This window comes from Equus przewalskii, chromosome 13 (assembly GCF_037783145.1).
Source record: "Equus przewalskii isolate Varuska chromosome 13, EquPr2, whole genome shotgun sequence".
In the NCBI taxonomy this organism is placed as follows: domain Eukaryota; kingdom Metazoa; phylum Chordata; class Mammalia; order Perissodactyla; family Equidae; genus Equus; species Equus przewalskii.
Window position 1 is genome coordinate 70,762,889 of NC_091843.1, and position 121,896 is coordinate 70,884,784.

Consider the following 121,896-nt stretch of genomic DNA (forward strand, 5'->3'; position numbering starts at 1 on the left):
GAGGGGGGCAGGCATAGAAGCAGGGGGCCTGATGTGAGGTGTTGCCCTAGCACTGTGAGAAGGGCATTTGCGTGAGGGATGAGGGGGCACTGGCCAGGCCCCCTCAGAGCTGGATGCTAAGACCTGGCCTGGGGTGTTGGAACATGGGTGTGGTGAGCAAGGCATCCACACAGAGTGACATTGGTTACATCCAGGGGGATTGAACAAACATGCGAACTTGGACAAAGATGTAGTAATGACAATGGGAGCCAAGTTCCTGACTATTGGAGAAGAGTAACAGATACAAATATGGAAGGGGCCAAAACTCAAATGAACCCTGAGGAATTTTGTTTTGGAATTTAAATTCATCTGGGAGAACAAACAAGCAAGTGTAGCTTAAAATTGTTCTAAATTCAAAAATAATCAGAAAAACTGATTATTAGTATATCTTAACTATGCTGATAAAAATACTAATCATACCATATTTTAAATAATATAACATTTTAAACATTATATGGTATTTTAGTCTTAGTATATTTAAAATTTTGATATAAATCTTCAAAAATATCAGTGGGAAGAGAAGATAGTTCACTGAAGATGGCAGATCCTGGCCCTGGAAGATCTAGGGTGGCTCTACCTTCTTCTAGCTGCCCGTCCTCTCTGCCCCACTCCCTGCCCCCAGTGTGGAGGGTAGGCATATCAAGTGAGTCCCCTCGTCACCTCTTGTTGCAGAGCTCTCATCACCCAGCAGACAGTCCTCTAATGAGGTACTGGCAGGATCTACCTGCCACGGAGTCCACCTGTCCCATAGGACACGCACACATCACTGCATGCCAAACCGGAGGAACACAGGCTGACTCCTGCAGCCTCCTGTCTCTGCCCACTGTCTCTCCCAGTTCTGCTGCTCAGTAGGTACTGGGGGAGTCAGCTACAAGCCAACTGTTCTTGCTGGAATTCCCATTCTCTACAAGCAATTCACTTGGAAGCCAAATATACCATTTCTCTCTCGCTCGCTCTCTCCCCCTGCTCCCTCGTCCCTCCCTAGAATTCCCTTATACACACGGAGGGGAGCTATAGTTAGAAGGAAGGGCTCCTATGCCATTGGGAATTGCGGATCTGGTTTGAACCCTGGAGGGATTGTCACAGTCCAGCTCCCTTTAGAATATGAGATACTGAATATGAATAGGAGATACTTATGGCTGTCCCGTAAGTTCTTAGTTTTGTCCCCTAGTCCAGAGCAACAGGAAAAGTCCCATTCAAAAGCCAAACATATATGTTAATGCAAAGAAAAATGTCAGGAAAGATACACACACAACAAGTGGCCACGGTTAAAATTCAGTAGGGACTGAAAACTGGAAGAAAGGGAACTTACACAGGACTGTCTGGATCTTTTCCCAGACTATATTCATGCAGTACCTGTGTAATTTAAAATAAATCAGAGGCAATGAAAAATTTAAAAACCAATTATTAACAGTCAAAAAGAACAGAGTAGTGAACATAAATCACAGAATGGGCTTTGTCGCCATAAAATCAATGAAGAAATTAAAAGATGAATAGATTTGCCCATAGAGGTAAGTAAATATATATATGCATATCTCATACAAATAGATTTTTAAAACATTAAAACTCTAATGGGTTAAATGAGTTAGAAGCATGAATTAACTATTCATAAAAGAAGAAAACAAATGTCAAACAAAGTTTGAAAATTAATCAATATCTATTGGTTACCTCAGGGTATTGGATATACTAGCGGGTTTTTTTTTTTTTCCTTTTTTCTGACAAAATTTCTGGAGTGAACATCTATCTCTTTAAAATCAGAAAGAAAAAAAACTTAAAAGGAAGCATCTCTCACCCCAGCCCCCTCAAAAAATACATACAAATATATATATATATATATGCATATATACCAAATACACATTTTTGGTAAAACTTAGAGTGTCAATACTAGTAAAATAAAACAAAGAGAGAGACAAATATAGAAACTCAGAGCCCAGTAAGAAAACCTAATGATTTACCCTTTTCTCAAAGAGACAAATATTTAACAACAGCTCTAATCCATCTGATAGTTTATAATTGATTTTATAGTTTAAAAAAAAGATTTACTGAATCTTTAGTACAGCAGTCTTTCAAGAAGTATCAACACAAAGAAATTTAAAAATTGTTGAGTTAATAAATGTTACTTGTAAAATTTAGAACTTTCTGTGAACCATTTCCTATAGTTTCACAGCTTTTACCTTTTCTTCTCTTCTCTGATTTCTTTTTCTTGCTTTGTTTTTTATAAGTTAGCATACTAAAAATCTTCCATGGTGAAAAAGAAAATTTTTTTCCTCTGGACTTCAACAATTCTGACATTTAATACAACCCTTTTTTTACTTCGAAACTCTATCTGCTTTTTCTGCCTTCACTTACTTTTTATACGAGAGGATTGGTTACTAAAACCAAAGATATAAATTCCAAAATTAAAATGTCAACCTATTTATAGAATAAGTATAACGAAATCTCGATAAATTCATTACAGTCATGAAACATGAATAACCTTACATAGTATATTTCCCCAAGACCAAGCGAGCTGTGATTCTTTAAAAACTTTTATAATATACTTTCTTTCAAAAAGAAAATGCACTAAGCTTGTAGAGCTAGTCTTGTGTCTAAAATTAACCTGTGAATGAACTAGCCAAATACAAGAGTATGGTCTATATCCACGGTACAGAATTTTCTTCAAGAAACAAACAAAATCAAACACCAAGACACTTGGCATCATTTGGGCCAGCTCTCTGCTCTAACCAAGGAAAGCTGGAAATGGAAGGAAGAAGAAACGATCAAACAGCAGACATGGGAGCACTCCTATGAATACGAATGGCAAAGCCTGACTTACTCCCAAAAGCATTCTCTGACAGTTCAAAGGCAGGAAAACTGCCGGTGGATTCAATCTTTCCATCCATGCAGCTGGTAAAACCCTATCAACTGAAAAAGAAGCCATAAATTATATATTTCCTGAAGCAAAGATAAAAATCAAAGCAAGTAATGTAGTTATATGATATCATTTTAATAGTTTAAACCAATCTTAGGTTATCCTTAATAATTAAATCAAAAAGAACCAAGATTGTTTTTAAACCGAACATGAAGTTAAACACTATATAAAGATATACTGACATAGTCCTTTTTTAGAGTGGAAAATTTTACCATTTTTTCCAGATTTGAAAGCATTGCTTTTGTTCTGTTAGTGTGGACTCAACTTCACTAAAACTGAAGAGGATAAACAGGCCAGTATTGAGCAAAATTTTTTTGTTGAACTGGTAAATATCACATCCAATTCTACTTGGAGCCCGTTAAAAAAGAGTTAGAATTTTAGCAAGCTAAAAATGCTCACGTAGAAAATAGCAGGCAGTGCCCCCCAGAGAGCTGTGGGCACAGGACACTTACGTGAGCGAGCAGTGAGCCCCTGATCACAGCGGGAAGGCTCACAGACATGACACGTTCAGTGCCAAAGCAAGGCCTTTAATTAGCGAAGGGTTCCAGGCTGACAGTAAAGGGCTTAACCTTCCTTGGGAAATAATGAGCCAGACAATGTTTGGGGCCGCCACATAAGTTTTAGAGAAGAATGGGGGTTGCTGAGAGCTGCCTTGAATGTGCTAAACTGACAGACACAGGTGACCGAACAATGAACTGTACACTTGGCGAAGAATGAGAAAATACTTGGTGTATGCTAGCGTCCTCCAGAGCAGCATTCCTCTTCTGTCCCTGAATTAAGATGAAACAATTTGATAGGCCACATTATTTGGCTGAGTTACTTTAAAGAAAAGAGAAGACTGGGTGGAGGAGACATATTTTCTGAAAACTTTTCCTAGATACCAACTCTGACGATAAGGCAACATCTGGGAACTTCTCTGAAGATCAGAGACAAATCTCAGTTTAAAGGCTAAAAGTTCATTAGCAAATACAGACATTCAGTGGTTGGAATTACCCACTATAACATCCATGCCAAGGACCCAAACACCAAGTAAATGAGAACATAACCTTTTCTTCTCTTCTAAAACGTTACTACTACTCCCAAAAGTTGCTTGCATACATGATTTTTCACTTTTAACTACATAAACTCTAAAGAGTAAGAAAAGAAATGTACTCTGACTTTTTATTAAATGTAATTGAATCCGGGAAAAAAATATTCATTTTTGATTGTTCACCAAAACAGCACGCATTCTTTAATAAACTAAGTAGATAACTATTTATCATTGGTTTTTCCTTCTTCTCCCACTCAACTTGTTACACTTAAATAGCTAAGCCTTCTGGGATATTTATAAACTGACATATACATATATAAACTGTACATGAAAATATTGATGTTTTACACACTCTACTGATGCTGAATTTTCTTCCAGGATTTGTTTAGAAGGTTTAAAAACTCCTGTCTCAGTAATAAAATACTAATTGCATTTGCTAAAAGATGCATCTTAGGAATTATAAACCCCAAGTAAATAAAGCTAATAAACCATCAATAATAGTCTTAAAGCTCAAGAACAGAGGTTAGAAATTTTAAATGAAAAGCATTGCAAACCAAATATCTAGCATAGGCACTATATTGCCTTTCTAAAAGGCAGAATTTTGAATTCTGACATACCTCTGCCGCTGCAGATTTCAGCTGTATGCAATCGAGGGATTGCAAATTATACACACATTTTCCCCAAGCAGGACAGAGAGAATCAGGGTTTTTGTTTTCTCTAATAGGAATATTTCAAAATAGCAAGCATACATAGACTCCAGAGAGAGAATGGGAGAAATATCCAACTTGCGTAGAGCTGTCCTTGTTTCCTTTTCCTTTCCTATTTACAACAGGCCACAGTTTTCTCTTGAGGCAGCATAGTAAAGGCCCTGCTGTACCATGACTCCAGGAAAAACAGAGGCACCTTATCTGCCCCATCTCTTGTGAGGCGAAGGGAAAATTACACCCTGGTGAAAGTTCAAAAGCTCCAGAGCCTTCCAGCAGGCCTCAGTGTTCAACTATCTCATGGAACACAGGTTCAGGTTAACCAGAAGGCTGGGCAAATGACTTGGTCAAAAAGAAAAACTAATGGGGGGGCCGGTCGGCAAGGGGGCTGGTCAGCCCAGCAGCCAAGTTCCACTCATTCCAACTCAGTGTCCCGGGTTCATGTGTTCAGATCTGGGCATAGACTGCCTCCACTCATCAGCTATGCTGTGGAGGCATACCACATACAAAATAGACGAAGATTGGCACAGATGTTAGCTCAGGCCAAATCTTCCTCAAGCAAAAAAAGAGAAAGATTGGCAACAGATGTTAGCTCAGGGTGAATCTTCCTCACCAAAAAAAAAGAAAAGAAAAACTAATGGATGCAAGCAACATTATTTGGAAGAAAGTTACTGAATTTGAAAGCCAATTGTTTGTAGGGAGTAAATACAGACATGGAAGAGCATCACAAGGTTGTAACTGTTCGTAGTTATAAAATTGGCTATTATAACTTTATCCCATATATTTTGTTTGCCAACATTGTCTTCCAAATCAAAGTTTATATCTGGAAAATATAAAGCACACCTATTTGTGACCAAAGAAGGTGATAGCACTTATCATTTTCTAGCTGACCACATTGGCTATTATAACTTTATCCCATATATTTTGTTTGCCAACATTGTCTTCCAAATCAAAGTTTATATCTGGAAAATATAAAGCACACCTATTTGTGACCAAAGAAGGTGATAGCACTTATCACTTTCTAGCTGACCACATTGTTTTCTTATTTATTAACTATACATATAATTTTAATTAGTTATATATTAACTAATATAACTATATATTATTAAAATAGTATTATTATATTATTGATTATTATTTGTCTCCTCTGCTAGAAGGTAAGCTCCACTCTGGCAGAGATTTTCATAGTTGTTCACCGAGCACATAAAACAGCGCCAGGGGGCCAGCCCGGTGGTGCAGCAAAGTTTGCACATTCTGCTTCAGTGGCCCAGGTTTTGCCGGTTGGGATCCTGGGTGTGGACACGGCACCACTTGGCAAGCCATGCTGTGGTAGGCATCCCACATATAAAGTGGAGGAAGATGGGCATAGATGTTAGCTCAGGGCCAGTCTTCCTCAGCAAAAATAAAAAATAAAAAGGAGAGTGGAGGATTGGCAACAGCTGTCAACTCAGGGCTAATCTTCCTCAAAAAACAAAACAAACAAACAAACAAAAAAACAGTGCCTGCACCTTCCACAAAAATTGTGACATGAATACCTAAAATATAAAAGTAAAAATTAAAAGAAAGAAAATAATTCCACTGAAAACGCTTTATAGTACAACAGAATCAGACATCAATTTTTTAAATAATCTCCAGGAAGAGTTAATCTGTTCTCACTAAAGAAAAGATGCCATACAACCAGGTGCTCCAGCATCACCCTCACATGGAGAAAGGACTCTCCCTGGTGAACCAGTCTTAGCACATGGATGGGTCTTCCCTCCCTGCAGACCTTGGCCCTAGTTCACCACCCTCAGGGCAGTAATCCCATACCTTGCTCTGGTGCTTTCCATCTGAACTGATTGTACCATAAAATTTATACTGCCATTTATTCAAGGGAATAAACACAGATTAAATGTTTAGCCCCAAGGTCCTGGAACTAGATTTGAATAAGGCTTGGAGCCAAAAAATTAGACATGGATTGAGACTATAAGGATTTCTATTGAGACTATAAGGATTTCTCTCTGCTTATCCAAGGATTGAATTTTGAGGTAACCATTGAAAAGCACAACTGTAGTTTTTGGTTTAATCACAATTTGATCATTAAATACTATTTAAAATATGAGGTGCAGCCTCCTGAGATGCAAGGAGAATTCGAAATGTTTGGGAAGCTGTAGATAACAAATGAGTGTGTTAGGCAACTTAGAAAAGACCGTGACGAATTTTGTGAAGGGTAAAATTGAACCTCTTCTCCCTGACTACACCACCTCTCCATCACGGTGTACACTGACCGCGGCCCCCACATCATCCGCATTCTCACCACAAAGAAGGCGTTGCCTTGAAGACGTCAATGACCTCCTTCTTGCCAAATCCTCTTCTCTGTCCTTCTTTGGACAGCATTTCATGATTTCTGATCTTAGTTTAGGTGGCATTCCACACTCTTAGATATTTTCCTGCTTTATAGAGCTCTTCTGTGACATTGCACACCACTCCTCACTGAAATCATCTTAGGGAGCTAACTTTTCTCTTTTGCTCTTTTTCTTTTTTTTCCATTGACAACTCACACATTCTTATTTTACCTACTAGGGAGTGTGCTTTCTTGGAACAGGTGCCATTTTGATGCTCAGTGGGTGTTTGCTGAATGATTGATTCCTGTGCAGGCCTATCATCAAGCCTATCGTCCTTGTCATTTGGGATTACGAGATGGTAACTAAAAATATGCCCATAGACCAAGTTAACCAATATAAAATCTTTTTTTTTTAAAGATTGGCACCTGAGCTAGCATCTGTTGCCAATCTTCTGTTTTTTTCCTTCTCCCAAAAGCCCCCCAGTTCGTAGTTGTATATTCTAGTTGTAGGTCTTTCTGGTTATGCTGTAGGAGCCGCCACCTCAGCCTGGCTTGATGAGCAGTACTAGGTCCGTGCCCAGGATCGGAAGCAGCAAAACCTTGAGCCACTGAAGCAGAGCACGTGAACTTAACCACTGGGCCACGGGGCCAGCCCCTATAAAATCTTTAAACCAGCAAAGCATATGGAAACTTACAGGAATAGTTACACAAAGCAAGAAACAACACAGCATATTCCAGAAAAAGCAACAGGATTCCCATACTTCCAAATTCCCATAAAAGCAAATAGTGCACTAAGGGTTCCGCGAAAGGAGGGCAGTTCAACCTTGCCGGCCTCATCACTGCCTTATATGGCTCTCTGCTCTGTGCTTACTTGCTCATTCAGGCCAGTGGCTGGCGTTGAACATCCCCAGCACATTCCTGAATCTTTCACTGTGAGACTGGAAGAAGCAAAGGTATAACATTCCTCAGGAAGCCCTGGGTTTAGGCTTGTGCTAGATCTTTTTCTGAAGGCCTCCAATACCATTTACCAAGAGAACGTCTTCAAATCCTTCCACTGCCTCAAAAGTAACAGGTTGAAATATATCTTTCTATTCAAAACAAGGTTTTTCCTTTATTTCAAAGGTTTAAATAAAAACAAAAGCTTTTTTAAAACTGCATCTATCCTACATTCTAAATAATCCATCTTAATGAGTCTTCTTTTTATTGGCTAATGTATTCCACAGACACCATATTAGACTAGATTCGTAGCAAACTTGAAGTAAACACGCCTGTGATGGGCTGAATTGTAACTCCCCAACCCCGAAAATCTGTATGTTGAAGTCCTCACCCCTAGTAGCTCAGAATGTGACTGTATTAAGGGGAGGGCCCTAAGAGAGTGATCAAGGTAAAATGAGGCCATTCGGGTGGGCCCTAATCCAATATGACTGGCCTCTTTAAACAAAGAGGAGATTAGGACACAGACACACACAGAGGGAAGACCGTGTGAAGACACTGGAAGAAGATGGCCAAAAAGAGAGGCCCACAGAAGAAACTAACCTTGCCAACACCCTGATCTCATATTTCCAGCCTCCAGCACTGTGAGGAAATAAATGTTTGTTGTTTAAGCTCCTCAGCCTGTGGTATTTGTTATGACAGCTCTAGCAAACTAATTCAATCCATTAACTTAGCCAATGACCCCTTGTTCTCTGACCACAGTAAATATTTAACATGTTTTTCTCTTGGTTATGGTTTTTTATCTCTTCACGCAATTTCCCTAATCTGAAAGACACACACTAGGTGTCATTCCTTCTGCTCCTCCGCTCTTCTTTTCCGTGTCTTCAATCATACTCATCACCTCAGGGATCTTTTTGCAGATGCTCCCCCTCAGTCATGCCGCTCCAAATCAATTCACCCTTGATTTTCTCTTTAAATTAAAGGTTCCTCTATAAATCCATCTTTGCAGTTTACAAAAAAAAGAAAGAAAGAAAGAAAACTATTTGGCTCCTAATTCCTTCATCAATAATTGATCTTTATCACTCAGCTTGTATTCTATTTCCTTCTATAAGAAGAGCCAAATTTCATTTTGAAATTCATATATTGAAAATATGTATATTTTCTGCTGGAAGTTCCCTCTATGGTCTTTCCTTAAGAAATCTGAAAAACACCTGAAATACCTTATGTAGAGTTTATTCATCCTAAAATTACTTTTAAATGTTTATAGAAATGGAAGCATTTTTTGCTATACTCTGTTTGAGTCAACTCTAACCTGCTAAGATACTCATTCTAAGATACCCTCAGAGAAGGGTTAGCTCAGCTAGAAAAAGTGTAAGCGTAGTGGGAACAGTTATCACAACTACATTCTGGGAAAATTATGCCTGCAAGTAAAAGACCAGATCTTAAAGTATAAAAGCAAATAAACAAATAAAAATCCACAAGCTTTCAATATACACACACACATTTAAAATATACACATTTCAAAGGTACTTTAAATTATTAAAAAGGAACTATTATGCTGGTAATATCACATTTTGTATGACATAGTCTATTCACTTCTGGTAGTAAAATTGTTATTATGAAGAGGCACTGAGTACTAATTTTAGCAATACTAACCAATTGTTTTCATCTTTACATAGGACAAATATTAATTTTTTCAAGTGCAACTATTTCCAACATTTTTCAGAGTTATAGGCAATTATAAGGGCAATTAATGAGAATTGTATGGTCTATATTATCACTAGCTTTAAACAGAATGGGTCCCATTTTATTGACATACTTTCTGAAAGGACAAATTTTAGACAAAGCCAATAATGAATTAATACTCTTCAAATATGTATTATGATAGGAATATTATAGAAGACATAATACTTATCCTCCTGAATTGTTCAGTCAGATTATAATATAAAAATAATACGTTTAAAATATTTTATTATAATTTTTTCACCAATTTCTATCTCTAGACCTAAAAGACTAGACAAAGATAAAAGAAAATACGTCCAGATGACAAGAATTTACTAGTCTAGAACATATTATATGGAAAGATGGAGAAAGGTATCATGAAAATCAAAGAGATAATGACTGGTTTATTAGTTCAGATTTTTTTCAGTTGCAAGAAACGCACAAAGCCTTAAAAAAAAAATTTAAGAGAAGGGAAAGATTTATTGGCCCATATATAAGGAGTAGATTTATATTCACATAGAGCTTGATCCCAAGACTCAAACATAACCAGAATCTTTTCTTAGTTTTGCTTCCTCTGCTTTGTTTAATTTTTAGGCTGTCCATGGCAGCCTCCGAGAAACTCCAGGCTCTCCTTTGAAGTTTCACTAGCTATAAACCTCAATATTCTCATTGCCAAACTCAGAGAAAAAAAGAGAGTATGTGCCCCGCCAAAATCCTATCGAGGTTTATCCTGATTGGACTAGCTTAGTCACATGCTGTGTCTTCAGGTGGTACACTCTAAATGGCTTGAGCTTAACTGAATCCCAGCTCTGAAGTTGAGGGGAATGTCAACCCAATAGGGAACGTTACCATGAAAAGGGGAGCATGGATACTGGCCAGCAAACCACCACTATAACAGGGTATGGCAAATCCCCAAATGTTGAACATTACCATTTCACTATTAGATCATATGACAGCTTCCAATTTTCAAGCCAACTCTTTAAACATAATGTTAAAGGAATCTACTTACCTTGATTGTATTAGTTTTCTATTGTTGCAGAACAAATTAACAGAAACTTAGAAGCTTAAAACAACACCCATTTATTATCTTACAGCTCTGTAGGAAGAAGTCTGTTCATACCTCTACTCAGAGTCTCACAAAGTTAAAATCAAGGCGTTGTCTGGGTTTCATTCTCATCCAGAGCTCAGGGTCCACTTCCAGGCTCATGCGGTTGCAGCAGAAATCAGTTTCTTATGGTTATAGGACTGAGGTCCTAGTTTTCTTGCTGGCTGTCAACTAGAGGCCACTCTCAGGTCCTTGCACCATGGCCCCCTCCATTCAAAACCGCCACTGGAGAACCTCTCTCCAAATGAATCCCTGTCACGTCGCAGATCTGGCTTATCTCTGATCTCCAAACATATATTTAAAGGGCTCATGTGATTAGGTCAGGCGCCCCCAGATGATCTCTCTATTTTAAGATTAACTATTTGGGATCTATTTTTTTTTTTAAAGGTTGGCACCTGAGCTAACATCTGTTGCCAATCTTCTTTTTTTTTCTTTTCTTCTTCTCCCCAAAGCCTCCCAGTACATAGTTGTATATTCTGGTTCTAAATGCCTCTGGTTGTGCTATGTGGGACGCCACCTCAGCATGGCTTGAAGAGCAGTGCCATGTCCTTGCCCGGGATCAGAACCAGCAAAACCCCAGGCTGCCGAAGCAGAGCGTGCAAACTTAACCACTCAGCCACGGGGCTGGCCCACTGGGATCTTAAGCACATCTGGAAAACCCCTTCACCTATTATTAGTGAACGATTGAATAACTGGGTGAAGGTGTGTGTACACCAGGAGCCAGAAATCTTGGGGACCGTCTTAGAGTTCTACCTACCACACTAATACATTTTGGTTTTGCTTTTAAGGAGGATGGGGTGAGAGGCTGGAGGGGATGGAGAAGACTTTTGTTTTCTCAATAAATCCATTTGTGTTGTGGAAATACCACAAAAAAAGAAGACTGTGGCACAAGGGGCATGGTCTAAAATTTAAGATAGCGTGAAAAACACAAACAGAAAAGCAGAACAAAGAGGTTGGGCTGTGTTTTTTGGTTCTTATTTTGGATTTTTGTTTTTATTCTGTTTTGCTTTTAGCAAGTCAAGTGACAAATCTGGAAACTTAAATCAACATGTTTTTTAAGAGGAAAAGAAAGTTTATCTTTCAGAAAAAGAGAACTCAGTTATAACTAAATTTAGAGCATGGGTCAAGCTCTTTCTATGCTTTCTTAGAAAATAAAGAAGGAAAGCCAAAGAAATCGTCCCTAAAAATCCAAATCAAATATTAGTTCTAATTAACGGAATTAGTTCTAATTAACGGAATTAGTTCTAATAACGGAAGTTCTAATTATTTTGGATATTTTCTAGTTCAAAGCCTGTCTTGTTAAATGTCTCATCTATACAACATATTTTTTAAAAAAGAGAGAGAGACTGAGCAGAATGAACCATCTCTAGTCTCTTAGGAAAGGTGTTCTTAAATTTTAGTCAGAATTAGTGATGTAAAAGGGAGGCATTGCCCTCTAGAGGAATAAGGGCTTTCTAGAGCAGGCAACTATTTCATGATAAGGTAATGTTGCTATATGCACACTGTCCTACCAACTTCATGTTTGTGTTCTTCTCTAAGGTATAGAAAAGAAATAGAAAATAGCTTCAGTGTAGGAAGTACTACAAATATTTTTTTAATAAATTTAGAACTTTTCAAGAGTTTGGTAAACACTTGCATTTTTTGGTACATTAACATATAAACCTTCCAGTAATGTATTTGCACTGCAACCGAGCAATAAAAGTTTCTCTTAGAAAATAGAAAGTTTTTTTATTTTTCTTAAAATATGTAGATTTAAATGTGCCATAATTTTCCCCAGTTACTACAGCAACAGAACCATGGGTATAATACATATGATCTTATATTAAATTTTAAAGAAAAGTGGGTAACAAAATTGACCCATAGAGTTTTGCCACCATATTCAAAGCTAATATTTAGAGAGTTTAAAAGCAAGTAAGAAATAGAAGAGAATTTAAAACTTCAATAGCTAGATTTGGCAATCCATGTCAAGAATTCCCCCATTACCAGAATAATTTTCTGCAGGTTCACACTGTCCCAGAAGTCAAAATCGGAAACTGAAGCAACTCATTTAAACATTTGGGTCTTTGTTTTTACTATAATTAATTAGTCATTTTCAAATTATTCTCCCCAGAACTACAACCAGGAAGGGTTATGGTTGTGGTTCTCACTGCCTCATCCATGATCCACCAGAGCAACCCATCTCATCTTTCAGTTAAGGTTCTATATAAACTTGAATGGTTCCACGAAAGGGAAGGGGAGGGGACAGGGGACAGGTGAGAGAGGAGGAGAGGGGAGGGGAGGAGAGGAAGAAAGGAAGAAAGAAAGAAGGAAGAGAGAGAAGAGAAGGGGAGAAGGAAAAGCAGCTTTAAATTTGTTGGAGTAGAAGGTCTCTTTAAATTCCCATCTTGGACTGTATAACCCTATTTCCTTTGGTTTTCTCTTTCTAGGGGTGGCAACATCAAGGGTTTTGTTGCTTCAGACTGGTTCCTAAAATGAGAGATCAACTACAAACCCAAGCCTGAAGCAGAGGAATGAAAACGGGGTAAGGCATTATATGTTCTTAGCGTAGATTCTACACTGTAGAAGACTCGCAAAAAATACACAATAGAAGGGCATCTTACAACGGAGGTCTAAGCACATTGTGTGATGCAGGAGATTTAGCTGCATGACACGGCATCTTTCCTCCTCAGCACATACCTGCCAGCCATCTCACACTGACTTTCATAATCAGACATTTCCCTCTTCCTTCCTGTCTCACTTCAAAGTGCCACAGCATATTTACAGAACTACAAACATGTTACAAAATACACCAGGATGAGAGGTTTTAGTGAACTATTAAGGAAAATTGCCAACAGAAGTTTCTGGTTTGCCTCTGTTGTTTTTCCACAAGCAAATAGGATAGGATCTGGAAACCATAGTCTTTTTGCATCTTGAGATTCAACCATACTGCAAAATTCTCAGTCACTGGTTTTAAATGTAAAGATTCTTTGACCAAGGCATGAGGAGTTTTAGGACACAAACTACCTGTACTGGTTTAGTCCCAGAATCCAAATCAGCCAGACTTACCACACAATCCTGGCTTGTTTTCATCCCCCCTCCACAAGGCAGTTACCACATGTGGCAGCACCACCACAGAAGAAATGAAACTCTTCTTGAGTGAGTCTCAGAATGTCTTTTCCACTTTGTCCTGACATTCACAGAGGTTGCCTGCTACCCTGAACTTGCAATCAGCAAGCGTTTCAGAAGCCCTTCTAGCCCGTTGCCCTTCCAGGTGAGCCAAATTCTATCACTTCTCTACCTTCAGCCTCTCCCATTCTCTCCTCCAAACCCACCTGCTAGACCCTAAATCCTTTCTTCCCTCCAACTCAGTCACCTCATCTTCGTCTACTGCCAAATAACTTGTCTTCATAGACTAGGGTTTAAAAATAACTCGTTCACTTAAGGAAATGCTGATAAAACTAAAAAGAAATACGTTTAGAATACATAGAATTAGCGAAGAATAAGACTTTACCTCAGAAACTTCTACAAAAAAAATTTCAGAACAGAGATGTTTAAAATTAGTTGATAATTAGTGTCAGAACCCAGCACTCAATCCAAATCCTACCCGTGACTTTCTTTCACACAGGCCTGGAAGACGTAATAACATTATCACTATCTTTAATAAGTCACTTTAAAAAAGTTTAAAAAAAGTGTAAGCACGCTTTTTAAACGTCTCCCTAAATATAATCAAATCCTGTATGTGTGCCTGACTGCATGACAGGTGAGAAAATGTACAGAATGGATATTGATTTTCCAAAAATACCTAAAGCTTCCTGGAGAGAAAGGAGGCCTGGTACCATCCCTTGTTGAGAACCACAGGTCCCCAAATTATCTATTATTTTTGCACCATTATAATAATAACTTATATCTATTGTGTTTACTATGTGTCACACACTCTAAAAGCACTTTTTTATATATTAACCAATCTTCATGTTATGATTATTATTGGTATTTTACAGACAAAGAAGAGAAGCACAGACAGTTTAAATGATCTGCCTAAATTCACCAGCTAATTAGCGGCAGAGCCAAGATCTGAAGTCAGGCAGTCTGGCTGCAGGCCCCAACCATGCTGAAATGCCTCCAAAAGTCTAGGAAGAAAATGTGGTGCACCCAGACCTTGAGGATACTGCGGAAGTTTCCCCCTCCTGGCAAGCAGTCCCACACCACCAGGCTAGTGTTCTTTAGAATGACAATAAATGCAGTATTTAAAGAAATGAGATACAAGTGAAATGCTACGGTTAGAAATTCTTTGACTAACAATCTGAGAGAAGGAACATTTGAAGGTCATAGATTAATTGTCCATGGATAACATCAGTGGAAGTTTCAAAATAGACAAAGGGCTCTTATGCTTCAAACTCGATGAAAAACTCTGTCTTTTCAAGGTGAATCTAGTTCCTCTGCATTTTGTGAAAACTTTTTGTGCTCCTAAAGTAAGTTTTCGTTCCTGAAAATTTCTTAAAACTTCAAACTACTGGGGGGCCGGCCTGGTGGCACAGTGGTTAAGTTCATAGTCTCCACTTCAGCTGCCCGGGGTTCACAGTTCAGATGCCAGGCGTGGACGTAGCACCGCTCATCAAGCCATGCTGTGGCAGCATCCCACATAAAATAGAGGACGATTGGCACGGACGTTAGCTCAGCAATAATGTTCCTCAAACAAAAAGAGGAAGATTGGCAACAGATGTTAGCTCAGGGCCAATCTTCCTCACACACACACACATACACACACAAACACATAAAATTCAAACAACTGAAAAAGTAAAATAGGGAGCATTCAAAAGTGGAAAAACTTAACTTGATGTGCAAACATAGAAAATGTCACCATTAATTAGCAAAATAAAAATCTTACCTTAGAAAAACAAACATATCCATATTACAAAAGACAGTACACAAATCTGAAGCTGCATATGAAATGATTCATTCTGCTTACCTGTCTAAAAAAGGGTGCATGTTTCAAAATGTTACCTTAGAGACTGATTTAAAATGGCACATCTGGCACTACACTGGACAACTGTAATCCACACTAACTATTTAAAAGAAATCATAACACCCTTTAGAGAATTTGACTTTGGAAATTACGTTATCCTCAAGTCTATATCAATTAACTACTTTCTTTTGTCTGAAGGCTTTGGGAGGCCTGAAGTTTTACAATCTGGGAGCCCCTCTTTCAAGAAAAAAGTAACAGACATAGAATTTTGTACAAAAGGGAACATTTGTTTAGAATTAGAAAGGAAATCACAACACATTATAGATTCTAAAAAGCTGAAAAATACAACAAAAACTTCACAAAAATTGAGACAAATAATATTTATGTCTATCTGATAATTACCATAATACATGGTTTCCAATATTTTTTAGCTGCATACTCTTACCACTTCTTAAAATGTCAATTATTTGAAATATCATTCCCTATAGAGACAAGAAAGCTAACTTAGTCTTTTTTCTACCACGTCAACCTTCAAAAAGACTCATTCAAGTGAGGGGACCCAAAGTTTAAGCTTCAGTATTTTCATCATAACTTTACCTCTGCTTTGGACATATGTTGTCAAATGGCTTTGAAATATATATACATTTTATTGAAATATAATGAAAACTACAAATAGCTTTTTACTATGATTTTGATTTTTAATTGATAAACTCCCTTCAAATCTTTTACAAACAAATTTCTTCTTGCCTTAAAACTCAACTCCAGATTCAAGTTTTTCATACTAAATCATTTCCATTTCCACTCCATGGGAAATTTTTAAAAATTAGTATATTCTGATCATTAACCTCACACCAGGCCAAATTTTCCAACTCTTATCCTGAGAGGAAAAGCAAAGATGGTACTTTTCTCCTGCATCTTTTCCAAAAAGTATTATAGACATTTGAAGCAAACGGCCTATGGAACCACAGTCCTTTATAATTACTGTGGAAAAGGTACATACCATATACCTCGCAATATTCCAATAATGGCTACCAGTGAAAATAGATAAGGAAATGTATCTAATTTTAATATTTTCCCTAAGTATTGAGGTCTTGACAGACCTTTTAGTTATATGATGAGCCTAAAGGAAAGTTCATCATTTGCTATCGCTAAACAAAGTTAAACTATTACATGCAAATTTGTTTAGAGTGCTTGAATATGTTGCTATCATCAATTTAATTTTAGATTTATGTTGTTTGTATTTATATTATTTAATTTTACATTGTCTATTTTATTTGCATGCAGTAACTATAGCTATCAATCTTCCCTCCAAATACTCACCTCCTCATTTTTAATTTTATGCCAAAAATATGCATAAATTTATTTAAGGCAGAAAATATGAAATTTTATCATTAAAAATGTCATCTGAAATTCTAATTTTTCACTTTTAGTAGAAGACTAAAAGAACCTATCTATGACTAGCTGTCTACGAAAAGCACACTTCTTATTCTCTTCAATCTGTACCTATCAAAAAATATAAAAATATTCAAGAGGAAAAACAATCTTGAGATAAGTGCCACTTGATTAAAGGTCAGGTGATTCATGATCTTTATGTAATGGTTAAAATTGTGATTTTCCTATTTGTAATAATTTTCAAATTTGTAATAATATCTAGAATAGCTTCATGTCAAAAGGAAAAAGACTGGGGCCGGCCCTGTGTTTGAGTGGTTAAGTTCACGTGCTCCGCTGCAGCAGCCCAGGGTTTCGCCAGTTCAGATCCTGGGCACAGACATGGCACGGCTTGTCAGGCCAAGATGTGGTGGCATCCCACATACCACAATTAGAAGGACCTGCTACTAAGATATACAACTATGTACCAGGGAGATTTGGGGAAATAAAGCAGAAAAGAAAAGAAAGAAAAATTGGCAACAGTTGTTAGTTCAGGTGCCAATCTTTAAAAAAAAAAAAAGGAAAAAGATCTGAAGTCACTGACAGCCAATTAAAGTTTCTCTCAATATTATTTTAAAATATTCTTATCAACAAGGACCATTAAGGACAAGTCTTGACTGAGGAGTTAAAGGAATACATGAACACATAGTTCAAGGAAATGAAGGAATGAGTCAAAATTATATTTAAACCCATAACATTTTATATAATTATACAAGAAATAAAATTAGAATTATTCAGTTACGTTTCAGGAAAAATGCAATGGTCAGCTACAAGAACATTGTGTTTTTGTGCATAGTATTCCTCATTGCTTTTCCATTTCTACATATTTATTGTACACTTAATACTTAACTTTCTCGTTGTACTAAGCAAAGTAAATGACTGTGGTATTCATTTATTTACTGTGTGGTTAATGTCATGAATAAAATGTGCTCTGTGTGCACAAAACCAGATTCAAATATTTAATAAGGAGTTGCCAAAACTATCTAAGGTTATTTTTCTCAAAAACTGTGCAAGCTGGGTAGGACTGTTTTTTATAAATGGAAATTTTGTGTTCATTAGTTTTCGTTACTAATGTAATTTTAAATTGCGAAGCTCTAAAGCATCTGGCAACGGGAGCCAAGTTTCACAACTCACATTTATCAGTGGGCAAATATTGACATTGTGGTGTCTATCTCATTTGACTTGCGAAATTCTGCTATTCCTGACTTCCAAGGTACCATGATAGGCTTGTAAAAGCTTTCCTGACACTTTTGCCCTTATCGTGGACAAAATCAAATGAGAGCCACACTTTGCTGCCAGATCAACAGAATAACTTAGGTTTCTTGTAAAGATTATGGATATTTTTCCAAGAAAAGCTCTAAATACAAAATAGACCATTCATATTATCCATAACAGTATCTATCTTTTTTATTTACTGTAAATCAACATGCATGAGGTCTGCTCTATAAATGTGATCCTAATCTTGTTTTCTAGTCTAAACATATCCTCATAAAATTTTGCAATCCTACAGTTTTTCTGTAACATTAACTTCTCAATTTCTTATAAGACATGAATTTATCATTTACATTTTTAGTAGAGTAAATATTCTTTGCAACTTTGCAAAATACTAAGAATAAATGGAGTTTAGAAAGCACGCGTCATAAAGTAGAAAATTAGCATGAAGTGAATACCCTCTGCTATGAAATGAAGCATGAGAACAAAGTATTTGCCAGGAAAATGCTCTACTTTCACCACTTACTTCCTTGTTTCTCCTTTCTTCACAGAATGTATACAGGCACAAAGCAAGGACAACATGTCTATTCCGCTAATATTACCTTTACTCACTCTCAACAGTATATGCAGTGTAGAGACTATCATTCTATTTTGTAAGTGACTGATCACAAGGATCTCAAGAATGTGGCCACAGGCCAGCCCCATGGCCGAGTGGTTAAGTTTGCGCGCTCCACTTCGGCAGCCTGGGGTTTTGCTGGTTCGGATCCTGGGCACAGACATGGCCCCGCTCATCAGGCCGTGCTGAGGCAGCATCCCATGTAGCACAGCCAGAAGGACCTAGAACTAGAATATACAACTATATACTGGGGAGCTTTGGGGAGAAGAAGAAGAAAGAAGACTGGCAATAGATGTTAGCTCAGGTGCCACTCTTTAAAAAAGAAAAAAAAAAGAATGTGGCCAAAGCTTCAAATCTGTCCTTGTATGTTCATCAGTAATATTGCCTGACAGATCAGCGCTGCATTGCCCACAGTTCCCTCAAGTAGAACTGTTACCTTAAAATAACCCTGTCCTATATTTTCAGAGGAGAAAATCAATGACTGAATGTTATTCAGGATAAAATGAGTTAATAAAACAATTAGAACCCAATGAGTTTCAGTGATGACTGGTAATGTTTAATGTTTGAAATACCATGACTACATCTAGTACTTTATGATATATCACACTTTTGTTTGTCAGTTGGTCTGCATGACCAGCCTATAAGACTGGGAGAGAAATGTCTACTGTAGTTTACAAATAAGAAAACTGAAGGTCAGAGAATTTAAGCAACTTGGTTAAGGTCATATGGCTAGTAAGTAATAGAAGAGAGATAGAAGTCAAACCTGTCCCTGATACTTTCAGGGATATTTCTACCACTGGTAAATCTGTTTCCTTAGATTTAATTTCATAAGTTATTTATTACTAAATAAGCTCTCAATAAAGCACCTATTATGTGGCTACACCATGCTCAAATCTTCTTTACTGTTTCTTTATCAAAAGATGATAAATTCATCTAATGAATTCTCCTAAAATTTTGGACTTTTCACTTGTATTACTTATATCTATTTGTAGATAGATAACATATCTATTTTATTTTGTTTCATTTCGTATTGAGGAAAGCTACAAAGGAATACTTTGGTCTTCTCTGGCTGTCGCCAATCCCTATTTTACTGCTAACAGTGAAGGCTGTTCATGGTACATATGAGGTTATAACAAATAGTGCATTATATAGAAAGGAACTGAGGCTATTATTTTGGACATGACTAAGAAACTCTGCACACAATAACACCAAATCAGTAATAATGAGAAATTTATTTAGAATTTTCCTCTATAGTTTGAAACCTAAACCTAAAGACATCTATTTTTCCAAACCCTAAAAATATACTCAATTAAATAATGGTTGGTAGGCACCAACTAACATCCTAAAGTAAAGGTATTTCATACTCTGGATAATGTCTAAATAGAAAAATATATATATGTTTTTTAAATATAGTATATTCCATCATAAGACAGTTAATCTATTTGTTAAGGGAAGGAAGAAAAATATAAGAAGAAAAAGAACCTAAGAGATTTTAGTAAAGAACAAGAAAAATCTACTTTCTGCCCCACTTCATCCCCTCACTCACTCCTCAGCCCTTTATAATCTGATTTCTGCTCACAAAACTACAGAATGTTCTCTGCATCAAATAAACAGCCTCATTCAGTAGCTTGTTTTCAGTCCTTATCCCACTTGAACTATCAGCTGCCTGTGACTTGTTTACTTTCTCTAGTTCTTAAAACTATCCCTTTAGCTTTCAAGACAATTCTCTTTCCATAGCTTTATTCTCTGATGTCTCCTTCCTTTCCATTCACCACCTTAAATGTTCAGATTACCTAGAAAAAAAATGAAGCTATTTATAAGAAGCATAACTAAGTCCCAGAACAAAGCTCAAGACTATTTTCAGAAATAAAGAAATAGACAGCACCTAACAAACTAAAATCGCAATATCTGACACCTAATCAAAAATTACTAGACAAGCAAAAAAAGAAGAAAAGTACAAGCCATAGAGAGGAGAAAAATCAATCATTAAAACCAATCCAGAAATGACACAGATGATAGATTTTAGGGGACAAGGATATTAAAAGAGTGATCATTACTATATTCCATATATAACAAAACTAGAGGAAAAAGTGAGCATGTTATGCTTAGATATAAAAGACATACCAAAAGCCAAATCAAATGTCTAGATGTGAAAACTACAAATGTCTGAAATGAAAAATACACCGGGTAGGACTAAGAGTAGATTAGATAATGCAGAAGAAAAGATTAGTGGACCTGAAGACACAACAATAGAAACTATGCAAAATGAAAAACAAAGGGAAAAACGGCTGGAAAAAAAATGAACAGAGTATCAGTGAGCTGAGAGGCAACTTCAAGTAGCCTAATACATGTGCAATTAGTCTCTAAAGAACAGAGAGAAGGGAGGACAGAAAAAAGATTTTTGAAGAAATGAAGGTTAAAATTTTTCCAAATTTGATTAAAACTGTAAACTCACAGATCCAAGAAGCTCAACAAATCCCAAGCAGAAGGAACATGAGGAAACTACACCCAAGCACATCATAATCAATTTGCTTAAAACTGACGATAAAGAGCAAATCTTTAAAGCATCCAGAAGTATAAATTTTAAAACAATAATAACAAAAGGTCTTTTCTTGTGGTCATGTTTCCTCTTTCCTTTGAAAACAATGTAAGTTCTTCTTTCCATAGCTCCTTCAATTAGGACCTATATTTTATATCTAAGCTGAAAGTTCATTTATAGACATTACACCAAAGAAAGGCTGGGACTGAGACGAGGCAAGAAAAGCTCTTATGGCATAAAATTTGAGGAGGCTCTTGCCTGACCCTGAGAGGAAGTACCTCCTTAAACTTTCACCCAAAAAGCCTTTCTCGCCTCTCCCTAGTCCTGGCTTTGTTCTGCAGCAATCATCAGAGTACCTCTCTTAATGAGTTTTACTGACAAATACTAGAATCCCATAAGGGCTAACTGTTCCTGGAGATTTGTTTGTATCCTAGAATCTACATTTTCCAGGAAACATTTACAGTTCGCATCATTTATCAACAAACAAGCCAAAATTCAGCACTTTTGAAGTGCCAAGCACTGTTGAATGCCCGGGGGATACAACACAATATAAGATCTTTACTTTAAAAAATTCATTTCTAGAGGAAGATTGGTACAGATGTTAGCTCAAAGTGAATCTTCCTCAGCAAAAAAAAAAAAAAAAGTTTATATCTAGCAAGGAAAGTTATCAAATGAATACTTACCATAAAAAATGATAAGTATTGGGGACCTGCCTGGTGGCCATGTGGTTAAGTTCATGCACTTCACTTTGGCAGCCCAGGGTATAGCCGGTTTGGATCCTCAGCGGGGACATGGTACCCCTCATCAGGCCATGCTGAGGCGGTGTCCCACATAGCACAACTAGAGTCACTCACAACTAGAATATACAACTATGTACAGGGGGGCTTTGGGGAGAAGAAGAAGAAGAAAGAAAGGAAAAAGAAGAAGAAGAAGATTTAGCAACAGATGTTAGCTCAGGTGCCAATCTTGAAAAAAAATGTTAAGTATTAAAGGGAGATATGGACTAGGTGCTGTGGGGGCTCTGGGGAGAGAGAGCTTAACACTGAAGACTGGGAAGAAGATTACGGGGGAAGGCTTTCCAGGGAGAACATTCCTCCTATGGCAGGGGACGCAAACTCATGACTACGATCAAACATAGGAAAAAGTGGCAGTGCACGCACAATGATAAGCGGTAATTGACACTACACATCATTGTGCAGGAAGAGAGGGAGTGGTGGGAACCATGGCAAACTGAAGCATAGTCCAAAAGGTGCCACCACCCAACTCAGCCAGTTGTTGCTATGTGAGAAGCAGATTCATTATGGTCAGCTATTCCAGTTTTCCAGAGGTTAGAAATCTGAATTGTTGTGTGAAAATTCTCAACCGTTAAATACTTGCCATTCATTCACATTTTTAAAAAACACCATGCAGGCCAAACAAAATATATCGGTAGGCCAGATTCAGCACACCAACTGGCTATTTAAAATCCGGACCGTATAGTTCTCTCTGACCCCTGCACTAGAAATTTAGGAATTCAGGATCCAAGCATTCAGAGTCACACGACTTCTCAAAACCACCGAGAGGTGTGAGTGCATTTTTTCCTAAGCCTTGACTTCCCCAGGTTGGAGAACCTTGCTGCACACACAAAAACCCCCTTCATGCCCCCTTATATGGGTTTCCGCTTATTATTTCCTGTGGTTCTTAAGGAACATTAAACTAGAAGGGGTTCCAATCTTAAACTATACTGAAAGGGCAAAGATACAAACACTCTTTTAGAACATTCAATCAGAATTGTATACTTGGATATGTCAAAGTTCAAATGCTCAAAATATTCCAGTTTTAAGATCTACTCTATCGATAAGGGATTATTTAAAAGTCCTTTTAAAAACCATAATCTCTAAAGCAAATGAAGCTTTGAAAAAATTATGATTATGCAAACAGAAGGAGGAAGAGAAAAGTGGCCAAAAGTTCTCAGTTACTGAGAGCTGGTGATGAATGCTTTAGTTCTTACTCCTGGAACTTATCTTTCATTCATAAGAAAAATTAACAGATGGGATATTTATGAAATAAAGTAACAGCAAGTCATCCTAAAACTAATGATTTCACTTAGTACATTACAACTTGGGATACTACGTTGGAATGAAAAATCAAGAATTCTTTATTAAATCCTGCATTTCATGATTAATTTTCCCTACTACCCAGAATTCATCTACATATACGACTTGGTCACAATCCAGTAGGAATGAATATATTGACCTCAAAAAAGTTTAACAAAGATAAATTAAATAACAGATAAAAACTAAACATATTCAAAATCAAATTATTAATAAATTAATTTATCACAAGTGGTTTGAACAGACCAATGTGTGAATGACCTAAAACTGATGAGCATGTCCATCCTTTGATCAACCTAGTATTTCAGAATTCCAGATATTTTCAGAAACAGATTATAATAAAACCAACTTTGCTCTCATCATAATAGAGTAAAAGAAAGCATTAAAAACAAACTACTCTTGCTGTTGCTTGGACTTTTCTTTGTAGATCCAGGGTGTTGTGAAGATTAAAGAAAGTGAGAAGAATTTTCTGGATCAACAGACCACAGAACCCTGATGATGGCTCTTGATAAAACAAAAATTTAACCATGTATTCTGGAAAAACAGAGTAACATCTAAATGTTATCAGAATACTTTCTACTTTCAGTGATCATGTTGGGGTGGGGAGGAGTTCTGAATCTTTGATGACATATCTGCCTTCCCCAGGGGACTGCAAGTTCCTCAAGGGCAGCAGCCATGTCTGTTTTATTCATCATGGCATACTCCACGCCTAGCCCATGGGAGAACACGAGTATTTTAATAAGTGAGTGAGATAAGGAAGTAGATTGTGTGCTATCTAATAATTATAATGAAGCTTTGCTAAATATTTTATTTAATATGGTCATGGAAATGGGATGTCTAATTAAATAATGCTGTTAATAGAGAAGTTCCCTTTGAATCAGAGACAACTTTAAAAAAAAAAAAACAGACTTTGAATTCAAGCTAACTTGAGTTTAGTTTCTAGATCTGCCATTTAGAATTACTTAACCTGAGTTTCAGTTTCCTTGTCTATCAAATGGGAATAAGACTGTGCACCTCATTAAAGATGGTAAGAGGACTAACAGAAAGTACATGCAAAGTATTGGCATAGCATATGGTCAAAAGGGGCAGTTATGATCATTTTGAAGAAATAATAACTTTTTAAAAAAATTAAACAATAAAAATCATACTAAACAGAGCTTTGGGTGTTTTTGTTCATTTCACACTTGAAGATCTTTCAGAGTTCTTAGTTTGAATTGATGGTAACAATAACAGCAAAACAGTAGCAGAAATGGCAGTTAGCAGAGATCTACCTGCTGGAATTCAGGATGGTTAAAGATTCTTCCACTGCGCTGAGCTACTATGCAACAGGCATCTGCACGACAAGCGTATGAAACAGACAAAAACTCCTTAAAGAGTTTATATTCAGTGGGGGTTGGGGGGAGGGGGCCAAGAGACAGACAGACAATTAATAATAAACATTATAAATATGTATTATATGGTATGCCAACAAGTGATAAGTGCTATTAAAAGAGAGCAGGCTATGGGAAGATTGGGAGTACAGGGTGGGTGCAGGTGAGATTATAATTTCAAAACGGGTGGTCAGAGTAGGTCTCATTGGGAAGAGGATATATAGGGGAAGATTTGAAGGAGGGGAGGAGCTTGGCTATGTGGATATCATTTTAAGAACAGATGAGTAATCAATAATTTTCTTAATTTGTGAATTATTAATTCTCTAAATATTCTAATTAATTCTCTAATTATAATTCTTTTTAATCATATCTATTTTTTTTCACTCTCTCGTACTTAAAAATCCCTTTCAGATAATTGGTGAGAAATAGCGATCAAAAAGAATACTGTGAGGGCCAGCCTGGTGGCCGAGTGGTTATGTTCTCGTGCTCCACTTTGGTGGCCCAGGGTTTCACTGGTTCAGATCCTGGGCACAGACCTAGCACTGCTCATCAAGCCATGCTTAGGCAGTGTCCCACATAGCAGAACTAGAGGGACCTACGACTAGAATATACAGCTATGTACTGGGGGGCTTTGGGGAGAAGAAGAAGAAAAAAAAAAGAACACTGTCATTTAGTGGGCACTCAATAAACATATTTTGAATAAATATCTTTTAAGAGGCAAATTAAATTAGCATGTTTAAATTTCAAAGAGGACTTTTCACTCAATTTAAATACCTTTTACAAATAATACATTTAAATAGTATTCTCTCTAAAATCACTTAAAAATGTAGTCAATCTTTTTTAGCATAACATACAAGTATGATTGTCTTTCTAAGTAGACCAGCAGACTTGTGGTTCTTGTGGAGCAAGATAACCATAAACTACGCAGGTTTCTATAGGAAAGTATAATAAAAAGAGCTGATAAATAAGATTCTTGGGAAGAGTTACACAGATTTTTCAGTACTCAGATCTTTGTGTGTGCTCCAGAAAGAAGAAATAACACAGACTAACTGAAAAATCACTTAAAGAAAAATAAGGAAACGATAAAAACCATACAAGATTAGAAATGTTTAACAGAAAAAAATGAATCATGTAATAGAGCTGTGAACTCTCTAACAGTTCTGAAAAATGTTCAAGCTGAATTTTAAAATAAATGTTCAAATATATATTTTCATATCCTCTCCAGCACATTTCAGTTATTTCCCTGAACCAATTTTATGTACATGTAATTTATGTTTCTGTGTCAAACACCTGCATGTTATAAATATATTAGCGCAAAAACCTATTTTGAAGATTTTATTAGATCAGAAGTATGCACTAGCGAGCGTGCTTCCATTCAACTGAAGGAGTTGATACAAGAGTTGTTGGCTAGTTACCTTGCAGAACTGAGCCAGGAAAAACATTCTTTTATTTATATACTGTAGCACCTGAAAATGTTTCATTTACTCTGTGCCCAGAACCACAAAATTTATCAAATAAATTTCCAGACTCTCCCATCCAAATAAATGCTACATTTCCAAAGACACTATAAAATTCAGATTAATTTTAAAACTAAAGATTAGCACTACAGAACTGTATCTAAAAACCAAAAAAGGAAAAATATTGTTCCGTAAATGAGGAAAAGAATAATGAATAAAAAATTTTGTAAAATAAACTCTCTTATGCAGAAATTGGGGAAATAATGATCCTAAGAACATTTTATGCAAAAAAAAAAAAAAAAACAAGACTGCTTATGATAAAGATGAAAAACCAGGGGGCCTGGGCTTAAAATAAGTTTTTATTACTAAAACAAACATGTAGAGGGACCTGAAATTTTCTATTTTTAAATTCTTATTTATTTATAATACTTACAATCAGCCTTTTAATTTAGCATGGAAAAATGATGGCATCTAAATACCCAAATCAAGTCAGCCAGCACCCAAGAGGATAGAGCCTAGCTAAAAATTCACATCCCTATATTTCAGTGGTTCACAATTAGGGGCAATTTTGCCCCCCAGGAACATTTGGTTATCACAATGGGGTGGGGGTTGGAGGGAGGAGGCCGTGCTACTGGCATCTAGTGGGTACAGGTCAGGAATACTGCTAAACATCCTCAATATACAGAACAGCGCCCCATATAAAAAAATTATCCAGTACAAAATGTCCATAGCACCCAGGTTGAGACACCTTGCTATACAGAAGGATGCCTTTGTTTAGGACTCCTTCCCTGGGTCAGTCAGCTATGACCAGAATAGCAGAGTCAAGTGGGACAAAGGACAGTGAACTCCATAAAGAATCCCTCAGAAAAGAGCAATGTCTTAGAAGACAACATGGTTGGCCTAATATGTCAAGAAACAGAGCACTTTCTTTCTGGCCATCACCCAACTGCTCCTCACACCTCCGTCCCACCTCTCCAGGACCTCTCCTTGGCTGAAAGTTCATATGCTCAAATCTTCCATATGTCTTTCTTTTTCCCTTTTTATTATGGAAAATCCATACATACACAAAATAGAATAGTATAGATAATAGAATTAGCCATCAGTCAGCTTTAACAAGTATCAACATTCTATTATTTTTGATCTGATCATTTTCATCTTTGGTTCTACCACTCTTTTGTTTAATGGTTTTGCTAGGGTATATAAAAGCAAATGTCAGACAAAATATTATTTCACCAATTAACGTTTCAATTTCCCCCTATATATTTACCCCTGAAGAAAGATATTCAGGATGAACTGGAAGTGATCAACCTGAAAAGTGGACAACAATAGAGTGAGATTAATTAGATAAAATGGGGAGAGAATGGAGGACCAGAGCAGACATTCCAGATCTAGATGTGAAGTAGTGGGGGCCCTCCATAGCTAGAAAAAGTGAGCCAAGGGCTGCATACCAAAAGATGGTAAAAGCAAACACGCTTACGGTAGCTGCAGTCAGGCACAGATCCAATAGTTAGGACCTGTATGTAGAGGAAGGCAGCAGTCAGACGATATCACACAGATGCCAGTGATGAACCAAATGTCTGCCTCAGGAATGTTTATAATTTCCAACGCTCTTGCCAACTCTAATAATCTGAGAGCTACCTAAATTGCTCTTAAAGGATGCTGGCACTCCAAGGAGGGAAAAAAATCCAAGATGAATGGAGAATAGAGAAGTGGTAGCACCCATGCCACAGAATTGTCATTTCTTCTCTGGGCGCTAACGTAACAAAACCTGGAGAGGAAACAAAGCTTCCATGTAAGAGGCAGGCATTACCTGAGACTCCACAAGCCAGAAGGAGGAAGCTAAAAGTAGCATGCTTCACATTGCAGAGCCTCATGAAATGCTGGTCTTCTCCTTGCATCCTGCCTATTCTCTACCAAATGTGGGTGGCCCTACACAGACAAGTTAGTTCAAAAAATACCAACAGCATAGAAGCTGTATGACTTGCAGGTACACTATGACTACGTCAACATAAAAGTACGAAGCTAAGATTCTAGCTGTGTACTCAAAGATGCTCAACTCATAAACATCCGGTTCAAGGGGAAGAACAGGCACCCTGGCTCCTCTAGTAATCCAGCAGCCTGAATGTTCTTTTCAAAATGTGAATCTGATCATGTCACATCTTCTTAAAACCCTTGAGTGATTCCCACCTTATTCCAGAATGAAGTCCAAAATCCTAAAGCAGCATGCCTTGGCCCTTGCCTTCTTTCCCTCCTGCAATGGCACAGCGATCTGCCACACTCTCCATCCACACTGGTCTTTCAGTTCCTCTTCTTTTCTCAGATAAAAATCACTGTGCACTTATTATGCTCTAGGAGCTGTGTTAAGCACTTTACATACATATTTCATTTAATCCCCTCAAAACCTTATAGGATAGGTACGGTTATCATCACAAGAAGCGAAGTAAGTACCTTGCCATGAAAGAGCCAAGTATGGTTCCTAATAAAAGGCTTCACTACATATGCTTCAAACTGAAAGGCTTTTGCAATAAAGACTTAGCAAAAAATGTAAGAAATTTGTTTTTAGATAACGAGCAAGCACTAGTCTCAAGTTATTTGATATATTTTTAAAAAATTGTTAGCTCTAAAAATACAATAATTCTCCCACTTAACTCAGGGCAGACCTGATAAATTCTAGCCTTGTACTAGAAGTTGGTTGACAAAAAATAAAAGACTGAAAGGTCTATCAAGGAACCCTGGAACTTGTGGACTGGCCCCATGGCCCAGTGGTTAAGTTTTCACCCTCCGCTTTGGCAGCCCAAGGTTTTGCTGATTTGGATCCTGGGCGCCGACATAGCAGTGCTCATCAAGCCATGCTGAGGAGGTATCCCACACAGGAGAACCAGAAAATACAACTATGTACTGGGGGGCTTTGGGGAGAAGAAGAAAAAAGAAAAGGAAAAGGTTGGCAACAGATTGTTAGCTCAGGGCCAATCTTTAACAAAAAGAAACCCAAGAACTTTATACGACAGGACAAGCAATGTCATTCATAGACCAACAGTTAAGTAAACCATTTCATGGGAAATTATACGTGGAAACAATAGCCAGTGAAAAGCAAGAGCTAGTAGACAATTGAGAAAGAGTAGACCAGATCTTGTCTTCTTTTTGGTTCTTCTATGCAATCTGAAGGCATTCACTTTTAATGAATGGTAACAGCACACTCAATGATGTGTCAATACATCACAGGTAGTTCAATATTTGAGATTCCAATAGGATTTGTTTAAGTCAGGGAACAAAAGCACTGTACAAATATTTTCATTCTAAATAACTAAAACAGAAGCTTTGATACAGATTTAAGCTTCAGTTATTTTAAAAATTTTATATTATCCTTACGATACTGGCTAAATGGGGTGTTATTGTACAATATAATGACCAGCCATCCTTTAAAATATTCAAAGTATAATTTATTTGAAAATTGAGAATTCATTGCCCTAAATACAGGGCATGAATCTATTGTGCTATTAGAAACATATATGAGGCTTGCATCTCTGTTTGAATGTGTGTGTGTAAATTAAAACATTAAGCATAAACAAGTTATAGCTGTTTTATAAGCCTCAGGACAAATCTGATAAGTTTTAGATTAATTTATTTAGGAGAACAAATATATTGACTTTCTTTTCTCTATGCTATTTCCAATCTCTCTTTAACTATATTATATGTATGCATGCATATTTTTAATATTTACCGTGTTTTTCAGATTGCAAAAAGTAATGACACACATGGTACATACTTTTGAAAATGCAGAAAAGGGAAAAGAAAATTTTTAAATACCACAATTTAAAGATGATTACTCCTGTTAAAATTTTGGTGTATGTTCTTCCAGGTTACAGATTAAATATCTTTTACAAAACTATGAAAATATTGTAGAAACACTGCATAACTTTCTTTAATGTAACAATTACCTTTCCATGTCCTTAAATATTTTTCTAAAATGTGGCTTTGTATATGTGTGCTGTTACTGTAACCTAACTCAAGAACATTTTGGAAATTGGTGGAATACAAAATATAAATAAATATTAACCCTCATAGCATATCAGTTTAATCTGATTTCTATCATTATTGAAAGGCAAAATAACCTACATTATATTGTAAGTTAAAATAAATTGAAATATGACACAAACTTAAATATATGTTCAAATTGTTTACTGGATCAAGAACTCTGTAACATTCAGATTTTTCAACCAAATAATATTATATTCGGGAGTCATGAAAACAAAAGTATATTGTTAGAGGTTTTAAAATATAATGAGTATATTTATGAGGAGTTGTAAAGACTGTTTCTCTTAAATAAATAAATAGCCCACAGAATTCAGGGCCAATCACGTATTATTTTTAAGTGGATTCTTTATGAGAGAGGAAGATCATAATTTACCCACAAGAAGAAAAAAGGGAAATAAGAGCATGCAAATTACAGTAATATTTAAAACTTTTTATTTTGAAGTATTTTTAGATTTACAGAAGTGTTGTAAAGAAGGTACAGCTTTCTTCAATCTCCCAATCTTAACATCTTACTTAAACATGGTGCATTTATCAAAACTAAGAAATTAAAATTCTTGCAAGACGATTAACTGAAATTCAGATTTCACCAGTTTTGCCAGTGATGCCCTTTTTCTGTTCCAGGATCCAAACTAAGATACCGTGTTACACTTAGTCTTGCCGTCTACTTAGTCTCCTGCAATATTTGTGAATTCCTCAGTCTTTCCTTGTTTTTCCTGACCTTGACACTTCTGAAGAGGACTGGTGTGGTCTTCTGTAGATATTCGTCAATTTCGGCTTGCTTGACATTTTCTCATGATTGTACCAGGGTCAGGAAATCTCCAGAAGAGATTTTGAGTAGAGGTGAAGTACCTTATCATCACATCATATTGCAAGATACATGATATCAACATGACTTGCTTAGTGATGGTAACCTTAATCACTTGGTTAAGGTAATGTTAGCCAGGTTTCTGACTATAAAATTACACTATTTTTCCCTTTCCATAATCTACTAGAAGTGAGTCACTAAAATCAAGACCACCCTGAAGTGGGAAGAATTAAGCACTGCCAGCTAACAGGAGGAATAGCAAAGCATTTGTGGATGGATGTTAAATCATCACAATAATTCATAAATATTTCAGGGGAGATCCTTTCAGGCCATGCAAATACTCTGTTTCTCCTTAAAGTGTTGCCCGCTAATTTTAGCATTCATCAGGAAATTTGCCTACAGCTATTATTACTATGGTGTGCTAATTTTGATTTTCTATTTCCCACGTTCCTTTTACATGTATTATTTGGAATTATTTTGTAAGGAAGATTTGTCCCTTCTCCTCCATTTGTTTATTTATTCAATTATTTATTTATGTCAGTATGGCCTCATAGATATTTATCTTATTCCTTGAGTTATAATCCAATACTATTGCTATTTATTTTGTTGTTCAAATGAATCCAGCTTTGGCTGTTGGCTCTTTCAGGTTAGCTCCTGCATCCTCAAAGCAGAGTAATTGTTTTAAGTGTACAATTTCGTGTCTTTTAGTATCTTCTCAAAGTTGTGGAACCATCACCACTAATTGCAGAACATTTTCATCATCCCAAAAAGACACCTGTGTGATTTTTTCTTTCTGACACTTCTTCTGACACCAACTATGTGGAGTTTTTTCCACACCAACAACCAATTCTCTGACGGCAACCAGGTGTCCAACAATTCAATTCAATTCTGACACTAATTTCCAGAGTTAGTGCAGACCCCACAGGTTGTGAGCTCAGTCCCACAAGACTGCCTCTATTTCAGATGCCAGCTGCAAATAGGGTGCCCAGGTGTCAGTGCAAGTAATTCATAATCAATCTATAAATCAAAATTTGGGGTGAGTTTATTATGAGCCAGGTCTGAGAACTACAGCCCAGGGAGGCTTCCCTCCCCAAGGAAGGAAACACACCCAAAGAAGTGGGGTGTACAGAGCAGTTATATGCTGTCTTGGAACAAAGAGCATACATCAGACATGGCAGGAATGTCCCTTTTACTATTGTCTAGATGCTTAGCTGTCACAGCAGGTCAGTGGTCACAAGGTGAGCACAGCAGGTCAGTAATTAATCCTTAGTGTCCAGGAAGAGATGCTTATCCATAAGTATAAGCTGATATGGGGGGAAGCTACATCCTTATCTTTAATGGCATCATTCTTGTCTTTGAGACCTAGTAAATGTTTAAAGCAGATGTACACTGTATGCTCAACAGGCCACGTCAGGCCCTTTTGGAAAAATCAAAGTTAGGCTGAATTAGTTTTAAACCAGATGGCTTCCTTATAAACTCCAATATATCCTGTTGCATTTCATTTGTTTATCACAGGCTACCCACACTTCTGCCCAGACAATTACAAATTAAGAGGTTCCCACAAGCCCCATCATGTTCAATAATTACCTAGAATGGCTCACAGAACTCAAGAAACCACATTATTTACATTTTCTGATTTATTATAGAGGATACAACTCAGGAACAACCAAATGCAAGAGACATATAGGACAAGGTATGGGGGAGGAGGGCTGGCACAGAGCTTCCAAGTTATCTCCAGGGGAGCCACTCTCCTAGCATGACAATGTGTTTACCAGCTCAGAAACTCTCCAAACCCATTCATTTAGGGATTTTATGGAGATCTCGTACTGTAGGCACAATTGCTTAACTCATTGCCCATTATTGATTGATTTCAATGTCCAGCCCCTCTCTGCTCCCTGGAGGCCAGTGAGTGGGGGTGAAAGTTCTAACCCTCTGGTAACCAGCTCCCTCCTGAAGCCATCTGGGGTTCCCTCTTAAGTCACTTCATTACCATGTTACGAAAGAGAGTGTTAAAATAAAATAAAATGGAGACTAAGCTTGAAAATCCCCCAAGCATAATCACTTTTAACCAAACCCCTGCCATCTGGAAATCTCCATAGCAATAATCAATCATTGTAAAGGTTAAACAACTTCCTCATTTTCACTTTATAAGCCATCCTGTAACATCATGCCTCTGAGCTTCATGTCACTTTCAGGTTTGAAGTCTCCCTGTTCACAGTTTGTTTCGCAATAGAATATTCATACCAAGTAACATTCTCGGAACTTTCCACATTTAATAAAAGACATAAAACCCTACCCATATCAAAATAAAAAGCAGTCAATAGAAAAAGGTCCTGAAATGCCTCAGAGGTTGAAAGTAGCAAAAAAGACCTTAAAGAGGCTGTTATAAATATGTCCGAATACTTAGGAAAACAACAGACATGATGAGTAGACAGATGGGGAAGGACTGCAGAGAAATGGAAACTATTTAAGAAGAGCTTCACCTGGAAGTTCTAAAAAGATACTATGATAGTAGACATTTTAATATATTTCTAAATTCTTATTAATGTTAAAATTCTTAAAGATTAAATCAGAGTCAAACAATGAAAGATTCAGATTAGTAAGCTAATGTCTCAGTGCAAGTTAAATTAGAACGCTCATTACTCAAAAGACATTTTAAAGACTAATAAACGAGTATGAGATCCAAAAATAAAAAGTGTTTTCATCAAAATGAAATTCCAAATGCCAGGTATTTAAATCCCAGAAATATATAATCCACCATTAGGAAGAAACTCATTGGGTAAGAATTGTTGAAATGTAACCACATATTTGTGATACAGATTCTTCATCAAAGGTATGAAAAATGGCAGTAGAAACTTCAACTTTGTATTATTTGGCATATTTAAATACAAAGAGGAGAGGAAAATATTGATTTATGGCTTTTTGCCTACATAAGCAGTAGTTTATGACACATTTATGTGCCAACATATATGCCTAGATATAAGGCTATCCTTAATACAAAGTGATCTATTTTCTCCGTGGCGCATCCAATTAAAAGAGGTTTTTTTTTCCAAAATGAATATATAAACTTTTATGTATGTAGATGGAATCAGCACGTGCCTATTTATAGCATTAAATTTACTAATTTAGTTATATACTTAAATCACGTATTACATAACACTACATAGTAATCTAGAAATATTGCTTTGTTCCACTTAGAGTTTGATGAAACAATTTTATTCAAACTCTTCACATGTATCTTCAACATCTGGTTCTTCACCAGTGCCAGAGCCATTCACACCATGAAGAAATTTCAAAATAGGTGGCTAAGAAATGGATAGATAATTCACCTTTATCAAGGCTATAAAGGATTTTATTGATGGGGATTAGGAAAGTATTTGTGAAGAGGATTTCCATGAAGAAAACTGTAAATCCAACCCACTCCAGAAAAAGTATGGGTTGTATTTTCACTTCACCCCAAGACTTGAGAGAAGGACTAAAAATAAACAAAGCCACCTAGAAAACTTTTCACATATTCCCTGCAATTGGAGGACACAATCATCTAGTGAATGACGTACTCCTGAGAAAGCTAAGCAGATATGGCAGCAGAATAGACAGGGCTGCATCTGGGAAGTAATTGCACTCCCCCTTCAATGGCTGATCAAAATGTGTGAATCTTGAAGACAAAATATGGAATTCTTTGTAGGTATATTGGCCTGGGATCATTCAAACCAGGATCCGATCCAAAAGGAATACATGGCTCCTTGTTGTACCCTGTCAACAGGATCACTCAAAGGAGACTAAGAAAAAGAAGAGGGGGGAGAACCTGCTCCTTCCTGTATGTTGCCCATTTCTGTCAGCATCATCCAGCAATGACACTTTACCTTCAGCAGAAATAGCTGATCCTGACACAGCAGGTTGCAGTTTCATTCTCAAAACCACCTTCACTGTGTCCCTCAGAGATACCAGTACCAGATGGCCAGTGCCGCTCCCCAGAGTTCTCAGCCAGTTCCCATACTCCTGAAGTACCAGCACCGATCAGGCAATGATCCCTCCTCAGAGGTCTGAGTCCCAGCTCAGGGTTCCTCCTCCAAGCCTCTAAATTTTAAAAAGACCAAGCTCTTCCCTTTTATATCCCCAGACTTAAAGCAGGTATCTGGTTAAGAATTCTTTATGAAATTCTCTGTTAAAATAAGGCGTTCCTATTTCTTGACTAGACTCTGATTGATTCACCTTATGTTTCACTGTCCTCCATAAAACCTAATGCATAGCCCATGAATATGACACTGTAAATTTATCCTGAAGCTCATGCTCAACCAGGTGGGGACCACAAAGAGACCCACCCGGCATCATACAGGTGTCCATAAAGGCTTTATATTCAGTTACTTGCTAAAAATGGGCAAAGTTCTTTGACTCCTTTGAGGGTTGCCCAACCAAAGTCTGGAGGACAGGACGACCTCAATACATCCCTCTCCTTTGGTTTTTTACCAGTAGGCCCCTTGAGCCAGCCTTTTGACTTAAGACTCTTAGGAGGGAGACAGTTGCCAGGCCCTATATTCCCTAAATTTCCAGTGCCATATGTGAAGTTCTCTAAATGCTTCTTTTCAAGGCCCCATCACTCAACTTGAGGTAGAGGCCAGCACCACTCTCCTCTTCACAGCAAAGGTGGGAGAGGAAACATCATAAAACACTGACATCTGTCTCCCAAGAAATACTCAATACCGGCCTCCATCTTTCAATCCTCAATAATCCCCAGACTTCTTTTACATAGGAAGAAGGTAAGTGATAGTTTAATCAGAGAAGAACTGAGTTTTGGAAGCCCCCTTTTCCAACCTTGCACAGAAAGGCTAATGCTTAAGTTTAGAATGTAGATACTCTATGTTCTAGCATCTATGAGTGTTGGCCTCTAGAACCTCCTTTGAAATTCCAAGTCATCAGAAAAATATTCACTTAAAATTCTATCTGTATTAGTTAGGGTATGAACCAATCTTTTGTAACAAAAGATCCCTAAATACAGTAGCTCAAATAAGGTAGAGTTTATTGCTCCCTCATGTAACATTCAGAGGTAGGCAGGTGGAGCAAAATGGAAGGCAGCCTGCTCCTTGGGGTCACCCAGAAACCAGGGCCTTTCCATCTTGTTTTTTAGATATCTGCTCAGAGTACTGCCCTCATCTGCATGGTTGAAGCTGGCTCACTGCCACAATGGTCAAGGTCCAGCCCAAGGATAATGGAACGAAATAGAGGGATCTGCACACCCAATTTGTTTAAAGGTAAGACTCAGAAGGTGCATTTATAATTTCTACTCACATGCCATAGGTAAAAACTTAGACATATAACCACATCGAACTCTAACAAGACTGAGAAATATAGTCTCTAACTCAAGGACATGTGCCCAGCTGGAGATTAGCAGCTTCTATCGCTAAAAGGAAAGAATGGACATTGGGGATAATTAGCAGATTCTGCTAACAATCATGTAGAAATAAGTTCAAAACTTAAAGTGAATATTGAAAAAGAAATTACCGAAAAAGTTGAACATGACACGCTACATCAGAATATACTTTTAAAAATAAAAATGGTTTTCTTTAAAATTTTAGTCCTAAAATATCTTAAACATACATAAACTATACTCTATCTTGACATTTAAGAAACTAACATTGTTATCTACTTTCAGTGATCTAGAGAAATAGGGAAAACAATGGGAAAAAAGATCCTTAGATAACCCAGAACCCTCTTGCCTTCACCCTCTTAAGAAACATTTTATCAGAGCCAATAAAATAAAAACAACAATAAAAACAGCATAGTTTTCATTTCACCTTACTTTCTTTTATCCACTTACCCTGAGTTAAACAGGTAGGAAAACGCCTAGAGCAGGAACCATGAGGAAAAACCCAAGAAAGGGGTTCAGTTTATTCACAAACTATTCCTCCAGTGACTGGAAAGAGGCCATATATTAAGTACTAGAGGACACCACCTTTAATATTTTTAGAAATAGTGCAAGTTCTAAAAATTACCAGCCAACAGGTTATTTTTGGCTAAACTACACTGTGTGAGCTTTATTCCACAGGCTTAACATACATTAGGTATGTTCAGAAAAACAAATCAGTTCAACGTGAATATTCAGGCGGCAGATACAAAACAATTAAAGCCAACTTCTAACTTCCTTGACGAGAACTCCCTAGTAGGCTAATAAATGAGTTTGGAGTACCAGAGTATTAGTGAGTATGGTAACCGCAGTCTCTTTTTTAAAAGCTAATTTCAACATTTCCAGATGTCCTCTGACTATAAGATGGCATCTTAACAAAGTCGAGAATTCTAAAAAAAAAAACAAACAATCTTATTCTTGGGAGACCTGTTTGAAAAGGGACACCTGCCGTAATAAAAGAACCATTGGAACATGTCTCGAGAACAGTGGCTTCCCAGAACCAGGATGAAAGAATCCAGTGTACGAACTGCTCTGTTCAGGTTGGACTTTCAGCAAGCACGTAGAGATATTTATAAATTTACCCGTGGAAAAGAATTTGCTGTATTTGGGGGTCTGGCATGGTTACTCCCTTTCATTAAGCTTAACTAGAACTCATTTTCACAATTTGGATCTTAGAGAATGCGTATTTTTGGACCATCACATACATTTATATGGAAAATAAATTTTTTTCATAGATGATTCTTTATAAGAAAGTTTCAACTGATAAACACAAGTGACCAACTACATTTTCATATGTTTGTTAGTTTATATCAACAGACATTTTTAAGTACTCTTCAGCTACTCACCATTCCACTTTGAACACCTCATTTTTAATATTCTCTATTTATTTGACCATTTCCTACTGAAAGTTTAATACCACATTTTATATAAAGTCTACTTTCATAAGAAGTCCTCGTGAGCAAATAATATTTTCATGTTAAAGAGAAGCACATTAACCATGTTAAAAGGGGGATAAGAAGAACGTTTAACCAAGTTTGGAAGTCAGGCAGTAGCTTAGATTAACAAGGCTGTTCTAACAGAGGGCCAGTTAAATACCCCAGAGGCTGGGGAATATTTTTAAAGCCCAGATTTATTATTCAAAGAAAGAAATCATAAAACTATGTAAAAGTTAATGTGTGGAAACATTTGAATTCCAGCATTTGAAAGAGTAACATGGAATAATATGCCAAGTGTCTTAATTTGTAACCAGGACAATTGCACACACTATTTTAGGCAATTCGAAAGCCCTTATTCAATAAAAATCTCTAACAAAATAATGGGATTATTTTTAACTCTTGTAAACAACAATTATAACAACAATAACAAAAAGAACAAAGCGAGCACAGGACTAAAATAGGTACATTCATTCATTCAAGTAAGGCCAGGGAGTAGAAGATCAAAAATCTGAAACAAGTTATTTACTCTCTGAATCAAGGCACATACAAAGAAAACATCTCAAAAGAAGACAAACCATAAAGATTCTTACTCAATACCCTGTGCAGATCTAATACGCAGACAAACAGAATCTTAAAGCTCAAAAAACTCTTAAAGATTGTGCCAGTTATTAAGCTACTGTCTCTTAGCTCTAAAACAGACTTGTACACTTCACTTTCTGTTGCAAGGGCTGGGACCCTGTAAAGCACATTTCTGCTTTGCCAAGCTGATTCCATGTTGAACTCTGTGGAAAACGATTCCTAGAAGAAGTAATAATCAGCCTGTTCCTTCTGTCTGCTCCCTGCTTGCTTCCTCCAGGCTTCCTGGGTATGCCATTTTTGTTAGCACTGTCCCAACACTTTTTCAGGCCAGCAGCAGCATTGTCCTTCTATGGCAGCAGCTGATTCTAGTTTGCCGTTTTCCCAACACTTGCCAAACCAATCTTATGTCCTGCTGCCCCAGAGCTATCAGCACCAACGTGACAGTGCCTCCTCCTCAAAGATCTGGGTCTCAGATCTGTGAGGCCTCTTTTCCAAGCTCCTAAATTTTAGTCACTTCAATCTGTTATTTTTGTTGCTCTAACCTTAGTAGTGGCAGTTGTGGTGCCTTAGTATTCTCCTTTCCCCTTCTCAGTCTTCTAGTTAGCTTTATGCCAAATTCCTAATTCTTAATATTAAATTCTCTGTTTAAGCAACTAATATGGTTTCTGTCCCTGACTGGACCCAGCCTGACTGATCTCCTGTCCAGTAGTTCCTAAGGTGAACGGTGCTATCAAAATCACCAAGGTCTTGGAGGGTACAGTTTGAAAAGGCATATCTAATACTCTCAATTTTCTATTCGCAAAACGAAAATACTATTTTCAAAAAACAAATCTTAACCAAATATTCTTGGTTCCCAGGGATACACCAGAAGAGCATGATTCTCAACCAGAATGGAATGAAGGTTATGAGGCCTGAGAGGGGACTTAAGTTGACAAAAGATTTAGAAACACCAATTCAAGTCCTACCCTTTCATAGCATAAATAAAGAACTTAAGATCCAAGAGACCTATAAGCTGCTTAAGGAAAGGACTTGAGTTTTGTCTACCAAAATGTGTTGTATAGTAAACATTCAAAATAAAAACTTGTATGAACAAGAGAAGTTAAGAGTTGACCCAAGGTCAAAAAACTGGTGAGTGGCAAAATTAAGCCAACGACCTATCTCTCAGTTGGAGGTCTTATACTGACTATCCCATTTTTACGGCAGGGTCCCATTAACACTAAGTTGAGGGCCCAGAAAAACGTTAATGAAGGCTGAGTTCCCCAGGAAGCAGACCGTGTACCGTATTCGCAGTATTAATTGGGAGTGCTCTTATGGTCAACCCCTGGAGGAAAACAGAGAAAGAAACAGGATTAAGCAAAGAAAGAGGTTGAACTGTGACACAGTACCAAAGGAGGCCTCAGTTGATTCTAGGGAGTTCTAAAGATAGGATGATCCTTCAGAGTTATGCTGAGTTTGGGCAAAGAGGTTGAGCCATTAGACGTTCATGTCCAGTCATTGGATCTGGGCAAACCCAGAAAGGAAGTGTGACCTTGAGTGAGGTGGCTACATTCAGTCTATGCAATCCAAGTGGAGGCTGACAGCCAAGTACTTTCTGCGGGCAGCACTCCCAGTATCTGGAGGAGTAAGGCCTTCATTCTGAAGGGGGATGGCTGGGTGGTACATCACAGTGACCACCACAGTCCAATCTTTGTGCTGCTTGGAGCCACTTCTTTGTTTAAGGTCTGGAAGCAGCTCCTTCAGGATTCCAGTGAGCCTCTCTTCCTGGGGGAATCTTAGAAGAGGAAGGAAATGGGGAAAACCCCATCATTGCAGCTAGTCTTGGGCTATAAGTGATATTCATCATTACCCTTCATTTACTATCCATTCTGGATTCCTCTCACCCTTAGCTGGCACGAATGCTAATCTCCACGACTTATCTGATGACGGTGTAATTCAGATCCTCATCCCAAGGTCTGTATGCCCTCTTATGTCATGTCTCCTTGAAACAAGTGGTCTGAAGAGCAGGTAGCAGCCACAGTTCATTGCTCAATTGAACTCTGGTTGTGACCCTTGGTGGAAATATTTCCTTTGAAAACCAAAATTTCCAAACTCTCAGAGCCCAGAGTTACTGAGACAGAAATTTCATAAGTGGATTATTGAGAACGACAGCAGGTGGAGCGAATACTATTTCCACCCCTTGATTCTTCGACCCATGTATTCTACCTGTTCGGGACCATATATAAGTTATTGATCTCTCAGAGGATGGCCACCCAAAATCACAGGATATTACCTCTGAGCTGACACTTCAGCCGTGCCTCCAACAGCTGTTCCTTCAATAGACTTTCCCATCATTCTATCAATCCAGCAGTTTCTGAATGGTGTGGTATGTGATATGAGCGGGGATCCCACAGTCATCTGCATACTGCTATATCTCCTCTGCAGTAAAGTACAATCCTGTGCTGTTAGAGCAAACATTCTGTAAGCTTTATAATCCTGGTGCAAGCTGAGACCTTGCAGCTAAGAAAGGCAAATCCATGCCCACATCTATTACTATCATATATATCTCTGGCTCTGGCCCTTTTATGGTAGAAGGGGCCCAATGTAGTCAATTTGACAGCAAGTGACTAATTAATCTCTTCAAGTGATGGTATCATACTGGCAACTCAGTCAGTATTGGTGTCTACTGGAGGCCAACTAAGTGTTCAGGAAGCTCGTTTAGCCCTGGAATTTGGAGCCCACGTTGTCAGGCCCATTCATGGCCTCCTCCCTCCCTGCTACTATCACTAATTCATTTGTATACCAATTGTGGCTTCATTAGAGTGGCAGGTTGCAATGACAAAGGCTGGCTTTTGCCAACTGACAAGGTTTTAGTCTACCCAGTTGTTTAGTGCCTTTTCTGTGTTAGATACTTTCTGGTGGGTATTAATATGCAATCCAAAGATCCTCACACTTCTTATCCACTCCCATATCCATTCTCATACCTCTATCTCAGAATTCCTTGTCCCTAATATAACCATTTTTCTCCTTCCAGGCCCTGGAGCAACCACCCAAGCTATTCATCCCTGCCCCTGAATCCATGTATATTCTAACGTTGGGCTATTTCTCCTGCTGCACAAAGTGGAGGACCAGGTGCACCTCCCAAGGCTCTGCCCATTGGAAGGATATTCTCTGATCACTTCTCTTTCAAGGCCACCCAAGTGGGGGAAGGGTTCAACCACAATACCAAACTGACTCATCATGAACCAAATGTGGGCTTTTTTTCCTTTGCTAGCTGATCATAAGAGATCAACCACGGTAGTACGAGCTGAAGAAGAGGCACCTGGACAGTAGTAGTGAATGACATGGAGTCCAGGGTACCTACTCACGCAGCTTGTTTGTACCCTCTGTTCCTGCTTGTGTTCAGTCCTGAATGCACCACTTGCACATTATGATGGATTGTTGCTAAACTTGTCCAACCTTATAACATGGTTGATCCGACGGAAACCAGTCCACAAAAGACAGTTGTGGCTACAGTACCACTTGGTACCTCAGTGCCTGGTTCTTCATCTCTCTCAGGGATCTGCAGCATGCCAGGAGCTGTTTTTCAAAAGGTGTATCATTTTCTGCTGCATATTCTGCCATGCTCCAGAACTCCACAAGTCTGCATTGTGAGTCTTTCATCGGAACTTGCCATAAACTCCACATATCCTTATAGTCCATATCATGTCTTTTCCCACCACTGATATCTCTAATACTCAAATGTATGGCATTATATGCTATGTACAGTAAAGTCAACTACAATTTTTCCGAGTTTTAGCTGGTATCATATCTTAAACACAAATATATCATTTTTCTTTTTCTTGACTCTAAACTTTTTTATTCAATCTCTTTGTTCAAATTTTTCCATAATTAATCTAATTTATGGGCTAGTGGAGGAGGTTAAAAAGAGGATAGAATCATTAAAGAAAAAGGGCTCCAGAAGATTAGAAGAGGGAGAATTTACTTTCCTTTGGGATTGTGATAGGTTGAATAATGTCCCCGCCCGCTCCCCCCCCCCCCGCCGCAAAATATATCCATGTTATAATCCTTAGAACCTATGAATTTACTCTCTAAGGCAAAAGAAAAAAGAAAAAGACTTTGCAGATGTGATCAAGGATCTGGATGAGCCCCAAATGCAATCACATATATTTTTATAAGATAGAGACAGAGGGAGAAACAGACAGAAGTGAGAAAGTCAATGTGACCATGGAGGCAGAGACTGGAGTGACACAACCACAAGTCAAGAAATGCCAGCAGTCACCAAATGCTGGCAGAAGCTGGAAGAGGCAAGAAACAGAATGTCCCTTAGAGCCTCCAGAGGGAGCATGGCCCAGAACTGTGAAAGAACAAATTTCTGTTGTTTGAAGCCAGCAAGTTTGTGGTAATTCGTTCCAGCAGCCCTAGGAAACCAATACAGGGATAATAAAGGCAAGCTTATGGGGTGCATAGAATTTGAAAAATGGTAAGTTGGATTTACATATATGGTGATTGGAAAGAAGAAAAACAAAAAGGCAAGGTGAGCATTACAGATAGAGGGAAAAGGCAGTGAGGCAGGTAATCAAGGGAGTTGTATGAGCAAAAAACAAAGTAGTTCAATCATCCAAGATTATACACTACTTGAGAACAAGTAATAATACCGATTGTTGAAGATCTTGAATGCCAGCCTAAGAAGTTTGAACTTTAATCTGCAGACAGGCAAGATCCTCTGCAGCTTGTGAGGACAAGCTGTGTGTGTGTGTGCAGGGAGTGAGGGTTTGGGAGGAGGAAATAATAATATGATAAATCTTTTGTATAACTCTGTCATACTATTCTCTAATTTTTTATTTATCTCCTTCTACCACAAGGCTTAAGATTTGGGATTGAGTTTCCCCAGGACCAAGTAAAAATTCTGGCATATATGTTTGATAAAAAGTAAATGAGAGAATGAAGAATATTGTGCACGTTTTGTTTTAACCATTATTAAGCATAGCACAACAGAGTAGAACAGAATATTGAACAATATTTGAATCACTTTTCGAGGGTCTGATAGATGATTTTATTAATATATATATTAATATTGAAGTATAAGAGATTTGGGCTCAGTGTGATTAACCCCAGGGAATACGCCAGAACCAAGACAGCAATTCTAGCCAAATCCAATCAATTAGTGGTGGTTGTCTGGAGGAGAGTTGAGAAGTAAAGCAAGGTTTGTGCCATAACAGATTAGCAATGCCTGCTACAGAACTGGGTTAGGAGTAGACACCCAAATGACTGTTTCCCACGCCATTCTTGCTCCAGAAGTTAGTCATTTGGTTTCTTGAAAAACTTTTCATTTTTATGTCTTCTTATGAGAAGTACAGAAAGAAAATTTTCATTTCAATGGAAGTTCCATTAGTTGAGCATGGTTAATCAAAGATTACTGCATTCAAGTGAAAAAGAAGCCAAAGGTCGTAGCGTAAAGGGGATAGGGGGTTCTGCTTTCTGTATTCTGTGATTTCAGAGAACTAGGTATTCTGGCTGGAAAGACAGGGCAGATTTAACTGCCTGCCTTCGAACTCCAGTGCATATTTTATGAAAGGGTTAGCTCCGTGTTTGAACAGAGTTTCAGGGCCATTGTGGCTAGCTCTCCTAAAGCCCTTTATCGTGCTTCGGCTCTCCATATCCAACCCGCGTATGTCCGCTCCGAACCACCAAAACGCTCACTTTCTTTGGAAAAGCACAGAAGAACGCAACAGCTCCACTCTCCACACATCACCCTAAACCCCACCCCCACGAAGCGCAGGCGCACTCCGGAGTCTCGAGTACACCCTTAAAGCCGCACTGAGCAGGCGCGGGAGAGTTGTCATTAACCACGCCTTCCCCCCTCCGGAGCAGGCGCAGTTAGGAGAGGGACTGCTTATGTGACTACAGTTGTTTTTGTCTTTAACGGCTGTGATTGTCGGGAGTCGCGCTCAGGTTCACTTTCCCCCACTCTTGTTGGAGTTCATATTGCCTAAAGTAGGAGTTGCTGTTTGGGGATAAAACTTGATCAAAGTTATCACTTCTCAGAGGCGGGTCGCGTCGTTTAAGCAGCCAGTCTTGACAGATACGAAAAATTCAATGACATGTTGTAGCGAATGCTTAGAGTCCGCCAACTCAGTCACACGACAAAATCACTTTACAAAAAAATACTCTGCTTTTTTCTGTACTATACGCTTCATAAAACTCACAAGATATTTTATTTTCCCATGGCAGTGAGAATAGCACTTCTGCTTACGGCAAGGACCTGCAGTCAGGAGCCGCGCATGCGCGAGCCACCAGCCCTTGTGGGACACGTGAGAGGCTGGGCCGGGACCTGATCTGCGCTCTGGGTGGTGGTGGAGGGGCTTCTGGGCTCCGGGCGCGGCCGCCATGGGGAAGGTGAACGTGGCCAAGTTGCGTTACATGAGTCGGGATGACTTCAGGGTCCTGACCGCCGTGAGTACTTCGTCGCCCCCTCTGTCCTCCGTCCTTTCCCACCGCGCGTCCTCTTCCTGTTTCTCGAAGTTTGCCGGGAGCCGAGCGCGCTCTGGGCCCCGAGCGCGGCCGCCCGAGCGTGGAAGGAGGGGAGCACACGGAGAGTCGGGTTTTTCAGAAGCCTGTGTTCGGAAGCTGTCATCTTCCCCCAGACACAGCAAAGGCCCCTCTTCTGATCATTTCCTCCCCTTGTGCCCCCGCTCCTTGTGCTCCAGAGCGCCGCTCGCATCTCTGCGGCCCGGGCAGCGTCGCAGACCGGGCTCCGAGCCGCTGAGAGGGCGGAGGCTCGCGAGGAGCATTGGTGGCCTTGAGTTCCCCACTCACAGACCCAGTCACACAGCATTCCTGCAGTTTCATTCAATCCACACCTTGTCGGGGGTTAGTAGCCGTTTTAGGGACTTGAGCGGGGTACAAGACAGACAAGACGAGGGAGACGTTACCATGAAGTAAACGAGTAAATAAAGAAGATGATGATATCAGGCAGTAAGTACTGTGAAGATGATAAAGAGGAAGAGAAGCGGGTAACGAACTAGAAACGATGTGCATGGTGGGGGCGGGGGCATGAATGCTATCTTTAAATTATGTAGTCGGAGAAGATGGCCAGAGTACAAGGATCTTGTCTGTTTACCGTTATAACGAAAATGTTGAGGCCTATTTTAAAGGTTCCTGGCACTTGATAGGCACTGAATGCATATTTGCTAAGTAAAAGACAGAATGGGGGGAGAATAATAGGAGGTAAATGAGAAGGAGCCTGCCCACTGAAGTCCTTGGAAAGAGTTGGAGGCAGAGGAAACAGCAGTAGTAAGTGCAAAGGCCCTGAGACAGGAACAGTTTTTGAAAGAACAGTGTGGCTGGAGTACAGTGAGCAAGAAACCAAATGGTTGGAGATGTAACTGGAAAAGGTGAGAGCCAGGTCATGTGCCGTACATCCTTGCAGGCTTGGTAAAGAGTTAGGAATGTATTCTAAGCACAGGGGAGCCACTGAGTGTTTTTAAGCAGGGAAGTGACAGAAACTGATTTTATGGTCTTAGTCTTATGGCACAAAGATCAACACATAGATTAGGCATTTGTAGAATAAAACTATAAATTGACTTAGGAGCTATCATGTTTTCCTTAAATAGGCAGTACTTAAGGATTAAACTATCAAATGCAAATTCAGCATGAAATTTGGAAGACACTTTTTCTTTCTCCTCTGATTCAGTTCAGCTAGACTTTCTCGAAATACCTACTGTTACTTCTGAAAGATATCTTCCTTCTCTGCTTCCTCGGCACATTCACTCATCCCTTGATGCCTTTGACAGAAGTAGGGAAGCCAAGAGAAAGAATGTTAGAGGCTGGGAGAGACAGAACAAAGCATGGAGGATGAGTTAAGTTGAAAGTGTGAGGTTTGGGTTGGGACATCAAAAAGATGCCAAATTTATCTTCCAAACCTTTGTCTCTGAAATATTTAAGTTCTTTTTTGAAACTTACCAAGGAATGACCTACTCATTAAAAAGAGTGTTTCCATCTCAGTTGAGTCTGCCCAGCCTTGGCGTCGGTGGGCACCTCTCCCTGACCCCTTCTTCCCTTTCCTTTTCTGATGCCTCCCACATCAATAATCATGCTTTGACCGGCTGCCCTTACATTTCAGTATGAAGTTCCCCCCAAATTCTGTCTGTCAACCCTCCTTTTTCTTCCATTACTTCTTGCTTGATGATCACATCCACTTTATGGCTTCATCTCTTCCCTCTATCACATAGCTGACAATTTTTTCCTTCTAATTGTGACTTCATTCCTGAGTATAGATCTGCCTTTCCAGTTTTCCTTAAATGTCTTCATTTGAAGGACCTTCCATCACCTCAGACTCAGTGTGCTCAAGTCGAATTCCCTCGCTCCTTTCCCAAACTCCATTAAGATAATATATGTAATAGAACATATATAATATATATAAAATATATATAATAGAATAATTATTGTGTATTATTATATATATTATTATTTTAAAACCTGCTCTTCCTCTTCACTTCGGCTTTGACTCTTCACTCTCTCTACCCTCCCATATCACTGCCAGTCCCTCCTGTACTGTTTTCTAAAGATCTTTAATTCCTTCCTCCCGTTACCACCACCTCTTCCCTCTTCTGGTTTCCGTTTCTTCTGGCCTGAACTGTCGTCTGCCTCCCCCCATGTCACCTCCAGTTTTTGCCTTCTCTAAACCACTTTGCGTATTCCTGCGAGATTAATGTCCTTAAAACAACCTGTGTTCATATAGCCCCCTTGCCTAAACATCTTCAAGGGTTTTGTACTGTCCTCAGTATAAAATTTAAAACTCATTGGTCTGTATTTCAAGGCCTTCCATATCTTACTCAGAAGCGTTTTCGAGCCTTCTTTTCACGAACTCTGCATGCCATCCCATCTGAGCTACCACTGTACTAGCTGCTCATGTGCTCTGTACTTTCTTACATATGTGCCATGCCCAAATCTTTTTTGGTCTTTCCCTGATCCCTTGTCTACTTTTTCTATATTCCTCTATCTCTCAGTCAGTCCGAAGTGCCACCCCTTCATTAAAACTGATCCCTCAGCCAGAAGTATTCTTGTTCTGCCCTGAGCCACCTATTTTTTTAGCACCTATTTCTTTTTTTTCTTTTTCCTGTGAGGAAGATTGGCCCTGAGCTAACATCTGTTGCCAGTCTTCCTCTATTTTACATGGGATTTCATGGCTTGACAGGCAGTGCTAGGTCCACGCCCAGAATCTGAACCTGCGAGCTGCTGAAGCAGACTGCACAAACTTAACCACTACACCACCAGGCCAGCCCCTATCATTTCTTATCTTCTACTAGAATTAGATGTGTACATTCTCATTTCCACAATAAGACAGTAAATTCTCCAGAGGTAGAGTATTTTTACTTTTTTTTTAAGTCTCCGCAATGCCAACATATAGTACTTTGTCAGTAAATACCTTGTAATAAATACCTAGAGTATCTGTTTTTTAAAGACAAATATTTAGTAGATGTCAATAAATATTTTCGTATGTACCACGTGTCAGTAACTATGTTAAGCACTCACAAGTCTCACCCTTTGAAGTGCATGTAGTTTAGTAGAGAGACAGAATATGAGTATCAAATGTGATTACATATCAAATTGTCATTAAAAATATGTCCAGAGAAGGTAGTAATTATGTCTTAGAATCGGTTGGGCAACTATGTGGTCAGCAAAGTGTGAAGGAGAAGGTAATTTCTTAGCAGGGTCTTGATAGACCACAGCTGTGTGTTGATTGTGATTACATAATGATGCCTTTGATTGCAGGTTGAGATGGGCATGAAGAACCATGAGATAGTGCCCTGCAGTTTGGTTGCGTCCATAGCCAGCCTTAAACATGGTGGCTGCAATAAAGTGTTAAGAGAATTAGTGAAACATAAGCTCATAGCTTGGGAGCGTACCAAAAGTAAGTATTTGTGGTATCATTGGTGGGTTTTGATGCAACTGGCAGCCCCCAGAGTCAATTTTCCAGAAGGCAGGAAGTGGAAGTTGCCCGACCAGGAAAGTTCTAGACCTGGAACTGACACAGCAGAGCAGTCACAGAGCCAACGCAGATCACAGAGGTGGGGCAGTGTCCCCCCTCCGCAGAGGGGATTAGCAAGCTCTAACCGCAGAAGAGCAAGTAGGGTGGAGATACCTTTCCTGCGTCTTCGGAAAATACAATCTGCCCCTGGACGCGAGAGCTTTACTTCTCAGGTCACCAGAGGTGAGGGATGAGTTTCTTTTTTTCAACCTATCACAGGTCCATACTTTTATAAAATATCAATAAGAAAGTAATTACTAGAAAAATGAAAAAAACCCTGATAAACAAAATATAGGCAGAAATTCCTTACTATTGGAATAAAGTAACAAAATATAGTTAAAATAACTTGGGCAAATTGATATAAAAATTTTGTAGTTTAGCCACTTCATTTCAGTTTTTCTGTCTTGTCACAAACTGGTAACAAACATTTATAGACTGGTGTTAGTCAGTGGGGTCACACCTCGAGTAACACGCTCTAGGGAAGAAATACAAATTAGAGGAAGAAATGTCAGACTTGTAAGACTGCTAGTCTTTTTCCATCTAAGACTTCCCATGACTTGAGCTGATGTGGTTTGGTGGTACAATGTAACTAAGGGTTTTTCTCATTCGTTTTTGTCTAGCTGTCCAGGGCTATCGGTTGACAAATGCAGGCTATGATTACCTGGCTTTGAAAACACTTTCTTCTAGACAGGTAGTTGAGTCTGTCGGAAACCAGATGGGTGTTGGCAAAGAATCTGGTAAGTGCTAACAGTACTATTCAACGCATTTTCTTTCTTTTAGTTTATATTTCCCCTTGAGAAAGCATTCATCGTTTAATTTTTCCAACTATACAGTAAATTGAAAAGTTGCTTGGAAGCAATACATGTTATGAAATTGCCATTTAAGTTTAGGAGATAATTGTTTTTTCCTAAGTCTATCACTGAAAATTCAGTATACTGAGAAATTAATTTCCCTCTGATAGCTGAAAGCTTTGGCAAACTTTTTATTTGCTCTTATTTTACATCTGATAAATTTGACATTAGTAATAGTTAAAATGTCTAATACAAAGAAGTATTAGAAAACACTGAATATCTAAAAACCAAAAACACATTTTTCCATCACAGCAGTATGATCAAGTCAAAATTAGATATGTGTAGAACACAGGAAAAAACGTTGTGAAATAGCATTGAGCAAATAATCTTCTATGTGGAAGACAGAAATAAAGAACAGGACATGATTTTCTCTCTGCCATGCCCTCTGATACTCTGCTTTTATTTTATATAGTTTATCCTATGTAGTTGCATTGTTTATCTAAACTGAAGAAGTACAATTAAAATTGGAAGTAATAGAATTATTAGGAAGCCTACCCCAGAGGAGGTTGCTGTGGTCCTTCATATGGTTTGTGTGTCTTTTGTATTAATATCCATTAATATTATGATGTATATTTAATAACTAATGTAGGAGTGCTAAATACACCTCTCTGTGTGTAAAGTGTATAAAATGAGGGAATGAGATGCCTTTTGAAATATGCTCCCTCTTAATTTTTTTATGTCCAATTTTTTTCAATTTAAAAAAAATGGCTATTTTTATTTTCAAGAACTTCATTGCATGCAAAACGATAAATAGTATAAAAGAGAGTACAGTAAAAAGTAAATCTTACTCCTAACCCAGGTGTCAATCTCCTGTTACTACTTCCCAAAGCTATCACTATTTACTGATGTCTTACATATCCTTCTATTCTATGTGAATACAAGTATATAATGTACTGAGGATATATGTATATACATTCACATATTTTTTTAATCACCAGTGAAAGCAAACAGTACTTAGTATTCTACACCTTGATTTTTTTCCCCTTGATGCATCCCTGATACCATTTCATAGGAGCCGATATGTCCTTCTCATAGTTGCAGAGTATTACATTGTATTGATGCTCTGTAATTGATTTTACCAGTCCCAGTTGTTGTGGACATTTAAGTTACTTCCATTCTGTTTCTGTAAGTAGTGATGAGGTGAACATCCTTGTGCAGATGCCTCTGTGGCAGATGTGCAAAAAGAAAATGATAAATGCATTCTTAGAAATTAAATTATTACAGCAAAAATTGTATGCATTTAAAATTTTGATATTACCAAATTTCCCTCCAAAAAGTTTGCACCAATTTATAATCCCACCAAAGTGAGAGAGAGAGGCTGATTATCAATAGAAATGTAGTGATTAAAATTTCTCATGAATAATTAGAATGTGTTCTCATGTCAGTATTACAAGCAGCAACTTGTTTTGATGGTTGGAATACTGTTTCATTCTGATTATTATCCAACAACTGAGTGTTTTCATTGAGGCCATTGAAGAATTGAACTTCATGTTGTTGAAAAGGAAGATAGTATCAAATCACTTCTCATACGCACGGGACACCAGGGAACAGCTAGATGTTTCCCCACTAAATTGTGTTGAGCATTGCGCACTTTGGGGAGCGATAACCTATATTGCATCCCTAGTTTCTTTTGTAGTAGATATTAATGCATGTCATCCTAACTTTTTGGATTGTAATTAAAATAAAGCATTTTGCTGAATGGTAAGTGTTCCTGGTTATTAGGAAACAAAATTTGATACAAATAAAATCAGACAAAGTTGGAATTGTTTTTCAGTTTTTGGGAATAAAAGTATAATAATGATCCTTTTAAAATTTGGGCTCTAGATATTTACATTGTTGCAAATGAAGAAGGGCAGCAGTTTGCATTGAAGCTTCACAGACTGGGAAGAACCTCCTTTCGAAATCTGAAGAACAAGCGTGATTACCATAAACACAGGCGTAACATGTCATGGCTTTATTTATCTCGTCTCTCTGCCATGAAAGAATTTGCCTACATGAAGGTACTTTTAAAATAATTCTACATTTTTTAACCAAATAATACAAGTAGCAGAAAGGCTGTAGTGCCGAGCATCAGTCTGTTGCCCCACATCTCCCTACCCCCAATCCCAATCCTTAGACTTTTAACTCTCGATTATTTCTGTTATTTGTTTTTATGGTGATTTCCTTCTATGTGAAGGTATTTTTAATTGTTATAAATAAAGGCAACATGTATTCTACAATATTAATAAGATAGAGTAGCCTGAAATAATTACTGATGTAACTGCTTTACAAATGTGTATGTGTGAATGTTTATTCAATGTATATAACTATACATATGCCTATCTGTAATTGAAAACAGCAGATAATTACCATCTGTAGAAACTTTAGTGTCTCAGATAAGTTGACTCGTATTTTTCTTTCACATAATGGAAGAAATGTCAGTTTATAAATTTGTATGTATATTAGAAATGGTAAAACTCTTTAGTTTTTGACCATTCACCTTCAAAATTGAGTTCAGCATAGATTTGTTAAATATCTTTAATAGGAACCAAATTAACTTCAATAATATTTAAATTGAACAAAAAATAACATTGCATTTTTATTCTCTCCATAGGATTTATTTTTTATAACTTATCTTCATTTTTTTTTTATTTGAATTATTGAAAGTCGCTCCAGTGTATAACCAGTTGTTTCTTGGGAGTTTCAGTGTGGTATTTTTTGAGTAGGTTATTTTAATTCATGTGCTTAACTTTTTAGCGATCATGGGGGAAGAATTCTCGAAGCAGTACAAATAAGTGATATTGATGCCATGCGTGTTATGTATTTCTTGTCTTATACTGATGGTTTGTATCCTATGATAGTCAGTCAGTAAGAAGGCAGTTTGGTAGGGATTGTTACACATTTTCCCAAAACTGTATCAGGTGTTTTCTCAGGGCATTTATATGAAAGTACAGGAATAGAACCTGGTTGTGCATAAATATGCTCCTTAAATACATTGATATTTTCCTAAGAGAGAATAAGATTGAGCTATAGCTTAAGGGCTAAGCTATGGCACAAGGGCTAGACCACTATGACAGTAGTTAGGGTTATCATATGCTATTGCCCTGCCAACGTGTGTTCAAAATCACTTACATTGAAAAATATATTAAAGCCGAGCAAACAGAAATCTTTGGAGAGTGGGAGGTAGTTCAGTTCCTGTCCAAAGAAGATGGGAAGTAGACAGCCTTTTAAAATTAACCCTGTTAGTGAGTATATATTGAGTATCAGCTGTGCATCTACCACTGTATTAAGCACTGGCATAGGGTAGGGTGAAGGGGTGGATACCAGAGGAATAACAATGCAGTCTGTGTCTTAAAGTTGGGAAGATAACACAAGCACACATAAAACAAAGAAGAGTTTAAAAATCAAATTATATGTTGAGTTTGGAGAAATTTCTATAGAGTAGAATGGTTGATGAAGGAGATTTCACCAAGTGAGTGGGAGTTAAGTAGAGTCATAAAGTGTGCGTATGATCTGGCTGTGAGAAGACAGTTAGACAGTACTTTGCAGAGGAGCCGGTATGGGCAGAGACGTGAATCTGGGGGTGAGCCCTGTGTCTATAGGTGACAGTCACCTCAGTGCTTATTGGAGAGAGTATTGAGAGAACTAGGAATGGATAAGTGGATTACAGAGTTTTGAAGACTAGGAAAAGTTGTCCAGACTAAAATTAATATTTACAGCCATTGTAGATTTCTTTAAGTGGAGCATTGGCATAGCATTTTAGTTTGATATTGTCACACTAATAAAGGGTAATGTGGTGGCAAAAAGCTGGAACTGGTGTTAGAGTACTCAGGTATAAATGACAGTGCCTACTTAGAAATGGTAGCATTCCAAATGGCAGAGGGCATAAATCTAAGATACTTTGAAGGAAGTAATAAGAGGACTTTATAAGCAATAGGGAAGAAAAAGTTAAGCATAGAGAAGAAGATGTATGGATGATCTGAAGGGACATTTGACTCAGGTTACTGCAGTGTGTGTCTTTGACACATAGTAGATTTATGTCATATACTTTAGTGTGAAGAAAAAGCCCAGTGCTCTATAAACCAAAATGCCTAATCTATTGGAATATTTCATTTTCTAATAGGGCAGAAGACAGAGTATTTCTTAAATCACAGTTTATTTCCATTTGAATTTTTTAAGCACACTCCAATAAATGGTGAAACTTAGAACGTAGACGAGGATATATCCTGAGACACTGTAAGCTTCTTGAAGGCAGAGACTTTCTTACACTCATTTTTGTAACCCCAGAACATTATGTATAATATTTAATAAATATTCAGTAAATGAATGTTTGGTGAAACAAGTGAATTAAACTGGTTTAAAGTTTTGTTTTTGTGTCTAGCTCATTCTATGCAGTGCATAAGCCATAATGTAAATAATCATGTATTAACTGTAATTTTGTAAAAACTTGTATGTTCTTTTTCTGGTTGTGGTCAGGTACATTTACTTTTATTGTTCCCCTAAAAATTAATGACCTTTTCATCAGCTTATACCTGTTTCGCTGTATTTTAGGCATTGTATGAGAGGAAATTTCCAGTTCCAAAGCCAATTGATTATAATCGCCATGCAGTAGTCATGGAACTCATAAATGGCTATCCTCTGTAAGTATTTATTATTCTTGAAACCATGGGTCCTAATAAATAAATGAAGGTTCAGTTTTTAAAAGTAAAAATGTTTTTAATTAAATAGAATATTGCTTCTGAGAGGTTCAAAACTAACATAAAGCAGTAGACTCAAAGGCAAATTGAAAATTCAATTTCATTCTGACATCATGGATTTTGTAATCTCTGTGATTCATTCAGCAAATATTTGTTAGCAGTTTAATACCTGCCATGCACTGTTCTAGGCTCAGCAGTAGACAAAACAAAGTCCCTGCCCTCGTAGCGCTTACATTCTGGTGGAAGGAGACGTGCAATAAATAGCTAAACAAGGAAATAGCTATCAGATGGCAGTAAATGCTGTGGATAAAAATAAGGCAGGGTAAGGAAGACCAGAAGTACTGAGGTGAGTATAGGAGGCTGCTACTTTACATGGGATAGTCAGGAAAAGTCACATTTATAAGGTGATTTTTTAGCAGAATCCTGAAAGAAGTGAGGAAACCATGCAGATATCTAAGGGAACATTCCAGGCAGAGGGAACAGCAAGTGCATAAATCCTGGGATGGGAGCATGCCCTCATGTTCAGAAAACAGTGAGGAGGCCAGTGTGGCTGGAGCTGAGTGAAATAGGGGAGAAATTGTAAGTGAAGTGATCGGAGAGGCAGCAGGGGACCATGTCAGTTAGGGTTTGTAGGCCACTGCAAGGGCTTTTTAATTTTTTTTAATTGAAATATATTTGCCATATAACATTGTGTGAATTTAAGGTGTACAACATGTTGATTGGATACATTTATATATTGTAATGTGATTGCCATTGTAGCAGTAATTAACACAAGGACTTTTTTATTTTGATTGAGATAGGAAGCCATTGGAGGATTTTGAACTAAGAGACATGATCTGACTGATGTTTTAATAGGATCCTTCTGGCTGCTGTATTGAGAATGGACTGAAAGGAGACAAGGACAGAATTAGGGAGGCAAATTAGGAGATTACTGTAATAATCCAGGCAAGAGATGATGATAGTTTAGATCAGAGTGGTAGATGTGAAGATTTTGAAAAGTGGTCAGATTCTAGATATGTACTGCAGGTAGAGCCAACATGATTTGTTTGGAATTGGATATTGATATGAAGGAAGGGGCGAATCAAGGATAATGCCGCAGTTTGGGACCTGAATGACGAATTAATTGGCAGGGTAAAGTTGCCATTTACAGAGAGGGGAGTACCACAGGAAGAGCATTTGGAGTTAGAGGGGCAGAATCAGAGGTTCAGTGTGGGACAAGGTAAGTTTGAGTTGCCTAGGGATTCGGAGAAGAAATCTAGATTGAATTCAGTGTATGTATGGTCTTTGAAGACATAAGCCTGGATGAGGTCACCAAGAATGATTCTAAATAAGACAAGAGGTCCTAGGATTAACCTTTGAGGAGCTCCAAAATTTAAAAGTCAGGAAGAAGATGGAAAACTAGCAAAAAAAACCTAAGAAAGAGTGATCAGTGTGGAAAGAGGATAGCCTGAAGAGTTGGTGTACCAAGAGTCAAGTGAAGGAAGTGTTTCAAGAAGAGGGAAGAAGTTAACTGACAGACCAGAGAGGATGAAGACCAAGAGTTGACCATTGGTTTTAGCAACGTGGAAGTCACTGGTAGTCTTGACAGGAGCTATTTCATTGGAACAAGGTGGCTGGAAGCCTGTTTGAAATGGGTTCATTAGAGTGGGAGGAAAAAAATTGGAGAAAGCACACGTAGAGGACTTTGGCTGTAAAGAAGATGAAAGAAAGGATGTAGTGGAAAGGATACAGAAGTGAGGCAGGGTGTGGCTTTTTTTTGGTTAGATTTTTAATGAGATGTTACATCGTATCTATATTCTGATGAGTGTGAAGGGAAAACTGCTAGGGAGACAAGGAGTGGAAATAATATATATTTACACACGCTTTCACTAAAATTGTAAGTGGAAATAATATATATTTACACACGCTTTCATTAAAATCGTAAGTGGAAATAATGTATATTTACACATGCTTTCATTAAAATCGTAAGTGGAAATAATGTATATTTACACACGCTTTCATTAAAATCATAAATGAGTACAAATAACCTATTTTCATACTTAAAATACTTTCAGATGTCAGATACACCACGTTGAAGATCCTGCATCAGTATATGATGAAGCTATGGAACTAATTGTCAGACTTGCAAATCATGGACTGATTCATGGAGATTTCAATGAATTCAATCTCATTTTGGATAAAGATGACCACATCACCATGATTGATTTTCCACAAATGGTTTCAACTTCTCATCCCAATGCCGAATGGTATATACTGAAATTGATTCTGGATGTGGATGTGTTTATGTGTGATGCGATCATTTTTTACTTATAATTTTTCAATTTTGTGATACTGTCAGTTGGGTCAATAACTGGTTTAAGGTGGCTGATGTTAATAGTCTAAAAATTTGTTTTTTTATTAAAGGATATCAAACTACTATTTTCCCCCTAAGAGAATCTTTCTTATTCCTCATTTTTAGAGGGGAAAAAAATACTCTTTGATCCAATTTTTGAAACCTATTCCTTAAGCTTATTCTGTGTATTAGAAATCTGAAGAAGCTGCTTGCTTTTATAAACCATCAAAAGAATTGGAATTACTCTTGTAATCTGACAGGCTTTCAAAAGTTGAACTTTCTTACTCATGGACCCTTTTATTCAAACAAACTTTTAGGTGTGGAGGCTCAATTTTTAAAACACATAAAAGCCTGCTCAGAAGTAGGGACACGGAGATGGAAACCCTAGAAACCCATCCTCTCTGCCTTTCCCTTTTTCTCTCGGCTCCGTGGTTGCCTCCAAGAGAGTTTGACCAAGCATAGCTCGATAATCCCTGATGGCCTTAATGAGACGTCCTTTTCTCTTTCATATGAGGAGTGTAAGTGTCATAACAAATAATAAGGATGCTGTCATTGGCTAATAAGGAAAAAGATGAGCAACAAAGGCTACATCAAAACTCATTCTTGTTTTTGCAGGTATTTTGACAGAGATGTTAAATGCATTAGAGATTTCTTCATGAAACGTTTCAGCTATGAAAGTGAGCTTTATCCATCCTTTAGTGATGTCAGGTTTGTATTCTGCCTTGCCTAAAATGATAGAACTCTGTTTAAATACCTAATTTATTTAGTTCTAAGTTAACACTTCCATCTAAAAAGTTTCCAAATAGTGACCTTTGACACATTATTATAATTGCTAAGTATCATTGCTGCGTAGTATATGAATGAAACTTAAAAGCCAGAAAATATCTGCCTTTTATCCATTATGGCAAAGTTACTGAATTTGGGGGAAGAATATACCTAATTTCTTACAAATTCAAGAACTTTTATTCAATATAGGATGCTATGTGAATAACCCATTTGTAAGAAATCAAGCCAAATGTTTATCAGAGTTTGTGTTTTTCCTTTATTCAGAACAAGAGCCATCTTTGATTGATTTATGGAACATAACTATATGTACATTCTCAAAGCCAAATTTTCTCATTTGTTTTATATACTTAGTTAAGGTGTTGTTTTCTGATTTGGGATGATTGGCATAACTCAAAAGAAGTCATCTTTGGCCTTCTTTATTAAATTTGTTAAGTCAATAAATATCAACTGAAGTTTTTTAACCTACAAATACATGTTGCTTTTCACAGTCATCATTTGTGAATGACCACCAGCATATATGTCTTTTAAATTTGTATATTTAAGTAATTTGAGTCTTACATTTTAAGCAAAGAAAAATATTTAAAATGTATAAACTATTAAATTTATTTGAGAATCATAATTTATCAGAATAATAAATATTTATTTGTGTCAGATGGATCTTCCCTCTCTCTGAGTGCTGGCTGTTTTTGTGCTAGGAGGGAGGACTGTCTTGATGTGGAGGTTTGTGCCAGCGGCTGCGCCGAGGAGATGCAGGCAGGCGATGAGCTGCTTCCTCCACTGGGTCCGGATGATGAAAACACTGAAACAGAGGAGCGCTCTGAATGCTCGTCTGATGAAGAGGTGTCGGAGAAAGCAAAGGTTTGCAGATCAGAAAATGAAAGTGAACGGAACTCTGGAGATGAATTAGTTGCCTGCTGTTGCAGATCAGCTGGAGACCTTGAACAAATAAAGGAAGACAATTTGTCAGAGGGCAGTGCTGATGCACACAATTTTGAAATGACTGAACTCAGTCAAGCTTTAGAAGAAATAAAAGGGCAGGTTGTTGAAAACAATTCTGTAACTGAGTTTTCTGGGGAGACAAACAGAACTGAAAATGACACCAGGCAAGACGGTAAGACAGGTCGCGGAGGAGTGCCCACGGGCTCTGCAGAGGGTGAAGATGAGTGCCCTCTTCTGATTGCCTTGTCGTCGCTGAACAGAGGCTTCAGGCCTTTCAGGTATGGATTTCTCTTGATTGATTTTTGGCTTTAATCTGGAGACCTATACTTTCTTGGATTCTGGTAAATGAATGTTTTTTTTAAAATGATGTGACAGCTGTATTCTGTACCTTTATGTGTAAAATGAAAGCAGATAACCCTTTTGTGGTATTCAAATTATCCTCTACAGTTGACCTGATCCTAGACAGCCTATTGATTCAGTTTTAAACAGTTCTGCCTTAAAATACAAACTGATTACTTTTAAGGAATTAATACAGATCTCTTGATAAATTGATCAGGTTTTAGGTGGATGAATGTTCATATATTTTCTTAATTGTACATCTGATGTATGTTTGATTGTGTATAGTCCAGTAAACATGCAGTAAATAAGCTCTCTTTGTGAAATATCTACTTAAAGTGAATTTTCCCTGGTACTTTGAACCTTCTGTCCTTATTTGTTCATGCACAGTTAAAATTATATAGTGTTATGCTCTTATTTTTCTTTTAAGAATTTTTTTTCTTGCAAATATTAATGAACCAGCCTCAACTTAGATTAGCCAAAGATCTAAAATTTAATTTTTAGATTTTGAATTGTTTATCCAGAATCAAACAATTATGGTTTAATGAAATAATAGTTTTATTTGTTTCGAAATAGTAATATGGCAGTTAAAGCAAATCAACGGTACATTATTAGGCATTTCTCAATACATGTTCAGGCTTACATCCTAAGGCTTCCTTTATCTTTAGAGTTTTATTGTGAAGCAAAACACGAGAATTTTGTTCCTTTTCCATATAACTCTATATTGAGACATAGGGCAATTATCACTTGAATAGTAAACCTGTAAAATTAAGGGTGGCAGTGGTTTAGGATTTTGAGTAAGAAATAGAAGAAAATCTACATAGGTTAAATGGTCTTCTAAGCACAGAATTTGTTCTTACTCTGAACACGGGCAAAATTTTTTTTTCAAAGCAGGAACATAAGATAACATGTTGCTAAAAAATATAGACTGTTAGGAATTAATATTGTCTGAGTTTCTTATACATTGTATACACTAAAACTTTGAGCAATGTGTGAAACAAGTTAGACAGTTTCCATCCTTGCAGTTTTTTCTGCCTTAGCAAAGCAGAATTTACAGAGTGTTTTCTCTGTTCCTCTGACAATCTACTTTTGTTTGGCAAGATGACAAGAAAGTATCCCAACGTTTTAGATTGTAAGAGGCAACTTTCTATACATAGTAAAGTGAAAGTGGAGGAAAGGATTAGTGGAAAAGAGACATGGATTGTGGGGAAATGATAAATTTTGATGGCCAAAACATTCTACCATTTTGAAATTTTGATAGTGACTATCAGAATGCTGAAAAATGAAAATTGTTGCTATATTGGGCTGAATTACCTTCTCACAAATTTTAAATATAGTGAACTGTCTGAGGTGTTTTATCTCTTTAAGTTTTACTATCATGTAGGGAATGATATAAATTAATCAAGTGTAATTAACTAAAAAAATAGCTAAATTGTGATTTTCTTTTAATTTTAGAGATGAAGAAAATATTGAAGATATTAAGCAACGTAGAACAAGAACACTGAGCGTTACTTCTGCGGGCAGTGTTGTAAGCTGTTCAACAATTCCTCCGGTAACTATTTAGTCACCGTTTTCCAAATATTTATTAGGTCAGTCCTGTGGACAGATTCCTGAGCCAAGGCCCTGTGAGGATTACGTGATGTGCGAGACAGCCTCAGCCGTTTGGACCTCATATTCATAGTATAGAATTAGAACAAGTACAGATTTAGTAGTCTAGGAGAGCGGGTTCACTTCAGCTGGAGTTATCAGAGCTTTTGGGAAAGGGCAGCATGTAAACCGGCTTAAACTTGAAGGATAAAATCATGGAAATTTAGATCCACGGGGAACTATAGATTCTCTGGTCTAGTCTCTGCATTCTAACAATGAGGAAATTGTGGCCCAGATAGGGTACGTGACGCTCAGTTACCTGGCACTGCAGCTAAAGTGTCAAGATGCATCGGCTTCACTAGTCTTACATTTTATAAGAGAAAAATGGGTAATTTCTAAATTTTCTATCTTGGGTTTTTGTGGGACGTTTAGCAGCCATGTCCAAAAGAATTTCAAAGGGGCGTTTTCTGGACCGGATGATAGTAGTCCAGTTCCTGCTGAGGAGCTTTTCTGCCTGTTGGCCTTCTCGCCGTAATGTAGCACACTTTTAGTAGCTCTGGGACCTTTACTTGATAATAGAAACATTTAGAGCTTGTCAGACCAAAATAAAAGAGTGGAATTCTAGAAATGTATTGATTTTATGTACTCTTTTCTGTTGGCCTTATAATTTACCTGGTTTTTTGAACATATGATTTTAAATCTATGACATCTTTGAAATATCTATTAATTATATTAAAACATAAAATCTACCTTTAAGTATTATATCACCTGTCTTTATTAAGAATTTCTCACACTTTATGATTGCCTGTCCACTCTTAGCTTTGATATTTTCTATACTTACTGAGATTTATTACCCTTCTTGCCTGGTTTCTCAGATTCAAAATGTAAGTGCTTTTATATCTAATTACAGTGGTGTAAAATTGGCAGTTGCCTATAAAGAAAAGTTAGATTGATAATTCATGCTACCTCCTTAAATTCTCAGTTATGCTCTCTTCTGTATATAAAGATGATGGCTCTGATGTTGTCTTTAGTTTTTGACTTTATGCCATTTCCCTTATAGCTCACAGCATGAACGTACAGTTCATGGGGTCAAGCCTATAGTGAATTGCATCATGAAATACAGATTTGCCTTCTAAGGGGAAAAACGTTCTCTTTAGCTTAACTTGATTAGCAAAGTTTCCATTACTGGGAACAAATTGATCATCTTAATTCTATATTCTTTTGGAAATCTAGTTACAGTATTTTCATTGAGGTCACTTTCATTTTGTTAGAAGGTCAGGAGAAAACAGTTACCTCCATTAATTTGAGGATTGTTGTTTTGGTGTCTGTGCAAAGGTAAAAGATTTTGTTCTTTGAAATTAAAATTGTAAGATTTGTTTTCCTCAAAAGACTTTTTTAGTTCCCTATTTATTGGCAAGTTATTGCCATTTTTGAACCCTGTTCTTTCTAATATGTCACAGAATGAAATTGTAATTAAACGTTAAGGTGTATTGCTGTTTAATAAATATGTGGCCACCATCAGTGACAACAAACAACAAAATTGTGATTTTTGTTAATTTTTTTATTATGCCCTGAAATAATGCACACCTATTTTAATTCACTTCATCATTTAAAAAAACTACTAAATGAGATTTTTCTCCCACTTTTTTTAACACGAGGAAAATTAACCTTGTAGGATTTGTAAATTGTCCCAGATTAGGGGGAAGTACATGCATAGTAATCCATTATCTCCTTATATTCTTTGGCTACTTGACATGATTTTCTCTCAGTCTCATCAAAGTAAAGAACCAAAGGACAGTTCAGTCAGAATATATAAAAGAAATTGATTTTTTTCTTGGAAGCATTCTGGAGGCCTCCATCTGAACTCCTCTAGTTTAAACGCACTGCGTGCTCTCTGTTGTCTTCCTGGGACTTTTCATCTCTTATCTCTTGGGTACCATCTCTTCTTCTTACCTAGTTTACTTCTTTCATTGGTAGTATAGCTTCCAGTAGTTATTTGAGTGAATTGGTGGGGGGGCTTTTTGTTACTAAAAATGTCTGGTTATTCTGTCCTCACATTTGATTGGGAGATTAAGTATTAGAGTTGTGGTTTGGAAATAATTTTCCTTCAGAATTCTGAAGGTATTGCTCCATTGATCTTTGTCGTAGTTGAGAAGATGCTGTTTGGATTCAGGATTCTGGTTCTCCTGCTGGAGTGGGGAGGCTGTGATAGTTGCCTGGCTTCCTGGCATAGGGAAGGGCCCTGGAAGCCTTTCATTCTTATTTTAAGCTTTCAGCCAATCCTACTGCTTTCAGCTCTGAAACTTCTGAAAGACCAGGTCCTTCTAAGTCTCTAGTCTTTCTGGGTGGGGGGCCTGCATCTCACGGGGTGTCAGCCTCTGCAGGAACTTGAGTTCTGATTCTTCCACTCTTTCCCCCTCTCTTCTCTCACCTCTCCTCCCGGTGAGAATGGTGAGACTAAAGAGGGATAACTTGTTAAAGCCTGTTAATTGAATATGGTCTGCTTAACTACGTAAAATAATCCAAAGTTTGATTTAACTCGTCTGATCCAAAGTCTTATATTACACAATACGATCCCGGAAACAGTGTGTTCGGCAGACGAGTTCTTCTAGCCCCTTTTACCTCTCAAGTCCACTATTCTTTCATTTTTTAACTTGACAGATTTTTAGTAAATGGTTCTTTGTGCCTAGCGTAAGGTGGGGCATATTAAGAAGAGACCCTTGCTTCAACCCTTGCAGTGTTTATCTTTTTCAAGGAGACAAGTTGGATGATGCAGCGTTATATACAGTTAAATAACAGGCCATATAGTGCTTCAGAGAAAGAAAAGATTATTGCAGACAGAATATTTAGATTTTTTATTCATCTAAGTTATGTGTGACGTTGACAGCGTGTGTCTTAAGTGATAAGAAGTAATTTGAATTTATGCTCATTTGTTATGAGAAAGCATTCTACATCTCCCAAAAACTGTATGAAGACTTTTCCATGGGTAACTGCTGCCATCAGGCCGTTTCTATACCTGAAGCTATGAAGACACCCTTGGATATATTTTGACTGTAGTGAGTGCTTTCAAACATGAGCTTCCGCCACAAAGCCATACCTGCTTTTACCTAGAAAGCAGAGGAACAAGCAGTTTTTAGCTTGTGGTTTTTCGGGGCGTTTTTTTCAGTTTTCCTGATGGACGCTAGGTGGCACTATGGTGACTTGTTATTCAAAGAATTGTGACTGTACACTACTTTTTGCTATAATCTGTATTTCTTTTAGGAATTTATTTCTTCTATGTTATAACAATTAGTTTGGTGTTTTATTGTTGTTTCATAGAGCACTATCAGTGTTTGGAATTTTAAAAATTCGTGCTCTTAACAGAAATTTGAAAAATATTAGTAATATAAATCTTTGTTTTATTGAATGTTTACTCCTTATCAAAATGGTCAATTATCAGTGATAATAATTCATTAAATCTTTCCAGGAACTGGTGAAGCAGAAGGTGAAACGTCAATTGACAAAACAGCAAAAGTCAGCTGTCAGACGTCGATTGCAGAAAGGAGAAGCAAATATATTTACCAAGCAGCGGAGGGAAAACATGCAAAATATTAAATCCAGCTTGGAAGCAGCCAGCTTGTGGGGAGAGTAATATGTTTAAAATCTTGAATGTTTTTCAAAAAGTTACAGTGATCCCTATTAAGGCCACCTTTAGTCTTCTTCGGACGAAGGCAGATATATAAATAGATAAATAAACCTTTTTTTAATCTCTGAATTTGACTCATTCAATGCATATCTTCTAAAAGATAATTACAGTAATTCTGCTAAAGCAATCCAATTTTTCAGGTAATTTAGATGACTGATAAATCTGCCAAAAGCTATTTTTCGAAATAATTAGGGATATTTAAGTATTTTTTTAAATCTATTACTGCTTCTGTTCTCTACCGAAAACCAGTAGATTGCTTGGTTTCAAATCACAGCTTTTCCACTTACCGGTGGAAACAACCTTAGGCAAGTCGTATTTCTCTCTCCCTATTTCTCTCCTTCTCCACCTCAGTTTTCTTACTGTTAAAATTGGATTTATAGCTACTTTCTAGGGTGGTTTTGAGGATTACAAGACAGTGCGCAGAAAGTGCTTAGAAGAATGCCTCACATTTTATAAGCATTCAGTAAAGTGTAGCTACTAGAGTGATAACTATAGTGATGTTTATCTTTCTGAAATTCTTAACAACTTGGTGGCGTTTTATTTAACCACTTGAAGAATTCCCTGCCATCTGTTTTTTTAGTCTTTAGTCTGGTTTTGTGGTCTGTGTTAAGGGTGGTTTTATTTTCTGCTTCTTAAATGGTAATGTGGTCATGGGAACAGAATCTTGAGATAGTCCCACCAGTTTTTAGTGTTGCCAGTTTTTACACAGGCCTGAGCAGAGGTAGAAGAGTTAGGGGTCAGGGGAGGGAGAAGATATGAGTGAAATGTTTTTTGTAATATTCTTAGCTGAGTGGGTCCAGAACATGTTTTCACTTCAACATTAACAAATACTGATTGCAGGGAAGAAAGAAAACACATGAGACATGGTTCCTCCCTCAAAGACTCTGTAATCCAGTGAGACGTGAAGATGGGTGCCTAAGTATATGGACCTGGTGATAGTCAAGTCTCCCTCGCTCAATAGGCTGGAAGAGTAAGGATATCACCGCTCTGAGAAATGGCCACTAGATGGCAGTGTCACCCCCCAGTCACCAGATAGGATGTCCTTAAATTACTTGCATTTGTGATTATGATCTATCAAAGGAAATAACCGCAGATTCTTTTCCAAGATTAAGACAGCAGATTCCCTTTCACCTTTGCAAAATTAATCTGGCTATTGCAAGACTTGTCATTATCTAATTCACTTTAATAATACCGATGCAAGAAAATATCAAAGCCAGTTCTCTTGAAAATTACTAATTTTGGAAGTATTTACATAGCTTTGAATTTTAGGTATGTCTTTAAATTCAGGTATTCCTTTTTTATAATCTACTTTAAAGCATTTTAATAGCAAAATGTTGAAGGTAGCTTAATAGAATCATAGAATGTTTATTTTGGGAGAGATTTTCTAAGAGTCTCAAGCAAATTAGGAATGAAACTATATGGCTTCATCCTACTCAGCTTTACTCAGTTGACTCAGTCCTCTTTTGGGTGCCTGCTACATTGAAAACTTACTACTGTTTGAGGAGCTTAGAAATCAAATAAACACAGTTCTTAATCACCTAAGATGTCCTATGGGTCACAAAACAAATTAGTCAAATGCACAAATCTGAACAAATTATTCAGGGTTTAATCACAAGAATTGTTTTTAAAAGATGCTTTTGAGTAACGATCAATTAGAAATTAGAAAGTTTACCCTGTCAGACAAGATGTACCCCTCACATTTTAAAACGTCAATAGTGAACAATGAGCAAAAACAAAATTTAAGTTTATTACTAATGTCGCGAAGCTGCGTATTGTGATTGTTAACAAAACACTTTGAGTCTGGGAGTTCCTAATTTAAATCCTGTTCTACCACTTCCCAAACCTTCTGTAGCCTCTCTAACCTCACTTTTTTGTAAAAGTGAGGACATTTAATAGTGCCTGTCTCAGCGTGGTTGTGAAGTTTAAATGAAATAGCACCTGAAAGGAGCTTAGCGCAGTGCCTGATACACACTATATGCGTAGTAAATATTGCTCAAATGACTTAAGGTTACCAAAAGGAAGATTACAGAGGAAGTTTTCCTATTGTCGAGGTCACTGATAGTTCAGCAGTGTTCCTTTTGGCGCCCTGTTTTTATCAAGATGCACGGATATTTTGCTTCTAGCTTTGGATCCGTCTCCTTGGTGTTCACATTAAATAAGCCTTTCTCACAAGATGTGCAGTTTATAGTTGTGCTAACTCTGCGGTGTTGGTAGCCATTGGTCTGTTCTTTGGCAAACAGCTGCCTATCTTTGAGCTTTCACCAGAACCATAAAGATCTTCAAAGGGTACAAACGGAAGATTAGTACAGCTCAAGACAATCATTCTTTTAGTCAAGTGCTCAGTAAATTTTCTGACAAAACACATTGTTGACTAATTAAAGAACTCAGCAGGTAAAGCTGCTACCTTGTGGTTTATCAGCCACTTCCACAGGATGGAGGGAGGAGCTCATTAGGTTCTCAGGGAGAGCACCGCCCTGAGGTGTAGGCTTATTTGAGGTCACAAATTCTGTACTCTGGGTGGGCTGAGGCTCACTGTCTTCCTTGTTCTTCATGCCTTCTCACAACATCTTTGAGAGCTTCAGGCCATATCTTAACTTGACCTTGATTCACTTTATTGAGTACGTGCTGGAACGTCTTTTGCAACTGTATAAGACAGGATGTGGTATAGTTCAGCCGTGAGTTACATGGTTGAGTAATAACCAGGAGTGTGGGGATAACTCCAAAGCCTGCCACATTTGCAAAGGCTAATGTTACATTTTAAAGACTGAAAGTTTTTTTTTACCTTAATTTTGTAAATAATGACATTAATATTAATATTTTATATTACATTTAGAGTTAGATTATTGTAGGCTTAATTCCATAACCAGGAACGTGTCTCATAATACAAATAAAATAATATTATTTGGGACATGTGTCACAATATTATGTGCTTCCATTTAAAAAAAAAAACACCTGAAATAAATGAATCAAAAAACAAACCGTACTTGCTATAACTCTGCTATTGGTAAAAGGGATTTGACCTACATTAGGAAGAAAAATATATATGTTCACACATCAGTTGTCCAGGTGTTTGGTGGTATATAAAGCGATATCAGGGAAGGGAATACACAGATTTTTAAGATACAGTTTTCATGAGCAGAAAGCCTCTGCTGTATTTGGAGAGACGAGGAAACAACAACCTGACAGCACGAAGTAAACCATACTGAAGGGCCTGGTCCCGTTGATCTAGTGCTGAGGAAATTCCGAGGACAGTGGATCAGAGACAGGCCAGAGGGATTTGGTGAGTTCTGGGGAAGGGGGATTTGATTGGATAGATAGACTGAAAAGGATTTTGCAAAGAGAAAATCGTGCAGAAAATCCAAAAGACGAATGTACTGTGCTTGCTATGCTGTAGTGGGGAAAAGGGTGTTGTGCAGCAAAGGACCAAATTATAGATGATTTGGAAATTTTTTTCAGCAAGTTTAACTTGATGTGTTAAGCAAAAGAGTGATTATAGGTTTTGGGCAGTGCAATAATTTGATTTTAGAGGGAGGAGGGAGGGGAACTAAGGGAAATTTGTCAGTGTTAGAGAATGGATTGGAAGGAATCTGGAGTAGAAGCGTTATGCCAGACAATCTGGAATAGAATCCTATTATATTGGACTAGAGTTACAGAGTTTATTACCTTGTTTTTATTTTAGAGATGAGAAAACATCTTTAGATGTAAAATTACTTGCCCAAAGTCACATAGAGGGAATAAAGTTGGGAGTGAGTGGGAGAAGAAGATGGAGCTGCTACGTCCAGAAAGGTGAATATAGGAAAGCCAGTGTACTCAGGTGGTGTATCCAGCCCAGGGGTCTGTTCTGCAAGGTCGCTAAGGACCACGAATGTTGACGTGTCTTCCTGGTGCCGTGGAGGTATGAGAGGAGACAGTCCTCACAGCCAGGTCCAGGCTTGGAGTCCTGTCCTCCACAAAGTGTCCTCCCATTTTAGAAAACAAAGGGTTTTTTCCCATAATAAGCATTTTCATCTTCTCACAGGCCCAAGAAAACTTATCTCAATAGACCAGAGCCCTGAGTGGAACATATCTGGCTTTTCATGGGGAGTGGGAGGGGAGCGGGGTGGTGCCGGGGGAGAGGTTCTTTTTCCTTGAGCTCAGGGCTGCAGAGGTACCTTGAGAGGATCAGAAACATCTATGATTCCCTCACTTGGTCTTTGTCCAGTTTTCAATTTGTGGAAAAGTAGACCCCCTTTCTATGCAGTTTCCTTTTCTGCCTTCTTTAAACAAATTCTGAAAAGAAAGAATGTTTCTTCTGTATCAGCAGCATGCATGCTAAGCGCAGTGCTCTGGTGATGACTGCATAGGAAATGAAATGGAAATTACAGTTTACAGTGTGAAATGGATGGCACAAGGCTTTTATCTTAATGCAAGCATATCCGCAAGTGCAGCCCGAATTGAATTAAGAGTATACTAATGATACAGCCTTTACAGGAAGCTTCATCTAAAATACATGGAGCTGTGAAATTACCGGCTTGCTTGAACCTAACAGCGCCTTCAACTAATCTCAGGTTTAAGTTATTTGTTTATAACCAATAAATATTCTCCCTAGGTTTGTTTTCATCTAATATTATTAATTTCTTTCATGGTTTAGATTTTCATTTTAATTTGCTCATTATTGTTGCAAAGGTTTAAACATTCCATACAATTCATACCCTCAGAAAACGTGACTTTAAAGAAAAAAAGGTAGCTCCAGCCAGCGCGTGTCAGCCAGGCGTGTGTCCATCCCACAGCACGCCCCTTAGAGAAGACCTCATCTCTTCATTTGAGGAGTGGCTCAGAGATTCAACTGGAGTTCAGATCCCTCTCTTAGGATCAATCTGATCACTTTATAGCCACAACTTGTATAAAGTTTTTTCTGGAACACCCAACAAAACAAACACCTGCCCTGGACAGTTGGATCTGGTGGGGGCGGGGGAGGCGGTCTTGTGAGAAAATGCAAGGCGAGGGAGAGAAACCAATAGGTAGATAAACTTTTATGAAGGAGAAAATATTGTTGTAAAGGACATTGGCAAAATCCATTCCAAAAACAATCCTTTTCAAAATATATATTATGCTGGAAGTCAGCCAGCCACAGTTAAGCTAGTCAGTTCAGTTTTCACAGAACACATATCTCGTGACCCAAGGGCTTGGTGTAAATTTGAACATCCCAATTCTCCCTCCTAACTCTGAGTTTATCTGGAAGGTGTGAGAACTGTGAACTAGCAAAGCCTCCCCCCAGTGATACCTTTGGCCTCTCAAGTGTTTCTTGAAGAATCAATTTTACTTCTCTTTGGAGACCAAATTCCAATCAGGCCTGGGTAACTGGTTACATAAAACAGTCGAGATGACATGGGCTCATTTAGAATCCCAAATATATTCCAAAAAAAACAGAAGGCCCAGATAAATGAGGAGTTTACTTTCATTGTGCTTTCTAGTAAGATTGTCCACTCTGACTGCCCTGGCAAGGATAAAGGGCAGCTCACTAGTGGTTTTTTCTGATGGGGAGGGAAGTTATTTCAGGAAAGCATTTTTTATAGTGTTCTATAACAATGATGAAATGTACATTCCTTTAATCTGTAGATGGGATATTAATTACTTTTCTAATTATTTGCTCCTGCAGTTCAACAGATTCATTCTTATTGATGATTTCCTAAATGTAGTGAAATATCGATGAACAAATATCTGAGATAAAGTTCTTTTATGTTGCCTGTGTTTTTAAACTTTTGTCTAGTAATAGGAAGTTGCCTTTCCAACTGACCCGCTCATAAGTACCTCGATTCCAACATCTCATTGGTCCCTTCCCAGCTGAGAGTAAACAAACTAACATTGAGCAGCCATTTCATTCCTGTTTCTTGTTCCTTCACAGTTGAGAGTAAACAAAGTTGATGCTAACCAGCCATTCATTCCTCCTCCTGGTCTCTTCGTAGTTAAGGCTTAAACAAAGCTGACACTGAACAGTCATCAGTCATTACCTCCGCAAAGTCAGTTTCCTCCTGGCCCTTGCCCTTCTTCGCCCTCCCACACACCCCCAGAAACCCTCTTGCACACAGCTCCAACCCTCTTCTGCCAATCCAGCATTTAGGGCCTTCCAGGTCTCTCCACCCAGCTCCCATCAGAACCTGGAAGGAGCTGCTGTCAGTCATTTCCCATTGTTTTTATAAACCATTTGCTCTGTATTAATTTATTTAACTGCATGTCTCCAATTCTTTTTCATTTTATTTACTTTATCTTAAATTGTAAATTTTTAAGAAGGCATTAGCAGGTAAGTGAGGAAATTATTTCAGGGAAGATAATCTTCCTAAATCTACATCAGCGTCCTCCTCCTCCCTCAGTCACCTGATTCCCTAGAAATGAGTATTTATAAGTTGGCTCAGGCTCAGTTACTGCAGGTCTAGTCCTTGGAGTCTGCATGCCTTGCACGGAAATCTTTCCGGACGTGGAGTCTGACCAACTTCACTGCAGCCTCACCTACAGGCCCGCTCTCCCCCTTCACCTCCCCAGCCTCCTCCTCCAGGGCAAGGCAGATTATGAAGTGGGGAGGCGAAGAGGGTGGTGGAGCTTCCTTCCTGTTTTCAACTAAAGATGATCCTTTGATGCATTTATGATGTTTTCCAACATTCTGGATGTTACTTCAATTGGTGGCCCCCGCCTCCTTATCATTTTTGTACCTGTAAAGAGCTGTTTAACAACAAAAAGAACACTGGAATGCTAGGAATGAATTTCCTTTTCCTTACCAGCAAAATTATTGTTTCCATAGACTGTTTTGTCACTTTGTGCATGAAATGGTGCAAAATATACCACCTTGATTTCTTATCTTCTCCAAGAGTTCTGTGCTCCCTGGGAGCTTGGTATGTGTGCTGTTGGCACTGAGCCTTCCTCTTGTACCATTGGGTGGTAAGTTTTGATCACTGAATATGTCGGTTGGATGCAATTTCTCATATTTCTGAGTTGTACTCTGACAGGATTTATAAAACATCGTTTTGGTTTCAGTATAGTCATCTACCCTTGTTTCCATACTTTGATTTTGCTTTTGGCATGTGCCTACAGATGGTTGAGGTTGACAGTGAAATCTAACGTGTGAACTGTAGAATCTGCACTCAAATAGACACACCGCACCGGGGTTTCTCAGGATCTTCTATCTCCATCAGATGCTTTCTACATCAAAGAGAGAGAGAGTGGTGAAAAACCGCCGAGTTGTTTCTCTAGACTGTCTCACAACAGCTCTTTAAGGTGAGAAGTCTTTATAGGCGGACAAGGGAGAAATGCATAAGCAAAGGTTTCAGAGACCTGCTGAAGGACTGGGCCTAATGAGTAAGAGGAAAGTATACTATGAATCCAACTGGAATGTTGTATAATCCACCTTTCTAGAATTCTTTTTTTCATTTCTTAAAATATAACTCATTAAAGATGATGATTTTTTATGAAATTATCTTTGCAAAGCTGTTTTGGAGTTCTCTGAGCAGATGCTCATAATTTGCCTTCTTTAGAAAAGTCGTGTGTAGGTTGAAGACTAGTTTTCTTAACAAATTCTTACCTTTCATTTTGGTTAGCATTAGTGGTAGCTTTGAATTCACCCTATTAATTTTTCTCTCTCGTATTGATGAATGGATATGAGATTGTGGGAATAGAAGCAATTTGTTTGAAGACCAGTCCAGCTTACAGGAAATAAATATATGACTTTTCAAAAGGCTAGAAAATGTGTGATAATATTTGTGCCCATTAGCCATAGAATCATAAAGGTTAGATATGAAAGAGAGCATCCAGTTCAACCCCCTAGTTTTCTAGATGAGGACTCTGAGCCCAGAGAAGATAAGTGACTTCTTCAAAGTCATACAGATAACAAAACTCAAATCCTAGTTCCTACTAATCCCAAATTCAGTATTCCTTTGACCACATTACACAACCAAAATATTTTTATGTACCACTGGAATTAAATTTAAGCCCATAAAAAGTCCATTTATTGATCCTAGCATCAGATGATTCCATCAGATGGTTCAATCATTTCTAATTTTTCTGTTTTTATATTGAAAATTCCATATTATTTTTCTTGTTTCTTGAATAGCAACTTTAAATATCTTGGTTTCCAATTCAATATCACACTAAAAGTACTTGCATTCATTTCTACTTTGTGCCTAATCAGTGTATAATAGTTTTTTGGTCTACAAAGCATCTAGTTTCTCTTCTAAATTATAAACTCCTGGATGGCAAGGACATTGACGATTTCCTGTTTGGTACAGCCCATGTAAAGTACACTTTGGGACCCTAAATAAGTATCTTAACATGAAGGGCTGCTTCTTTCAAGTCCTTTTTTATAGTAATATCTTTGCATTCTGGGGCAGCCCCACGTCTCTGTTGTGTGCAGCACATACTCTCTGTGGGCATTTTCTAAGTGATAGTCGTTATAATAGGAATTATTATTACAGCCCCATTTCTTCTGTTTCCTTTTATTAATTCCACCATTCTACCAACTAGCTGAAGAAGCTCATCACATGGAAAATATTTTATTTTTATATAGTCTTTAAAGGACTGGTTTTAGTTAATCACGTAATACAACATAATTATGGAATCTGACAATTGGAAAGCAACCTCATGTGCCTACCCTGGAGAAATTTTTAAATAAAAATAAAGAAGTCCTCAACAAGCCTTCAACATCTAATGTAGGTTACAGCCATTGAAATCAGTTCTTTTATATCTGGTATAAATCTTTATGACTGCAGCAGAGTCCGGTGACTTACATTGACGTCTCCTGTGGAAAGACCATCTAACGTTGCTGTGAGTGCTGTGAGGGGTGTAGGACATAGGTAGAACAAGAATCTCTGTTTTCTTAAGATCTTTTAATAACTCCTTACAGTCTTTTGAAAAATATATTTTTGCTTCTCTTGAAATTTTTAATACAAAGAATTATCATGAAAGCAAAGGAAGTGAATGATAATCAGAATTCATTAAAGTCAATCTTGGGAATGATTTGCCTTGAAGGATAAAAAGCGAAACAAATGTTCCCAGGCGAGGCGAAAGACAGTCTACGAGGTTTGCTTGCCACTGCCCATCAGAAGCGGGGGAAAAGATTTAAAACTTGGCTCCCAAAGAGATGCTCCTGAATCCAAATAGAAGGCACAATCTGATGCCTGGCTACATCCACAATCTTTATAGCACTTCTTTACCAAAGAAGAATTTAAACTATTCTGATTCTGAGCTTGAAACTCCTTTTTCACTAAGGAAATTTCCTTAAGAAATAACCTTCTTGACTTTATATACCCGAAGACAGTACATGTGAAGATGGGAAACCAAAAGAAATATCCAAGCCAAAGAGCAGTGCGCCATTCAGGCAGAATCTGGAGGAGAGGAAAGCTATTCCCTGATTAGCGAGCTTTCCCCGCTAGCCTGTAGGTGGGTGTATTTAACAGAAGAAAGCAATGGGAACCGCCTGTCAGCCAGCCTTTAGAGCTAATTAGCTCAGCATACAACAAAGATAAGTGAGCCGGGGAGGAGGGCCCCCTGAGGGGTCTTCAGATTCTGGGAAATGTCTGATTGGCAGATGTTAAAAGGGATTCTTCAGTAATCCTGTGCATCAATGAGCTGTACAAATTCAGTCCAGGACTGCAAGGATTCAGGCATGAGGACGCTGTGCAGCAGGCTCGCACAGGCAGACCCAAGATGGACAGAACCTTGGAATCCCTGAGACACATCATTGCCCAAGTCTTGCCTCACAGAGACCCAGCTCTAGTCTTCAAAGACTGTAAGTACTGAAGGGGAAAAAGTTTTTTGACTCTTTTAGAAACTGGTGCTAAACGTCTAGTCACATCCTATTTAAGTATGATTTCTCCTAAATCTCTGTAGTCGTGTGCCGCGGTCTAAGTGATATTTAACTTGCTCCTGACTTCAGTCAGGAGAATGATTGCATTTCACCTCCGGGCATTAGTCGCTGGGTTATTTTGTCAGTGATACATCTTGCTAATCGTTTAGAAGTCTCTTAAAATCTAGGACTCCCCCAAAACTTAATGAACTTTTCCAGAAGCTTTCTTAAATAAAGCAAGGTTGATTGGTACTCAGATCAAAACTAAAAGTAACTTGAATATGATAATAAAGTATATCTATGTTTTAACTTGTTTAATCCACCATAACGTATATGAATGTTAAATCAAGTATTGTGTTTGTCTCACAATTTTGGCTGCAAGCAAGTTAACAGTAAATGACCACTGAGCTCTTAAATTTTGATAAATTGTAACACTTTGGTTAAAAGGCCAATAAAATTAGATGTCTTTCACCTCTGCAATACCCTCCCCCACCAAAAATCTAAACGGCTTATGGCAAAAGTTATTTCAAAATCTTTTTTTTAGTGATTATGAAAAATAATTCAATCAGGCTTTCCAATTCTAGCAATACCATTAAACCATTTGTCATGTAACTTCGTTTCTGGAACCAATTTGATTTCCTGCTGCTGCAAAACAGACTATCTTCACGTTGTATCTTATCTACAGTGGGTTTCATATTACAAAGGGCTTCTGAAATAGAACTTTGCGAGGGAACTGCCCAAAAGGTAAAATGCACATGGCATTTTTTTTCCACTTCAATAAGTTACAGCTTTCTTCTTTGTGAATATCGTTATGTTTGTCTCCATCAAAACATCAATGGTTTGGATTTTTGCTTTCTGATTGCTGAATAATGTTAGTTTCCAGATGTCCTTTTAGTTTATATTTCTCATATGTATGATGAAGAAAAAGAAATGTTAGGCCATTTGATTCTATAAAATTTTCTTTATGGAAATTAAATTGTAAGCAATCTGCCCTCTAAGCATAAAATGAAAGCCCTTCTTTCTTTCTTTCTTTCAAATGCTGTCTTCAAGCATGTGTCAATAACTATGTTAAAACTAATAAAAGTCGCTCCCTCCCCCGTCTGGCCTGGAGTCTATTCAGGTTTGGTATGTTTCTTTAAGTGAAAAGGGAAGGAAAGAATGTCTCTCTCCTACAATAGCGCTGAATTCACTGGTGGAGGGTGAAAGGGCTCCTGACCTCCCCAAGGCTTTGGATAAATTGTATAGGGCCAGGGGTCTTGTGCTGACGCTCTGGAGAGTGGGAGCAGTAAAAAGAAACAGAGGGGAAATTTTTCAGAGTTCATTGTGAATTTAAGAAGTTTAATCTGAAATTACATGGCCCACTCTTTAGGCTGAACTAAATCCCAGCAATTGTTTACAGTCTAGCAGAGAGAATAAAATAGAAAAAGGTTAAAATAAAGCATACATTGTGTTCTATTATCCAGACCTTTGCAGGAACTCTTTCATATGGAAAAACAAAGAGGTGCCCAATTTTATATATTTCATTCATTAACATAGAACCTAAATTTGATCAGATAGTGTTGCCTGCTTACCCCAGAATGGGCCGCCACTCACCAACTGCTTGGATGGCTTCCTAGGTGTGAATATTCAACTGCTGATCCTCTCCCTTCAGATGTTTCTAATCTGAAAAATGACTAAATGAAAGTAAGCCAAATGGCAAATTTCTGTACCAGGGATTTTTAGAACATCAAAACATCCAACCCCTCACCATCTTCAAGGGGTAAATGGGAACAGGCTTACTTCCTTTCTGGGGCAGGGCATCAAAAGTCTGCCTGGGGGCTACGCCATGCCTTAGCAACCTGTCGTTTGCGTGCCAGAGTTTAGCACGTGGACTCATTTTCCTTGGCACACCCATAAATTGCTGCCACCACACTCTGTTTTACACAGCCTGTAAAAAGCTGTCACTAGCCTCCTCTACTTTTAGTCACTCCTGGCTCCTCTTTCCCCACCTCAATCCAGTCTCTTCCCAGCACAAGGAAAGGTCTCAGTACTTGCGCACATCACTGCCAATTCCTTAAGAAAAACTGCTGCCTTGCTTTCCCGCAAGGTGAAAAGCCAATTCACGAATTTTTAAAACTCAGCACAGTTGAACAAAGGAAGATTAAAAAAACACTCAAAGTGTTTTTCTAAATTTTTCTTCTATAAATGCAAAGGCAGTTTTTTCTCTCTTCATTCTTTGGAAACCCGTAATACAGCGGATGTCAATAATCATTTGATTAATTTGTTCTCCTCAGTTGGCTTTTGATTTGTTTAAAAAGAAGCAACAGTAAATTGAATTTTTCTCTTCCAGTTGGTCAGGAAAAGCACCCAGAGAGTTTTCTGGTCTGAGACTGATGCGCACGGGGATAGTTACATTCATTTAAGAAAATAAGGTTTGAATGCTTTTCTCAGCCAAGGAGGCCCTCCAAGTGGTGTTTTGCAATGCATTAAATCCCTCATTTGTTTTAGACAAAGGTGTTCATCCGGCAATAGTTGGGATTTGTTTTTTATTTTCTTTCTTGGAGGGAAATGAATTCCATGACAATTTTTTTCCCTATTCCCTATTTCACATTTCAAACGAAAACTAATGGAAAGACATTTTAAGTAGGGTTGGCTCTCAATTTGAAGTTTGCTCATCTAAGCTGACACCGGACTGGTCTCTGCTAGCTAAACATCTCCATTTTGTAACAAGGGGTGCCGGGAGTCTCCACACCACCAGACAGGATCTCTCTGCAGAGAAATGAAGGCGCATCTCCATGTGGCCTTCCATTCCTGGCTTTGTGCAGCATCCAGTTTCTTCTCATGTGTCATGTGTCACAACCAAAGATGGGCTATCCTAAAAGCAGCCCCTGTCAGCTCTTCTGAGAGTACATGTGTGAGCTTACCATTTGTTTACCACTGTTTGACAGTTTCTCACATGCTTTCTCAAAGGAGATCACCACGTGATTTCAAGATGGCCACATTTCAGATTCCACTCTGAGTGTTAACGCTTCAAATTACAAGAGCATAATATGCTTATCTGCCGTCTTTGGCCTCGTCCTTCGTCCATTCATGGTTATGCAAGGATGCCAAATCCTCATCACGTGATGACAGACACTATGCTAGGAGCATTTATTCTTCACAGTAAGCCAGTAATGCAGGTACCATTGTTATTTACAGGTGAGGGGAACAAGGCTTATGGAGGTTAAGGTGACTTTCCCAAGGTCACACAGCTAGTAAGTGATAGAGCCAGGTTTCAAATTCTATCTTCCAACTCCTCACCTTTAGCCACTACAAGACATTGCCTCTCAGAGGCGTTACATTACCATGTCATTCATGCTGTCATGGCAGTATCTGTTAGGAAAACAGAGGGAGATAGAAATCAACCCTTCTGGGAGTGTGGAGGGAACCTGTGAAATAGGCACATTTAAACAGCAGTGTGATAGGAGAGGGAGAGGAGAAGGGCATTTGTGAGGAGAGAGAATAGCTCGTCCAAACGCAGACCAGGCAACACAAAAATAATGCACAGGGGGAGGTGAAGACAAGGCTGAGAAGGCAGGTGGAGTCACGCTGAAGTGCAGGCAAGAGGGAGCCACTGGAGTTAACAGTGATCCTAGATTAGTTCTGGAAGTTTATGGCCTTATGTTGCATTGGGGAAAAGATTATATTGACATCTGTTGGAGGTACATTTCCTGATACTAAGTTGGGGAGAATTGCAGCTTTTTCACAGCAAGAATCCTTTTGCCCATTCAGGCAAGATGCAAGATTTGTGAATGTAAACAAGCCCATAGGGAGAAAGCACTTTTACTAACTGAAGTGCAAGATCAAGGCAAATTTTCTCAAACAGATTGTTAAAAAACCTACCTTAGCTGTCACTAAAACCATGAGAATGTGTTTGTTTCTAGCATTGACTTATAAAGTGACATGTTAGATTTCACTAATATGTTCCCTCAAATTTTATAATTAAAAAAAAGATGGAAACTTTACTAAACATTGCATAAATAGAGGTAAATTTCTCACATATGTGAGGTGCATTAACTCTTCCATTTTGGGAAACATTTTTCTGCATCATCAGATAGGTGAATACTTCAAAAAGTACATTTTTACCTGTTGGAAATATTGGACCAGACTATACAGCTATTAAAAATATCTTAGTTATCATGAATGTGGCTGTATGCAATACGAGAGAGCAAAAATCCTCAAGAGTCAAGTATTTTCTCCATGCTTTTTAGTGCGGTTATCTGAAATCAATAAATTTGATGATACATTTATGGTTTTTTCTTTTCACAGAAAGGAATAGAGTAGGATGTAAGGGATGAAGGTACTTCTGCAGTAAAATCACTACACGTATTGCATTGCAGTCCACCACGGAAAGTGGGCCTGACAGAATATGGTCAAAAAAACCTGCTGCTGCTCGATAGCTCATTTTGGATTAATGATTGCATCTTAATTACAATCATTTTAACTCTGATAATTTTAGCATCTAAACTGTGGATGTCTGCTCTGCTGAAGCCTATTCAAATGCTAATTTTACTTAATTTATTACAGGATACAACTATTTTTATTTGCATTTATACTAGGGGAAAAATGCAGATTTCTGTTCAGCTGTCACTGGCATAAGCACTGTTCTATTGTTTTTTCCAGTAAGTATACATTTGGTAGAGTTTAAATTCTGAAAGGCTCAGCCCCAGGATAAAATTTTTCATAATGGAAAAGAATAGATGCCTTCTTTTTTTTCTTTTTCTTTTCTTTCTTTTTTTTTTTTTGGAGGAAGATTAGTCCTGAACTAACATCTGCCTCCAATCCTCCTCTTTTTGCTGTGGAAGACTGGCCCAGAGCTAACATCCATGCCCATCTTCCTCCACTTCATATGTGGGATGCCTGCCACAGCATGGCTTGACATGCAGTGTGTAGGTCCGCACCCAGGATCCGAACTGGCAAACCCGAGCCACCAAAGCGGAACATGCAAACTAAACCCCTGAGAAAATAAGTGGCTTCTTGATCACTTAATGGCCATATCTGTCCTAACATGTTTATTCCCTAATGTATAAATAATATTTAAAACATCAAAATAAAATATGATTTACACCCCTCCTGTGATCAAATCTGATGCCTCTTCGTGGTCTGCTGTCTCATCTCACCATAGGCTTTTTTTTGATAGTTAAGATTTGTTAGCCTGAACCCAACTTTAACAACTTCTGAAACTCGTGTGTTAAGTTACAGCCCATAATAGGATACAGCTGCACAAGGGTGAGTTTTTAAGTTATGATTTTTCTGTTTAAATGATACGGTTTTACTGATTATGTGCTACAGATTGATTTAAGAAATATAAGACAACTTTAGAAGCCTTTCATAAAAGAATCTTCTTTATTTAATACATTTCACATTGAAGTTTTAACCCCAAAGGCTCTTCTTTCTTTTCCTCCATGTTCAAATGCTCACATAAGTTTAGTCTATCCAGGTGGTTAAAACAATCCTATTTTAAAAGAAAAAAAAAAAAAGAATCCTATGGAAAGTTCAATATTGACAAAATAGGTCATTGTTACACTTCCTGTAGTTCTCTATATTCTCTCTCTGGTGTCCATGGAATGATGTGTGAATTATGGTTTTGCTTTTTTTTTCCCTGCTGTGTTGATAATCACTTGATCCCCATTTTGATCTCATCTCTTTAGGCAGCTGTGGGAACCCGTCATTTAGTCACCACTCCTTTGGCAAGTATGGCCTGTACTATGTAGTTTACATTTCTCTCATGTGGCTCCACACTATGAATTATGGTTTCATGGACATGTTTTTGTCCACACCTAAGTTGGAAGTCCCAGGAGGGCAAAGCCATACCTTGCACTTCTACATAAGCCCCAGGGTGCCCCCGACAGCACCGGGCACCTAGCAGGTACACAACAGGAGTTTCTTGATTGCTGATTGGTTGACTTTCTCGCTCACAAAAAGGGGGGAAGATTTTTCTCATTGTTAAGTGTTCTGCTTCAGGATGAAATAACCTGTGCCGGGACCTTCTAAGCCATCATCCACTGACACCTTAATCACCGCAGGGTTAAGTTGACAGCCAGATGAGACAGGAGGGAGCTTGGAGGAAGAAGGGGTTCTGAAAATAAACACAGCCCCGCAGGCAACCTCCCCAAAGCACTGCCTCCAGTTGGCCTTGGTGGACCAGCCTGAGTTATCCTGTACACCACTCTGGCACAGTGACTTAGATTGCCAGTCCTTATCCTCAGGTTCTACCCTCGACTCTGGCTCCCCAAAGGCCGTGTACCATGCTCTTTTGGGCCAGACTCTGTCTGTGCCTTGTATGTAAACCCTAGTGAGGTAGCTGTGGCAGGGCCGTGAAGAGCTTTCTTATGTTGACTGTTCCCAGGGACAGTGCATTACATGCCTAAAGCCACACTGGCACAGATTTGACCCTTTTAAACAAACAGAGCTGGTCAGTAAAGCAACCAGTGTTTGCTTTTTCTTTTCGAATGCTTGGTTGGTTATCTAAAATCAACAGTCCTACAAAGTCTCTTCAATACAGTGCGATGTCTGTGCCTGGTGGAACGTGGGAAAGATACATATTTCCTGATTGGTTAAATAGACTGCATCAGGTTTTTCTTTTACGTAGCTTTTGTGATTGGATGACATCGTCTGACCCGTGGTGAACACATATCCCACAGGGGAACTCAGGTGCGATGCTGCTGCTGCTGCTGCTGTTTAATTCGGGTATACTTGATGACCCTTTATTTCCTTTTGTCTGTGTGATGCCCTCTTGCTCCTTGTATTCTCTGCCTTCTGCCTTCTTAAAAAAATCACCCTGTACTTCCAAAGATATAAAAAATAAGTGTTATTAAAGTTCTCCCCAAATGATTTACAGTTTAGCAATTTTAAATCGTAAAGGTGAAAATTAAACCAAAAAGCATGATACACTTTTGGCATATTTTGGAGAATCTCCCAAGAGGTAAACTTTGTAAAACAACTCAAAGGATCATAATTCCCTCAGGAAAAGTGTTCAGGGTAGAGGATGGGGACCAGACCCAAAGGGAAAAAAAGCAAACAAAAGAAGAAACGCAACCAGCTTGCCCCAAAAGCTGCTGAAGGAGCTAGACACTGACTCTGGAGCTTTACTAAAAGAAAGTTCCTCTACTGGGAACAAAGCAAGGCTCCAAGCCGTCTCAGGCCTGCTGTGCGGCTGTGGCTACCTTTGACAGAGTGTCTACACAAAAAGAAAAGAGGTCCAAGAGTCCTCCATATTGTACCCTACACTCAGGCCATGTCAGCAAGGTTCTTAAATTAGCCTGATCAAAACTTGGCAAAGCCTGAGGATGGTTATAAATAATTAGACAGCTGGTTCTGTTGGTCAATGTCCTGGAGTTCGCCAAGCCAAGCATAAGACCCAAAGGTACCCCACTTTGCAACCCATTTTGCATGGGGTTCGCCAAGCCAAGCATAAGACCCAAAGGTACCCCACTTTGCAACCCATTTTGCATGAATGGCAAATTGATATCATTCCTTGAGCTTGCCTCTTAAATTATTTGGGGGTCCTTTTCCTCAACAAAATTAGGAAATCACATTGGCAAGAACAAGTTGAACATGATTGAATTGCTAGAACAGAAAATATTAATTAACTTTATTTTAAAATATCACCTGTTAAGGCTAATTTATTTAAAGATTATATTAAAATATTATACAACATAAATCCATCTGTTTGGAGGCAGAGAATCAATTTGAAAATATGTTAATCATCTTGGAAGCCTCTTAATGATTTATTCTTACACGGTAGCCCTTCCAATTTGTCTTTAATTGTTTCTGGCAAAGGAAATTTTACCCAACTAGAACTTTTTTCTCATGTAAGGCGTAAAGAAATTGGTTCTTTTTTTGATAGATTTATAACATACTTTTAAGATCTCCTTTGCTGACAAATGTCTCTCTTTCATTCGAGACTTTTCTCATATTAGATAATTGAACTGAGCAATGAACTACAACACTTCTATTTTCCTGAAGCATAAGCAGTCTTTAAACATTGATTTAAAATAAAAGTTAGCTCCTTTCTGTAGTTTTTGCTAGGTCTATTTCCTTTAGTATCCATTAGAAAGTGAAAAATTGGGACAAACATCCATGTTCCCAGATTTTGAGACATGTAGCATCTCATGCATTTATTTTCTGGCTGTTATGAAGCTTTGACTACCAGTGAATGATGTCAAAAGAGCTTTCTCTTTCCCATCACTGAACTCTTCATATATTTTGGAAATAAATTAAATAGCACAATGTGTACAATTAGAGAATTTTCAGATGCAGACTATTTTTAGAATGTTTAATGATATGGTTTCCAATCCAGGAGCAGTTTCAAAGATGCAATAAGCAAGCATATAATCATGCCTTTTCCTTTCTTCCTTCACCCTATCTAACCACAAATAATAGCTGGCACTTTAGTGCTTACTACGTGTGAAGCTCTAGTCTGAGCATTTTCCATTTTAAGCCTTACAGCAACCCTGTGGGGTAAGTGCTGTGTTTCACAGATAGCGCTGGAGCAGTCAGGTAGGTATCTTACAGTGGTAGAGACAAGATTCCAACCTAGGCTTTCTGGCTCCAGAGTCCATGTTTTTAACCAGTAAGTAAACTGCATGCCTGTTGATAAAATGTGGAGAGACAAGATACAATATACATTTTATTGTGTTTGAACCAGTGCCTGTGTTTGAGGACTATTCTATAACATACTATAATCCATGGGGCATTTACATCCTCTACGTCTCAGAATTCCCCTATGAAAACATAGATCACATGTCCCTATTGGCAGCTCCATCATAGCCAATCTGTGAAAATGACAAGCTCTGACGTTTTAGGATAAAAGCCCTCTCAGTGTCTACGGGTTTTTTTTTGTTTTGTTTTGTTTTGTTTTTGGGGAGGAAGATTTGCCCTGAGCTAACATCTGTTGCCAATCTTCCTCTATTTTGCATGCGTGGGATGCCACCTCAGCATGGCTTGATGAGAGGTGTGTGAATCCCCAGCCACCAAAGCAGAGCGCACAAACTTAACCACTACACCACCGGGCCAGCCCCAAGTATCCAGTTATTGATATCCTTCTCTGAAGGGGCTTAGTGCCACTTCCAGGCTACAGAAGGCGCACTCTCCTACGTGCTGCAGCTCCTACCCCCTTCTCATAGATTTTTCTTCCCCAGTTCCTCCCAAAGAAACATTCTCCTTGGGCTCACCCAGATGCACAAGGGCACCTGCACTTTCCCTCCAAGAGTCTGGGCCCTTCAATTTCATGGATGGAGCTACCACAGGCAGCATGGCACCTTAGGCAAGGACAAAGGATGAGGGGTTCTGAGCTCCTGCCCTTTTTTCCCACTTGGGTAAAGCTGGGGCACCAGGACAATGGGATTGATTTCCAATTACTAAAAGAAGCTCAGTCCCCTTACCCTGTCTCTTGTCAAATCATACTCCCTTCCCAATGGCACCTTTTCCTATGGCTCCCTTACACAATTCCATGGCTGAGGCATTGTCATCTTTCTTAGTCTTTTTGTCAAATGCCACCCTTACTCCTGTGGGAGCACAACTTCTGTCCTTTCCCCCATCCCAGTCTAAATCTCGCTCCTCTGAGGTGGCTCAGCTTAGGCCCTTGCTGACTTGCAGATGACTGCCTTATTGCTGTATTCTCACGTGACCGAGAGAAGAAGTTCTGGTGCCTCTTTCTGTTCTTATAAGGGCACTGATCCCTTCATGGGGGTCCACTCACATGACCTCAACTAAACCAAATTACCTCCCAAAGGCCCCACCTCCTAATAGCATCATATTGGAGATTAGGGTTTCAACATATGAACGGGGTGAGAGGACGACACAAATATTCAGCCCATAACAGGGTCTATCACTTGTGTTTGAGAAAGCAATCTGAGGCAATGAAATGGACTAAAAACTCTGATATGCAAAGTCAATTCAGAGGTTCAATTGCTTTCTTTACTCTCAGATGTTATAAACTGATAGAAGTCACAAAAATGAACTGGATTTCATGCTATTGTTCCTAGGATCTCGCCAACAATTCTCTCTCCTTCTACTTCCTCCCACACCCCCAGCCTCAGCCATTTGATATTCTATTTCTTTATAGTAATTTTACCAGTTTAACATCGGTTACCTTGACAAACGCAAGACCAATAGATGACCTGTGAGTGTTAGACCCTGGAAGGAGGGCTGCTCAGCCTGTCCTGACTCCAACCTCAGCCAAATTGTTACCCATCTGCTTTCTCTGGGTCTCAAGCTGAGAGTTCACTACCTCTCTCATGTCTGGTGTCCAGATTCACTACAGATGACCAATTTATCTTGTCCTGGCTGTAGATAAAGCCCTTTTCCTTTAGTGTCCATTGAAACAAAGTAGAAACTTTTCAAAGAGGAGTTCACCACACTTTGGGAGAAATAATGCATAGTCAAACAGGATGTGTTCCGGACCGTAGCTCCTAACCCTGATGGGGAGGGCACAATCAGGCAGAGAGACTTGACCTTGGCTTTTGCTTGCCCCTCTGCCCAAGAAGCCTGTTCCAAGCCCCTCCTCAGTCTTTTGTTGTTTCTTCTTGTTCCTCTTATGGTCTCTCCTTTAGCCATCTTTCCTTGAAAGAAGGAACTAGAATGGGAGGTCTAGTCAGAGCCCCCTCGGAGGCACACAATTGTTGGATATTACACCATTGCTTGAAACAAGAGCAAGTGTTGGCTAAAGATTGATCATCAGGAAACCTGTTCACATGGAGACAGACTGCTCATTCAGCGTGACAATTCCAAGCTGGAAACGTGTTATATCACTTATCACTTGTATGAAAAAAATACAAAAATATTGGCCTTTGCTTTATTTGACTTTGTCAAGAGCAAATGTCAGAAAAATCGCCTGTAGGAAAAGGTAGGTGAAGGAATCTTAGAGGAGAGCCTCCTACGCCTCCCCTGCCAACAGCCTCACAAATGCAGCGCATCTCCCACACCTGTGATGACATCCAAATGCTCAACTAATAGTTATTGTGCTCCTACTGTGTTCCAGACATTGTGGATAAAATGATATAATTTTTCCTCCAAAGAGCCTGTCTAGAGTAGAGGTAGACACACACATGCAAACAACTTAGATTCCACTGCAGAGAGTGTCTCAGGATGAACAGAGAGCATAGACCGTGCACTCAGAACGAGGTTAAAATCCCAGGTCTAAGACTTAGTAGCTGTGTGATTGTACGCTGAGCATCTTTTATTTCTTATCTATAAGTTGTGGATGGTAATAGCTATTCATAGGGGGTGTTGTAAGGACCAAATGAGACAATGCACAGTGCCCGATATATAATAGGTACATGATAAGGGAGATGAGAAGAGCAACTTCTCCCTACAGCAGAGCTTCTTAAACGTCTTAAACGTGCATCAGATTGCCTGAGAATCTTGTTAAAAATGCATATTCTGGCTCAGTGGTTCCAAGGCAGGGCCTGAGATCCTGCACTGCTAGCAAGTCCCCAAGTGGTATCCATGATGTTTCTCAGAGGACTGCAGTTTCCGTAGCAAGAGTTTATTTTGGTTTTGTCTTTATTTTTAAGGTACTAATGCTGGAGGTGAATCTTAAAAAATAAGTAAGTGCCATCCAGGAAGACAACAGACAGTGGAAAGAAGGGCATTCCAAGAGAAGGAATGGAATTATGGGGCCTGCCAGCAGCGTAAGAAGCATGGGAGTGTGAGGGCCCTGGAGGGTGACTTGAGGAGACAAGTTTGGAGTGAGAGAGAGTATCAAGACAAGGAGTCATTGAGCCCGTAGACAATGAAGGACTCACAGAAGGGTTTTAAGAAGATGTGAGTGATTTGATCAGCTATGAGATTCAGAAAGATTATCCTGGAGACAACTGGAAGATAAGTTGGATGGGAGAATGTGGAGTCAGGAGGATATTGTAGTATACTTGGTGTATACTACCAATGCACCAATGAACCAATGCAGGGATGGCGATATGAACTGAGAGGAAGTGATGACTATCGGAGACATCAGGATATGTAACTGACAAATCTTGGGCATTTATTAGATATGGAAAGAGGAAATTAAATTTAAGGTTCCTTCCAGGTTTCTGATTTAGGTGATTGGGTAGAGGATATATCACTTTGTAAGTAATTCAGGAGGAAGAGAAGAGTTTATGGAAAACAAAATGAATTGAGTTTTGGAATATGTTGAATTTATGCGGCAACCAAATGCAAATACCTATTAGCAAAGTTGAAATTACAGGAGAATGGTTTGGGAACTGTCGGCAGCGTATATTATGGTAGATGGAGTCATGGAGGTAGATTCTGTCATTCAGGGAGAACAGCACAGAGAGAAGCAAGAAAAGACAAGAACAAGATTCTCATGCAAATCAACATGAGGGGTGAGCAGAGGAAGAGAAACTCACAAGAGAGACTGAGAAGAAATGATTACAAATAGAGAAGTAGAATCAGGAAGAATATTGTCAGAAAAGCCTAGAGATATGAGAGTTTCTAGAAGAAATTAATCAGTTGTGTCAAATGCAGTTAGAAGTCAAGTAATAAGAATTAGGAAATAAATAAAATTAGGAATTGGTGATATTTACCAGAGTAGTTTCAGTGGAATAATGTACAGGAAAGCCAGATTGTGGAGGGTTGAAAATGAATGGAACATAAGGAAGCAGAGATAGAAATGTAGAATATGCTTTCTAGAAGCTTGGCTATAACGGGAAACTTTTAATAACTAGTAGCCAGCAATAGTCCCAAGGTTGAGAGTTTCATTGAACTGATGATTGATTCATTCATTTATTCATTTGTCTTGAGCATACCTACAGCTGCTAAGGAGTGAGGAAAGAGGAAACATTTAAAAGGAGGAGGTCAAGAGAATCACTAATAGAACACTGTCCAGGAGAAGCAATGCACACTCATTCGAGACTGGAGGAAATAAGCTGGAGCTGGGCACTTGTGCAGATGGGTCACTAGACGTAGGGATGCATGCGTTTGGTGGCCCAAGTTGGTTCTGAAATGTGGAAGGCAGGATCATTGGCTGAGCACTAAAAGTGCAACTGCAGCTAGAAACTAAACTGTGTAGTGAGGCCTAAGCTCAAACTTGGGTGGTTTTCTTCGGGAATACTTGATCCTCTGCTTGTATTTTCTTTGACATTGTCCATGAACCTTGTTGTTGCTACTTCAAAAAAATAAAGGAGCGCGTGTTTCATAAATAGAGCATCCTCCGATATGCTGACCTTTCGAATGCCAAACAGCAAGCTGGCCTTCTTCCCTCTGCACTCCATTCATCTGGTTTTCCAGTCGACAAGAGGAGATAGAGATAGAAAGATGGATTGTGTGTGTGCATGTCCATATGTTGCACTCTTTAGAGGTGATGACATGCATAAGACCATCAAAGAAATCTCCAAGGTTGCGGAATGAAGAATTTGAAGACTGCTACTTTTATTCATGCAGAAATTTTACTTAGTGCATACCTTTGAACTCTTTAATCCATATAGCTTTACATGCCAAAATTCTTGTGTTCGTTTTACCTAGATAATCATGAGTCATCTTCCTACTCCAGTTCTCAGTTGAACATCATTCAACAACAAATTTAAAATAGCAGGCTGATGCGCCTTGTTGACTATCAGAGCAACAGGCCCCTGGCTTTGGTTTTCGGCTTCAGTCTTCAAGACACCTCTGCTGAATTCTGGAGGTCAACTGCAAGTAGAACCACAAATCAGCCAGCTCAAAAATGCTTGTTTTCTTGGAAACGTGAGGGAGGAGAGGATGGGGAGCAGAAATACAGTTCAGGAAATAAAAGCCCTAATTCTATTTTGGGTTACATCAACTGGTAGAAAATATGATTTCAAATATTTTTGAATGATCGCAAAAGCTCTGTAATGACCAACCTCACCTTGACCACTTCAACGTGTATTTTATGGATTAATTCAGTTATCCCCTCTCATAGTCTTACATTTTCCCAGTTCCTTCCCCAAAATACTTCTTAAATACTAAACACTGCAGTTTTTAAAGATACACAGGCTTCAAATTCCCTAGGTGTCTCAAGGATTTGCCTGAACTACACACTGTGTGGCTGATCGGTGACCCAGAGAAGAGGTAAAGGAGGCGGGTGCTCCTAGTTAATGGCTTAGAAAGTGGTTGTTCACTGTTGCTGCCTCCAGGTCAAACTCTAAGACTGTCCGGACACCCTGGAAAATATCAAAGCCTGGAATTTTGAAGCACATCTAGGAATGTATTCAGGAGAATACCAAAGGGCACAGACGCCATGTTACACAAAGAATGTTTGAAAGAACAAAAACTATTTCATCTAGAACGTGAGGAAACCTGAGAGTTGTCTGTATCAGTGTGCTTCCATATACAAGTGAGAGATACCCGTTCAAAGTAGTTGAAGGAAAAAGCAGATAGGTTGGTTCAGAGGCTCAAACTATGTCATCAGGACTTCATCTTTCTTTCTCCATCTCTCGGTTCTACTTTCCTCAGTGTTGGCTTTCTTCTCAGCCGTGTTTCGCGTTTGCTTAGGCAACGCCACACTTACCTCCTATCACCGCCAACAATCCTAGTGAAAAAGGAGGAGCTCGTCTTCGACATTTCCAACAAAAGTCCTGGACTCATTGGCTCTGAATCACTCGGCTTTGGTCAAATCCCCACCCCTGAGCCCTGGAGAAGACCTGGTGGAAGGAAAGTGGTTCTTTAGGGAAAACTTTTGTGCTAGTCCCACAAAGAGGGGAAGTACATGCCGGGCAGACAAAAACTATGGATGCCCTGCACCGCCCTCAGGTATATGGTGGACTCTCGTGTGGACAAGGGGATAAAATTTTATGAGCCTCCAGAAATGAGAAGTAGACCACTTGGACAAACCTTACAGGAAAGCAGATTTCTGCTCACTCCCCAAAAGGACCTTTTCACAATTAGAACCATTAGCAGTTGAAACGGGCTGCCTTAAGATGTGCCAAGTGCCAGGTCCTTCCACGTGTTCAGCCGTGGGCCAGATGGGCAGCTGTCAATAGTGTTGTGCAAGGAATTCCTGCATTAGGCAGAGCTTTGCCTACATGACCTGTAAGGTCTCTTTTGACTCTACAATTCTATTATCCTTGTTAATTTCCACAATTCAATTTGCTGTACAGGATAAACAAACCAACCTAATTTGATCTGGAACTTCTGCAGGCTATCACAGGTCATTTCATCAAAAACACATGGCTATAGCCATTACTATGTTTTCTGAAGTCATCTAACAGACATGGTCCTTAACAAGGTCTCCACATTATTAGTTTCACTTATGGCTTTTTCCAGCCTTCTGCTTATTACACAATTACCTTTCGTTCTCCTTTAGATTGGAGGGGAGAGGAGCAGGAAAGAGTTTTCTTCTTGCTGCCTTTCTCCTCTTAAATCTTACAATGTAATTAAATTAAATGTAATTGTAATTAAAATTACGTTGCTCACATTTTTACCTCCAAATTTGGCTTTCATTTTTCAGGTTTAAGAATCTATGGGAAATGCAAGTGGGGGCCATAGATAATCATAGATCTGGACAAAGTTTATTCAAGAAAGTTTTCAAAGAAGGGAGAGAGAGATTTTTTAATTTGATATTAAAAATTAATTTGTAAGATAAATTTAATATACTGCAACATTGTTAGAACTGGGGTACTAAACCTGAGCCATACTCATGAAGAAATAACACATTTGGGAAAGAAACACATTGGCTTCTTTCACAACCGAAGGCACCCCCCACCCCCCGAGCATATACATACATACTCTGTTCTGCTTAAACTGGAGATGACAAACTACACAATCCAGCCTGCAAATCAAACTGTTTTTGCTGAAGTATGTCCATCCTTAATAACTGATTGTGTTTCTTGTCTTTTTCAGTGAATGTAGTGTCAATGTTACAGGAATTTTGGGAAAGCAAGCAGGAGAGGGCTGCGTTCCCAAGTGAAGGAGTGGTGGTCTATGAGTCACTGCCATCTCCTGGGCCTCCCTTCGTGAGTTACGTGACCCTCCCAGGAGGAAGCTGCTTTGGCAACTTTCAGGTAAGAAGCAACTGTAGATTAGTCAGTGAATGTTAATTGGGTTAAAATAGAGTAAGCCTTTTTATAAAATGATAATATTATGTTGTCTTAGTTGTAGTGAAAAAAGTTGTGCCGTGTTCCATTATATATACAGAAAAAGCCTTTTTATAAAATGGTAATATTATGTTGTCTTAGTTGTAGTGAAAAAAGTTGTGCCGTGTTCCATTATATATACAGAAAAATTTGTCAGACGTTCCGATTTTTTAAAATGAAAGTGTTTTATATTAGGGTATCCCCTCATAGTTCTTTATGGAAAATGAGTTTTATAGCATTTTATTTCCCCGATAGCTGCTGCTATTTCCCTCAACATATTCTGGAATAAAACTTAAAGAACAAGGGAATGTCAGCAAAGTCCTTCCCTCAGGGCCCTTCCATCAGTAGAAAGTCTTCACTTTCATGAATTTTGTAATCAAATACTAATCAATCTATTACACACCAAAGCATGGGCCAACAGCAAAGGCTGAGACTCACAGGGCTGGGGTCAGGCGCCCGTGTTAAGCCTGAGTTCTGCCTCTGAATAACTGAAGATACCCTTGGGAAATTTCTTTAACTTCTTGATTTCCCTGACTTTGAGATGGGGAATAATACCCACAGGGTTAGTTGGGAGTCATATGAAATATACATGCAGTGTGTTTATCTGGTACATAGTAGGTATTCCACGTATTGTTTTGATAATTATTATAAAGACTCTTCCAGTTGGTTAAATCTTTATTATGTTTACGATGGGTGTAAATGATGATACATTTCTAGTTGGACATCTACTCACACAAAAACATTTGCCTATACATTAACCATCAGCATGTGGTTATCCAGTATGTGTAACAAATATGCATTGAGTGCTAGGAAATATCAAGCATTGGGCCAAGTAATGAAGATATGGTCCATACCTTGAGGAAATCAATGTACAAAAAAATTATAGTAATTACATAGAGTTATATTGGAGAGTCAATGAAAGCATAAAGGAGCTTTTCAGTTCACCAGTCACCTTTATAAGTACCCCTTCAGTACAGTAAACTCTCTCTTAATTTTAAATAACTGGCACAAATGCCTTATTTATGGTTTATGAACAATGTGAAACTCACAAGCATTCAAGTGTCCCTCTTAACTTTGACAACTGGGAAGCCCGGAGGCAAATTTTCAGCATATGTCTTTGCAGTGTAAGTCTACAGAACTTAATGTCATGTAATTTTTAGGACTAACCTCATACTTGATATCGTTTATATTTCTACCCTTACTCTCCCTTTGAACTTAGTGTGCCTCACTCATTTATTTTATCCTGTTATTGTGTATCTATTTTTCGTTCTTTCAAATCCTTTGTGGAGTAAGGGGAGGATTTAGTTTAATAAATAGACCCACAAACCTATGTCTGCCTAAGGGAAATCAAAGAAGGATTCACAGGAAATGCAATCACGAGCTGACATGTGCACTTAAGGGTGTCTTTGCCAGCTGGTAAAGGGAAGATGACATTCTCAGCATTAGGAACAGTGTGAGCAAAGGCATGGAGCAAGCACTCCCAGAATTTGGGAAGCCTAACTGTGTCTGTGGCAGGGAAATGGTGAGAAATTATGGTGTGCTCATCAAACCATAAGGGACCTTCATGCCTTGCAAAAGAGAACAGGTTGTATTCTATATATCAGAACCCTGAAGGATTCTGAGCAGGAGAGTGATATATTCAAATCAGAAGGATTACTCTGGCAGGAGCAAGGGGTAATTTTAAAGAACTGCTTTCCAAATGTCTGACACCCCCCCCCCCCCCAGCCAATGAGGTCTTGCCTTCTCCCACCCTGCACAGTGACCAGCAGTGCATTTTGACCTCTGACTAATGAAAGTGAATTGTCTGATGAGGATGATTAGAAAGTGGGTCTAGAAGCCTCAGAACAGAACTTGATGGAACCCCAGACACTTCGACAAGGACAAGGGGCAGGGAAGGGGTGAGAAAGGCAGCAACAGGGGAAGGGGTCCCCTAATCCACGTGAGACTGCAGGTCCGTCATGGAGCGCTGTGAGGTGAAGGCTGCTCTCACAGAGCACCCATCAGACTCCCACTCAAGGGAGACCTCCCAGGCAAACAGACCGGCCCTGCCACAGAGCAAGGTCTTGCCAGCCACCTGAGCCAATCTGTTTCTCTGTCCATGAGTGCCACTGGACTAAAGATCACCAAACATTTGAGGAAAACCAAAAGCAAAAGAGAAAAAGCCAAGGCAAGCAAAGAAAAGAATAGAAACAATTCAAGCAGCAGAGGACAGAAGAGAGTATTACAGTGAGTTGCCTCAGAAAATTGTGGGAGGATATTTATCCCTAAAACAGCTTTAAAACAAGGAACAAGCAGGGAACAAGAAATTTAAAATTTGATTGCCAAACTGGAACAGAAAAAACAAAGAAAGAAAAGAGGATTAAATGGATGAGTGGACGTAGATCACAGCCAAATTAGTACAGGATAAAAAATAAATAGCAAAGTACATCTTCTGGAACTTAGAGCAAAAAGACAAGGAGGTGGAAAAAGATGGTGCAGGAGACAGGGGGATAAATCCTGGAGGTAAACATTGGTCTAATACAAGCTCTAGAAAGAGACAAAGGAAATAAAGGAGAGGAAACAAATAACAGAAGCAATTTTCTTTGAGTTGGAGAAAAGCACAAATTTTCATATTGAAATAGCCCACCATATGCCAAGCAGGATCAAGACAAAAGAATCACACAGCTCCGTGGCGGTGCGGGACTTAGGGACAGCACTCTGCTTAAAAGATGGATCAAGGGGCTCTTTTGACACTGCATTTGTACATTAATCTTGCTGATTTGTTTTCTTTTTAATGTAGATTGAATTTATATGTGGGATAGCTTTGGGGGAGCCGATGAAACAGGGCAAAAACTGGCAAACCTGGTGAACAAAACCAAAACTATTTCTTTGAAAAGATAAATCTTTGGCATTTCTGAATCAGAAAAAACCAAGACATATTCTACAACAAGCATGAGAAAGGGAATACAATCATAGGAGTGTAATATAAGAATACTGCATAAACAATTATATTAAAAAACATGGGGACCAGCCCCGTGGCTGAGTGGTTAAGTTCACACACTCCACTTCTGCGGCCAGGGGCTCACCAGTTTGGATCCTGGGTGCAGACCTACACACTGCTCATCAAGCCATGCTGTGGGGGCGTCCCACATAGAAGAACTAGAATGAGCTACAACTAGGATATACAACTATGTACTGGGGCTTTGGGAAAAAAAGAAAAAAAAAGAGGAAGATTGGCAACAGGTGTTAGTTCAGGACGAAACTTCCTCACACACAAAAAAGCATACCTCAAAAGAAAAAAAAAAGGAATTCATCTCCTTATTTAAAAAAATATGAAAATGTAGATGATATTGACTACTTTCTGGGAACTCTCTGTATTATCTTTGCAAGTCCTCTATAAGTCTAAAATTATTTCAAAATAAAAAGTAAAAAAAATAAATAAAAACCTTCCATGACTCCCTATTACCTTCTTGTTAAAGTCTAAATTCTTTATTCTAGTGATAAAATCTCTAGAACTAGCCCCAACTTTTCCTCCCAGCTTTATGTCCCTGAATTTCTCTTCTGACACCACGTGCTTCAGCCTAGCTGTTCCTTCTCACGCCTTGACTTCTTCCAGCCACTCTCACATTCACCCTGGGACCTACTCATGAAGTGCTGTTGCCACCCTCTCTTCGTGTGCAAACTCTGCCCATCTTCCAGGACTCCGCTCAAATGTCACATTCTCCACAAATTTTCTCTGAATCTCCCTGCTAGAAATACCTACCTCCCCTGATTTCCCAAAGCAGGTTTCTCTGTTTCTTCTCTAGTTTTTAATGTTTTGTACCTTATACTCTCACTACTTATGTGCGTGTTCTGTCTCTGTAATAAAATCTAAGGGCCTCAGGGACAGGGTCTGTGTCCTTATATGCCTATGACTCCAAGCACTGTGTTTGCATATAGTAAGTGCCTAATAAGTGTTGTTGAATGAATAACTAAGTGAATGAATAACAAATCCCAAGAATCAATGAAGTTTCTATTTGTCCATTTTTTTATATAATCACTGTTAATTGATATATAAAACAGCAGATACTATTATATAAATATATCAACTAAAGTGTTTCATCTAACTCTACGACATGGCAGGCTAGGAAGGAAAAGTCAGTAACATTAAAATCAGCCGATATTATGTTCATATCTGTGGTTAACGTTCTAAAGTGGATTGATTTGAAACTATTGATTTAAAAAACCTTCTAATTCTCTCTGAATTTAATTTATGCAGAGTAACTTTCCCTCCACCCTATATCCCTGACCTCAAATAACTAAGACTTGGCCATATTCACACCCAGGTATGCATTACGTTTGTTCATGTGTAACAAATACACTCATTATAATCAATCTAGAATATAATGCATTTGACAGATCAGTGAATGAATCTGGAGGATATGAGTCTAGGAAATTCTAACATTCTTGTTCTTGTTTTTATTTTTGCTACCTTGAGAATTATGAATTTCCCAATCATCTCATAAATTTTTGCCCCAAATGATAGGCCTTCCCTCAGGTAGTACCTTCAACAACCTCCTTGTGGTCTGTAAGAAACAGAAAACAAAGTGAAAAAGCTGAACTCTTCAGTGGGGAGGCCTCTTGGTAATCTCTGATCACTTTAGGGTTTCCTTTCCCTTATGTTTAAATCATCATATTTTAAGTTTCTCAGGAGGATTGTTAACATCCTTGCTTTAAAAGATCCAGAATTTCCTGAATCAAGTATGTTTTTAAAATGTGTTTGGGTGGTTGGCTGCCAAATCTGGCCTCTTAACCTATTTGGCTCTCCAAAATATGACTTGAGAAAGGAAAATCAGGAAGGAAAAAAAAAGCAAGAAAATTTCTACTAAAGCAATGTCCTTACACTTTTCTTTGTCAGTTCAGAAACCATCTTAAATGCTATTTTCACCATATAACATTTCATCATGTTTTTGCCAGCAGTTGGCCTGTAAGAGCCTACATGCTCATTCCTGCAATGCCTTTCACATAATCAAATGTCACCCTTGTGCATTGCAAATCATTTCACGATGGATTATTAATGCCAATACCATGTGCTGAGACATGGAGAAACCATTATGCCAGCAGAAGCCTTCTTACTGAGCCGTGGACGTCACCTCCAATGGTGCCAAGTAATTGAAAATACTTGAAGTGGAGTATGGGACTGGGTTGTGGGATTAAACCCTCTGGTTTCATGAAAGCTGTAAGAGATTAGGCTCATTCATTCTTTAGAAAAGTGGTATTCAGACTGAGCTTTAGTTTTCTGATTAATCAAAGGAAAGCAGCCAAAAGGTTCTGATGGACACAAACCACTGGTTTTATGCAAAGAAACCTCCCACTGAAGTAAATGGGAGGCTGGTGTCCAAGAGGACTAATTAAAGAATTTTCAGTTCGTCTTGACACCACAACTGCAAAAAACAAGAGAGCCAGAGGGAAAGAAAGCAGCCGCAAGCCTGTCTTTAAAGCATGTCTTCATAAACTACTGCAGTATAGAAAAAGAGAAGTGAAAGGATGATTCTGCTTTGAATTTCTAAACAGTAAACAAAATGATCTATTGATACTAAATTATCATATTGATAGATAAATTATTTCTAAATAAACTTAATTATAACTTTCAGAAAGTTATATTGAAACACATTAGTACTTCTTGTCTCTTTTATAAAAGAAGCCATCTTCTAATGTTACAGGCATTAAGCAGGAATTCATGCTCTTCGGATGGTTTTTTTTACGCCATTTTTGTCTAGGCAGTTAATCCTTCCCCAGCCACATATCATGACCATGAAAACTGGCAGCACTTTCCATTTTTTACAATAAAAGCAACACAAGGGCCATCAGATCAACGTCTGATCCCCCTCTTGATCATCTCAGACAGAAAGCCATTCATTTCAGCAGCTGCTTTTGTTTCCAAATCTAAAAGGGGACATTAATTGAATATTTTATCTTATTTTATATTTTGATCAAAAGGTTTGTGATTCAAGTTTTGTTTTCAAACCAGTGACGTGGTCTTCCATATAGTCTGCTAGAATGATTCAGATTAATGAATTTCATTCCTATTTGGAATAAAAAGCAAAAATTCCTTTGCATATAGTCCTAGGCCATGCGATTATTATGTGTATAAATTGACTAAAAAATGTATCCCCCTGGCTAAAACATTGATGTGATAGCTCGATTTATTTGAAGTGTAGGACACTAATTCGTTGGAGTATCCTATCTTTTTCACATAAATATTTTGTTGTTCCTGTTAAAATTGCTTCACAGAAAATACATACAAGTGTTGAACACTGGAGTGGGGAACTTTGCTGTTTGCATAATGCCAGGCACCACATGAAATCGAGACATTTAATATTTCCACAGGCAAGCTGTTGGTTGTTTTTTTTTTTATTTTCAACCAACATTTGGTGTTGCATAACAGGCTACACAGTTGGGAGATGTAAGATGGAACATGCAGAGGAGATGAGCTCCTTGCAAAGATCTCTTTCTAAAAGGCCTTTCATTTTGTGCCACTTACTTTTCAAACTAAAGCCTTTGCCTATGAAGATATCTAGAAAAACTACTTTTGCAAAGCGCATACTGCCCAAAAGAAGGGTAAGGGTGTTTAATTTTGTTTTGTTTTAGTTACCTAAGACAGTAAGCACTCTTCATCTGGATTATCAGATATAAAACACAGGTTTCATACTTTCAGGCATTGAATGATTCCTCTCAAAGTTCAGGGAATTAAAAGTATATTTAAATCACAATAAACTATGTTTATAAAATTAATTTTTCCCAGGAGAGAAGAACTAAAAGAAAATGTGATTAATTCTTGACTTGACTAAATGGAATGGTAATGCTCTCTTTTTGCTGAGCGTTAAATAAGGCCTAGCCCTAACATTCCATGCCCCAAAGAGAGATAAAGTTCCTGCCATAAAATCAAGACTATTGCCCTGCACTAATGCGGTTTTAATGCCAAATATTTCAATTTGAAATCAGCCGTGACCTCTTCTGTCTCTAGAGTTGTCTACCTTGACCCAGATGCACAACACACTATGCAACGTAACTTAACTTCTAAAGGAAGTATTTCCTGGTAGAAATCTCCACAGGAAAGCATCTTGTTTTGCAACTAATGAGACCCAAAGATAGGAAGGTCAGTTATAACCCCTTCCTATTTGACAGTCGTATGTCAGCTAATGATCCAACTTTAATGACTTGCCCATGAAACTGAGAGTGCATATTGTTTTAATGAGAGCTTTTATTTATTCCCAGGCCCCTTCCCTAACTTTAATCTGTGTCTTTTCTTATCCTGCAAAGTGAATAGAGATGCTTGACCTCCAAATAGAACAGCAGAGTGCAGTGAGGGCAATGCTTGGGAAAAAGCTCCCTGGTCAAGGAAGACTTGAGGCCATCTCCGCAGGATTCTGCCAGCCCCTCGTTGACAAACTTCAGGAAGATGCTCACTGTCTCACCAGTTGCCGAGCGAGGAAGAAAAGCTGGCTGCACCTTTCCCCTCCATCCCTCTCAGTGCAATCAGACCCAAGTCCTTTCACATCAAAGCAACTATAAAAATAAACCCAAACTTTGAGCCCTGATCAATTCATCTTGTCTTCACCTTAACTTGAAAAAACAAAAAGAAAAAAATTAAAAAGGGAAAAGAAAAAAACCTGAAGCAGCAAAACACAACATGGTTTTGTAATAGTTACCAGGGACCTTGGTCTGGGGATGTGTGTAGAATAACATTTGCAGCAGAGGTAAACGAGGAGGAGGCCAGGTGGTTTGTATTAGAAAAATAACATTCTGACCCACCATGTGCATAAAACGTTTCTTTCAGTTGACAGGAACTGGTGAGTTTTCTCTGAAAATTGGACTCCCAGACCAGTCCCCTCCCCCATACCTAGCAAAGACCCCCCATTCCCAGTGCACACAGAGCTCCAAATTGTTCCCAACGAATTTGCAGCCAGCCTGACCTACGGAGAAAGAGACACGATATTAACTTGGGTGACTGAGTTTCAACGGTTGCCCTCTTTCACATCACCATCTGGAAGGGGGAAAAATGCTAATATATCCACAATTAGATAAATTGGAACACATGCAAATGTTCATGCTTAGAACAGGGCAGTCGAGGTCTTAAAGACCTGAAAGGGGGACAATTAGCAGCAGGGCCTGGTTTATGGCATTCTTTGTGCTGAGGGCTTGCTGTCAGGATGAAACTGAGGTGTTGGTGACACTGACCAGAGCTGGCAGGCCAAACACATAAACTCTGCAAGTCACTGCCTGAGACTTGGACTCTGAGGCACAAAAGCAAAATGTTCCAACCACTTGAATGACAGACTTGACAGCCGAAAGGATTTGAGCAAGAATTCTCACTTCTCACAGAGTCGGTTTATTTGATTTTGCCACCTGCACCATCCCAGCTTGGGAGATCCCCTTGGGTACGATGTGCTATTGATCGAATGCCACCTAAATAACACTGACCTGCCCTTGACCCCAGGGGGGACAGCACCTTCAGCTTTGAGCGTGCATGTAGATCCAGTCTATCACATGTGCTCTCACATTGCTGTTCTTATTCAAAAACCGTGCTCCTCACAGACTCCTTTTCAAGTCCTTGGCTACCAGTGGTACACCCTGAGTAAAGTATGCCTACTTTGGTTTTATACATTTTGGATGTGCAGACCTTTTTCTTCTTGGATGTCTTTAAAATACAAATATGAAAAATTCTTAAGTCTGACGTTTAATATGGAGAGAAGTTAGTTATATCGATGTCTTTCCATACGCTTTCCTAAAGAAGGCACTGTAGTTGGGATGTCTGTACAGAAAAATTTTGGGATTCAGAAACAGCTATTCAACACACGTATCCTACCTATTTTCTAAAATAAATCATGAGAAAAAAATTATTAATCAAATGAGGGCTTCCAGGGAGGTAACCGTTCAGAGTATAAATTATGTCAACCTGGCTAGAAGGTGTTCCTATGAACAATAACATACTTATCAATAATTTTTAAGTATTTAATAAAGAATTAACAATAAAACTAGTTTCTTATTAGGCATTTCTGTTTTTATAACAGGTGCATGACTACCACAATTTTATTTCAATTAAGTTAGGAACTTACGTATATCCTAAAAAATTGGCTAGCCACTATTTTATTTTGGGACAGCCTACTGGCCCAGAAATTAATCTTGGTTGATTAATCTTCCATCACATAGTGTGACACTTTAGAAAACCATCACAGAAGAAATAAAAACTGCTGAGCAAAAAAGGAAAATTGAAACCTCACTTAGTTAGGTCCGTAGTGCTTATAGTCTTCCTATGGGCCTGGTTTTAGAAAAATTATCCTAAAGGATTATTGTTTCGACCTGAACGCTGCTTTCCTTGCCTCTTGGGTAGAAGCAATTTCTCTAGTGAGAAATTAGCATTTTTGTTGTTAGCAGAAGGGGATTTGCCATTGTGATACTGTGATTTATAATAAGAAATATATATTGGGTCTTCACCTTCGTTCCTAGCACAGAGCTCCTGAAAACCTGGGAATTCCATAAGTGAGAAGAGTGATAAGGGTATTTTTTAATTCATAAAAACGCCTTTTTACCACACCTGAGTTTATGTTAATGAGTTGACTTTCAGAAGGCCCCTAAAGATGGCGGCTGCTGCCAGGGGAATGAAGCATGTGATTAGGAGGTTCAGCCCCAGCGTCTGATCTCCTGGGAGGGGAGAGGGGCTGAAGATTGACTTAATCACCAATGGTCAAAGATTTAATCAATCATGTCTAAGTTATGAAGCCTCCTTAAAAATCCTAAATGGTGGCATTTGGGGAGCTTCTAGGTTGGCATATATTTGGAAGTGCTGGGAGGGTGGTGCACCCAGAGAAGGCATGGAAGCCCTGAGCCTCTTCCCGCATACCTTGCCATGTGCATCTCTTCCTCTGGCTGTTCCTGAGTTGTATCCTTTTATAAGAAACGAGCAATCTAGTAAGTAAACTGTTCACCTGAGTGCTGTGAGCCATTCTAGCAAATGATGGAATCAAAGGAGGGGGTTATGGGGGCCTCTCATTTGCAGCTGGTTGGTCAGAAATATAAGTAATAACTTGGCCTTGCAATTAGCATCTGAAGTGGGACCAGTTTATAAGACAGAGTCATTAATCTCTGAGATCTGGTGCTACCTTCAAGTAGACAGTTTCAGAATTGAGTTAAATTGTAGGACAGCCAGCTGGTATCAGAGAATTAGTTGGTGTGGGGGGAAAACCCCATAAATTTGGTGACCAGAGTATGGAAGTGTAGAATGTTGTAGTATAGTAGAGGAGAGAGTTTTCCTTTTCAACCATGAAGCCTATGAAGCTTCCACATAGGCTCCTTCTAAATCATAATGCCAATTTTTCTTATTTGGAATTTCATATTGTTTTTCTTAAACAAGATCTCCCCAATTGTGCAAGCTTCAGGCCCCACAAAACCTGGTTCTGCCCTTGCCAATTAGTAATGAGACACAGAAAGGACAGAACCTAGAGCAACATTCCTCTAAGGATAGTCCTGGATCTGCCTGCCTCAGAGTGACCTGAAAAACTTGTTAAAATGCAGACCCCTCATCGCAATCCATCTGACAAAACTCAGTAGGTCAGATTGGGGCCTGGGAGTGTGCATATTTAGCAAGTTTCCCAGGTGTTCTTACTATGAACACTAAACGTTTTTTTTGTTGTTGTTTTGTTTTGTTTTGTTTTTTAAGAAGATTAGCCCTGAGCTAACTGCTGCCAATCCTCCTCTTTTTGCTGAGGAAGACTGGCCCTGAGCTAACATCCGTGCCCATCTTTCTCTACTTTATATGTGGGACGCCTACCACAGCATGGCATGCCAAGTGGTGCCGTGTCCGCACCTGGGATTCGAACCGGTGAACCCCAGGCCACTGAAGCAGAATGTGCGCACTTAACCACTGCACCCCTGGGTCAGCCCCAACACTAAAGTGTTTGAACTATTGCTTTGGACTCCTGGCCTAGCCTTAGTGATGATCTTCATAGTGTACCCTGTGTGTTCCTAGCAGCTTATTGGTAATTTAACATCCAAAATAAAATACAAGGCCAGAATGAGCTGGTCTTGGGAGAATTTCTTATCCATTGGAGCTGGGGAGTTTAATTTAAATGACTTTTGCTCTTGAAGAGTTACCAAACACTTCTTAAAATTGTCAGACAAGCTTATGTGGTGAAATCTCAAATTCTCTTGGCCCCGTTCTTAATCAAGGAGTCACTTCCAGCCAGCACAAGAAACTTTCTACGGGGAGTGACATTTGATCTTCTGGTCTAGCGAAAGCTGGCCTTTCTCTCTCCATTTTCCTTCTCCCACAGTCCAGGTAGAGGAAAGCATTGAAAGGACAATAGGAAGGACGTGGATGTTGAGACATCTGTCAGCACGTTCCCCTCCTCACTGAGCACAGTTTCTTGCCACAGTGTACTGCTTCCTCCATGGCCTTCTCTTCTAAATGAAGTTGAGTTTGTCACGTGGCCATGGGAGGAGATTCTCTTAGAGTCTTGTGTCAGAAGGACCCATGGAGTATTAAGGTTGGAGCTTTGGCTGATGTACTGTACTGATTTGAGGAAATGCTGTGAAACTTTAGCCAAAGTATGTGTTGTCTCTATTCTAGGTGAGTGACCATTTCTGTGACAAGCAGAATAGCGTAGTGGTCAAAACCCTGGGCTCTCAAGTCAGCCAGACCCGGGGTTGGATCTTGTTTGGCCACTTTTTAGGTTATTGGACCTTGGGATATGTAACCTGTTTTCTTATCTACAAAATAAGGATAACAACAAAACCAACCTCATAGGATTGTGGTAATGACTACATGTGCCAGTAAACATAAAGTGCTGAGCTCAGTGCCCAGCATATAGTGTCAGCAATGGAGGTTACTATTATTGAGCTCTCCCTCAAAGGTGACTGAGAGAGTTCCTAATTACCAGAGATGAGCAAAGCCTTTGTATTAGTTATCAATGGCTGCGTAACAAATTGCCTCAAAACTTATACTCATTGTCTCACACTGTTTCTGAGGGTCAGAAATTTGGAAGCAGCTTAGCTGGGTCATTCTGGCTTAGGGTCTCCCAGGGGCTGCAGTCAAGCTGTCAGCAGAGCTGCCATCCTCTGAAGGCTTGATCCGGGCTGGAGGATCAGCTTCCAGTGTCACTCAGGTGGCTGTTGTCAGGCCTTAGTTCCTTACCGTGTGCCTTTCTGTAGGACTGTTCACAAGATGGCAGCTGACTTTTCCTGGAGCAAGTGATCCAAGAGAGAAAACATGTGTGACCAAGATGGAAGCCACGGTGTCTTTATAACCTAACAGCGAAAGTGACATTTCATGACTTCTGCCATATTCTGTTGGCTACACAGACAAACCGTGGTGCCGTGTGGGAGAGGACTGCACAAGGGTGTAAATGCCAGGGGGCAGAGGGCCCTGGGGGCTAAGGCAGAGGCTGGCCACCACTGTCTTTAAGTAGTTTTCCTGAGCAGTGCCACAGACGCACTTATTTTTTTGCTTTAATTTTAGATTAGAGTCAGGAGGCTTTGAAATGATTATAGTGGTTTATAATCTACCAGCAAATGAAAGGCATCTGAGCATCAAGATAAATGTCTGAGTGGGGTCTGCTAGCCACTTGAAAAGCATGTGGCTCCACATGCCTAGGAAATCCACAGCTGACTTTAGTAAAATCTCGACTATTAAATATTCCGGCCCTGCACTTTCACAAAGTGCAAAGGACAAAAGTTGTCTCTCTGTATTAACAAGGAAGAATGGTTGGCGGATAAGGCACGGTTTACAAATCTGTATTTATGATTGGGGTCTGGCTGAAAAACAGCGAGAATAAACCATACAACCTGGGAAGTCTAATTCTAGCAGGAAGTTGCTTTGAAATAACATCATACTTCATTCACTCCCCAACTGATGTCTTTGACGACCAGTTTGGACACATCAATAAAACGTCCTGTCACTTACCATATTTTATTTTCTTGCAGAGTTTCCCACTGTTTGATGGTAATTCTAACAGCGCCTGTTCTTACAGCAGAATCACACTCTGATTTCGATTTGCCAAGTAGATTGCTTTTGGCTAAATTTCTTGCCCAAGCACCGGTCCTTATAGTTTGAGAGGGCCCATTAAGAAATCCCTAAAGAAAAATATGCAGCTTTTACTGGCTTGGATTTGTAGCTCCAAAATTTAGAAAAAGGTGGCTGGTTAACATTATAGACATTTTGAAGTACTTGTCTTTCAGAAATGCAAAGAACAAGGGCAAGAAAAGCCCTTTGATGGCTCAGAATTTATTTTATTTTATGTACTTATTAATTGGTACACTTTCTCCCCCATTTTATCCGAAGATTCTGTACACTGAAACAATAAAATAAGTAAAGACATGTGTCTGCTCTAAAATCTCGATATTGGTTAAGTCTCCACGGTCCCTTTTCCTGCCTTCTGGGGAAAGGCTCTTGCTGTTCCCTCAGCCCCCCGGCACTTTGATCTCAGAAGCGGTGCCATTTGGTTGTAAATGTACGTGGCGCCTTTGATCTAGTACTTAGCTGGTCTTATTTAAAATAGATAGCTTCTTTTATCTAAGCAGTGTTTACGAGGTCTCTCTCTGTGAAAGATGGTTTAAATTGCTATTATTTAGATAGAAAGTTATATAAAGTTTCTTAAGAGTGCCCAGATCTGAATCTAATTCTCTAAATTCTAAACCCCCAATGGCACGATTATAGATTTCATGAAGCAAATTCCTATTAAAATGAGCCACTCCTACAGAAGTCGGGTAATATTTGCAAAAACTTTGCTTTTTAATGGGGAAGTGATTTTCCAAAGAATAATAAACGTATCCTACACAGAGGCAAAATGGTAGTCTCAGAGTAACTGAACTGGAAGGCCAATTATCCCTTTGAAATTCATGTATTAATATATTTTTATATTACTGAGTTATGCCTGCGATACAGGGTATATTAAAGTGGGACTTTTTAAAAATAATAAGTGTATATCCTTAATTCTCTTCTTTAAGAGAATTTCTTGAGCATCTTATCAGGTGCTTTAGTGACTTGTGTTGGAAATTCCTAAGCTGTGTTCTAGTATTCTTTCCACAAACTATGCTGCAGGTGCAGAGACACAAAGATGACTGAGTCACAGACTCTGCCCTTAGGTTGCTCACAGTCTGGGGTTAGGGGGCAGAGCACTAGTAGACAATTACACGGTAATGTGGCAAGTGCCTCTCGTGGACAGTGGCCCTCCCAGCGTGGCCTTGGGAGTGGTCAGGGAAAGCTTCCTGGAAGAGGTGGCACCCAAGCTTCAGGAAAAGACTGCTGACTAAGAATTCAGTGTCCTGTAAATTCCCAGCCAAGTCCATAATGCAAAGCCAACCTATACGCCCAGGCCCCTTGGTTTACTACAGATGCCCGAGACCTTGGGAAAGGTCTAAACTTGGAATGGCTTTGCTGTGAGAAGCTACCCCAAAGCCTTCTTGCTAGTCCTTCCACACTCAGGAGAAAAACTCCAGACTACTTTTCACATAGATTTTAGAACTTCAGCTCCATTCTTCATTTAAAGGCGATGTGGGAAATCTCTTTGTGCTGTAAGTGAAAATAGCTGCCTTTAATTGTTCTGTTTTGGTAGGTTCCAGACATATGTTTTTTCCATCCTCCATGCTGTTATGTCCCTACCATTTCAAAAGTCTCGTCATTATTTTATCCACGTATTAACCATGTGCGAGGACATCCAAGAGCTGACCGTGGGAGTCTGGAGGATGCTCAAGAAGTATTCAAGGGGCCCTTCCCAGGCCTGGAGGTTGGGAGAGGGGCAGGAAGAAGTAATCTGTGGTCAAGTCCAGGATCATCACAATAGCAGTCACAGCTGTTCTAGGAGGGAGGTCTCAGGGGGAAAGTGAGAGGGGGCTGGGGGGCCTGACCTTAGGGGGCTCAGCCTTGGTTTGTGCAGACGGAGATGGAGCCAAGAGGCCAGCCTCTGGAGGATACAGAGCACGAATCTGGGATGTTCCTGGATCCGTGCAGGCATGGCGAGCATGGCACAGATGAGGTAGGGGCAACGATATGCTGAAAGTAAACTGAACGGGTTTGGCTTTTTCCCAGTGGTGCTACCAAGCCCTTGAGGCAAAATGAAACTGCAAGATGCAGTGGGATCTTTGGTACTTGCCCTGTTCTTTCACATCGGTCACCAAGCACTACTGATTCTGAGAACCATGCATCTTAGGTCATAGGAGCCATGGAGCTCAGAGAGCCTGGCCTCCCCATCTGTCCAGTGAGGAAACAAGCCCCAAAGTTCAGGGAGCCCAGGTCTCAGACACTGAGTGGCAGAGCCAGGGGTGCCTGGCCACTGGCCTGGTCTTCTCTTTGTGGGGTTTCTTTCCCACTTGGAGTCCTAGAGCAGAGTCTAGGACCCGAGACAGTTGCCAGGAGCCTATGGGAGAGAGGCCATCACACCCAGGGTTCCTCCAATAGGTGTGGTTCCAGGGCCAGTGCGGTTCGCATAGGGCTTCATCCCTCCATCTGGACCCCCAGGGTCCATACCAAGTCAGAACTTGAATAAGAACACTGTAGTTCATGAGAAAAGAGATGGGAAAGAATCAGGATACCCTGAGCAGACCCGTGTGAGCCACGGGAAAGCCAGGCTAGAAGGATGGAGAGCAATATTACATTTGGGAGAAATGAAATGCTTTTTATGAGTTACTGATCATAGGCTGCCTATGGCCCTTAACTTCAGGAAGGCCAAATGAAGCGTGTCCCATGCAAGCTGCGTGGACTGAGAGCAGTTGGAAAGGGTGGTCCTCAAGAAAATCAGGGGACTTTTATTAGAGGAAGGGGGATAAATGCTGGAAAAGGGAAAACAATAGATTTTGACAGCAGCACCCTTGTCCTAACCTGGAGGTAAAAAAGTATAAGACTGAGATGTTCTCGTAGAGTGTTACCGTGTGCCAGGTTTTCGCAGTGCTTCTTGTCTATTACCTAATTGAGCCTACCCACAGTCCTAGGATTCCTATTAACAGAGGAGGAAATTGAGGCACAGAAAGACTAACTTGCCCAAGGTCTTTCAGCTGTAAGTGCCAGAGCTGGGGTCTGAAGCCAAGCAGTCTGACTCCAGAGCCTGGGTTCTTAATTATTGTGTTAAAAGTATCTCCCATTTTCCGTCTTTCCTTACATTTTTTGTTCTCTGAAATAAGGATTTGAGGACTCTGATAAGGAATGCAATCACCTAGCACACAACAGTAGCTATGATTACTTTTATTATTATTTATTAACAGAGAACACAAAGCCTCTGGTGCATAGTAGATATTCAATGACTGAAATAAGACACAAAGCATTGGAAGACCAACCAGGACATTTGCGTGGGCTCTAGGGCTGCAAGAAAATCTGCATGATCTTCAGCGGATTAGCAGTGGGTATGAGAATAGGTGCAGACAGCAAATGCATGAATAGAAATATCCAGAGACCCACTGAGGCAGGGAGGAAATGGTAAGATGCTGAATCCTTTAATGACTCCTTTTCTCCATCCCTTCTCAAGTGCTGCTTAAGTAGAGCTGAGGCCAGACGGGATGCAGCGAAAGTGGCCCTAATCAACTCCCTCTTCAATGAGCTGCCCTCTCGCAGGATCACCAAGGAATTCATAATGGAGAGTGTGCAGGAAGCGGTTGCCTCCACCAGCGTGAGTACCCAGCAGGGAAGGGAGGAGCTGGCTGCACTGAGAGGACTGAAGCATTGGAATCTTGGGAGGTGCTAAAATGAGCAAATTTTTAAAGAATTTTGCAAGTTTAATTTCTACTCATTAAATCGTTAATTTTCAGAAAAAGAACACTCGGGGTAGAAATCACAAAATTGGAGCTGGCTCTCTATTCCACATCTCAGTAATATTCTTAGCCTCCCTGGATCACAGTTAACCAAGCTTTAAATCAAGGTGGATAATTTGATCCCCCTTGATTTGTTCATTTGAATGTTTACTGTTTGAGGAACATTGTTTCTTTTAGGGCTTGAGAACACATGAAATTGAACACAGCTTTAATTTAGAGATAAAATCATTCATTTTCTCCCGGACTTGACTAATCCCAAAAATTATCTGAAGTGTTCATTAAAAATGCCAATTCCCCAGGGGCCAGCCCAGTGGCATGGTGGTTGAGTTCCCACACTCCACTTCTGTGGCCCAGGGTTCCCAGGTTCAAATCCCAGGCACAGACCCATGCACCACTCCTCAGGCCATGCTGTGGTGGCATCCCACATACAAAACGGAGGAGGATTGCCACGGATGTTGCAATTGCTCAGAGGCAATCTTCCTCAAGCAAAAAGAGGAAGATTGACAATAGATGTCAGCTCAGGGCCAATCTTCCTCACTTAAAAAAAAAAACAAAAACAAAAACAAAGAAAAGTGCCAATTTCCCAGCCAGCATGGGGTCCTGCAATCTGTATTTTTAAGGAAAAACTGACTGCTTAGATATGGGAAAAGCCATATGCTCAGTATTTGTTAGCTTTTAGAATTGTCATGCTTAGTATCAACTACTTCTTTCAGAGAGCTTTGAAAATTTCTGTAATGGACGTAATTAAATGCAAAGTGCTTTAAGAACAAAAAACTATGGCTTAGAAATTTAGGTTGACGTTTTCTCAGCAATCCAGAAGTAGATGATGTGCCCCGTGAATTATCTAGACCTCCTGATCCTTGTTACCTCCTAACTATAAACCCTGGAGGAAGCCTTGGGTCCTCACTGTGGCAGGTGTCTCCCTGGTGTGTAGGCCAAGGGCAGGAACTTTGAATTACCAAAGAGATTAGCCATCTCCTGGCTTCACTCTTAGCAAGGATAAACCCCATCTGAGGTTTTCATTCTCTGAGTCCCTTAATCCGACGAGAAAGGGTCTGTCACTCTGGAAAAACTGCTGATAATGAAAGAGACATTATCACACTAGCAGTGGCCTTTTTGCCCCTTTTCCCCTCATAAACGCTCTTATCACCCAGAGGAGAGATAAGGAAAGGGGCAACGGACAGAGTGGTTGACCTGGCAGGGAGACGGCAAGGAGGCCTGTTCTGTATCTGCTCTGAGGATGAAAGGAAGCCTTTCTTTTCTTCCCCTGTAAATTTCAAGTGCCTTTGAGGAAGAGAAGTTAGGAAAATGATGCCTGATTTATATGTGTGGAATTTACTCAGGAGCAGGGAGGGACCCTCTGTGTAAATGTAATTTATCATTTCTTCATGGAAATTTCTAAGGAAAGAGAATATATATGGTTTGCAGGCTTCTGGATGGATTTCCTCTGGGATATTTAAAAAGCCAACATAAATATTTCAGCAGCAGTGTGTTAATGTTATTGCATTCAAAAGCCATAAATTTGCTGCTATCTGATGCTGGCAGTTGTTTGTGCAGTCTCACGAAGACATTGCCCACCTTCCCAGGAATCCAAGGCCGTGGGATATTGCAGGGCAGGCCCCAGTGCCATTCCAGAGCTCGCGTTAGCTTTTTTACTGCTGTCCCCCCTAACCAACTTGAACAGGAATTTCATTTCTACCCAGCACCCACCCACCTTGTTTCCTAAAGACTGAGTGGTCCAGAAGTGAAAAAATATAAACCACGATCCATGTCTCCAGGCCGAACACCAGCATACGATGAAAAGCTCCCATTAAGAGTCATGGTAGTAAAATATGAATGCTCCATACCACCAGGGAATTCTTTCCGTCAGTTACATAATCTTGCCTGGTTATCACTGGAATCAGACGGAGCAAGGTAGGCCGTTTCAAGATTTCAGTAACAAACGAAGGGAGCCTCCGAGGGCAACCACTCAAACACTAATGCCACGACTAACAAAAACAAGAATCTCTGCTTTGGGATAATTCTTCTTTTAGCAAGTACAGAATCAGTTAACATTCTAATCAAAAGCTAGATTCAGATTGATTACAAAATCCTCTTCACTCCGAGTCATGGTGAGCTTAAGGATTTTACTCCAAATCAGCTGGAGACTCCATTGTAGAATGCACACCCGAAGGGTTAGCACAACAGAAGGCTCTCTGTGGGGCACAGGATCAATTCAGGAACACTCAAAGAAGAGGAGGAAAAATCCGTAATACTTTCCTTTTTTGCTTCCTTCCCAAGGGCACACTGGACGACGCAGACGACCCCAGCACCAGCATCGGGGCCTATCACTACATGCTGGAGTCGAACATGGGGAAGACCATGCTGGAATTTCAGGTACCCGGCTTCCTGTCATTTGTTTATTTTGCTTCACAATCCAGGAGCCCAGGAGTATGCCACTCTTATCACGAGCATCTCCTGTCCCGATAAGCCACTCTTTTTTTTGTTTTGGTCATTTTAATTTAACCCTCTTAGAATCCAGCACGTAGCTCTCTCTTAGGCTAAACAAACACAAGTCACAGTCATTGCTTTCTTAAGGGAAGGAAAAGAGTCTAAGAAGCAGGTGGGAAACGCCACTGTCTTAGGACCCTGTAACATTTCACCAGCTTCTCAGTACAAAATTCCCCCTTAAACCAAATCAAACCATTGGAAGTGCTGATTGTGACCATTTGGTTCTTAATTTTCAGAAGTCATAGATGAAGGTGCCTGCAACATATCTTAAACAATGCCCCCTCAGTTCTGGTATTTCTGTTAAATAAGACCTGCCACCTCCTATCGTTAACTAACACCAAAAATTTAGCAAGCTGTGAGCCCTTTTCCATCTGCTGCTGACAAGCAATAGTACAGCTGAGGAACTATATTACCTATTATTCGCAAATCAAATAATTGTATTAATAACAATAAGAATGATAATAGCTGGTCCTTACCGAGTGCTTACTTTCTCTTGCCCTGTGCTAAGCATTTAGCAAATATTTGCATAACTTAACCCTCACAATAAACAGATGAGTATTTATGATCCCCATGTCATCATTGAAGGAAGTGTGCCATGTAGCTTAGCAAATGGTGGAGCCATGGTTCAGACCCAGCAGACTGATTTCTGAGCTCACACCCCCCGCTATTATTCTATATTGGGCCAGACAGATGAAAATTCAGTAGTGATTGGGCATGAAATGTGTGCCCTCTGAAAAAACTAAATGGGATGCAGTTGAATATCCACATACATGCAATGATAGTAGGAATCAGTATGCAGTGTTAGAATGAGGAGTCTTTACCCCTAGTATTTCAATTTTTTTAGGTTAGATTCCCAGAAGTAACCAGAGATTAGAGAGTTAGATTCCAAGAAGCAATCAGAGACATAACGTTTTATGGACAAACATGTTCATCATGGTATAATTTACAACAGTGTTACAGCCGAGGCCTGAAGCCACCAGCTTTCAAATACCTTCCTTGGTGACTTTCAGACTCTTTTCCTGACTACAGAGGCATAGCCACTTCTTAGGTGGATATGTCTCTCCTGCCCATTTTTAAAAATCAATACTTTTTCTCATCAACCCCTTGTTTGAAGCAAAAACACTCTTTCTTCGCCCTGTCCTGGGAAGATCTGGGTCATCTGTTTTCTCCGTAAGCAGCCGGGGTCTCGCTGACCCTTGATGTTGCTGGTCTCGGTTTGGAAGAGACCAGGTACCCTTAACACCTCCCCCCGGGAGAGGACGGGGCGGCCTCGGCTCAGCCTTTGGAGCGGGCTGGCCAGCAGGGCTCTGCTCCTCACCTCTCAATCCGTTTCCTCATTTGTCTGTAAGCCAGGAAGAAGAATAGTAGTGGCGCCACCTCACAGTGCCGTTGTGAGGATTAGATGGGACAACATAGAAAGAGTCCAAAACAGTTCCTGGCATGTGGTAAATGCTCACTGAAGGTTCACAACTGTGATGATCTATATTTCTGAAGAAGGGGTGCTTTACTGGAAATGCCAGAAGCTACCGGCTGGGTTCCGTGGACAACTGTATCTAACCTAAGGGTTCAGATGAGGACGGGGTGGCTACCCCCCACTAAATGCTTCAGGGCTATTGCTGTAGAAGAAAAGAGTGGAAGTGTAAAGGTCCTGTATTTATTTATTCATTCTCTAAAGTCAGGGAAAATAAACAAACGGGAAGAGCACGACGTGAGAGAAAGAACACAAACTCTTAAAATTCATCCAGACCTGAGTGTGGAGCCTGCTCTACCAACTGCCCCCTGTGACTGTAGCCATTCGGAGACTCTGTTTTCCCATCTGTAAAATAAGATTCAGAATGCCCATGCTGTAGGACTTTTGTGGGACCATAATACGACATTCATAAAGCATCTCGCACAGTGATTATTCCAGGGAAGAGCCTCATATATATTTTAACCCCTCCCCTCTCAACCCTAACCAGAGAATATCGTACTTCATTTACTATAGAATGAATGTTGCCAGCCGCTGTACACGTAGTAGCTCGTATGTGATTTAGTAGCTATTTTCAGAAAATTAAAAATGATCTTTGAATGCAGTTGGGTTAGTCTGCCAAAGATGAGGAGGACAAGACTCTTTTTTTAAATTCTTAAAATTCCATTCAAGTCCTATGAAAGGCTGTACTCAACCACCTTTGGGTGGTGCATTAATTGCCTTGCTAAGGGCTGTGTTTTCTGTGTGGTCTATGTAGTAAGGTATTTAAATATGTGAAATAATAATCTGCATCATACCGTGGAAATGCTTCATAAATTCTCATACAGGAGGCTGAGTGCAGGATGGTGGACAAAGGAAGAGGAAGATGTGAGGGCAGGAAAACTCCAAACTCCTTCCCCGCAGTAGGGATGCTGGCAACCCAGGAGGAGGGCCGTGGAGCACATCCCTTTTCCTTCCGCCAGCTCTAGGTTGCCTGCTGGGTCTGGGCACATTCCTCGGTGGCCTGGGTTAAATGCATCAGGCTGTTTTTGCACATAATGGGAATTGACCACACACCTGGGCTGTTTGCAGCCGACACAGCAATTCAGTACCCCTGGTGGGTAATAGATGTGTGTCTGCATCTAGCTATGGATGACTGTTCCATATGAAAACAAGGCTGGTGTCTCCTGACTGCCCGCAGGCTTTCAAGGGGGGCCAGCGAGGAGGCAGTGCTCAGAGGAAATGTGATCGCCCTCTGCTTACCTTCACTTCGTGGGAGGCGAGCTCGGGTGCCATGCAGAAAACTGCCCGATGTTTGGGGGAGGGACGGCGACGGCACCAGCCACTGGGTCTTGTCAAGGTCAGATTTGAGGCAGACTTTGACTGAAGCTGGTTAATATATTTATTCTGAAGCCTAATGCAATCCAAGAAAGAGTTGTTTATTTACATCTTTGCTAAATTCTCCAGGTCGCCTTTTAAAATCTCGTCCCATAAACAAATTTCCTCTTAAATCCATTCTCTTGGGTGGGGAGATGGTGCCCACCTGTTTTTCAAGTTCTCCGTTTACAGTGTTTGTTTTTCTTATTTCTGATGAATCACAGAACCAAGCCAGTCTCCCAGACAGAGTTCCAGAGAGAAGCAGTACGCATTTTCTCCCCACAAAGTAGCTGAAAGGCCAAACATTGTTTCTAATCGGAGGCAACACCAGGAAGCCCTGAGAGAGCCCAGTTGTTAGTTTAAATTGAATGAATGACAAAATGAACCAAGGAAGCTGTAGAAGAAAAGCTACAACTGCTCTTTTTCCTGAAGAGAAAGCAAGCACAGGGCTCCCTCAATTCTCCATTCAATTTTAAATTGACTTTGCTGATCGGGACTGGCCACAAAATTGGGTGCAAAGTGAAAATGCAGGGCCTGTTGTTCAAAAATTACTAAAGATTTCAAGACAGGGGAGCATTAAACGCAGCATGGGCGCTGTGTGACTGCACAGGTCACACGCTCACGCAGCCACCTCATCCTGAGACAGACCCACGAGAAGGGCCCAGACCAGGGTGAGCAGAGTTAGGGGGTCGCTTCAGGCACAACGTTTAAAGGAGCTCCAAAAACTCAGTAATCAAGACAAACAATATTATAATGCAATATTTTTAAAACTCTAATGTGCAAAAATTCATGACGATCAAAATACTGAAATTTTAAATAAAGACAGAATTTTAAATAAAAGACCCTGAACTTGTGTGATTCACTTAAATCTTGCCTCACCTATCTCACCCTAGTCCTGGCCCAACCTACAAGGCCAGCTTCTTGTTTTTCTGTCAGCCCAGCCAGACTCCCCAGGCTTTGAGACCAGCCCAGAGAACAGCACAGCACAAGGACTTCCGTGAGAGCAGGACAGAGAGCTCCCTAGACTGCCTTAAAGTGACAGGCCTTCAACAAGGAGAAAACAGGACTGTAAAGACCAGGCCGCGAGGAATCATGGTGAAACTAGGAAGCGAATCCTCTCAGAAGTCCAGTCTCCAACACAAGGATTTCCAGTGGAATCTGCGAGAACCATACAGGAGTTCCGGGGGCAGAGCCAAGGGTTTACTCAGCTTCAGGAAGATCTGAAGATAGGGAATTTGTTCTTATGAACGGAAATAAAGTGGGACAGGAAGAAGGTGAAAATATTTCCATGCACTTTACATAATGATGGCAAGATCAATCTCTCTTGAGAGGAAAGCAAGAACTAGATCGGGACATAATGTAAGAAGGCAGAAAGGTCGTCTTCCCTAGGAGATTTTAGGAACAAAAGCAACACTGGGGAAGAGGCAATTGTGTTACTTTAGAGAAAAACACTACTTGGTGATGGAATAGAAAGTTGGACAAATCAGAGGAGGGAGGAAGATGACCCTCCTCCTACAGGCCAAAACGGTTCCAGTCTCTTTGGGGATGTTTTTGAGAGATTCAGTTACAGAGAGATGAAACTTACATGAGATGAGATGAGATGAGATGAGAAAGGTTTCTATTCTGTTCACAGCGTAATTGTGAGTCCTACAGTCTTAGAGCGATTGCTGGGTGGAAGGACAGCACTTCATCTGGAAGAGGGGGTTGGAGTTAAAACGAGAGCCCAGACCTTGGAGGAAGAAGACAGTGCTACTAAGGCGTTAGAGGATGGAATTGAGAGCCCTGTTAGCAATAGGCTGTTTCTCAAACTGGACCACAAGGACACAAGGACAATGACAAGAAGAATTTGGCAGCCACACAATAAATTCAGTATGTCTCTCTGAGTTTGCATGAAGATTGGGGGGAGTGAGGACCAGGTGGGAGTGGGGATCATATTTATTTTCTGTCTTTAAAAAATCAGCATGGGGCTGGCCCCATGGCTTAGTGGTTAAGTTCAGCACGCTCCACTTCAGCAGCCTGGGTTCAGTTCCCGGGTGTGGAGGGACAATACTCTTTGGTGGCCACGCTGTGGTGGTGACCCACATACAAAATAGAGGAAGACTAGCACAGATGTTAGCTCAGAGTGAATCCTCCTCAAGCAAAAAGAGGAAGATTGGCAGCAGATGTTAGCTCAGGATGAATCTTCCTCAGCAAAAAAAAAAAAAGTAAAAAATGGGCATATACAATAGTATACAAAATTCAAGTGGAGTCTTAAGATAAAACACGAAATGAAAAGAAATGTCTTATTTGTAAGTATTGGCCCTAACATCATAGAGACTGTTTCATATCAGGATATAAAGAGTGTTTCTATTTATTTCTATGGCTGCAAAGTGTTCATTGAGTAGGTTTGAGGGTATAGTGAGAAGGGTAGCACAAATTTACCTTCCTAGGCCACTGTGGTTGCGCTGATGAGAAGCACAGTGGTGAGAGACCATTTGTTATAGAACAAACCACTCCCACTTTTCCAAATTAGCATAGAGATGTGACAGAGTGAAAATGAGGGGGGAGCAGTCAAGAAGTGGAGGAGAGAGGGCATGAGAGGGGCTGCTTCCCTGGGCACTGGACCCAGGACGCTTGGCAGTTGGTGGGGGTCTCCATTTGGGGCAGCAGGAGTAATTCAGCTGATATCCATTTTAATTAATGGAAACCAATGGTTTTGCATTTACTGAGGTCCCTGTGGGCTCTCAGGGCACTTACTGTGCAGTAGAACACAGACAAAATCTCAAAGTGGATCCCAAACTGAAAAAAAGAAAACCATTACATTCTAATGGCAATTTTAGACATGAGAAGAACCCTATTTGTTCTTCTGATAATCTCATAGCTTTAAAATTTACCTAATAATTTTAAGATGTCTGAAATCTCAGGGTGACTTTGTGTCTTCTGATTTTCATAATGAAAACTTTTTCCTGAGCAAGCAGAGTAAAGACAGTTAATAAAAGTCAGCTTTTTTGAATAGGTAGTAGGACATTTGTCTAAATGTTTTCATAACCAGCTTCATGACCAGGAAGTTCCTTAGTTGTATTGAGTTATTTTCTGATAATTATATAGTTGTGGTTTTTGCTATTAATCCACAATAGATGTCTCCCTCAACAACAAAGAAAATAAAAAGAAAGGCAGCTAACGTCAGTTGAAGACTGCTAGTTCTAATTATAGTAGGAAAATTAAATCTTCAGTGTGTCTGCACACTTGAGCATGCTCTTGTGATCACGCGAGGAAGGTTGGAGCTGATGGAAAGGCTTAAGGCTGTGCCCAGCCCTGACCATTGGACAGGGAGGCTATGGGTGGGTTTTAATGTCATTTCAACCTTATTCTCCACATTTTAAGACATTTTCTTAACTGAATTTATAAATTTAGGAGTACTTTACATTTTTTGTAGTTTGTCCCATGTTTTATATTTATATATTTACCTTTTGGCTTAATTTTTTTAATTTAAATTGTTTTCTTTAATATGTAATATTGTCACATATTCAAAACCCAAAAGGTTCAAAAGACTGTCAGAGGAAGGTCTCCCTCCCACTCTTGCCCCGAGGCTTTCCTTTTCTGTCCCCAGAGGCAACTAACCTTATGGATTCTTTTTTTCTTTCCAGAACTCTCCTATGCATTTGCAAGCAAATATTTATAGAGATCTCTCCTTTTATAATCTAATAGTAACACACAGCATACACTGTTGTGCACCTTGCTTTCATTTTCTTTTAACAACACATCTTAGAGATTCTTTCTAGTAGAACCTAGAGAGCCCTCCGTCCTTTCTTTCTGGCTGCAAAGCATTCTGTAGTGGGAATGTGTTGTAGGGGAGGAAAAATAATTTTCCCGCTACCCTTCCGAGTTCTTAGCTGAGGCCCCTGTGATAAAAGACAGATTAACAAGGGAAAAACAGAAGTTTACTGACATGGATACTTCATGTATACATGAGAGATACCCAGAGGAAAATGAGTAACTCCAGACGTGGCTTAGAATTCAGGATTAAATGCCATCTTAATCGGGAAAGGGGAGGGAGGCTGTAGGCCTCTTAGGGGAGGGTAAATGATTTTTAGATGAGAGAGTCCTTAGAAGAACAGATGGGAGGTGTGACAGTTTGGGACAAGTGTGTCCGGGTTTGGTGTGGACTTCTAGTCTCCTCTCCTGTGATGAGAGTCAATCTTCCCTGGGTGATGAAATTCCTCAGGAGGGGATTTAGGACAATTGAGTTCCTTTTGGAGGGTCTGCTTTAGGCAGATAAAGGGGAGTTCAGAGAAAGCCTCTCTCTGCATTTGTTTTTTTCAAGTACCTACAGCTCAAAATAATCAATATCCCCAAGTGGCATATTTGGAAGTGGCATGTCCAGAACTTCTACAGTCATATTTTGTGGTGTAGTATTCTGCTGCTCTTCAGTATCAGACTTTATTTAAGCATTCCTTAAAAAGTGAGCGTTTAAAATATTCCCAGTCTTGAGCAATTTCAAAAAATGATACAATGAATAACCTTGCCTAAACATTATTTTCAGATGTGCTGGTATATTTAGATTACTTGTTGGGTGTAGAATTGTTAAAGCACCTGTGTTTTTAGTGTTGAAATATATTTGTCAATTAGTTAGTCATTTTATTGTGCAAGTATGGACATAGCAGGGGAGAGAAGGAAGAATGTTCCAGAAGCCTGGGGGCTCTGGCCTTAGAAGAGTCTCAAAGTGCTCTGACAATGTGGTATATTCTATTCCTCTGATATATTGGGGGATCAGAGTTATGCCCTGCTCGGCCCTCACTGATGCTCTTTCACGTTTCTGCTTTGAGACGAATGACAGGCATTTGGGTTTTGTAGGAGCTGATGACCATTTTCCAACTACTGCACTGGAACGGGAGCCTGAAAGCCCTTCGTGAAACCAAGTGTTCCCGACAGGTGAGATTTCCCAATCAAGAATGGGTTTGTGTTGTATGGACTGAGCGGATGCCTCATCACCATCCTAGGAGATTTCCTTCATTGGATTTTTCTCTGTTTAAATTTGGTATCATGCTTACTGAATCAGAACAAAGGATACATGAAAAAATGTGTGTAACGGTCCAGTTGAGTCGAGGCCTGAGCAGTATGCACACTACGAAGAATGCTGGCTGCACGTAGGACTGGTTTAGATACTCCCTGTACTGAATGCCAGAAGGGAGGCATCACTAAGACAGACTTCGTTTCTAAGGCAAATGCTGACTCTGCTCTCTGCACCTGCCCTGCCTGCTCAGAATTTGTGGCCTTTCCCGCGCTCCAATGCAGAAAGAAACTGGGCATGCATTGCTTCTGACCCTCCTCACTGAGGTGAGGGTGCAGTTGGTTGTGGTGGGGGGATTCTTCTCACCTGCACCAAAAGTGCCCAACGGACAACAGAAATGACATAAAGGTGGGCAAGCTGGCATTCAATCACCCCGATTTTTCGGTTTGGAAGTTTCGGCTTTACTTTTCAGAGACAGTGTCTCGCTGTTTCTTTGTTATCTATGAGAAGCACCTCTCTCCCTGTTTAGTGGCGAAGGGAAACCCTCTCCTGTGTAGCTAATGGTTTTCGCCTACTACCCCTCACAATTTATCCTTCCTTTACCCAGTGAGACTCTGAAAGATGGTGGTGTATTTTCAAGTATTTGCTAACGGGGATTTGCATGAGGAACAAAGCCTCTACTAGTCAGACAGATGAGGTGGACGTTCGAGTCTTCCGTGCATTGCAGACCCAGGAATTTTAAGTTGTTCTTTGCTGAGAAAGTCTGGCTTTCAAAATGTCGGAGACGGAAGAGAAATGAGTAGCTGACAATGGCTTTGGCTATTTTTTTTCTTTTCCTTTGATTTTATAAAAGGCCTTTGAAATATGCTGGGTTGGTTATAAACACTTTTCCATGATTGTTTTTAATTTGTTAAGGTCATAAATAAATACCATATGTTCTTGAAAATAAAAGTAAGCAATGCATCCATTCCACATGATCGTCTTAAAGCGTGTCCGTTAAACCTATACGTGACGTTATAGTGTATTGGCAAATTTTTCACATGAAAATTGACAGGTAGTGACTAATTTTTAATTGTTTGCAGAAGTAAAAGACAATGTACCATGAAGGTACTATAATGATATCAAAAATGGTAATCACTACCTTCCATAATACATTTTTAAAGTTCTTTCTGTAGTTTCTGTGAGCCATTTGGACTGTGATTTTGCTTATGTTAACAACACAACAGTTGGGAAGTTGACTGTCTTGGTTTCTGCGTCTTGCCCTGAGGTACCCTTGACTCCCAGCTTCCTACTTTCTGCAATGGGTGTGATCAAACCCACTTCTGCCCAAATCCTTCCATACGGCTGTTTCCATCTCTGTCTTGCCAAAGGAGATAAGGCTGGGCAGAAGAGTTCAATGAATAAGTGAGGTAATGTTCAGAGTAATTGTTAGAGGAATGCATTTTTCTAGAAGACATTTTCTAGTGAGGTCAGAGCTCTGCTTTGTGAACATTATTGAGTCATTCCTGGTGGTACTGTTTTGACTCAACCATCGTTTGGTGAACCAGCTTAGCCCTTCATTTTCTTTAAGAAGTATGTCATAGGAGTTGGCTTCAGTTTGTGAACATCAGAGAGGTTTGGTTGTTGGTAAAATCCCCATGCACATTGTTGGGGGGTGGAGAATGGAGGCAAAGGAAATGAGGCGTTGAAAGGCCATGAGCACAGACGCCTTTGCTGCCCTTGACTGACACTCTGGACTTTGTTTCTTGGTTCCCAGGAAGTCATCTCCTACTATTCCCAGTATTCCCTAGATGAAAAGATGCGCAGCCACATGGCCCTGGACTGGATCATGAAGGAGCGGGAATCGCCAGGAATTCTCTCTCAAGAACTACGAATGGCCCTGAGGGAGTTGGAGGAAGCCAGGAAAGCAGGACAAGAACTACGGTTTTACAAAGAAAAGAAAGAAATCCTGAGTTTAGCCCTGACTCAGATCTACAGCGAGTCTGACACTTCCTTACCCAGTGATGATCAGCTGAGCCTCACGGCCCTTTGTGGCTATCACTAGCAAGGCCTGGTCCCAGCTGCCCCCGAGGTTGGCAGAGGCTGGACTCTAACATTAGGAAGCTCACTGAAGGAGGTCATCGGAGGCTTTAGCACTGATAGCTACTAGCTGAAGGCTGTTCTAATCCTCCCACCCCTCTATTCACAGCATCTGAGAGTAGTAGAACCATACAGGACCCAACATCCCACTCAATGCAATTTTCCTATCATGCTCTCAATGGTTCCACTTGAGACTGAAAGGACAGAGACAGGATTATTGAAAAATATTTTCCAGGTGTGGCTCCAGCCTAAAGCCCAGTTGACATGTGCCTGGCTAGATTATATAGTTGTTTCAAAGAACTGGCAGGTGTAGCATCCCCTAGAAAAACATGAGCCAGGACTGCCAAAAGTAGCATGATAGCAATTTTTTAAAACACTTGGGATTGAATAAACAATACAGATTGTTTTTAAAATATCCAAAAGTCAGAGTTTATTCCTAAACTTTGTAAGCTTAGAGATAGCTTACCCTCTACTAGGTATGACCCAAAACTATAGTGAAAATTTTATCTGGACACCCCACTATCAAAGATCTTAAAGGGGTAATAATATGAAAATGCTAGATAAATTTAATGTGGCTTAAAATGCCATTGTAATAATAATTTTTAAAAATCCATGCTCTTCTAGATGGGGATAAATGTCATCTAGAATAGTATCCTCACTCATACTGTTACAAAGAATTAATATCCTATGTTTGGAATCTTGTGATCAGTCATGTTCATTTTTAATTTGCAAATAGATAACTTGATTTGTTTTTATTTTTGCCCCTGCTGTCATACATCTGTAAGGGGGAAATTACTGGCAATTTAAGGGTTAAAACATTTTGAGAAATCGATAGCATTTAACAGTGCTTGCATTTGATTCATTTCTCATGCATGAGAGAGAAGGGATCTTTAGCTGTCTTTGTTATTGTTCAAGAACATGGGCCACCAGTAGCTCAAATGTGGTGTCACTTTAAAGTTTAAATTACCAGAATCTTCTTTAAAGATGAGATAAGATATTGCCATCTCTCTTTGAAAATGGCTTGGATCAATTAACTGGTTAGAAAACAAAAAGCAAATACAAACCAATTTTTAGATGGTTCCTGTTCACTCAAATTTAAGAATGGCAGTAGTGTCAATTTTCAATGCTTGCAGGTATTTCCATATCTATAACATGAAAAGGATTATCCTACACTTAGTCCAATAATTCAAATTAAAGAAAACAGTTTTCTCAATTTTAAATAAGGTTTCTTTTTCTTCTTGTTTAGGCAAATGCAGACTAACTTTCCTGAAAGCAAAAACCATTATAATTAATCAAAGTTTACAAAAACATTATAGTTTAGCCTCATATCTAAATAGGTTCAAAGGTAATTGTCACTCCTTAAATCCCTATGAAAACTACTTATAATTTGGAATTAGCCTTGATAATAAAAAATTAACTTCATGCATCATATTTCTCATATCAGGGGAAAATTTAGCTACATATCTGCCCTACTCTAATGTCTTGAAAAGGTAACATTATATAATATTAGATAAATTTTATTTAAAAATATTGTTTTAACAAAAATCACCTTCCTCCCCATAATGAGGCTAAACGTCACCTAGAAGAAAACTTTATTCTCTTACATTCCTGAAAAGGAATTAGAATCAATACATGTAAGTTGAATAAATTTTAAAATTAAGAAAACTATTTAAAGTAATTTTTTCATAAAGTCACTATCCTTTATCACTTCAAAAAAGCCACAATTCTCATGTCCAGTGTGATTAAAGGTAGGTACAGCTTTACTGCATTTGCAGCCTTTGACAATGACCACCGCAAGCTGACACCATCTAATTAGATGCAGGAACAGGAATCAGCTAGAAAAATATTAAATTCACTCTCTGCCCTACAATTAGAAAACTGTACCCATTCTGTAAATTAAAAGCCGAGGTTCCCCCTTGGCCACTATCAGTTTTTCCCAGCTGGTCAAAACTGCCTGCTCTTCTTGGAATTGTGAAAGCTACAGCAAAAAACACTAAAGTCAGAATCTTTACCACTGTTGGTCCCTTTGATGCTCATTTATAGCAAATCTCTTTCAGCTAAGACATAATGGCTGTCAGTACATCATATAAACATCTATAATCCTGGCCCAGAGAAGAGCAGGGTTGAAGAGCAAAGTAGATTATTATTATTTTTCCTTTTCTATATCTTGTTTTCAATAACATACTGTGTTGAAGGGGACTAGAGTGGAGAATTCTCTGTTTAAATATATGGAGCTCTGGATGTTAACCTTTTGTGGTTATAAACCCTTTGAGAGCCTGATAAAAGCTATGGATCTTCTCCTAGGAAAATAGAATGCAGCATACACATTCAAAATAGTTTCAGAGTACGTGGTCTCCCCAAAGACTATGGATTGCTCTGTACGAGGACCCCCAGTTGGAACTCTTAATTTTGAGCACATAGTTACAGTCTCAAGCTTTTCAGCAAGGATCCAACCTAGCTCAGACATAGCCCCACGTAGCCTATTTAAGATAAATCTCATCATCCTTAAATACAGAATAGCACTGTATTTTGACAAAAGATAGTTTAATTTTCTCAAAATCCAAATACACCAGATTGTTATGAAAAAACAGCTTAAAGCAAACAAGTCACTAAACTTGTGTGAACATATCAGAATATTACAGATTTAATAAAGTCATCGTTCCTCTAATGATCGGAATTCGGTTGTCCATTTGTTCAAAACCTATAGTCCACTGATATGATTGCTATTAAATTCATTCACCTATTTCTAGAAGAGGAAAGGAATGAAACTATTGATATTCCTGAAATGCTGTACTTACCTCAACTGTGAATCTGATCCGCTTGGTCTCAGGAAAAAGAGAAAGAAAGCAGAAAGACTTAACACTTTCCTGTTTCTTTAGGAAAGCTTTTGAAGACAGAAGAATTGTTGTACTTGAGCATTCACCTTTGAAGTGCTTTAGAGAATTCTAAGTTATATCAGGCCATCCCTTTCTTTCTTGCCAAAGGACAAAAGAAGCCAGACTAAGAGTATTTGC

General features: G+C 39.2%; 2 protein-coding genes across 3 annotated transcripts; both read left to right on the top strand.

Annotated features, from left to right (window-relative positions):
* The first annotated feature begins 36,196 nt into the window (after positions 1-36,196).
* On the top strand, positions 36,197-63,950 carry RIOK2 (RIO kinase 2). 2 transcript variants are annotated; one of them, XM_070569607.1, is made up of 15 exons: positions 36,197-36,273; positions 36,390-36,513; positions 40,567-40,630; positions 41,691-41,788; positions 42,215-42,306; positions 44,891-45,112; positions 48,434-48,572; positions 49,310-49,426; positions 51,365-51,540; positions 54,071-54,159; positions 56,271-56,462; positions 57,164-57,256; positions 58,030-58,551; positions 60,065-60,161; positions 63,663-63,950. In XM_070569607.1, exons 6-15 carry the CDS (start codon positions 45,047-45,049, stop codon positions 63,825-63,827), a joined length of 1,656 nt encoding a protein of 551 aa, XP_070425708.1. In that variant the 5' UTR covers positions 36,197-36,273; positions 36,390-36,513; positions 40,567-40,630; positions 41,691-41,788; positions 42,215-42,306; positions 44,891-45,046; the 3' UTR covers positions 63,828-63,950. The 2 variants fall into 2 exon arrangements, with proteins under 2 accessions (XP_070425708.1, XP_008534053.2); XM_008535831.2 differs by lacking the exons at positions 36,197-36,273; positions 36,390-36,513; positions 40,567-40,630; positions 41,691-41,788; positions 42,215-42,306 and adding an exon at positions 44,489-44,611.
* Positions 63,951-73,218: 9,268 nt separating this feature from the next.
* Positions 73,219-121,550, top strand: LIX1 (limb and CNS expressed 1). Its single transcript, XM_008535832.2, has 6 exons — positions 73,219-73,635; positions 89,512-89,672; positions 106,217-106,357; positions 108,780-108,875; positions 116,647-116,724; positions 118,560-121,550. Exons 1-6 carry the CDS (start codon positions 73,554-73,556, stop codon positions 118,845-118,847), a joined length of 846 nt encoding a protein of 281 aa, XP_008534054.2. The 5' UTR covers positions 73,219-73,553; the 3' UTR covers positions 118,848-121,550.
* The last annotated feature ends 346 nt before the right edge of the window (positions 121,551-121,896 follow it).

Coding starts and splice junctions, on each gene's coding strand:
- RIOK2 (XM_070569607.1), top strand. CDS start 45,047: ATGGGGAAGGTGAACGTGGCCAAGTTGCGTTACATGAGTCGGGATGAC. Junction 48,573..49,309: donor AGCTTGGGAGCGTACCAAAA/GTAAGTATTTGT, acceptor GTTTTTGTCTAG/CTGTCCAGGGCTATCGGTTG. Junction 56,463..57,163: donor TCTCATCCCAATGCCGAATG/GTATATACTGAA, acceptor TTGTTTTTGCAG/GTATTTTGACAGAGATGTTA.
- LIX1 (XM_008535832.2), top strand. CDS start 73,554: ATGGACAGAACCTTGGAATCCCTGAGACACATCATTGCCCAAGTCTTG. Junction 73,636..89,511: donor AGCTCTAGTCTTCAAAGACT/GTAAGTACTGAA, acceptor TGTCTTTTTCAG/TGAATGTAGTGTCAATGTTA. Junction 89,673..106,216: donor GCTGCTTTGGCAACTTTCAG/GTAAGAAGCAAC, acceptor TCCCTTCTCAAG/TGCTGCTTAAGTAGAGCTGA.